We start from the raw sequence: 142,491 nt of genomic DNA on the forward strand, positions 1-142,491 counted from the left end.
ATAAGTATTTGACAGCCTCTCAATCAAAAAGATTTCTGGCTCCCAGGTGTCTTTTATACAGGTAACGAGCTGACATTAGGAGCACACTCTTAAAGGGAGTGTTCCTAATCTCAGCTTGTTACCTGTATAAAAGACACCTGTCCACAGAAGCAATCAATCAATGAGATTCCAAACTTTCCACCATGGCCAAGACCAAAGAGCTCTCCAAAGATGTCAGGGACAAGATTGTAGACCTACACAAGGCTGGAATGGGCTACAAGACCATTGCCAAGCAGCTTGGTGAGAAGGTGACAACAGTTGGTGCGATTTTTTCGCAAATGGAAGAAACACAAAAGAACTGTCAATCTCCCTCGGCCTGGGGCTCCATGCAAGATCTCACCTCGTGGAGTTGCAATGATCATGAGAACGGTGAGGAATCAGCCCAGAACTACACGGGAGGATCTTGTCAATGATCTCAAGGCAGCTGGGACCATAGTCACCAAGAAAACAATTGGTAACACACTACGCCGTGAAGGACTGAAATTCTGCAGCGCCCGCAAGGTCCCCCTGCTCAAGAAAGCACATACACATGCCCGTCTGAATTTTGCCAATGAACATCTGAATGATTCAGAGGACAACTGGGTGAAATTGTTGTGGTCAGATGAGACCAAAATGGAGCTCTTTGGCATCAACTCAACTCGCCGTGTTTGGAGGAGGAGGAATGCTGCCTATGACCCCAAGAAAACCATCCCCACCGTCAAACATGGAGGTGGAAACATTATGCTTTGGGGGTGTTTTTCTGCTAAGGGGACAGAACAACTTCACCGCATCAAAGGGACAATGGACGGGGCCATGTACCGTCAAGTCTTGAGTGAAAACCTCCTTCCCTCAGCCAGGGCATTGAAAATGGGTCGTGGATGGGTATTCCAGCATGACAATGACCCAAAACCCACGGCCAAGACAACAAAGGAATGGCTCAAGAAGAAGCACATGAAGGTCCTGGAGTGGCCTAGCCAGTCTCCAGACCTTAACCCCATAGAAAATCTGTGGAGGGAGCTGAAGGGTCGAGTTGCTAAACGTCAGCCTCGAAACGTTAATGACCTGGAGAAGATCTGCAAAGAGGAGTGGGACAAAATCCCTCCTGAGATGTGTGCAAACCTGGTGGCCAACTACAAGAAACGTCTGACCTCTGTGATTGCCAACAAGGGTTTTGCCACGAAGTACTAAGTCATGTTTTGCAGAGGGGTCAAAGACTTATTTCCCTCATTAAAATGCAAATCAATTTATAACATTTTTGACATGCGTTTTTCTGGATTTTGTTGTTGTTATTCTGTCTCTCACTGTTCAAATAAACCTACCATTAAAATTATAGACTGATCATTTCTTTGTCAGTGGGCAAACGTACAAAATCAGCAGGGGATCAAATACTTTTTTCCCTCACTGTAACAACCATGAGACAATTTAGATTCAAGTTATCAGGCCAACTCCGCACTTCCGCAAGAAACATGGCTTAACCATATGTTTTAGAAATCACCAAAATAAAGCTATAAAATACAATGTAACAACAGTAATCATAGGAACTTTGATTCCAATTTAACAATAAACGATCTACATAACATGTAAGAACAAACTTACAGTCATATCTGTCAGCGTGACACTCCCCGTGTATGATGTGTGAGTGAGTCAATGGTAGTGAGTGTATGATATGTGAGTCAGCGTATGATAAGTGAGTCAGTGTATGATGTGTGATTCAGTGGTAGTGTGAGTGAGCGTATGATGTGTGAGTGAGTCAGCGTATTGAGTGAGTGTATGATGAGTGAATGGGTCAGTGGTTGTGAGTGTATGATGTATGAGTGAGTCAGCGTATGATGAGTGAGTCAGTGTATGATGTGTGAGTGAGTCAGTGTATGATGTGTGAGTGAGTCAGTGTAAGATGAGTGAGTGTATCACGGCCTCCTCCACGCCATCGCGGCCTCCTCCCCGCCATCGCGGCCTCCTCCCCTCCATCACGGCCTCCTCCACGCCATCGTGGTCTCCTCACATTCAAAGTCCAAGCATGTAGCGCATTATCCAAGTCAGATGACCAATGTTTTATGCAGTGGACCAGAGCCCATTGAGATGCTTCTCTTCAGCACATGAAAACTTCGTCTCAGCCTTTGGATGTGCATGTATGTGATTGTGTGTGTGGGGAGTGGTAGTGTAGCGGTTAGCGTGTTGTGCTACGAACCTGGCGACCCGAATTCGATTCCCGCTCAAGGCCAATATCATTGGAGATTATCAGAACCGGTCCTGGGCCTCCCCTAGGTCGACTCGGCCTCAAATAAGTGCCTGGTGAGGTGTGTAAACATCACCATTGGGGAGACAATGGCGGCCGGGCGTGGTGCTAACCACCTACTCCCTCGTGTGCTGTTCCAGCCTTCATAGGTGCTCGCTAACAGCACTTGCCCCAATGGTCTGTAAGGCTATACTGGAGGGTCTTTGTGTGTATATCTCAAATTAAAATTCTACTTTCATCCTCTTACAATCCCTCCTTTTTTTATTTCCCCATACTTAACTTCCAGATTTCTATTTGTGCTATGGGTGTCACGTCATGTGTTGTGAGATGAAAAATGCATTCGAAAAAGAGGCTTGAGGTCCCTTTGGAAGTGACATGTTTATCGACACACTATCAGATGCACTTTTATTGCTGATGGAAAAACTGATATTTTTGCTATCGGAGACAAATATGGATTTCAGCCAAATTATTTGAAGGAAAAAAACACGTTTAACTGTGGTTTTAGTTTGCAGTCGTTGGATGACCGGGCTGAGACACAATCCCTAAATTTGAAAACCCAGTTTAACCACGGACGGCTGAAACTCAAATTGAAAAACCGGGTCTCGGTGGTGCCAGTTTACTGCTCCTATATCTAAGCCACCAGGCCACCTCAATATTGTTACGTTTTACCGCAAGAACATGGTTTGCTTAACTACAGTCTGTGTCTCTGCAAGATCCGTCTTTCCATTCGCACAAACATTTTTGAAAATCCTCGGTAAAACAAGTCACAGATGCGCACCAAGTCACGAACACGAAACACTATACTGCTAGGTGCAATTGTGAAGACCAGCTGTATTAATGAGAACGTGCAAAGCTGCTGGGCAAGCTCATAAACTCAGAGGTGCACACACTGAGAGCCTGGACTCGCTGATCAAGGTCCTGAGAAACATCCTCCTACGGTTCAGCCTCCACTTCTCCCCGACGGTCCTCATCTTTGGATACCCGAAGGGCGACGGACCCCAACATCTTCAGGGGCTGGTCAACGTGCTCTTTGGCTACGCCAAGCTCGCCGTATACAGGGCGAGGAAGGTAGCCCTGCAGGGGCAACGTGCAGCCAGCAGCCTGGGCATCTTCCGCGCTCTGGTCGGAGCCAGGGTGTGGCTGGAGTTCCACCATGCGCGGCTGACCCACGCCGTGCCGGCCTTCAAGGAGTAGTGGGCGCTGGAGGAGGCCGTGTGCTCGGTGGCAGATGACGGAGAGCTCTGCATGCAGATCTAAGCTACCCGTCGGAGGCCGTTTGACTGTGGGAAGGGCTGCGTGCAGGTGCAGCACTTGGCGTAGTTATAAAGAAAAAAAGAGAGAGAGCGAGAGAGAGCCAAATGGAGTAGGAAAAGAGGGGGCAGAGAGAGAGAGAGGGGGGGGCGGAGAGCATAAAAAAAAACAAAAAAAACGAAATGATGAACGGAGCAAAGTGCCGACTACACCGAGCATCTTCTTGTTTCCTCTGATCGTAAAAAAAAGAGAGACACCAAGCAGTTACGTAGAAGATTGGCCACCACCCTTCACTGTTGACCGAGTCGCAAACAAGTGACGGGTGGTGGTTAAAAACAATTTAACAGGGAAATTTCCGCTCTGTATCACCTTAAACGGTGTTGAAATCGCACGTTTCATGCGCGCGAGTGGTCAGACCGTGTTTGCATGTGGCCGCACTTCGTCGACGCGCTGTGTTTTCGTTAAGAAACTTTGGAGCCATTGACAACTTGGACGGGGCCGACTGTGGTCGTTGGGACCACAATGGTTGGAACAAATTTGACAGGAACAGGGCCAGTTTAATATCCACATTCATGGTATGGCCCCAACCCTGGGTTCGAACACACATTGCACGGGAGCAGCTAGGGGTGGCTGGAGTTCAACAGCAGAAGCTGCTTCCAGACTCCCGCCAGGATTGCCATTAAATCTAGGTGAACTAATGGTGCAAAACCCTGCAGTTTCAGTGGCTTGGTTGCATAATGCACACGAACATGCCTCTTAATTCTCACACACATCGGTGTGTGAGATGCACAAATTTGGACAATTAATCTTGTGCTGTGCAACGGTTGTAAAAAGTAGCTCATTATCCGCTGCTGTGGCGCCAAGCCTGACCGTATTCATGCGGTGTTTTCTTTTATGTGCGCAGGGATGGACTTACGTCTGTTTTATGCGCTATTTCACGCTGCGATGGCTGTACTATCAATTAACACACATTGCACGGGCATAATAATTGGATTGTCGTTGGATTGTAATGGTTCAACTCCCATCGGGAGTCAATGTACACGATTTTCAAAGCATACAGCGCTGGGTTACCAATCTGAACTACGAGGACAAATTTAACGTAATGGAACCATTAAGTGTTTGCTGTATATGCGTGTCAGATTATATTCTGTGCAGTGTGCACTCTTGCAGACGAGATGTTCCGTCTCCAAGGGTAAACTTCACCAGGTGTCAAGTATTCATTTAAAACAAATATGCCCTGTTTTTGTTTGAATAGGTTGAGTAACCGTTACAATTTCCCCAATTTTCTTTAAACAGCCGCCGCTGGTGTCGTATGCTGTGATTTTAATGTGGTGTTTTTGACAGCGGTGCGCTGATTGTAACTCTCTGTGATTGGTAGGGAATCTGTCACATGTAGTTGATTGAGGATCATAAATTTTGTCACTTTCTGAAATCCTGCGGCCTTTCACTGAAAAAAAAACATTTCTGCAGTACAAAATTCTACTCACCTGGTATCGACAATCAAGGGTATTTCCCTGTCCCCAGACGACCTGCTTGTCAGTTTTGATGCAGTTTCCTTATTCACCAAAGTTCCTGTACCTGACACCATCGTAATCATTGAAGACTTGGTTCATCAAGGACTAAACACTGAGGTACCCCCCCTGGTGAGACACTGCTTAACCAATACATACTTCACTTGGAATGGAACTTTCTACAAACAAACTGAGGGCACCCCAATAGGCTCCCCCCTATCTCCGGTTGTAGCCAACATTTTGATGGATAAATTTGAGACTGACGCCATCCAGACTGCCACTCTACGCCCAACCTTATGGAAGAGGTACGTGGATGACACTTTTGTCATCTGGCCACATGGCCGGCCTGCTCTAGACCAATTCTTCGACCACATCAATTCCATACACCCAGCCAGCAAATTTACCATGGAAATCGAAAAAGATGGTAAGCTACCTTTTTGGATGTCCTAATAAAAAAGAGACCTGATGGTTCAATGAGCCACTCTGTCTACAGGAAAGCTACCCATACGGATGCTTACCTGAAACCGGATTCCCACCACCATCCATCCCAGAAGAATCCCCTCATCAAGACTCTGCACCATAGAGCCCAATGCATATCTGACCAGGAACACATAGCCAGTGAACTCAAGCACGTACACCAAGCTCTTAAGGCTAATGGTTACTCCGACTACACAATCCGCAAAGCTATCACTCCAACCATGAAGAAGGACCCTTTTGAGGATCCTTTCTAAACCATCACTTTACCCTACATTGCGGGGATCACAAATAAGATCTCCAAAATATTGAATAAACACAAGATCCAGGTCCAATTCATCACATTACATAAAATCCGTGATCTGGTTCCGTCTGTAAAAGATGTGATTCCGGACATACAGTACCCTAGCGTCTACAAACTAAGTTGCCTCTGTGGTATTAGTTACATTGGAGAAACCAAACGACATGTCTCATACCGCATTCGTGAACACAAAGCAGACCTAAAACACGGTAGGACGAACTCCTCGGCCGTGGCAGATCACTGTTATAATTCAGTAGGCTCACATGACATTGACTTCTCCAAGACAGAGGTTCTTTGCAAGCAATCTGGCTACCATGAGAGATTCGTTCATGAGGCTATCCACATATACAGAGACAATTTCAACCGAGAAGATGGATTCTGGTTTAGCAATCATTGGAAGGATTTGATAAACCATTTCGGGTCTTAATTGATTGTTCACGCTTACGGTGGCTTTCAGACCGCACCCATTATTTTCGTCTTCCCCCTCCTCTTTGCCGAACATATATGGACTCGTCCATCTGAACAAACTGTCAAATCTCTCTCCGTGGTGCTAACGTTAAAATAACCGCCACTTTTTTCAAATTTTCTTGCTGTGGTTTTCACACCTGATGATGATTGCTTGTGTTGCAGTCGAAACGTCGTGAGAATTTTATTGTTTCATATTTTTATTATTTTGTTGTTTCCCTTCTACGTGACTTTACCGAAAGAACCAAGAATATAAAGTAATAAAAATCAAGTTTTCAAAAATATATAGAAGTAATTAAACTGTTGTCGATAATAAAGAAATTGTATTCACTCTCTTCTTAATCAGGCGACGGCGCCACCATGAGACAATATCACACAGCTCTGCTCTCAAGTAACGCATGATTACAAACCTAAAGAGTGTTCTCCCACGAGTAAACGCTTCAGTAAAGATGTCTTTAATATTATACTACAAGGTAGCAATGTTACGTACTGTGCGTTGGATTTATTTCGCCACCGTACGTAGCCATCGCTGCTCATCGGAGGTGCGGTTAAAGCAATGCAGTGTGTGAGAAAATACGAACAGGAGATGGAATGATGAAGTCGGCTCTTGAGCAAATTCTAGGTGGATTGTTACACCGTTGAACCATGACAGATTGCAACAGATTGTCATCATCCAGCAGCGGATTGATCATGGCCGATGATTAGGAGCCATCCATAAATGACGTCACGCACCTGGGGGGGGGGGGGGTGGGGGTCAGACATTTGTGACGATGTGTGACGAGGGGGCGGGGAGGTTTGAGAAATGTGACGTCACATCAAAATGCGCAACTTTAAATAAATATAGACAACACGTTCTACTTAATAAAATATACTTTTTTTTAATAAATGTTTTCTCCTACAACATCAGAGTGCAGCGCCACATTAAATACGCACTACAATAGTTTAAAGCCATTTGAAGCATGTGGTTTTTTTTTGGGGGGGGGGGGGTCAGAGCTTTGTGACGTCATATTTGAGGGGGGGTCTAACTTTTTGTGACGCCGTGTGACGATTGGGGGGGGGGGGTCAAAAATCGTCCAAAATCGCGTGACGTCATTTATGGACGGCCACTGTGTGTATATGACCTGCCTTGGGTTGACCAGCAGATGGCAGGCTTGGGTGAATTTTAAAAATATTTCACTATTAAGACCTGTTAACTCTATTACAGCAAACGAGATTCGAAGCTTTCGTGACTGCAAGAAATACTCTTTGGTTGTTTCGGTAAAGTCACGTAGAAGGAAATTGTATTAAATAATAGAATACGACGTTTCGATTGCAACACAAGCAGCCATTATCAGGTACGAATGAATGAGAAAACAAACTTAGTAAATACTCTTTGGTTCTATTCGGTAAAGTCACGTAAAAAACAACAAAAAATAAAAATTCACGACGTTTCGGCCACAACACAAGTGGCCTTCATCAGGTGAAGGGACCGTGCTGTCATGAGGACAGCGTTGGAGTGAAAACAGCCAAGCCCAGGTCGCGTCCTTTTTGCTTCCTCCCACACAGCTTAAAGGACGCGACCTGGGCTTGGCAAAACGCTTGACAAAGGAATTCCTTTGTCAAGCGTTTTGCTTCCTCCCACAAATTCCTTTGTCAAGCGTTTTGCTTCCTCCCACACAGCTTAAAGGACGCGACCTGGGCTTGGCTGTTTTCACTCCAACGCTGTCCTCATGACAGCACAGTCCCTTCACCTGATGAAGGCCACTTGTGTTGTGGCCGAAACGTCGTGAATTTTTTGTTGTTTTTTTTACGTGACTTTACCGAATAGAACCAAAGAGTATGGATCCTTGCAGTCACGAAAGCTTTAAATCTAGAAAACCTAGTAAAGTTAGAAATATAATGCAATATAACACATAGAGAGTAGAGCGAGACTAGAGTCTAGAGTCTTCTCTCTGCTTGTGTGTCTGTCTGTGTGTCTCCGTGTCTATGTTTTCTCTCTCTCTATCTCAAAATTAGCAATCTTTGGATGAACGTAATCAACCGGGTGGGGTGTTGAGTGTTGTGTTGGCCGACTCTCTGTGTTATATTGTATTATATTTTCAAGTTTACTATGTTTTCTCATTCATTTGTACCTGATGATGGTTGCTTGCATTGCAATCGAAACGTGGCATTCTATTATTATTTAATCGATTACAGCATTTAAAGACTCAATTGTGCGCTCACAATTATTGCAATGATACATTTCACACTTCCTCGTGCGTGGTGGTACACCCGTCCCTACCTGCACCTGTGCGCTTTCTGCTGACCCGTGACTTTAATATATTTCATCGCGAACAAAGTTTCACACATGAGGACAGCCAGAGTGCAATATAGTAAGGGCTACGGTACAACGTCGCTTATCTGACCACCACATATCCATTCTAACCAAATACTGTAATTACCCACGTCAGTGTAAGGGTGTAACTGTAATTTCTACAGATATTCACACGTGTCACCTTTTCATATATTCGCCGATACCTCAGTCACAAGCGATTTGATAACGTGACGTTGTTGTTGTTGTTGTGTATTTTTGTAATCGTTACATGAAAAAGGAGTGGAATTGCAGTACTCGCAGACCCGGCATTTGAATGAATCCTCACAATTATAGCGCCTCGAGGGGATGCAGGGGTGACGCGATCCCGAGACGTGCCATACGTACGAATCGGAAGAAAAAAATATTTGTAAACATTGGATTCGATGCATGTAACTGCGTGGCTTTACAATCAATGCCGGTATATGCGTCGATGCATCGTTACACCCAGAATGTGTTACTACACTCCTCGACCATTCTCTACCCAGTGGTGGATGAAGGCATCCCCGACGCCGTCATCGTTTGTTCGGGTCTCGTGCCGTCCGGGCCCGTCAACCTCGCGTTGACGAACATAGCTCCCATCTCCATCGTGCAAGTCATCTCAGACACACTCTCTCATTTGGCTGCCATTACATTACCAGTCTTTGACCACTGGACACCATCCGAGCGATGCGTCCTACCCGTGCCCACTTCAATGCTTCCACGCCTCTATGCTCCCCGCTTCACCACACATTCATTGCCGGCTTTCAGGTGGCCTCCTCTCAGTCACCGCCAATTGTTTATTCCTTCCTCCTCTTCCTCCTCCCCGTGTTGGTTGGAAAACTGCCCAATCTGTGTGCCGTTTGTCCCACTGCCTGTCCCCCCATGTCCAATTCTTTTCCTTGGGCCACTGTTCTGTGCCCTGTGTCTCGTCAACGCTGCGGCCAACTACTCAACATTCAACTGTTCACCAAAAGAGGGATGTGTGTTTGTTTGTTTGTTTGCCTGTTCGCAAACAAACTACAGGGCCACAGCCACACCTTGGAAGTTGGGGAGGTGGGGTCTTTCAAGCTCACGGTGCCCGGCGTTATTGGTTAAATGCAGAGACGCAGCTACCCAAGCAAATACTTCGGGCTCCTAGCACATAAATGGGCCCTGGGATTAATGAACATAAATACAGGTGCATCAAATATCGGCTCGAATTCAAATCCGTTTAAACATAAGCGCTGATGGACATACAAAAACGAATCTTGATTTGAAGCTTTCGTGACTGCACGAGTCCATACTCTTTGGTTCTTTCGGTGAAGTCGTGACTTTACCGAAAGAACCAAAGAGTATGTATACAAAAACTAATAAAAAGCGTTACCATCTTCTCGATCTTGTCTGCGTCTCCGTTTCTCTCATCTCAATACATCTCTGCAATCTATATTTGTGCCTGTGTCTCTGCACTCCCCTTTCACTTCGTATATCTATGTTCGTACAGTATCATGTCTTAGGATGTTATACTATAAATGGAAATGGCGAGAGGGCCCTAGGAATACGTTCTGCTTTGGACCCCCAATGTGCCGGCAGCACCACCAATTTATTTGCTAATGATCTCATATTTGCCACGTGTGTAGTACTGACGAACCCTATTTAGCATGGAGAACTATGCTCAACTAAATTGAACCACAGTTCATATAATTACGGTACGTCTGCACAACTACTGACTCGCTACGGTGTATTTTAAGGTCCTGTCATCGACATACTTACCATCTATATGTCACCTTCTTTAGGGTCAAAATAAAAAAACAATCTAAAAACTGGATAATTATTTCCCCCCCCCCCCCCCAAAGTTTGTGGGAGTCTCTTTGCAAAATAAAAAAAAATGTTGGGGGAGTCCAAAGACAATGATCCACCTTGTGGCCTTCACAGACTTTTGAGGAAAAGGGAATGCGAGGCCAGCACCGCGCCCGACCAGACACCCAGGGCACACACAGTGGCTAGGACACGGACCCTCTGGGACTACACAATGCGGTGGAATTCCCAGGTTGCCGATTTAAGCAAGCTTTTTTGTTCAACAAAAACAAAGAAAAAACTCACACGCAATCTGGTCCCACGATTATATGCTCCTCGCTCGCACGAGGGCCCTTACGACTTTAACAGACCATAGACGCGCTGTACGCATACAACGAGCACATTATTTCCCATACATTACACGTGACTTTGCGTTATCCGTGCCGTTGTTTTATCTGCCACCATCTCACCCTTCTCAGCACCTCCCCCCAGCACAAATAGCTCGGATTATAATCAAAGAGTTTAATCTATTTTGTCAGTGTAACTAAATTCCGGCCATGCAATCGCTATACTTCCACTGCGGTGACTTCACGAGGTGCTCATGTGTTTTTGGTTTGCCAGTGGAGTTATTTTTTTAAAGGTAATGAATCTCATTACATTTGTCAATGTTTATTTTTACCGATGATTTTTTTTCCTGTAAACGCAGTGTTTGTGCTGGCTTTACCAGCTGTGATTTAAAAAAAAAACTACTGCAATTTAACGTTTTGGAAACGGGCTGTCATTCTACCGAGTTGCTGTTCAAAGCGAATTTACCGTAGTCCCACTCGTTAAAAAAAATACGTTCACGTTAAGATCGTGAGAGATGTCTCACTTATTGGGGATACATATCTACATCATCCAGCAGTGGATTGATCATGACTGATGATAATGATGTTTAGTCTTCTCCTGAATACATTTATTGCAGATAAAGATAAGAAAGTGTACATATTTGTTTTTGTGACGGATTTTCTGCTAAGGCGATACATTTTGTGTATCCATTTGCTAAAACATGTTTAACATTTACTTGAGCAAATACAAAATAGAAATCTGGTGTAACAGATGTCGTCATCGTCGTTGAGGTTACGTAATATATTTTTTCCATAACTTATTTTTGCAAGTAATCATGTCCATTATGTACAGTACTCGGGGAGGCCTTGCTGTCCCTTCCGTAATTTGAGTTATTGGCTTCGTCTCAGAGGAAACCGGAGTAGCAGGGGAACACCCACCACGCACACGAAGAGGATAACACTCGAATCTACACACGGATAGATTCGAGAATCTATCGCTGTACAGCTGGCCATCGCAAAGCCCTAACCTGAAACACCTGCTATTCCCAAGAGTCTCACATTCATGGCATCCGTCCCGAGCTGTCCCGTGAGTAACAGCGAATCTGGACGACTGCCCCGGGCCCCACGCTTTGGGGGGGGGGGGGGGGGGGACACGCTTCAACGTCACGGTGTCAGATGTAATACTTCCAATTTAGTTTGAAGGCATCGAGGGGCACACACGGTGGGGGTTGCCCGGGGTCCCGCATACTCCCCCCGCCCCCCTCCCCCTCCGGACAGTCCTCCATCTATCCAGGTCAGCGACCCAAAAAAATGTTCTCACCCAGCACACCGCATCCAGTATACCAGTCGCTATGGCTGTGGCTACTCAGTCAAGTGCCACCTACTCCCGTCTACCAGCGAACTGGACATAATTCAGTGGCCAATTAAACCCTGACACCGTCAATGTACTAACCAGGTTCAACCCAGTGTGGCTTCAGATATGTGACGAAATCTGTTGCATTCAGGGTGATTTGGTCATAGGCAAGTAAATAAATGGTAAAATATTTGTCCCCTGTGTTTCAATTGCTCAGCAGGTAGTAAAAGCTGTATCACCGTTTACAAATCACCAATAACCATAAAACAGTGATCAGTGTAGAAATGCCTCTACAGGGGGCAAAGTACGGGGTTGTTTGTAAATGTGTAAGTATCCTTCTGACATTAAAAGGCAGAAAATACAGTATATAGAAAATATTAGATTTCAAAGCCTCCATGTCTCCAAAGCCTCGTGTCTCCACCAATCTCAAAACTGTTCACTTATTATTATTCAATCCGTTAACGCTCTCCAGACACGTGGTTCATTCAACCTTCCATCTGTACTCTTATGGAAGATAAAAACAAACACCTTTTACCCGTTGCTCACCACCACCAGGGGAAGGTGAGTAGAGTTGAGGGTGAAATTCACGGGAAGGAGAAAAGGAACGGGGATGGGAATAGAGAAGAGAAATAACGGGGAAAATAATAGGAAAATGATGGAAAGTGACCGGAAAAAGTGGACCAAAGGGTCAGGAAAAATGAGGATGGAGGAGGATGAGGCTACATTTTTTGCACCTCCGATTAGTACGGTTGGCTACGTACGGTGCGAAAGAAGTTCAACATATTGTGCATACATAATGAGCTCGCCGCTGCATAGAGGAGCGTCGTGTGTTTTCACGGGGGGCGGTGGGGAGAAAGGGGGGGGGGATGCCGAATGGGGGGTGGCCACGGACTCATAAGGTGGCGTCATTTACGAGAGGCTCGGGCTGATTTAGATAGATGGAGCAATTGCTTTCACAATATTAAATCAATCGCCTGGTGAGAAGGGGGATATGTATTCGAATTCACTGGGGTATATAAATAAACGGATCGCCGTGTATAATTGTGTAAGCTCTGTGTGTGCGCGCGATCAAACGGAGGGTGCTTGGCTTCGCTGGGGATGCGTTGTGTCGGTTCCACTCTGCAGCGCTCGTAAGCAATAGCGTGATTGAAAGACTTTCAATATCTACTTAAATGCCTCAGCGTCAACATTTCACGTGGGAGGCGCGTTGGTTCACTGACGATGGACATCGTACGACTGCGCCAGTACACGAGACTCGGATAAATGTAGACCTTCAGGATGTCTCCGCCTTGTTCCACATTGACCACTGTTTCTCCGTTCAAATTCAAAATAATGAAAATGCACACTACGCGCGCCGAATGATCGGTAAAACACGCTCCACGTTGACATTAGCTTGAATCGACACTCCCCACGTCACGTGTGATATTCGCTCACACACAGAGGTCCTTCCCGAAATCTACCTGGCAAGTCACTAGCGTTAGTTTCAAGCAATGCTGGCTGCTGATGAGATACTCAATGACGAATCCGTTACAGGGTTTTGCTTGTATTGATCCAATGTTGCTGAAATTATGCACTCCCTAGAAGGCCATGTGGCTGACGGGATGTGTAAAAATACGGATTTTTGTCGTCGTGTTGAGGGACATATGTGGAGGCGTATCGTCGGCGTATTTATTGTTAGTTAATTTGAATCGGCTTTCTAAAAGATAAAGATCCACCGAAAAGCCTTTACAGACTGTCAGGGCGTAACACAGACAAGATGCCCCATATGGCTTTTAACGCCTGTTTAGGGCAAGTGCTGTTAGAGCACCTATCTAAGCCAACACGGCACACGAGGGGGTGGGTGGCCCACACCATGCCCGGCCGCCTTTGTCTCCCTAGTGCCAAACTTTGCTTTTGTGACCAGGACAGTGATATTTTGAAACTTACCTATTTTCAATGCGAATACAGGCGAATTTGTGTCTTTTCGTTCACATAAATTCAGAAAAAAAAACATATTAATCAAAATTAACATGTATTTATACTAAAAAAAGATTTAGACACCAAGGCGCACTACCACAGGCGGGACTGGCCACAGCGGACCGAGTTCTCTGTGGGGAGAACAATCTCGAGAAACTACTCACTTCTAAATCTTTTGTAGTCATTTTTGTATTACTTTAGTATGAAAACATGTTAATTTTGATTCATATGTTGTTGTTTTTTTACTTTATGTGAACAAAAAGACACAAATTTGCCCGTTTTCTCAATGAAAATAGGTGCATTTCTAAATATCACTGTCCTGGTCACTAAAGCCAAATTTGTGGAGAATAATAGCCATTTTCTGCACTTTTTAGACATCAGCAATTACGAAATCACACTTCCTACCCAGGAACAAAAATTGTGTTACATAGTGTAATACATCCTCCACCTACCCACCCACCCCAACCTCGTCATTATGATCAATAAAAATGATAATCATCATCAGCCATGATTTGCCCACTGCTAAATTGAAGGACACCACCGCCATCCATCACGGTCCGCGGATACCAAATATCAATCGTGCAATGACCGGCAATGGAATGGCAGCAAAAGGAGTAAACGATCCATCTCGCCATCTGCAACACGAGCTGACTTCATCGCTCCGTCTCCGCGGTGACACTTCCGTTCAAGGTGTGTTCCCCTTCCTTTCGCTGCCACTCCGCCTCTAGTCTCTTTCATCATCATCATCATCACCGCCACCAAAGATAGACAACCAATTCTCCCTTGTGTGGTCTTACACCCCCCCCCCTCCTCACGGACACACGCGACGTGGGGAGGCCTTCATCCAGCAGTGGATTGGTTACAAGAAGGCAAACACCCCCCCACCCACCCACCCCTCCCACCCACCCCTCCCAGCCGTAGATTCGTAACGAGACTTCTCCGGGCCAAGCGCTGCTCACCGAGCTCCTCTGGAACGGCACAGCACGCGAGTGGCAAACCGGAGCAGAACGCCCCCCTGTGATCACAACAACCCAGTCCCTCTCAGTCGGCGAGGATGCCTGCTGCTGCTCCTCCTAATTGTGATTAAGCCCGGGCTCTTTGTTGTAATCAAAAGCATCTCCCCCTCCTCCTCCTCCATCCCCGTGCTGCCTGTGACCACAGCGGGCATAGCTATAGACTTCCTTTTTCCGCGTCTGCAAGCCGAGCCTGGCTCTGACATCACTCTCTGGGAAGCAAAAGCGCTCCTGGCTCGTGAGCGCCGCGAGGCAGCGCCCGGAAGAAAGCAAGCAGCGTGCCAACGACTGACAGTCAGTCTGGGAGATAGCGAGAGGGAGAGACGCGCACACACACACGAGGCGGAGAGCTAGACGGGGAGGTTTCGGCGGACGAAGAGTGAGACCGAGAGACTTGCAGACGGACGGGGGAGACAGAGACGGAGACGGGCGGAGAAATAGACACGCGCGCACAGACTACAGAGACACACACACAGGCTACAGACACACACACAGGCTACAGACACACGCGCTTAAGCACTGAGAAACAGACGGACAGACAGACAGGCGTACAGACAGATTGACATACGTACGGAGACGCGGACGTACAGAGGGACAGACGGGCGTACGCAGACGCACTGATAGACAAACCTCCAGACCGACAGATAGCCTAGCCCGACTGAAAGACCGACTGACTGGCAGACACACGAACAGAGAGAGACAGAGAAAGAGAGAGACAGGCACACAGACAGACAGGCGTACGGACAGACACGCGTGCGGACAGAGAGGCGTCGGACGCATGCCCAGAAACTCAGGCGCGCATCTCAACGGTTGAGTGATCACCGTGAATCGCTCCACTGAACTCTACCCCCCACCAGCCCCGGCGCTCCTCCGCGGGCACTCGCAACAAGTTCCACAGCGAAGAGGAGGGCATGGCAGAGAACAAGAAAGGGGCCAGCAGTGGAGTGACCTCCATCGGGGACTTTGACCCCCTGCAAGCCAGCGCGCCCGCCACCAAGGTGGAGGTGAGCGTGTCCTGCAGGTGAGTCTGTCCGGCGTGTCCAGCAGTTGATAGAACCTGATAAGTGCTTCGCGTGCGTCTCCTCCTTCAGCTCGACTACATGTGTGCCCAATGTCAGCTTTCTAACTCTTCTCTAAGTGTGTTAAATCATCTGATTTCACCCCCCCCACTCCCGCTATTTTGGGGAAGGGGGGAGCCCACAATGGGGGCCCAACGTTTTTAACATCGACTTGGGCAGACAGCGTCTTTGGGAGAGATGATGGCCAACGGTCGAGATTAACGATGGAGTGGCAGGCAAAGCATGGAACACGCCCGAGAATACGTCCACGGCAACCGCGGAGATGGAGCGACGAAATGAGATCGCGCGCATCTCTGCGGATGGATTCGCGCATCGCGAGACCGTGGGCCATTGGGGGTGGTTTGGGGAGGCCTCCATCCAGCAGTCGATAGATCATGGCCCAGGAATTCGCTTTAGCCTGTGTCAACATGTGTTTGGTCATGCGTTTGTTTGTGTGTGTGTGCTTACGAAATACGGCGATATCGGGCACATTCCGGGTGATTTGCTCATACGCCGCTTGTGCATGTATCGACCTGTGCAGACCTAAGTCGCTCTGCGTTTTTTGTCTGTTGGTGGTTTCCATTGGCAGACAGATTCATAAACCGCGCTCGTAGTCGCGTGCTCTGCACCTCGCTTGCTCTTACGAGCACAGCCACGACATGTGGGAGGTTCGTTGAGAATAGAAGGGAGGTGGAAGGGAGGACACATTTGTTGTGAATGGGTTATGGTTTATGGTATACTCCAGGCTTAATGTCTCGTTCAATATTGTGTGGGCCGCTGGTGGAGACGGCATGTGATTCACAGCCAGAGTGAGGGTGATTTCAGGATGTGTGCCAGATCCGGAAATATTTGTCAAGAGTGCCACGGCGACTGCAGGGAAGCGCCGGACGTACTGTACCGGAGATGAAGACGAAATGGTCCTGAATGTGCCCGATCTTATCGGATCTCAGACGCTGCGCGGAGTTGGGCTTGGTTAGCAATTTGGACGGGTGACCTGCACCAGGGGCTTGCCAGCTGTAGGTCGGCACGGGGCCCGTGAAGCGTGGAGAGGAGATGGCGATGCTGGATCTCACGCGCTCTCGTACGCGTGCCGGTCACCTTCCGCATGAAGGCTGACCGTTACGAATGGAATTGGCCCCAAAAAAAAAACACCTGATCACGTAAAAAATAAGATGTTTGTACACTTAATTTAGCTCAATTCCAGGTTTGAAATTTTGGAGTAAAAAAATAGAAACGTTTGACCGTCATGCATTGAACGTCGCTCTCAAGTGGCAGAGAGGGTGGGGAGCTGCCGTCTCCTACTGAGTGGAAGAAAGCTCATTTTAAGGAATCTCAGATGTAGTCTCCTGATATGGGGCCGTCCATAAATGACGTCACGCACCTGGGGGGGGGGGGTCAGACATTTGTGACGATGTGTGATGAGGGGGGGGGGGGTTCAGAAATGTGACGTCACATCAAAATGCGCAACTTTAAATAAATATAGACAACACATTCTACTTAATTAAATATACTTTTTTTATAAATATTTTCTCCTACAACATCAGAGTGCAGCGCCACATTAAATACGCACTACAATGACAATAGTTTAAAGTGATTTTAAGCATGTTTTATTTGGGGGGGCGCAGAGCTTTGTGACGTCATATTTGAGGGGGGGGTCTGACTTTTTGTGACGCCGTGTGACTAGGGGGAGGGGGTCAAAAATCGTTCAAAATCGTGTGACGTCATTTATGGACGGCCCCTATCTGTTTCTACGGGCCATTAACTGACACGAGGTTGGTTGTTTAACGATACCTCCGCATGCTGGCTGGTCGGGACGAGTTGATTCAGGTTTCACTCGCCCCTCACCTTAGCCACAAGCCCGAATGGAACTATCGTTGCGAGGATTCATGACGCAGTGAAACAAAATCAAAACCTTGAGCATTTGAACGTGCGTGCGTGCGTGTGGTTTGATGTAGGAATAAAGATACAACGGTGTGTGCATGTGGTCTATGGTCATGTTGGCGTGATGGCGCAAACACCAAAGTCACCTCAGCCGGTGTCAAATCGGAATGTCAAGTCAGAGTATTTGTGACGTGGATAATTATTCTGACAGGGGGAAGAGACGCGTGGCGTCAGGTCAATTTTATAATTTATTTTCAGACGTCTGCGCCAATCGCGTTAACACTCAACAACAATAACAAGTTAGAACATTCTAAACAATGAGGGAAAGTATATATTTACTTTCCATCAATAGCAGGGGTGGGCAACCTTTCAAAGACGAAGAGACATTGTTTTTGTCTTTGACCCAAATAGTTCGAGAGCCGCTTGGCACGCAGAGAGAGCCACTTGTACACAACACACAGCAGCAGTAGCAGCAGGTATACAGCAGATAACGACACACATTCTGACTTAACAAACAAAGTAAAATAGGCGATGGAATAAAGTATGCCTAATCAGTGTTTGTCTCCTTTAGGTATTCATTAACAACGCAGTTTGACTGTTGTACGTTTCGTCGCCACCAAGACATCCCACGGTGACCCACTCCATGTCAGATTTAATACATTGCTCATTATTTTGCGTTAAATTATATTTAGGATTTCATTTGTTTTTTTCTTTTGAAAAACGAAACGGCTGCCCGCGAGAGGGTCAGCCAAAGAGCCACGAGGGGGGAAGCCAAAGAGCCATGAGTCGCAGCTTGCAGACCACTGCCTGATCTATACTCAGGGTATAGAGATGCGGGGTCTTGAGGATTCCACCATCGGCTCAGGCACAGCTACACTGCCGAACAGAAATCCACATCAGCACGCCTCACATCCAGCTCTGCAGCGATGCGTTCGAGCATACAATTGTAATTATTATTGTTATTTTACGACGCTCGTTTTACTCAGGAGAGCCTCGGCAAGTCCCAAGAGGACTCCTTCGCAGGAGGAGTTCGCCAAGTTTTCTTCAGCAGGGTGGCAATATTGCCACGCACGTAATCTCAATCGAGCAATTTGGAGGTATACCGTTCAGCATTTGGGATGTTTCGGCAAATATCAGACAGATTGTGTTTTTTTTGTTAGCTAAATCAAAATCATGGTTATATTTGATATTGCACGTGCTTCTAATTAAACAAATAGCTGTATAGAACCGACGACAATTCATGTTAATGTTGTACACTTTGTCTGCACCTCCAATGAATACAGTTGGCTACGTACGGTGCGAAAGAAGTTCAACATACATACGTATGTACAGTATATGGGCAATTCTATGGTAACGGTATAACAAGACCACTATCCAGGCACATTAGTCACGGCAATTATGTGGGCTTTCTTTATGTGCGTGCACCAGCCTCCTGCGTATGTCTGCGGGCAATTCCACGGGAACGGAATTACAAGACCACCGCACTGGCATATGAGATACGTCGGTGACTTGGAATTGCACTGGGAGATAGAGGGAGAAACGCACAGATCATGAGAATGTACGTGCGGGTTAACGACATCGTTCCAACCTCTAGCAGAAGTGGGCTTGGGCAGTACACGTCGCGAGAAGAGACGGTCAAGACTCTACGATGGAGCGGCGGCAGGCCAGGAACGGGGGACACCCGTGAGACCCCGACCGCCGTGGAGATGGAGCAGGAGAAATGTGTGGAGGTCCTGGATCGAGTATTGCATTGGAGGATCGTGAGAGATTGCAGCTTTCATCCAACAGTGCATTGGCTGGTGATAATGATGATGGGTGGCATAGACTTTTACATGTATGCTTATTATCGCAAACAATCCACAGTGACATAATTGCAAGAACACTATCGGCATGTTAGACACGGCGATGATACGGCTGTCGTGTGTATTGCACCAGATAAAAAAAAAACATTTTTATCAACCATAACCGTGAAAATGGCACGTGCGTTAATTTATGCGACTTTTCGGAAGTGGCTCGTGAGGTCAGAGCGCTGAGCCTACACCGCTGTGATCCTGAGTTTGAATGCAGGGAACCACCTGTGATTAAGCCAGGTTCTTAAGTGTAGAGAGCTGATAGTCTCAGCTCGGTCACCAATGACTGAACGTAAGAATAACAACGCATACAATTTGGTACTGCACTTAAATTGGTTGAATTGCAGCTCGGGCGAGTTGTAATCTAAGTTTAACTATCAAGCGACGAACGTTGCTATCACACACAGAGCGAATGGGAAAGTGCTGCCCTCTTCTGTGTGAACCAGAGGTCACATTGCATTCATGGCTTTTATTTTGGTGATTTCGAAAACGTTTTTTTTGGCCATGTTTTTGTTTATTGTAGTACGGAGTTAGACTGATGGCCTTAATCTTAGTTGTCTTGTGGTTGTTGTTGTTGTTATTTGACTTGCATCCCACTGGGATTTTTGCACACAGCGTTGGTGTACGATGCTATTTCAGGAATATTTTGATATTTTTTTCCTGGATTTTCTGTTTGCACAGTCACATAATGACTTTAAGATGTTTTCTTGTTCATGTTTTTTCTTTGTTGCGGTTGCACCCGATTCAAGAGCCGAATGGCTCACAGGGCTATACCAAATAAATGAACTATGAACTATGACTTGAAGGGATCCTAGGGGTAGCTCTGTGGTATCTGCTTCCGCGGGCCATTCTCGGACACAACGGATTGCACTCGCTGTGCGAGTTACACGAATGGATTCTTCGGCTCGTGATACGTTGCCGAGAGCACAATCAGGATAAAATTGGGAGGAAATTACCAAAAGGATTTAGATTATATTTTACGCGACTGTCAGATTCTGTATTTCAATCGGTAATTCCTTCATCGTTTAATTGACAGTTTATATATTTATTTAAAAAACCCTGTGACAGCGGACCAGTCTTTAATAAACCCAGGGCATTGGGGCCAAGGAACGCACTGTCTCTGGCGAGCGTGTGTGGGCAGTTGTGGATGGAGGAAGGGAATTCCCCCCAAAGAGCAGCGGGAACGTGGAGGAAAATGGGTCATGGCCACCTGGGCAGACAGTGATGATGAATGCTCCTGGAATATATATTTTTGTTTCCCTTCCGCTCCGCGCGCTCGCTGGGTGCCGCTAGCAATGGCTTGCTTGCGATCTGGCAGTACGAGGGCACGATGACGCGTGACAGTATCGGACGCTGCCACGGTGTGAACGGTCAGTACGCTGGACTTGAAGACGCGGAGGGCACCGGTCCGATCTCTCGCAATGCGGCCGTAGAAACGGCGACCCGAGCGCTCACAGTGCGTGGAGCCGATGGGCATCCTCTGAGCACCTCGGGACTCATGTCAGAGACATCCAGCAACTGCTGTATTCTACCAACGCAGGGTGGGAAGCCACCCGTCTTTCTGCCTGTACACTCTGAGCGTGCCCTATGCGTGCAGGCTCTCTGTACATTACGTTTGTACACTCTGAAACGTGTCAAGCTGTTTAGGGAAAGCTGAATATTCATGCAAAAATGCCCGGATATTTGGTGAGCACGGTTGCTGCATAGATGATCAAGAAGTCCGTGCGTTTAGCTATGAGGCAGGCTCTGTGAATTTAAATAAAAACGTGAAATGTTGTTACAGAGGAATCGGAATCTGATATTGCGACAGTTGGCATATTGTGAAGATGGATATTGTGTCGTATCGCACCAAGACATCTGAGCACTGCTGTGCTTTCGTTGTGCCCGATTCGCGGTGGAAGTCGTCAGTTGTTCCGCGCGCACGCTCCGTCTGGAAGCCCTGTACGCTCCGTACGCTCTGAAATGGGTCACGCTGCTTTTGGGGACATGCAGATATTCCGTGCGGAGTGTTCAGGCGGGCTCTGTGAAAGTTCAAGCAGCCTGCATGAATTCTGCGTTTTCCCTAAGCAACCAAAATGTTTTTTTCTGTGATTTGCCCAACTTTTTTGGTGATGGCGTGGAGCCTATCAATTACAGTCCTCATGACCCTCCACGAGGAAGTGCTTCCTACATCATGCTAACTACCGTGCCTGGTATACAGGAGGTCGTGGGTTTGTAGGTTCGATCCCGACTCTGAAGGCTGCTGTATATTTGGAGTTATCCCCGTAGTCGCATGGATTTTTCTCCGGGTCCTGCGGTTTTCCCTCCAAAATTGACAAACATGCTTTTAGCGAATTTAGCTGCTATACATTTCCACGCGATAAGCCACTTTGTTGAGCTATCATTTGTGGTCAGGTTGCTTCTGAAAAATAAGCTAATATCTCAGTGGGCCTGACCTGCTAAATAAAAAAAAATTGTTTAGTTTATATGGGGCCCACATGGACAGCTAAACGCACGTGTGACACAAAGACAAAGATCCCTCGTATAGCCTTAACAAACTGTTTGGGCAAGTGCTGTTACCAAGCATCTTTGAAGGCCGGCATGGCACACGAAGGGGTGGGCAGCACCTTTGTCTCCCAAGTGGCGATGTTTACACACCGCACCAGGTACTCATTTGAGGCTGAGTCGACCTAGGGGAGGTGTTGGCCGTGAGCGGGAATACAACCCGTGTCGCCATGTTAGACACGGCAGCGCGCTCACCGCTACACTATATAGTTCATATTCATAGTTTCATTTATTTGGTATAGCCCTGTGAGCCATTCGGCTCTTGAATCGGGTGCAACCGCAACAAACAAAAAAACAAAAACGTGAACAAGAAAACATCTTAAAGTGACTTTGTGCATGTGCAAACAGAAAATCCAGGAAGAAAACATCTAAATATTCCTGAAATAGCACCGTACACCAACGCTGTGTGCAAAAATCCCAGTGGGATGCAAGTCAAACAACAACAACAACAAGAAAACTTAGATTAAGGCCATCAGTCTAACTCTATACTACAATAAACAAAACATGGCCAAACCAAAAAACTTTTAGAAATCACCAAAATAAAGCCATAAATGCAATGTAACAGTGATCATAGGAACTGTGACCGAATTTTTAACAATAAACTACATAAATAACATGTAACACCAAACCCTAGAGCCACAGCTGGATGCATGAGTCACTCTACAAACAACAGGAGCATCAATCGGAGTATCACATTTTTCAATGCACCTTTAAGATCAGCACACTAAATCAAAATACAGATAATACTTTGCAGCGGTCATCCGGAGTGAAACATTTTATTTTATTTTAGGCCACTGAATAGCAGTGGCAGCTAGGGGTGTACAACTCCGCTAGATCAGTTTTGAGTGAAGATCTCATTGGTAGTGATTCAAGTTGCAGTTTATTGGCAATAGCATTCCAGACCCTGGGGGCATCAATAGCAAAGGCCCTTCCTCCGGTTTTTGTACGGCAATAGGGAATGTGAAGCTGGTAGATGAGCGAAGACCTGAGGTCAAATTTGTTCTTTGAAACAGAGAGGAGATCCAGTAGGTAGTCTGCGGATTTTTTTGTAAGTACATCGTGAATAAATAAGATCTGGTGTACAAACCGTCGAACATTAAGAGATGTTAAGTTTGACCCAACATAGAGATCACAGTGGTGAGTCCTATATGGGCAGTTCAATGCAAATCTTAAGGCCTAGTGATAGATGGAATCAAGCTTCTTCAGTACAGTACTTGGGGCTGATTTATACACAATATCACAGTAATCAAGTAGAGGCAGTATGGTAGCTTTTATCAATTCCAAACGGAACATAGGGGGGAAGCAGTGCTTGTGTCGATTCAGAAAACCAATTTTTATTTTTGTCTTTTTATCAATATAATGAATGTGATCTTCAAAATTCAGTTTTGAATCCAGGATGACCCCAAGATACTTATAGATCTTGACTTGCTCTGTTTGATAATTATTGAAGGAATGTAATTGGGGAAAAATAACTTCCTGCTTTAGTCCCGGTGAGAAGCATAGCACCTTGGTTTTGGAGGTATTTAGGACTAGTTTAAGAGCAACTAGCTGATGTTGTAGTTTGTTGAAATTACCCTGGAGCTTAGCAATCACGTCATCCGGAGAGCGGCCATCAGTAATCAGTATCGTGTCATCTGCAAAAAGATTTACCCTGGAATGATCCAGGTCAGTGCCCAAGTCATTGACATAAAGAGAGAACAAGAGGGGGGCGAGGATGGAACCCTGTGGAACCCCTTTTGTTATCTTAAGACTGTTTGACCTCCAACCATCTGTGAAAACAGTTTGGGTGCGAGAAAAGAGGTAATTTTTAAAACCATTTTACTGTGGTTTTGGAAAAACCGAGGCAACGTAGTTTAGCAAGCAGGGTGTTGTGGTCTACTGTATCACAGGCACGCACACAAACACACACATGTGGTCGTTATCTGATTTTGAATTGGTTTCCTTTAGATCGCGTGGGACCCACACTTGCACACACACAAGGGCTGTCTCTCAATTTTTGTCAGCACTCCTTCACGCGGGACACGTTTAGCAATCATCAGGCTCGTTCGGTGCGGAATAGGGCAATTGGCATTGCAAACGTAGTGGGGTCGGACAGTCACGGTGCAGCGCCATGCATGGCTCGACTGACCGTCCCCACGACCAGGTTCCAAACATTCTAAGCGAGGTCAGAAAAATCCTTGGCTCCCAGAGATTGCCGGCGATTTCTGGCGCCCTGCGCATCGCCAACAAACTCTTGCCGTGGGCAGAATCGTGTATTGAAAGAGTTGCGTGGGAATTTATGGTTCCATATAACTTTAGGCACGGGAGCAATAAAGGTGGCATGCACAGGTGGTGTATACACAACAGAACAGTGGTGGCCACTGGCTAAATATATTGGGGGGTTGTGAACAGGGAAAGCGGGGAGGTAGGGGAGATACATGGGCGTGTATATGCAGTGAGGGAAAAAAGTATTTGATCCCCTGCTGATTTTGTACGTTTGCCCACTGACACAGAAATGATCAGTCTATAATTTTAATGGTAGGTTTATTTGAACAGTGAGAGACAGAATAACAACAACAAAATCCAGAAAAACGCACGTCAAAAATGTTATAAATTGATTTGCATTTTAATGAGGGAAATAAGTATTTGACCCCTCTGCAAAACATGACTTAGTACTTGGTGGCAAAACCCTTGTTGGCAATCACAGAGGTCAGACGTTTCTTGTAGTTGGCCACCAGGTTTGCACACATCTTAAGAGGGATTTTGTCCCACTCCTCTTTGCAGATCTTCTCCAAGTCATTAAGGTTTCGAGGCTGACGTTTGGCAACTCGAACCTTCAGCTCCCTCCACATATGTTCTATGGGATCAAGGTCTGGAGACTGGCTAGGCCACTCCTTGGCCGTGTGTTTTGGGTCATTGTCATGCTGGAATACCCATCCACGACCCATTTTCAATGCCCTGGCTGAGGGAAGGAGGATCTCACCCAAGATTTGACGGTACATGGCCCCGTCCATCGTCCCTTTGATGCGGTGAAGTTGCCCTGTCCCCTTAGCAGAAAAGCACCCCCAAAGCATAATGTTTCCACCTCCATGTTTGACGGTGGGGATGGTGTTCTTGGGGTCATATGCAGCATTCCTCCTCCTCCAAACACGGCGAGTTGAGTTGATGCCAAAGAGCTCCATTTTGGTCTCATCTGACCACAACACTTTCACCCAGTTGTTCTCTGAATCATTCAGATGTTCATTGGCAATTTCAGACGGGCATGTATATGTGCTTTCTTGAGCAGGGGGACCTTGCGGGCGCTGCAGGATTTCAGTCCTTCACGGCGTAGTGTGTTACCAATTGTTTTCTTGGTGACTATGGTCCCAGCTGCCTTGAGATCATTGACAAGATCCTCCCGTGTAATTCTGGGCTGATTCCTCACCGTTCTCATGATCATTGCAACTCCACGAGGTGAGATCTTGCATGGAGCCCCAGGCCGAGGAAGATTGACAGATCTTTTGTGTTTCTTACATTTGTGAGTAATCGCACCAACTGTTGTCATCTTCTCACCAAGCTGCTTGGCAATGGTCTTGTAGCCCATTCCAGCCTTGTGTAGGTCTACAATCTTGTCCCTGACATCCTTGGAGAGCTCTTTGGTCTTGGCCATGGTGGAGAGTTTGGAATCTGATTGATTGATTGCTTCTGTGGACAGGTGTCTTTTATACAGGTAACAAGCTGAGATTAGGAGCACTCCCTTTAAGAGTGTGCTCCTAATCTCAGCTCGTTACCTGTATAAAAGACACCTGGGAGCCAGAAATCTTTCTGATTGAGAGGGGGTCAAATACTTATTTCCCTCATTAAAATGCAAATCCATTTATAACATTTTTGACATGCGTTTTTCTGGATTTTGTTGTTGTTAATCTGTCTCTCACTGTTAAAATACACCTCCCATTAAAATTATAGACTGATCATTTCTTTGTCAGTGGGCAAACGTACAAAATCAGCAGGGGATCAAATTATTTTTTCCCTCACTGTAGATCAGGGGTCAGCAACCTGCGTCTCCGGAGCCGCATGTGGCTCTTTAAGGACTGTTTCGTGACGTTATTTATGAAGGACCAGCATCTCGTATTCACCAACAGTGCTCTTGAAAGAGTATTTTTTTACCGATTTCGAAGAAAATGTCTCTTCTTGATATTTTGACCGTTTGACTCATCCTTAAGGTGTTTTTGAACTGTCCATCACCAGAATGTTTACTCTTAAGTGTCCTATCCAGGGATTCAATTCTCACTGAATATTTTCAGGTCGCTGGTAGAATCCTCCGATTAGCATGGTTGGCTATGTACGGTGTAAAATAAATTCAGCATACATACAGAGTGGAGTTGGTGGCACCTGACTCGCAGCCATAACAACACGTTTGCTGGATGTGGTGTGCCCAATGAGACAATATTTTCTAGTTTACTAATCTGGATGGATTCGGCTTATATTAAGCCCTGGTCTTACATGGACTCTGGTAGTTATTCTACTCTGTCAAGCTCACTCGGCAGATTATAAAATACACGTGGAAGTTTTGCCATGTTAAACGAATTCATGTATCAGTTCGACAGCCAGTTTCAGCAAACTCTCGACAGGTTTGACCTACCCGAGTCTAATCAGCAACATGTGGCCTGTAAATATAACGTTGCTGCGATGTTCGATGTAAGGGGATTCCATAAACTCCTGAATACAGACGGCTGTATGGAGACCCAACCAATCCCGCTTCATTGTGCTTTGTTGCATCGTCACCCCCCCCCCCCCCCCAAAGCTTCTCCATGCTCTCCTTTAAACAAGGTGATACTCAAGCTGCATCACGACCCACCCAACTTCAGCCCAATATAGCTCTTCTCAACGCCCTGTGCCATATCCAGTTCCAGCTAGAAGGAGGGGGTGGAGGGGGGATATTGAGGGGGCTGTGGGAAGGGGGAAAATATGTTCCGGGGCCTCGCACAAAAGGGACGCCCCCCGACAATGGGGCCTGTGTCTTGTCGCTAACCGCTGACGGGGCCCCACGTGGCATTCTGCCGAGGCGCTTCCATGAACTTCTGCGTGGCTCCGGTCCCATCCACAGCCGCCACCTCCCCGTCACCGCCCCCTCTGTGGAGCGTTGGTGCCAAGCGCTGAGAGCAAAGGGCGCAGTGGTATTTCCTAACGTTATGCAACCGCTGGCTGCGGATCTCCAGCTACATTCCAACTTGTAAATACTGCACTGGACTAGGCTTACATCGCTACACGAACGAGCAGACTGTACATCTCTTCCCCATATCTGTCTCTTTAAAAATAACAATATCAGCAACAACAATATTACTTACACAACCCTTCTGGTAGTTGCTTAATTTCAGCAAACGTTCATTTCACTGGCATGGCCTACGTAAGTGCAGAGCAATAAATATAATTTGTCATTGAAGGTGGTTGAGCCAGATGATTGCGTCAGGAGGAGCGGAGCGGTGCATCGCTACGTGACGATGCCTCCTTATTCGTGTGAATCGGCCCTTGAGCCGTTGCATGTTCGTTCCATGGTTTCTGTTCTGGGTGGCCACAGTCGCTTACCTGAGAGTAGTTAATTTCCCATTTGTGCGTCAAGTGTCTGCATCTGTCCATGGTTAGTGCAGTGGACGCGGTTGAGGATTGTGCCCCATTAACTTCGTGGAAGATCGAGGCCACAGATCTTCTGCGTCGTCGGATCGTTCACGACTTCTTGTAAACTCCATTCGGCTTTCCAAGAATTATCATCATCATCATCATCGGGGTTGAAGTCGCATTGTTGAAGGTTAAGCACGTGAGTCCAATAGGGCCTTGCCGGTGCTTCCCCACCCCAGCTTTGTGTGCTTGGCCCAGCTTCTGGACCAGGTTGAACCTTGCTTTCGCCTTGGTGGCTACCTCCTTCGGGTGGCCGTGGAAAGGTCGGCGCGTGGGTCCAGCTTCTCTCTCCAGGATTGGTCGCACGTTGTGCGGTGTTTGTCGCAAGAAAAAAAGGCACTCTCAGGGTGCGCGCCAAGCGTTCCCGTTCTCGAGATGGAATGCGGGGACCATTGTTTTGTGGGCGTTTGGCCTGAGCATGCATTTCCGGAAATATCCCTCCACGGCGGTGTTTGGGTCCCTATCAAGGTGCACTCGGTGTCGTCGAAGGTGGCTGCTTGTGTTGCCAGCAGCATTGCTTCAAGGCAAGCAATACTCTGGGCTGGTATTGACACGCGGCGTCTCATCAGCAGAGTCAGGCTTGCTTCAATCAATGCTGGCGAACTGTCTTACAGACAAGGACCCGCTCGTTACACTCCGGGGCTCGAGTTCGACGCGAAATTATATTATAATAATAAGCAGACGATGAGACATATTGTCTGGTTATTTATTTCGTTATTTATAGTCTCTCCGACGACGCTGTTGATGTTGTTATTTTTGTCAGCTGCGCCTTGCCCTCTCGTTGTTGTCATGGCGATTAAATTTTCCCCCATTCTCCCCAGCGAACAAATTCCTGGGATACTTTCATCAGCGATGGGGCGCAGCGTCCCCGGGGTTCTCATGAAAGATTAATCCCGAGTGAGAAAAAACATGTCGACGCGTTTGGAGATGTGAAATGTAACTTCGACGAAAGATTCTGTGCGGAATGTGAGAGTGCACATGTCCAGTCGGGTGCCATTGGCATGTAATTATCCAACGTCTCTCCAATTCTGGGGTGCCACCGTGGCTAGGAGATGTTAACTACCTCGCCTGGTACGCAGGATGTAGTGGGATCGATCCCGACGCTGACACCTGCTGTATATTTGGAGTTTGCATGTCTCTCTCTCTCATCATCACCATCACGGTGGCTAGGAGATGTTAACTACCTCGCCTGGTATACAGGAGGTCGTGGGTTCCATCCAAACCCTGACGCCTGCTGTATATTTGGAGTTTGCAGTGTGTCTCTCTCCCCATGGTCGCGTGCATTTTCCTCCGGGTCCTCCGGTTTTTCCCTCCACATTTACAAACACGCGTTTTGGAGTATTTGGCTGCTATAAATTCCCACGTCATAAGCCACTTTGTTGAGCTATAAATTGTGGCCAGGTCGCTTCTGAAAAAGATCTATATAGCTCAGTTGGCCTTTAATACCTGGTAAAATAAAAACATGTATATTTAATCCGGTTAAGAATAGACTTACTTTATCTGGTTTTTACATCGCCTGCCTTCGTACCAATTCGTTTGTAATCACCTCCCTCCCCCATAATTCCGTCGATCGATCCGATCAAGAGCCCATGCTTATTGCCCCTCGTTCGTGCCGTCTCATTTGTCTTCTGTCTCGTTCGCTGCGTATTACTTGTTTTTCTTTAAAATGTAACTGTTTGGAGATGAATTTGCATAACCGTTAAGATCGGGGTATAGGGGCCCATTGAGCCAAGGAGCTCATTCAAGGGTGACCCCAGAGGGGAGTGGAGGAGGTAGGGGGGAGGAGGAAGGCAGAGGGGTGTGGGAGGGGTGGTAAAAGGGAAGATACAGTGCAGAAGAATGCAACATATTGTGAATCATTCTTACACACGCATCAATGCACGCATTCTAACAATTGATTGTCATCGTTGATTCACCATTCAATGCCTCATAGAGTGAAACGCCACACGTGACCCTGGCGGCAGAGCAAGGGGCTCACGATCGGAAAGTTTGCGAGTTCACATCCTGGTTGGGGCTTGCGTCCCTTCCCATGGGATCGATAAAATTAAGTATCACACTCTTGTAGGGAAGTCAACAGCGTTTTTTTTCTTTTTCTGAACAGACTCACATTCATCACAGGAAAATGTGGAATTTCCATCACTGGCTCAAGTCAGGGCTGTGAAGGGGAGATAAGAGCATCGAGGCTTCAAATGCTCACTTGAGAAATGAATTCACCGTGACTTCTTTTCCCTGATTGAGTTCAACTCCCTGCGTAATATTCTTGGTTCTTTCGGTAAAGTCACGTAGAAGGGAAACAATAAAATAATACAAATTTAAAACAATAAAATTCTCACGACGTTTCGACTGCAACACAAGCAATCATCATCAGGTGTGAAAACCACAGCAAGAAAATTTGAAAAAAGTGGCGTAATGTTTGGCCCGCGCCTGGCCCTCACTCTGCCCAGACCTGCTTGCCAAGTTCCAGCTTAAACTGCCAAAACCGCTTCGGGTTAGCCAGGGGGAGTGGGGGGGGGTTAAGGGGAGCTTTGAGAATGTGGACGGCACTTCCACAAACACCGGTCAGCCGCCATCGCCGCGACCCAGCAGACGCACAATGGCTGGGCCGACTAACGTTGTTGGACTTGGATTTACCCCGAGCAACTGAAAGTAGCATGCTTTGGCATTGGCAGAGATTATATTTACCAGCTTATCAGGATACACTGATATATAAACAGTATATCCATGGGCGGAGTTTGGGGGGGGGCACCGAGGGGGGCAATGCCCCCCCCCAACTGAGCACCTTTATTAATTTGTTTTCAGTAGTTTATAATTAAGATCAAACAAATAAATTATGTCACCCTCGATTCCTAAAATGAGGGACAAAGCGAACCCCTGCCCGCCACCCCCCCCCCCCCCCCCAAATATAGAAGTTAAACTCCACCTGTGTATATATCCAGTCTCTATCATTGTCGTCACCATCATCCATGCTCAGCCCCACTGTTAGATGAAGAGCTCCTCAGCCCGACGCAACTTCTCACGATCTTGTGATGCACTAATCCACCTCGTGTGTGACACACGAGCTGAATTCATCACTCCGTCTCCTCGGTGTTGTGTCATCTCTGATGTATTCCATTCCTTGGCAATATATCCCGCATAAAGCCAAGCGTGGCGTACCTAACAGTGAAGTTCCATTCCTTAATTCTCTTGTCATGTATTCTGTCACGTAATTGTACTCTCAACGCTGTGATAGTAATTTCACCGAGCAAAATTACATTATAAGACATATTTCTTCTTCTGATATTAAGATGTATTTGCACGGTAATTATATTTCGCTTATAAGCCAGTTCGTCCTGATGTGATTATGATAATGCTGCTGTTATTGTGTTTTCTTTCTGCACTTTGCTTTAAGTATGTTAAAACAAGTTTGGTGACTCAGGGTCACTCTAGCGAATGAGATTATCCTGGTCTCTTGAATTCTGCCCTGGTTAAACAAAATTTTATAAACCATAAGAGGTATAGGAAAATTCAACACGTTTGTTGGTTACATCGCGGCCTCAAAAAGGGAAAAATACAATCGGTGACGTTTTGGACAATGGCCCTTCCTCAAAGAAAATGACGTAGAGGCCAGAGAAAGTCAAATTAATTTGAGATTTCACTTTGATGAAAATAAAAAAAACATTATTTACTTACGGATAAACAGTTTAAATTGGCTTACCAATAGTTACCTATCAGTAAAAATTGAGCAAGCAGAAACCCCCATCCGCAAGTAAAATGATAATACGTTGCTGGCACCTGATCGAGTGACCGAGTTGCGTCTGGCCAATGAAAACACCGCTTGTCGAAAGGTGCGCTGACTGAACAATGATTGGTCTACCGTGCTCGGGACCTCTGGTGGCCATGTGACCTCTGCCTGCGCTCCGATTGGAAGTCATCAACCCTGTTACTCACCAGGGGGGGGGGAGGGGGGTAGCAGTGATCAGATTTTGCCAAGCTTTGGGCAACTGATTGTCTGAAAATTGTACATGTGCAGCAAACATTATTAACCGGGTTTGGCTCGGACAGAGTGATGATGCCACCAATCACCGGTACTTGTTGGAGAATGGTGGTGGTGTGTGTTTCACTGCAAACTGGACATTTTTTTTTATATTGATGGAGACATACTTCGTGTCAATGTTAAGCTGATTATGTGGATGAGATAATAGCCCACGAGAGCATCCTACCGAACAGGTCATTATCGTAACGCAGCCCTCTAAAGTGAAGAGTTTAGTCGACCCTGGTTCACCGTTGAATGCATTAATCAGAGCTCTGAGCTGAGTTGCTGGGTTTGAATCTAGAGTTTAAACTCACTGCCTATGATTAGACAGGGGTTTGAAACGTAACCGGTTGATCGCATCAGCTCAGTTTCCAATGAACGCACACAGACACACAAACCCTTGTCAAATTATGTCTGGCTTCACCCTTGTTTTAGGAAAATTCCATTTCTATTTAGTATAAAATATATCGCTTTGAATGTCGTCTTTGTGGCAGGGCGAGTGGAAAAATGCTGCCCCATAGTGCATGTAGAAGCGGTAACTGAAGACATCTCAGAGGTAACTCTATGATGTCCCCTTCCGGAGTGGTGCACCGCTCCGCAAGAGACACAAATTTATTCTCGGCCAGCCCCCCCCCCCCCCCGTTCATGCCCCATGACCTCCATCACTGAATCTGATGTCACAGGTGTGATTTAACGAGCCCGCCTGAAATGCTGGTAGATTGAGCCTCATTAGTCCACATTCACTGCGAATGTATTCTTTCCCCTAAGTGACCTAGCCTGGCTGTACAGCCTCCTTGCCAACCGTGTGTTTTGTGTAGGACGATCGCCGATGTCAAAGGAGTAATGCCCCTCATCTCTCCACGCTCTGAATTGGTCCCACAATTTGTCATTGTCCCCCCCCCCACCCTTAATCATCCCTCTGATGTCCCCTCCTATTCACCACCCCTCTTCTCTCCCCTCGCCTTTCCGCCCCGCCCCCCCCCTTCTCCTGCAGGAATCTCCTGGACATGGACACGTTCTCCAAGTCGGACCCGAGTAAGTGATGCCTTGACAAAGGCCCACAATGAGAGGCCACAGGAGCAGCCGGTAAAAATGAAAAAAAGGGGGTGGGCTCATGGTACTAACGAGTGTGCTGGCGGTGGCAGCTGTGCCAGGACCCACAGGACAAGAGGACCCCCAGGTGCCGGGCTACTAAGGGGAATGAGAAATTGCACCAGGGCCCCATTGGCATGCTCGCTACACCACTGATAGCCGTGGCCGAGTAATGCGACGGTGTTGAGATGACCTACGGCGTATGAATGTTGAACTTATTTCGCACCGTACATAGCCAACCGTGCTCATCGGAGGGTCACGGTGCCTGTGATCCACCACTTGGGAGGCAAGAGTTGGTAGATCGTGTGGCATCTGAGAGATGGCAGTTACAGCAAGGGGGTGAAAACTAGATTCGAGGCTTTCGTGACTGCAGGAATTACTCTTTGGTTCTTTCGGTAAAGTCACGTAGAAATTAAATACAGTAATAATAGAACACGACGTTTCGATTGCAACACAAGCAACCATCATCAGGTACAAATGAATGAGAAAACAAACCTAGTAAACCTGGAAATATAATACAATACAATACAGAGAGTCGGTCAACACAACAGTCAACACCCCACCTGGTTGATTACATTCTTCCAAAGATTGCAAAATTTGAGAGAGAGACCAAATATATACATGGATACACACAGACAGACACTCAAGCACAGAGAGATTCACAAGAAGACTGTAATCAACCAGGTGGGGTGTTGACTGTTGTGTTGGCCGACTCTCTGTGTTGCATTGCATTATATTTCCAAGTTTACTAGGTTTGTTTTCTCATTCATTTGTACCTGATGATGGTTGCTTGTGCTGCATTCGAAACGTCGTATTCTATTATTATTGTATTTAATTTCTACATGACTTTACCGACAGAACCAAGGAGCGACGGGGTGCTTGAATCCATCTGTGTGGATCTCTGTCATCCTATTGCTAGCATGGGTTTTCTCCAGGTGCACCAGTTTCGCCTCCACAATTAAAAATCCATCGTTCATGAATGAGATTGGCCAAACATCCCATGAGAGGAACCCGTTTAAAACCGAGTCTCGAGACTCAGTGTGTGCTATATATTATAGAGCAGTGGTTCTTGACCTTCGCTGCAGCCTGCACCCCTTTGGTTCTCAGAATGGGGATCACGCACCCCCATGGGGTGTGTGTGCACCCCAAGTATTAATATTGCATTATTACAAAAATATATAATTATGCTTAACGATGGGACTGAATTTGCTTGAATTTGTTTTGTGAATGCACTATGCTGTTGTGCGGATCTCAATTATATATGAAAGGTGCTGTCCGGCTACTTTGCGATGCTGTATACGTTCATATGCACGGTACTTATAATCAGCGGTGCTAAGCACGGATCCAAAGGCCCAAACACACCAAGCGGGCAGCAACGAGCGGCACCTTTCGGGTTATAATCGGTGACCGTTAATGCGTGTCCGTAATTGAGCCAAGGTTGTAAGAACTCGGGACGAATGCTCCTCTCGTTCACGTGAAGGAAGGCGCCGTGAACATTCTGATGCATGCGGAGGCGGCGGAGGCGGCTGTTGGTGCCCCGACTCTGCCACGCTTTACAAAATGAGCAAAAAACAAAAACCGCTGCTTGGCAAATGTTGCCCCCTTGTTGGTGATGGGAGACACTGGCACCCTTTTCGCTGGGGAAATACGATTGAAGCAAACATTTGGCACGATAAATAACTGGTCCAGCACGTCTGCTGCGGCAGAATATTGAGTTTACTCGACTGTAGGATCATTGGCCTGCGAAAAATGTGCTGAATATGAACACATTGACTTTTACTGCCATCGAGATACTATTCATGCCACTTTACTTTGTCTTTAGATGCCAGCCTGGCTTTTTGCTGACTCAGCGGTAGAGGGAGTGGCTCGCAATTTTAAGGCAGCCCATCATGCCACCAGGGTAAATAAAATTAAGTACTGCTTCATGGGGAAGTCACCAGCGGTTATTCTATGGAAATGCTTGCCTTCACCATATGATTGGGAATTTCCACAACTGGCTCATGTAAGCAAGGAAATCACTTTGACTTTGATGTAAGCGGCACATTTAAACAAACAAAATAAACGTTTACGCGACAGTTAAAAACATTTGGGATTAATCAGTGGCAGCCCTGGCCAAACCTACTCAATGTCCTGTGGCTCCAGTAGCCCAAGAACATTGGACCTGGGTCTCGGGGAGAGCGTTAAGCGTGTCAGCAAGTTTCCCGCTCTTCCAAATCGACTCGAGCGGATGGCCGGGTTCCCCCACTGCGGAGGTAGCTGGCGGTGGCGCTGACCTGAGCGAGTCGCGTCGTTGTGATGATTGTTAGTTTCACTACATCGCGTCTGGCCGGTGAGCTGCATGGATTCACCGTCGTCCGCGTTCTCAGTCAGCGTAGAAGTCGTCGAGCTTAGCAGCCATCTTGGGCAAACGTCGCCTCAGACAACGCGATCTCGAGCGTTGTAAGAAGCCAAAGTGATTTCTTGCTCAAACGAGCTGCAAGCCGGTGCTTATCTCCTGTTTGCAGCATTGAGACAGTGGCCGGAAATTACACGTTCATATGACGAGGGCAAGTCCATCCAAAGAACCACCACTTTTTTCACTTCCCCCACACGGCGGTGCCTATATTATCCATAATAGAGTTATTTGGATTTAAAGCTTTCGTGACTGCAGGGATTCATATTCTTGGTTCTTTCGGTAAAGTCACGTAGAAGGGAAACAATAAAATAATAAAAATATAAAACAATAAAATTATCTGAAAGTTTTATTGTTTTATAAGCAATGAAATTCTCTGAGAATTTTATTGTTTAATACTTTTATTATTTTATTTTTTCCCTTCTACGTTACTATACCGAAAGAACCAAGAATAACAGTTAATTGGGTTAGATCGTGTAAATATAAATGTGTCGTTAAACCTGCCACCACCTAACAAAGCCAATTAGTCAGGTTTGTCACGGAAACAAAACATGCAAATTTGTAACTACAAACCTGTCAACCCAGACGGTTTACCCGTAACCTTGTACAGGGAGTTTGAGTTATCAGGTCCATATGGCGTACAGCCGTTTTAATACGGGCAAAAAGAATTGTCTATGTGTTTGTGTTTCTCCCTTGTGATGGGACTCTGTAGGATGAACGTTGAGATGTATAACGACACGAGGTGACCATTAAGGTCTGAATTGGTCTGTAATAAGGCAGGGCACTGATAAGGGGTTGACAGGTATGTAACTACTTCAACATACCGGTGTGTTGGAGAGTAAACCCACAACTTTTACAATCCGAGCAAAACATTTCGCCGGTAATTACAAACCAGCCTCGTCAGGCGACAGCCAGAGTTGTAGAGAAATCCTCCTGTTTCGGTCTTAAATAAAGGGATGAATGTGATGTCGTCACTTGGATAATATCGATCGCGACAACCTAGATGAGTAGCTTATCGACTCCAGAGTGACTATGGGCTGAGTGAACCCTCAAACAGGAATTGAACTCGCAACCTTCCGATGCCTAGGCGCTCGCTCTACCACTGAGCCACCTGGGTTTTTGCATAACCAGGGCTCAATATTTTAGCCGGGTCCGGCTGCCCGGCTCGGTGATCTGGAAAACATTGCCACACCGGGGCACACCGCATCCAAATCCGCCTCTCGCTGCACGCCCTAGCCACCGTTTGTCACGTGTGTGCCACTGACTCCGGTTGAGCAGCGACGCAGGAACATTTATTCGGGGGGGGGGGAGAAATTAAGCCCCTGGCCGTAACATCTTAAGGAATGTGTAAGCCTGTTCCACCCTCTCGAATAATGTTGAGCAAAAATAAATCGGCGCGTAATCCCGTGGCTTTTTTTCGCTGCCTGTCCGTGGGGGGAGTGACGCCAGGGCCATCGCGCGTTAACTTAACGCTTTGCTGATCTGTGCGTGTGTCTTGCCGCCCTTTCCTTCTGTCGTGTCCAGTTTGCGTGATGTACGTCCAAGCCGTAGGCAGCCAGGAGTGGCGGGAGGTAAGTTGCTCTCTCTCAGTCCCAGTCATTGCGGTCTATCTGTGTCCGTCTGTCTGCCACGCCACGCCCTAATGCCTGTCTTTAAATGAAAATTAATTTTATTGTCGTAGCGTCCCAAAGAAGCAGAGGTTGCCGTGCTGATCCAAACAACTGCAGAGATCCTGGGTTCGAACCCGGGTTTCACCCCGGGTTTGCCAATCGCAGTGAGCCAATGGTCGCAGGCTGTGCATCCCGGTAGCGAATAGCAAAAATACGATCATGTTACATTCGGTTTATCAGTTTGGATACATTCCAGCTCTGAGAAGAAAAATATCGTTTTGACTGCCATGTGACGAATGTTACTCTCCAATGTAGAGTGGGTGGGAGGGCACTGTCCTCTGTTCTGTGTGCACCAGAGGTGACTTGGAGGGATCTCAGAGGTCGCTCTGTGCTTTCTGCTTCTTTGGACTCTATGACGCTGGCAAAATTTGAAAAAAATACAAACAAATTTGCTTAACGAATGAAGACAAGACCGTAGTCAAATTTAAACAAACAGATGGTTAATTCCTAATTTACGTTCCCAACGTATGCGTGTGTGTCAATATGTCTGTGTGTGTGTGTGCGTGTGTCTGTGTGTGTGTGTGTTTCTGGGAGCGGTAGTGTCACAGCGTGCCGCACTGCGAACCCGACAATTCGAGTTCAATTCCCTCTCAGCATTGATGAATATCTGAACAGGTCCTGGGCTTCCCCTAGGTCAACTCAACCTCAAATTGAGTACTTAGTACGATGTGTAAATATCACCACTAGGGAGACAAAGGTGGCCGGGCGTGTTGCTGGCCACCCATCCCCTTGTGTGCTGTACAGCCTTCTATAGGTGCTCGCTAACAGCCATCGCCCCAACAGTCTGTTAAAGGCTGAGGGTTGTCTTTGTTTGGGAACGGTGTGTGCGCGGGTGTGGTTTCTGTCGGCAGTTTGGCCGCACGGAGGTGATCGACAACACTCTGAATCCGGACTTCGTGCGGAAGTTCATCATGGACTACCTGTTTGAAGAACGGCAGAACCTCCGCTTTGACCTGTAATGCCACATCGCGTGGTCACGCTGTCACTCTAACTCGCTCCCATCAACCCCCACCCCCCGGCACGCACCCTCGCAGTCGCGCTCACGGTTACATCGCGCGAGTTGCAGCAGCGTGGACGAGGCGCGCCACGATTCGTTAGATCGATTCTTCCCCGCTCACGATGTGCGCGTTGAATTGGACGCGTAGCAATGTGGCCCTTCGAAAAACTTACCCCAAATGGTGTGTGCAAATTATACGATCTTGGGAAGTTTCACAAATGGGGTGGCTTCGCAATAAAATATTGACAATCAACCTGTCGGTGTCATGTTGAGGGTAATTATTTCCAGTTTTGACGACAAACGGCTTATTAATTCGATTCGGCAATGGTTTGACACCCACACGGGTACGTCCGTCACCGTGGCATTTTCACGAGCATTTCTCCCTCGTCGAGAAATGTGGACACGCTATTCCTTGGTCAATCGCGGTCGCGGTCGGTTGACATCGAGAACCACGCGCAGTCAAAGGGCCACTTCACAATTCCACTCCCAATTGCCCCGCTGCTTTGAATCGCCTGAGATGTACGTCCAACAACGTGGAAGCGCACTGACATGACTGGATAAGTAGACCGATATTGCAAATGAATGGGAAACAACACAAACGCGATGGTACAAATGGGGCGATTTTTTTTAAACTAAAATTTCCAATGGAATTTTTTACATTAAGAAGCCAACGGAGCTACGTGCTTTTAAATCATCATCATCATCATCTAGATTGAAAACTCGTTTTTTTAGAACTGCTTTTTTGTTCAGTTTATTGTCCCTCCCCCGCACCTCTGATTAGCCACAGTTGGCTACGCACGGCTGCATACGCACAACGACACACACAACACAATCATGCTCGTGCAACATAATATCGTTGTATACCCCGCGACTACACGTGATTCGGGACGCTGTACAGAAACAGCTGACGTATTTATTTAACAGAGGGGAGGCGGGAGGAAGGCGTTGAAGTGTAGAGGTGTGAGCGATGTCCAGGTATCAGGTGGGATCATCACGACGTTGGATTCGACGCTCGTAATGCAATGGCCGATTTTCATTGATGAACGATCAGCACCGCTGCCCGCCAGTCGCCACCCCTGATCCCCGCGCAGCAAACGCCCTCTGAGATGTACTCCGGGCACTCGGAGCGGGTGGTTGAAATGAAGCTGCCGCGCAAATCCCCGCGCAATGCACGAGGAGTTATGAGAGCCCTCCCTCCGCGTAGCCGTCCCCTAATAATGCGCAACAGCTCGTGAACGAGATGACTGCACGCCCACCGCATCTCACGGCCTCTGACATCTCGTGTTCATCTTCTCCCCGGAGCACCGACGCCTTGTTTACCGCACCGACGATGCACCCCCCCCCCCCACCTCCGTTCGCCGTGTGAGTGGCAGTAATTCATCGTCGTCATCACCAGCCGATTTCATCGCTCCATCTCTGCGGTAGACTCCCTCTCGGGGAGTGTTCCGCCCTTTGGCTGCCACTCCATTTTCAGTCTCAGCCACACAGGAGTAGAAGCATTTTTGGGGGGGGGTTATTTTTTAGTCAACCTAAAATTTTCGCCGTTGATTATGTTGTTGTATGTTGCTGCTGTGTGTTGCCTAGGACCTCATCTCTCTGCGTTGTGATGACCTAAGTCACACCATTTGTTGTTTTCGTTCTGTTTTTTTGGGCTTTTAGGTTTGATGTGGATTCACGAAGCTCCAACCTCTCCAAGCATGTGAGTCACTCGTACAGTTAACTCGTGATACAAATACAAAGTTGCCCGTATAGCCTTAACATACCGTTGGGGCAAGTGCTGTTAGTGAGCACCTAATGAAGGCTGGCACGGCACACGAAGGGGTGGGTGGCCACCACCACGCGCGGCTGCCTTTGTCTTCCTTGTAGCAATGTTAACACACCTCACAAGGTACTCATTAGAGGCTGATTATGAACACACACGCGCCCACTTTCATACATACATTCATTCGTGCGTGCATGCACATGCCTCGTGCTCTCTCACCCAGTGAGCACACACTTGGCAAAGTTGCTGGCACTTGCCGTCACGAGTTATGTAATGGTAAACAATGACACGAGAGTGCTTCGTTCAATAAATACGTTCACAATTGCGGCCATCGCTGCTCTCCGATGTGGTTTTCGGGTCGTGCCGCGCGTTGTTTTTCGCAACGATGCCCGACGTACCGGGAGCTTCTTCAGGGACTGAATTGAAGAAGCTCTCAGCAGGAACGAGCGATACAACACACACGTTGGCGCACACCGTGGCACACGTACGCACGTGCACCCACACACACACACACACGCACGAGCTGACCTAATCCATTACCTGTGTGCCATCTTTGTCTGCACTGCCCCTGGGAATAAACAGAAGGTAACATTTGAAACAAAAACAAAAAAACACTCTCCCTCCACGAACCACTCCTTCCCTTTGATAGCTGAACCACCAGCACCCTCAACCCTCCCACCACCGTCCTGCCAAAGTCTTCATACACCCTCTCCTCCTCCTCCTCCTCGATGGCTCCTTCCGTTCCCGCACCGCAACCCGTTCCTGTCAGTCCCCTCACCGTTGCTCCTAACCCCCACCGCGCACACCCTGCTGGATGTCACGAACCGTTCGGAGCGTGGACATTCTTGGCTGTCACCCCATTGCACCGCAAACAGCCAACGGCCGACCCAGAAACCCGCACACCCACGCACCCACAAACCCGCATGCCCGCACCCCCATGCGACCACGCACCCATACACCCACGCACCCACGCACCCACACACCCACACACCCGCACACCCACACACATGCACACCCACACATCCACACACCCACATGCCCACACACCCACACACCCGCAAACCCAAATTAACGGGGCTTGGTGGTAGACCGGCGTAAGCACGTGACTAGTAGCCACAGCCATAGCGAGAGGTTAAACTGGATGTGGTCGTGACGAGAGTGAAAATATTTCCATGGTCACAGGGCAATATTTCACGGACAGATTGGCCCGGCTGAAGTGAAACCCTGGTCTCACGTAGAGACCCAAAGGCTTAACGTAGACTTAGACAAGCGTAAGCTTACAGAGACATATCTAGAGACCTATACACTCACATATACAGAGCGGTGGTCTCACTCAGATCATTTCTTCCTGAGTTGTTGTTGGTAGCCAGGAGTAAGTGGCAACTTGACCAGCACAGGTTTCCCTCACTTTATGTGATAGATGCTTTCCAAAAATAGGGCTCACAAAGGAAAAACCGCACGAGACAGATGCCTGCCGAGCAGCGCACACAGTACACGCACAACGCTGTCCCACATCCGACCGCGTAGCCGCATATGAGAGCGAAATTAGAGCAGAAATTGGTTTGTAGCATATATCCGCAAAATCGCACAAATCGAACTGGCACGGAGCGAAGGGAAACCTGAATCCCCAATCTATAGCGAGATGCATCCTGGGTTCTATGGTGTGCCACATGGGGAAACAGGCCTGGGTGTCACCGATGTCTTGTGACGCATGGCATCGAATAAAAGCAATGCAATGCTTCAGCCCCCCAGGTGCATTGTGGCACACCCTCTGCACCACAGATGTGGCACCTGCAAAAAGGCCAAGACAAAGATCCCCCATAGAGCCTTCACAGACTGTTGGGGCAAGTGCTGTTAGCGAGCACCTATGAAGGCCGGCATGGCACACGAGGGGGTGGGTGGCCAGCACCACATACGGCCGCCTTTGTCTCCCCTGTGGCGATGTTTACACACCGCACCGGGTACTCATTTGAGGCTGAGTCGACCTAGGGGAGGCCCAGGACCGATTCAGATAATCGTCACTGGTATTGGCCGTGAGCAGGAATCGAACCCGGGTCGCCGGGTTCGTAACGCAGCACAGCGCTAACCGCTACACCACCGCTCCCCACACACAAACATACACACGCACATACAGACACACACACAAAACACACGTACGTGAAAACAGCCCATAATTTCCATTAATGGTTTAAATGGCGGTAATTGTGTAGGTGATTTGTTTCTTTATTGTACACAGTTAACACGGTTATGACTGTAACAGCGACGTTACATAAGCAGTCTGTGAAGCGGAGAGCCAAAGGCCGCTGGGATTGTGTGTGTGTGCAGTGCCAGAATGTGTGTCTGTGTGTGCACATGCGTGTGTGCGTCAATGTGTGTGTGGTTGTGCGTGTCTGCAAGAGGCTATACGAGGGATCTCTTGCACGTGCGATTGTTGGGCACCAATCTTGCATGCGGCAGCTATCTCAGTCAGTTCACCTATAACGCCTGGGTCTGTCCCGTGACCTCCTACTCGTATGCACTTCACGTGGCCTCAAAGTGCACCTCGCCTGTCACAAGCGCTGTAGTGACATATACCGTCACTTTGTGGCGACTGTTGGCTGCTTTTGTTGCTGTTGTTTGTTGTGCTCATGCGTGCGTATGTGTGTGTGTGTGTGTCTTTTTGTTGTATATGTGTGTGTGCCTGCGTGTCAATGTACGTGTGTGCACGCGTGTATGTGCGTGCGTGTGTGCATCTGCGTGTATGTGCATATGGGTGCACACTCGTGTATGTATGTGACTGTGTCTGTATGTGCGCACGTGCGCGTGCGTACGTGCGTGCGCACGTCTCTACGTGATGTTTGTTTTTGTGCATATGCACGTGGGTGTATGTGCGCGTGCTTGCGTGCACGTGCGTGCGCGTGCGTGTGCGTGCGCGCGTTTGTGTTGTTGGTCTTTGCGTGCGTGCGTGCGTGTGCAGGACTTCCTTGGACAGGCGTTCTGCTCACTGGGCGAGGTGGTGGGCTCAGTTGGGAGCCGCTTTGAGAAGCCCCTTGGGTGAGTTCCAGGCAGGAGGCGGTGTCACCGGCCCCCTCTGTGATTGGGCCAAACGGATAGCAGCGCGCGGCCGTGCAGTTCGTGCGGCGCGCGCTCAGAGGGGGAAGAGTGGGCGTCGGCACCGAACATTCTGCCACCAAACATCCGCAGAGACACGCACACAGCAAGGGAGTTTAGACGTGCTCTTGCAAGCGACAACCAAGACCTCGACGATGTCACCTCTCCACCACTCGGGACGGGAGTCCCGATCGCGCTGCTGCTGTCACCATCCTGGAATATCGCCCCGAGATCCGGAAGAACGCTGGCGAGCAGAGTGGAGCGACGCGGATGTCCAGTAGAAACACGTCACTCGAGACGCAAAAAATCGCACGCCTCCTGGCTTTGACATTCCTCCTCAAAGACACCGGTGACGTAACCATCAACCTCGTAAGAACATCGAACGCAGGCCGATGCTCGCAGCCGCTTCATGAATGGAAAATTAAAAACGCAAGCCAATGGCAGCGCGATTGTGGCCACGTGACCCAAACTGCGAACGCCAAGAGTAGTAAACCACTGCAATCTGCAGTGGAGGAGGAATATCCAAACTACACGAACGCTCTCTCCTCAAGCCCTCTCGTAGCTAGCAGGCCTCAACATTGGCATCTTGCTCCTGAACACATTGCCATACTCGAGAATAGAATAGTACCAAACATATCGGAAAATGCTTGAAGAAAATCCCTGGCTCTGACAGGATCGATAGATACCGATGCTGTCAATCTGACCGTAATTTTGGCAGAGAAGGCACAGCGATGCCTGAGTGGGACCCAGCCCCACGCTCCTAACAATTTACACTTGGGATGATGCACATTACAATAATGGACTTCACTGCCAAAAATAAAGTGTGGGAGTGTGCGAGTGAGAGAATATATGTTCCCGTGTGTGTGTTCGGGTGTGGGTATGTGTGCCTGTGGAACAGTAGTGTAGTGGTTAGCGCACTGCGTTACAAACCAGGCGACCCGAGTTCGATTCCCGCTCACGGCCAACACCAGTGACGAGTATCTGAACTGGTCCTGGGCCTCCCCTAGGTCGACTCAGCCTCAAATAAGTACCTGGCGCGATGTGTAAACATTCCACTGGAGAGAAAAAGGCGGCCGGGCATGGTGTTGGCCACCCACCCCCTCATTGGTGCTCGCTAACAGCACTTGCCCCAACACTCTGTTAAGGCTTTGTCTTTGTCTTCGTGTGTGAGCAGGGGAATACCTGGAAAGAAATGTGGGAGCGTAATTCTGACGGCTGAGGAACTGGGAAACTGTCGGGTGAGGCCTCTCATTCCCTCCCCTCCCATCTGGCCAACAGCAGTGGGTTTTGTGAATCGCCGGAGAGGCAATACTGATGCCTGCGTGTGTGGGATTCAACACGTCGAAATGTAATACGGGCATTGTCAACAGCAGAGCAGGGTACATCTAAAAATAATATTCTTTATTTACCCGGGGAAAGCCTCTCCGAGTCTCGAGATGTCTCTTATAGACTAGTGTGGATCGTTCCATTTGTGACAGTTTGGTTTTGTGGTTAAACGCTTGAATCGTCACGTGGGTGCGACCACGTATGGTTTCTCCGTTGCGATGTGGAGCTTCTCCGAAGTGCATTCTTTTGGGGGTTGGTGAGCACACTGGCGCTGGGGGATCTCCGGGCCAATCTCTTGGCATGGCAGTTGAAAACAATGAATGCGTTTCTTAAATTTTCCCACCGCTTCCGTTCACCCAACAGTGTTTAGAGGTTAAATTTAACTATTATAAATATTCAACTATATTTATTTTACCGGGTAAGGCCCACTAAGCTATGTATCTCCTTTTCAGATGCGACCTGGCCACAAATGATAGCTCAACGAATCGGCTTATTGTGTGGAAATTTATAGCACACAAATACTCTGAACTAGAGGCCGACCGAAACTGAATTTCTGGTTTCGGCCGAAAGCGAAACCAGACCTAAAGTTAAAAATTGACTTTCAACCAAAACCGAAAGTAAACCGAAAGTTAACTTTGCCGAAAGAGGCCATTTGCCAACTTTCGGCGCCGACACCGAATTTCGGTCGGCCTCTACTCTGAACGCGTGTTGATTCTAAATGTGGAGGGTAAAAACAAAAATCTCAGCTCATATAGATTTATTTAAAGCGGTGGGATACCCAGTATGTGTACTCAGACGTCAAATAAGACGTCTGGTCAGCGTGTCATAGTCGGCCAAAATACATTTCATTTACTCTTTGGTTCTTTCGGTAAAGTCACGTAGAAAGAAAATAAATTAAATAATAGAGTACGACGTTTCGATTGCAACACAAGCAACCGTCATCAGGTAGAACTAAATTTGAGAGAGAGACACGGAGACACACAGACAGACACACAAGCAGAGAGAGACAACACAGACAGAGAGAGAGAGATACACAACATAGACACACAGAGCTGTGTGTAGTAATTTCTGCAGTCACGAAAGCTTCAAATCAAGTTTGACCCTCTTACTTTCTATATGAGCTCTCTCGAAAAAAATCTCTGGTGGAGGTCCTTCTGCCAGCATCGGTGAGAGCGTGCAATTGCAGGGCCTGCACTTGTAACAACAAAACCTCTGCTCCCAGTCCTTCACCTACGTTTCCCTCCGTACGGAGTCATACTCATTACCAGCTGGATGCTCCCATGCCAGTATTGTACTGGGAGCATTCTCATCTCATTTATTTTTCTTGGGAGGGTGGGCGGGCATTCTCTAGCCACCTGCAAGGACTGCTGGGGGTTCTCAGCAGCTTCGCTCTGACGTTCATTTGTTTAAGTAAAGACAAATTGGTTGCACCGGTGCGCACACAATCACCGGCGCGTGTGTGCGCGTGTGCGCGTGTGCGCGCGTGTGCACTCCCACCGACAGCGTAGCAGCTAGCGCACGGCGATACTGACCCCGGGCAACCCTGAGTGCCCATTCCTGACCACGGCTAATATCGTCAGTGGCGATTATTTAAACCGGTCCTGTACCTCCCCTAGGTCGACTCAGCCAAACAATAGCATTTGCTGTGCTGTATAAACGTTAGCACTGGGGATACAAATGCGGTCGGGTGTGTGTTACTGGGCATTCCACACCTGCTCGTGAGCCGTGCCGGCCTTCGTAGGTGCTGTTCTCCAACAGCACTTGCCCCCATAGCCTGTTTAGGCTACACGGCAGATCTCTGTCGATATGTCTGTGTCCACCCACGCACGCAAATGCTCACACACCACTGGCCCTCCGAGATCAGGCCGCAAGCCAGGGCCAATTCAATTTTGGGCTATTTAATTCTTCTCTTGGAGACTCAAATTAAACTTCGCCACAAATGCATTCGTTTCCTGCCGAGGGAAGAGCTCATTTCAAATCAATAGCGTGCGGCCTGATTCGATGCTCCCAGGCAACTTGCAAGTGTGTGGCTGCGGAGTGCGCTACATCGCACAGCCACTATTCGTGCAATCAACGCCCGTGTCGTGGCACGAAGATCCAGGGCTGGCGTTCGTTTTTGTGCCCGTGCACAGAGTCACCGGCGGTGAGGTGGCTACGGGCGCCACGTTAGGAGCCCGGCACCGGTCGCCTGAGCTCCACTGCTGACCGTGGCTAACAGCATCGGTGGCGGATTATGCGCTGAATCGGAGACTCAAATTAAACTTGATTTTTGACGCTTCACAGCTCTCGGTTGACACGAGCATTTAGGCATTGGCTCCTTGGCGCGCATGACCCCCGCAGCATGGGGTCATGCTCGCCATGGTGGTCCAATGTAAATAAATAAGTGTTTTACTTAAAGTTAAGTTACCATCAGCGACGTATTGGAGAGAAAAGTTGCCAAACTGACCTAAAGGGGTTCACTCAAACTTGCAGTCTCAAACCAGCGCAAAACGCACTACTTATCAAAAACGATTAAACTATAAACTATTTTAATTTCCATACTCTTTGGTTCTTTCGGGTAAAGTCACGTAGGTATAAAATAAAATAATTCACGACGTTTCGATTGCAACACAAGCAGTCATCATCAGGTGGGGAAACCACAGCAAGAAACATTTTTACTGAAGTGGGAGAGAGAGAGATGCCGTGGTAAGAGGTTAAAGGTGAGAAAGGGGGGAGGGGCAAGGGGGGAGAGAGAGGGGGGGGGGGGCGCTGCGTGGACGCTAGGAGAGGGACGTAAGGCGGGGGGGGGGGTGGAAGTGGGCGCGGCTGGAATTGGGAGGCCGAGAGAGCTGGGGTTGCGGGGGGGGGGTGGAATTTAACTCGGAAAAATTGACATTTACATTTTACCAGGTAAGGCCCAATGAGCTGTGTAGCTCTTTTTCATAATCGACCTGGCTATCACAAATCATAGCTCAACGAAGTGGCTTATCACGTGAAAATGTTTAGCGGCCAAATACTCTAAACGCGTGTTTCTAAATGTGGAGGGGAAAACCGAAGGTCCCAGAGAAAAATCCACGCCACCACGCACAAAACAGACACCGGTCAGGATCGAACCCATATAACACGGCTCCTTCCACTGTGGATTTGGATCTAACTCTGGGTCAAAAACGTACGAGCATGGATGAAAGATAATTTGTTGACCAGTAGATCGGTGCTTCGCTACCAGTGGTGAATGAATCGCCACGGCAGAGTCCCAGCACGAGATCAGTGGCCGATCGAGCCCCCTCCGCCCCCCTTCCCTCTCGATGGGTTGCGCAATACGGCAGCGGACAGCCATCAGCCCCCCACCCCGGCCCCTCTCAAATCCCTCGTTGGGCAGACAGACACAGAGGGCACACACAGCGACGGTGTCGCACGCAGACCCAGAGACACATACATCTGACGCGGAGACACGTACGCACGCTCATACACTAGCCGACTGTCGGGGCAAGTGCTATGAAGGCCGGTACGGCACACGAGGGGGTGGTTGGGTGAGCAACACCACGCTCGACCGCCTTTGTCTCCCCAGTGGCGATGTTTACTACACACCACACCAGGTACTGATTTGAGGTTGAGTCGACCTAGGGGAGGCCCAGGACCGGTTCAGATAATCGTCACTGGTGTCGACCGTGAGCAGGAATGGATCCCGGGCCGCTGGGTTTATAGCGCTGCGCGCTAATCGCTACGCCGCCACTCCCCATACACTCAGGGAAACGGACTCGAATTGTAAATGTTGTGGATTTACTCTCCAACACGCCGGTGGTGATGAAATGGTAACTAATTGGCATGTTTTGTTATCGTGACAAACCTTACTAATTGGCTGTGTAGGATAGCGGCGGGATTAACGATGCATTTATATTCACACAAATCTCACCAAAGAACACCTCTATGAAAGGGACACGCAGGTTCCCCTCTAACGCGGGTAGCGATGATTGTTACTCGTTTCCCCATGACGCCCTGGTTAGGTTTGGGCTTCAACTGCTTGGTTCAAATGTGCAAACCCGGATTTGTGACTCTGGCAGCCACCGGTCAGGCTTGCCTGCCACTCGTGAAGATGTCCCAGTACGAAAAAAATCGCACTGCAAAGTGTCACAGAAACCGTGCAAATGACGACGGCAATGGTGATGTTAGTTGTGGCCACCATAGTCCGTCCAGTTGTCCCGTGCGTTACAGTCAAGTCTGTGGGTTCCATGTGGTGGATTTTTCTTTGTGTCGTCGACTAAAGCAGTCGAATTGGATCGTAGTCAAACACTCTCAGCTATTAAATATCGGTGTTAGGGATGTGAATTAACCCCAGCCCCCTCCCCCACCAGCATGTTCAGGTCAGCCAGCCAATCAATGAAGTCGGTGAATCTTGTTAAATACAAATAGTACATTCCCAATTACCATTTTCAGTCTTCCTCTATGCCCTGCCGTGTCTAGTAACGCCACTACATTATCCTGGTCTGCCTCTTCACTCAGATTCGGTTAGTTTAGTCTCGTCGTGGTGATGATGATGATGATGGTGGCAGTGGAGATTATGATGATGATGGTGATGATATAAATGATGGTGGGCAGCAGTTGTAGTCCCTCGATGGTTATCGTCCACTCAATGATCATAGTTCACACCAAAAAAAAAACACAGATGTTTTCATTTTCGTGACGCCAAGACTGATCAAATGGAATAGCTGGGACCCCCCCCCCCCCCCCCGGGTCTCAACATCACATTATTACCACTGATACACTCGGCGTTGAGTCGTTGAATGGCCTTGATATCCATCCCTGTGCGATGGCATTAGACACTACGGAGCGTGTGTAAGCAACCCGCGAATAGCAAAACTTCACTCTCTCTCTCTCTGATGAAGCCCTCTCGTCGTGACCAGCAGCAGTGCCTCGACATTGGCATCTGGCTACTAAACACCTTGCTGCTGCTGTTGCTGCTGATGTCATTGTGCGCCAGCATTGAATAGCAAAACCACAATGCCCATGCGCTGGTCGAGAGTTACAGAAGGGAATTATGTATAATATATGTGTTAAAAAAATTCTACACGTTCCTCAGTAACACTCTTGTGTGTGTCAATGAAAGGTAAAGTGTACAATCGGCGACGTTTCGGCCAGTGGCCTGAAGAAACGGAGTGGATTATAAAGAGTTGGTGACTGCGCTTAACACTGTTGGGCTCGATGCAAATTGCATTTTTAAATATTTTACCGATTAACATTTTTAAAAATTGGCATATGAAGAGTTACACTCAGAGTAGTTATTGACTGTGCACGAACCCCTTCAATAATAAAACACCTATTACTAAAAGGTTAAATTATAAATGTTGCTGGCACAGTGCATTATGGATATAACTTTTGTAGTGAGGAAATTACAAACTCTTGTTGTCAGCAGCTCTTTCTCCTATGTCAGCGGTTGTCCTGCTGTATCGGTGCCACCTGATGAAGGTCGCTTGTGTTGTGATCGAAACGTCGTGTTTTTATTTTATTTTATTTCTACCTCCGTGACTTTATCGAAAGAACCAAAGAGGAGGGAATTATACTCAGGGCTCTCCGATGTGATTTCGGTTCGTGCCGCTGGTTGTCCTGCATGACGTCCGACGTTTCGCTGCACGTGCCTGCAGCAGCATCATCATCCTCGTCACTTCAGGAACTGAGCGAGCTTCAGACAAAGTTTAGCGACACGTCGGGGCGTCATGCCGGACGGCACGCGGCAGCGACCCGAAACCACGTGGGAACACCGATGCACCCAGTCGTAGATCGTGTTCGGGTTCTCGACGGAGGCGGCGGTTGTGGTTGTTGACCTACGAGTGGGTGAGCTCACCTGGCCCCTTTACCCACCCACTGCCCACCCAGGACATTGCCACCATGCAGTTCTGTGGAAACAAGCTGGACAAGAAGGATTTCTTCGGCAAGTCGGACCCCTTCCTCGTGTTTTACCGCAGCAATGAGGACGGCTCGTGAGTGCTCACCACAGCAACAACAACAACAACAGCCGCCATTCGCCACCAAGCGGCGGTGACGTCACCGCAACGCTTGTGCCAGGCTGGGTGCACTTTGAGGCCACGTGAAGTGTTGGAAGGCTCGCCGGGGGCGGACCCAAGTCTTATGGGCTAACTGCCTGAGATGACTCGCTGATGTGATACACTACCTGTGCTCCCCAATGTGGCAAGTTGCCACAGTGGCAAGTGCACAAAGATGCCCCGTATAGCCTTAACAGACTGTAGGGGCAAGTGCTGTTAGCGAGCACCTGTGAAGGCCGGAACGGTACACGAGGGGGTGGGTGGCCAGCACCATGCCCGACCACCTTTGTCTCCCCAGTGGCGATGTTTACAACACCGTACCAGGTACTCATTTGAGACTGAGTCGACCTAGGGGAGGCCCAGGAACCGGTTCAGATAATCGTCACTACTGTTGGCTGTGAGCAGGAATCAAACTTGGGTTGTAGCGCAGCGTGCTAACCACTACACCACAGCTCCCCACCTACATACACATACAAAAGACCAAGATTCCCCGTATAGAACATACAGACTTTTGGGGAAAGTGCTGTTAGTGCAGATATATGAAGGCCAAGACGGCACGTGAGGGGGCGGTGTGGCCAGCACCATGCCTATCCGCCAGTGCTAATGTTTGCACAGCACACAGGGTACTCATTTAAGATTCAGTCGACCTAGGGGAGGTCCAGAATTGGTTCAAATAATTGCCACTGACATTGGCCTTGAGCGGGAATCGAACATGGGTTGTTGGATCCATAGAACAGTTCAGTAACCACAATGCCACCACAAATACAAAGATCCCCTGTATAGCGTTAACATACTGTCGGGGTAAGTGCTGTTAACGAACACCTATAAAGGCCGGCACGGCAAACGAGGGGGTAGGTGGCCAACACCACGCCCGGCCGCCTTTGTCTCCCAAGTGGTGATGTTTACACACCACAACATTTGAGGCTGAGCAGACCTAGGTAAGGCCCAGGACCGGTTCAGATAATCGTCACTGGTGTTGGCCGTGAACGGGAATCGAACTCGGGTTGCCAGGTTCGTAGGAGAGTCCGCTCTACCGCAACCACACCGCTCCCCGTTATGCTATCACACGTACGCACACATTCACACACACACATTTCCCTCCACGTACTCTCTGCCCCAGCAACCAAGACTCTCAGTCGAACCCGCCAGTCCACCTTCACTCAGTGGGAGGTCACTCATTCTCCTCTGTTGCCCCATATGTTTGAAACTCTCTCCCCCCAGCCTTCACCTATTCAGGCTCAGGACCTTCCCTTTTTTTCCTCTGCCTTTGACTGTTTGCCCCTCTCTATAAAATAATCATGCACACTATTTCTGTACAGCGTCTTTAGGTGCGGTCACATTCAGAAGCTATATAAATGCAAATTGTATTGTATTCACGCCATGTGTGCATTCCTATCCGCCATCTAAAATTTGTCGCGAGTTGGGGATGACATTCAATTCAGGGACACATTCTTAGATTCCTTGTTTTTACCATCTTCGTTTGTATTGTTTCCATACCTGTCAACCCCTTATCAGTTTCTGTCTTATTGCAAACCAATTCAGATATTATTGGTTACCCCGTGCTCTTATGAATCTCAACGTTCATCCTATAAAGTCCCATCACAAGGGAGAAACACAAACAAATATATATATTTTTAATATTGTCCGTACTGAAACGGCTGTATGCCTTATGAACTGAAAAAAAACACAATTTCCCTGTACAAAGACTATGGGTAAACAGTATGGGTTGACTGATATGTGTTTCCCACATTTTATTTGTCCCGTTCGTTGTCGATCTGCCTGCCCCATTATCCAAAAAGTAACACGATCATATAATTAGCACGAATGCAATTTTTAAAAAAATTGATTCTCGCGCAAAACTCGCGGGCCCAAGAATCGATTTTGAACGAGGAATCGCCACCGTGTCGTCAAACCGTGCGTGCTGCTCCCCCAGGTTCACGATCTCGCACAAGACCGAGGTGGTGAAGAACACCCTGAACCCCGCGTGGCAACCCTTCAGCATCCCCGTGCGCACCCTCTGCAACGGGGACTTTGACAGGTGAGGAGCACGCAGCGCACCATACCGTCGCCTGGGGTGTGGGGACACGTGTGCGGTGTTCCACGACCAATTTCAAGCAGGTCCGAAGCCGTGCCCTCGCCTGTTCTCGTTACCGCCTGGCACAGTTCGTTTTTTTTGTCTCAGCGCTTCAGGGGGTCGTGCAGCTCCGTGAGCTCAGCCCCTACCCCTCTGCCCTGTCCCACTTTGCTTTTGTATTATTCATCTCGATTTGAAGCTTTTGGGACTGCAGTCACGTAGGTATAAAGTCATTTTGTATTTTATACCTACGTGACTTTACCGAAAGAACCAAAGAGCTTGTATGATTACATTTTAGTTTGTTTTAAAGAAGATTGTTTGTGTGCTTGGGATGGGTAACACTATCTCGGTGATTATTTTTGTTTACTATGAAAACAAGAACCTGACGTTGCCTAGTGAGGAACAAAATCGACAGCGCCTCTTTCCTCATCGTTGACCCCGTGACCTGGCGACTGTTTCTGCGAGGCTGCCACGGGAGTCTAGGCCGTGCCTGCTTCTGCGGTTTGCAAGCCATGCCGGCACGCTTCCCAGAGGCCACGGGAACATGGCAACAGTTGACAAATGGGAAATAGGCCACAGGACGTGGAGACATGCAGCATAACATGCAGCCTGACATGCAGCCTGACATGCAGTGTGACAGCAGCGTGACATGGGGGGCGGGGATACGGTGGTAAGATGTTAACTACCTGACTTGGTATGCAGGTCATAGGTTCGATCCCGACCCTGACGCCTGTATATATTGCGTTGGAATGTCTCTCTCCCTATGGTCGCGTGGATTTTTCTCCAAGTCCTCCGGTTTGTCCCTCCACATTTAGAATTAACATGTGTTTAGACTATTTGTCTGATATACATTTCCACGTGATAAGCCACTTCGTTGAGCTGCCATTTGTGGCCAGGTCGCTTCTGAAAAAGAGCTATGTAGCTCGGTGGGCCTTACTTTGTAAAATAAATCTAGTTTCCTTCATAGTTTAGAGAATGGACACACTCTAGGTGATTTGGTCTCAGGTGTAAACTTTATTAATCACGATCAATCCACTGCTGGATGAAGGTATCCCTCAAGCCACCATTATCTACCGTGCTCCTGCGATGTACTCACCTAGCACGTGCAAACCAGCTGATTTCATTGCTCCATCTCCTCAGTGGTGCGTCCTCACGAGCTCACTCCATTCTCTTCCGCCGCCACTCCTTCATTATTTTTAAACGGTCGGCCATCATCTCTCCTGAGCGACGTGTCCTGGCACAAACACCTCACGACACGGTGTTAGCTTCCCACCCTGAAGGCGTCACCGGGAATCCTGGTGGACTCGTGAATGGGATTCACGAGGCATCCCCACGGGCGTGGCACTCATAACGGCTCTCCATGTCCTCAAACTCACAAATGCCGTGTTGGCTGTTCGAACTCACGGCCTGCTCGGACTTGTCACCGCGCCACCCTATAAATGTATATTTATACATATTCTATTTTTTTCGTTTTACCAGGTAAGCCCCCGCTGAGCTATATAGCTCTTTTTCAGAAACGACCTGTCCACAAATAATAGCCCAACGAAGTGGCTTATCATGTGGAAATGTATAGCGGCCAAATACTCTAAACCCATGTTGATTATAAATGCGGAGGGAAAAAACTGGAGGATCCGAAGAAAAATCCATCGACCACGGGGAGAGAGACATACAAACTCCAAATATACCGCAGGCGTCAGGCTCTGGTATCGAACCCAGGTCCTCCTCCATACCAGGCGAGGTAGTTAACCTCTCGCCACCCACAGCGGGTTTATCTGCCTCGCATTGGCACCGTGCCAGGAACGCCGCCTTCTCTTGGCTAGTGGGGCATCCTGCTCGTGGGAGTGTTGCCGCGATGTTGTTATTCACGATTCGATACGAAATGGAATTGGTAAAGGTGCAGCCCTGCAATGGCTTGCTTACACCACCGCTGCGCAAAGGACCTCCAGTCGAGAGGGGCTCTACAAAGCCCCTCTTGAGAGTGTTTTGTCCAATTCCTCCACGCTGGCTGTGTATCGCATCAGCTAACTGTCGTGAGCACATTTATACAAGGCCGAAGAAGCCCAAACGATGCTTGTGTTAAATTCTGTGACCCCCGGATTCTGTTTTCCAAGCTCTGATTTCATTCACGTGGAATTCACAAAATGTAAATATTTAGAAGTGCAGCCCTGCAATTGCGTGTCCATACGACTGCTGGCGGAAGGGCGTCCACCACAGCGAGCTCTACAGAGCCAATCTCTCTGTGGTATTTTTGGCCCACTCTTCCAGACTTCCAGAAAAAAACCTGGGCGCAGCTGCCGGGACTGGAGCCGGGAACCAAAGTGGTGCCAACTTGGCACCCGCGACCTCTGAGCCACCCGGCCGCCTCTGATTATGAGTGGGGCGTCTATAAATTGATCAAAGTGCATATCCTAGTATTTTCCCCGAGCACGGAAACCCTAAACTTTGTACCCGTGAACTCTACGCCACCGCCGCGACCTTGGCTTCGCCGAAATTAAAGATCGTCCCTGAAATAGACGCGGGTGGCGTCAGCGTATTCGGTGTCCTCCCGGTGACGCGCGCCTGCGTGTGTGGACGAGCAGCGTCTGCGCCTATCGACTCCCGCGTGGTCTTAGGTGTTGGCGCGTGTCCCCGCGATGTTTCCCGGCTCGCCGACCTTGTCGCGTCATACCTCCCCGCACCCTCCCACCCCCCCGCCCCCACCTCCCATGCCTCCGCAGGACCATCAAGGTGGACGTGTACGACTGGGATCGAGACGGCAGGTGGGCCACTTTGTTGAACGGGCTCGGAGGACTCCGTGTGTACCAGGCAGCGTGGCAGCGTTGGCGCGGTGGCGGCGGTGGCGGTAGAGGGTCAAACTGTGCAGCCCTGCTGTGTCTCGCTCAAGCCACATGCTGGTGGAAAGGCCTCCACCATTGGAAGCTCTGGAGAGCCTCTCTCGAGCAGCGATCGCCACCCGGCATCTCCCGAGTCACATGAGGCTCTTTAATCCACCACATGCAGCTCTATCTAAGGGGGATAACGTAGAACATATTATCACAGTAACAAAGAATAATGAATGTCTCCCGTGCTGTGGCGAATACTAACTCATGGGTACATTTTGGCTCTCGGTCTGTTAAAGTTTGGCCACTTCTGCTCTCGGGGGGTGTAGGTAGTGGCGGTAATCTTAATTTATGAGCATGTGTGGAGGGCATTGAAACTAAACTTTTTTTCATAAGAGACTTGTGTCATGAAACTAATATAGTGTACATGTCATCAAAGGTCAAAAGTCACAGGATACAGGGTTTAGACAGTTGGAAATACAAGAGGAGGGCAAATTTCAGCCTAACGTTTTAAATATAACTTGGAATGTCAGTAATTGACATTTAAATATATTTATCCATTACCATGTTCATCACCATCATTATACATCATAAATCAGTCATCATTATCATCATCACATATCCATAATCCTATCCATAATCATTATCACCACAAACCAATCACCGTTACTTCATATTGCACTCGACATGTGTAAGGGACACCGAGGGGTGAACCATATTTGTTGAGTAAATTTCAAATTGTCGGGTGCTCGCTTTCCCATTGGCTGGACTTCACAGGAGGATCTGGCTCGCGAGTACACCCCGATTGGAGGGGACACAAAGCAATAAAATAATCGGATTTGCCACGGGGAATTCAAAGGGCAAAAGCCTGGGGGAAAATTTAGATGCAAATGAAGGGATGCGTCCGGTGGGGCACGGGGGCACGGAACGAATATGCTTGGTGAGAAGGCACGGGTCGTGAGAGAAGAAGTGGAGAAGGCGGCCGGGGAGAAGGTGGATGAATAGGAGACCAAGCGGGGGGAAGTCGGGGGGCGACTGTTGTCAGCGCCGTCGTGCCTCGCGTGCACTCAGCGCTGCACAGGGTGGCCGCAAAGTCCCTTTGTATGGCGGGGGAAAAAAGATAACGTACCGTACGGTTCCTCGATTCCAGGGGGTCGGCAAACCTGCGGCTGCGGAGCCGCATGCCGCCTCTTGAAGGACTGTGCTTCGTGACTCGTTATTTATGAAGGGCATTGCGGCTCTTGAAATATTGAGGGGGTTTTTTTCGTGATATTTTGGTGGCCAAACCCCTCGCTCTGTTCGAGCAGCCCCATGGGCTGCCCTCCATCATCGGGCACGCAGCTGCATTCGTGCCCAAGATCTCCTTCGCATATCCTTTCAAGTGGATGATGGCTGTTGTTTGGAGTTTCCTCAATAATGCATTTGTCAATCTTTGAGTGTGAAGTGTGTTCTCCTCGGGGTATTATCGCCGTCGTTGTCACGTCTGGGCTTGGGGGCGGTCACATCAGATCAGATCCTCTCCCAATCCATTGTCCGCCCGAATTCCTGATTCGAATAATTCCCGCATTCGGAGGGCATAAAGCGCCGGAGAACATTAATACTCTTCATTGGTTCTTTCGGTAAAGTCACGTAGAATGAGAAAGAAAGAACCAAAGAAGATGAATCCTTGCAGTCACGAAAGCTTTAAATCGAAACATTAATTTCATGCAAAGGGACTTGTGGCCACCCTGTACGTGTTAACGGATAAATATATAACCCCCCCCCCTGCGGTCTCTATGTTAAGCACACAGCTCGAGGTGTACAGACAGAGTCTGCACACAAACTTATGGATGACCAGAGGCAACAAAAGTTTTAATTACCAGATTTAAACCGTCAATGTGTGGTTAATGAAGCTCAAATACCACCAGGCAGCCAGTGCTGTTTAACAACACAATCTTGTGAATCGATTTTGTTTCGTGGGTTACAACTTATTTTCTATTTCGAGATTTATATTTCTTCTCACGTTTTAATCATCGTACGTCTTATTGCGTAACTTCCACGGTTGTTTACACCATAAATTACATATAACGGAGGTTAAGAATTCTAGACATTAAGTTTCCGGCTGAAGACTCCCCGAGCACGTGTTTGAAATGGGTTCTGTGTCTCGTTCTCTGCCTCATCTCTTGAGTCTCTCTCTCTCCCCGATTCTCACTTTATTACTTTCTCCTTCACATGCATGGCGATCTAACGTCCATCTTTCAAGGGGCGCATGATAAATCTAAATTATGATTTACCCTTTTTGCTAATTTTCATTAATGGGTTTGTGTGTCATAACCATCACCTTTAAAACTTAGCTGTTATGATTAATGACTTTAAAAAAATAATTCCGAACGATGTTTAGAAGTATATTCTTGGTTCTTTCGGTAAAGTCACGTTGAAGGGAAACAATAAAATAATAAAATATATATAAAACAATAAAATTCTCACGACGTTTCGACTGTAACACAAACAGTCATCATCAGGTGTGAAAACCAACGGCAAGCACATTTTAAAGAAGTGGCGGTTTTAGCAATCATTGGAAGGATTTGATAAACCATTTCGGGTCTTAATTGATTGTTCACGCTTACGGTGGCTTTCAGACAGCATACATTTATTTTTCGTCTCCCCCCCTCCTCTTTTCCGAACATAGATGGACTCGTCCTTCTAAACAAATGTCAAATCGCTATCCGTGGTGCTAACGTTTAAAAATAAATAAATACAAACCGCCACTTCTTTCAAATGTGCTTGCCGTTGGTTTTCACACCTGATGATGACTGTTTGTGTTACAGTCGAAACGTCAGAATTTTATTGTTTTATATATTTTATTATTTTATTGTTTCCCTTCAACGTGACTTTACCGAAAGAACCAAGAATATGAATCACTGCAGTCACGAAAGCTTTAAATCATAAGATGTTTAGAAGCTCTGTGAACTGAAAAAAAGATGCCCCGTATAGCTTTTAACAGACTGTTGGGGCAAGCACTGTTAGCGAGCACCTATGAAGGCCAGCACGGTACACGACAGGATGGGTGGCCAGCACCACGCCCGGCCGCCTTTGTATCCCCAGTGGCACCAGGTACTCATTTGAGGCTGAGTTGACCCAGGGGAGGCCCAGGGCCGGTTCAGATAATTGTCGCTGGCGTTGGCCATGAGCGGGAATCGAACTCAGGTGCTAGGGTTTGTCGCGCTGCGCATTAAACGCTGCACGACTATAAAATGACTGAACGCCACCGGGCCCTGCGCTTGATGTCTCCTTCTCCTCGCCCTGGCCCCGCCAACCCCCAACAGCCACGACTTCATCGGAGAGTTCACGACCAGCTACAGGGAGCTGGCGCGCGGACAGAACCAGTTCAACATTTACGAGGTGAGGTGACAACACGGAGGGAGGGAGGGGATGCCGGAGGACGATGGCAGGGGAGAGGCAGACGAGGAGTCGAAGCAGGGAGGGAGGGGAAACGGGGCGAATTGGGGAGGTTAGGGTACCGCGGCAGCAGGTAGCAAGCTTCGGCACAACATGGCCACGATCAGGAACGCTGGCGAACAGATTGGAGCGGCGCGGACGTCGAGGAATAAACGCCTCGTTCGAGACGAACGTCATTATCGCACCTCCTGGCTTTCACATTCCTCCTCGAAGACATCGGTGTATAACTATCAACAGCATCGGAGCATCACCAGGCCAATGTGCAACATCGCCCGTAGTCTACGTGGTCACAATCACAGTAGTGTGATTGTGACCACGTAGTAAACCGCTGTAGACTACGCTGCTTCAATTGTGGAATAGCAAAACTACGTGAACTCGTCCTCCGCTGAAGCCTTTTCGTGACTAGCAGACCTCGACATCGACATTTAGCTCCTGAGGATATTGATAAGCACAGGAAAAGAATGGAATGCACTGCTGGAAGAAGGCATCCGCCCCTAGCCATTTCCATCCCTCACGATCTCACGATCCATCTCAGCGCCCGCACGTGGAGCTGATTCAATCACTGCTCCTTCCAGCGGGCGTACCGTCCTTTCTCTCGGGCTAATAGCGTACTGAGCTGTCAGAGGGCGATTATTGCGAGCGATGGACATTGGGGTTCCGAGCGGCCCCATCAGGGGACGGTGTGGGTAGGAGCCAGATTAAAAGAGGTGGACAGTGATGAAGATGAAACTCGCTTATCCATGTCTGCTCAATTAGGCCGTGTGTGTGTCAGCATGAGGTGGATGACACGGCATTGGTGGGTACCATTAATCCACCGATGATTCACTTGTAATTTATATATGAGTTCCAAATTTAGTTTGAGCTGTCCCTATGTCTGTGTGTGTGTATATATCGTGGGGAGCAGTAGTGTAACCCTTACCTGTGCCACGAACCCAGCCACATGAGTTCGATTGTCGCTCACGGCCACCAACACAAGTGAGTGACATTTGTCTTCAACTGTCCTGGGCCTCCCTGAGGTCGACTCAGCCTCAAATGAGTACCTGGTGCGATGTGTAAACATCGCCACTGGGAAGACAAAGGCGGCCAGGCGTGGTGCTTGCAAACCCACCCCCTTGTGTGCCGTGTCAGCCTCCATAGGTGCCACTCGCTAACAGCACTTGCCCCAGCAGTCTGTTCAGGCTCTACGGGGGATGTGTGTCTTTATTTTATATATATGATGACTTGCCTTTTGCCCGCCCAAGGACGAGTGTATTGCAGTAAATCTAAAACTTGCAAGCGAAAAGCAGACGGCGACGTGATATATTCATTGCAGTCAATTGTCGTGGTTAGCGCACTGCGCTGCAACCCCCGCTGACGGCCAACATCCCTGACGTATATCTCAGGTGTTCCTGGGATTCCCCTAGGTTGACTCAGCCTTAAATAAGTACCCAGTGCGGTGTGTAAACATCATGCCAAGGAAGACAAAGGCGGCCGGGTGTGATGCTGGCCACCCACCCATCCCCTCGTGTGCCGTGCCTGCCTTCATAGGTGCTCGCTAACAGCACTTGCCTTAAAAAGTATGATGCAACTATAGGGAGGGGGGGGGGTCTTTGTCTGTGTACACAAGGTGAACACTGTGTGTGTGTGAACGTGTGCGATCCTTGGACACTTCACGTGGCCTCGAAGTGCACCTAGCCTGGCACAGGCGTCGTGGCGGCATCACCGCCACTTTGTGGCGAATGAAGGCAGCCGTTGCTGGGAGCGGTGTGTGTGTTGGCGAGTGGTGGTACGGTGGTTCACGCTACGTCTCAAATTCGATTCCCAGCCACAGCTAACATCAGTGAGGAGATGGTATCAGAAGAGATTTTTGAGCCTTCCCCATGACGATTCGGCCTCAAACGAGTACCTGGTGAGGCGTGCGAACATCTGGGGAGGCAGAGGTGGCCGGCCGCGTTTGTGGCCATGCCGTTCGCTTGCGTGGCAATCCGGCTTGAATAGGTGTTCGCTAGCAGCATTGGCTACAATTGTCCATTGAAGGCGACGTGCGGGATATTTGTCCTTGCCGAGTTCGTGTGTGTGTGTGTGGTGGAGTGGTGCGTGTGTATGCGGAGAGTGGTGTGCGTGGGCAGCGGGGATGCAGCGCTTCACACCGTGAACCCGGTGACCTTTATTCAATTTTCTGGCCTCGGCTAACATTGTTGGCGAGCAATATGTGAACCGGTCCTAGGCTTCCTCTAGGTCGACTCAGCCTCAAACATCCGCACTGGGGACAGGAAGCTGGCGTGGTTGCTAATCGCACCGCTTTCTCGCCGCGCATCTTGATTTATATACATGCGTTCAGATTATTTTGATTGTTTTCCTGCGATAAATTTCCACACTTTAAGCCGCTTTGTTGAGCTCATTTGTGGCCAGGTCGCGTCTGAAAAAGAATACCTCAGTTGGCTTTAGCTGGTAAGAAAAAAAAATTGTTTCGTATTTATTTTTCTAATCTGGTGCCCCTACTGAACATCTGCGAAAAAGAGCTTTATAGCTCATCGGATTCCTCCAGTCTAAATAAATGATCTCATTTCGAGAATGCGTTCTCGCTAACTGCACTCGCCCGAGAAATCTATAAGGCTATGGGGGTGGGGACCATCATTTGATCGCTGCGTGTGTGTTTCTGCACGTGGGTCTTTGTGCCTTTTATTAAAGATTTTACACAACGCTATCCCACCAGGTCGTAAGCCCTGCCGAGCTTTTCCAGTCTCTTACGGAACAAGTGACGGCCAATGCAGCGCAGTCTCCAGGCTCAAACCCCGCTTAGCTTCCGAGATCTGGCGATAATTGGTGTGCATTCTGGATTATTATTATTCACTCACGTGCTGCTTTTGTATCGACCTCTACAAACGTGAGCGAGTTGCTATTTGTCTTGTCAATGGTCTCCATTGGCTCTCGTGTGTGAGCGTGTGTGTACCGGTGCCCGCTGACAGCACCAAAAGTCTGTGAAGGCTAAACGGGGGATCTTTGTCTTCTGTGTGTTTCAGGTGATCAACCCAAAGAAAAAAGCCAAAAAGAAAAAATATGTCAACTCTGGCACAGTATGTAAAACCCATGCAGGCACTCATGCTCACTGAGACACACACAGACTCACGCAAACACACACACTGCCAGACACGAGAACACAATAAAATATGTATACATGCAATCGAAATGAACACGATATTCTAACTAAGGACACATAAAAGACACAAAGAGCCCCTCCCTTCCCCCCCACCCCCCAGGCGCTGATATTTACACACTACATTGGTTACTCGAGGCCAGACGTGTATCGTGTTTCAGCCGCTCGTGCCGGAGTTGACAAACCCCCCCGGTGCAGAGGATCACGTGCACACAGCCGGATGTGTCCCTTGCGTTGGGTGACCTTGCATCAGGAGTCGGAGCTGGGGTCAGGGTTAAAACCGAAATGAGTTTTCTCCCCTAACAATTGTTCCGCTCCAACCAATTTGTACCCCTGGGTTAAGAAGTTAAGGTTATAGGTTCGCGTTTATCGTTACGGTTCGGGTGAGGATTAGACCCCGGGTGCTACATTTTGTTCCGTCAAAGTTGGGAACTGTACTGAAAGCGATCGGAGCAGCTGTTTCGCCAGGAACGGTGGTACGTGGTGTGAGAATTAGGGTTTTAGTTTAATTTGCACGGGTGTAGATTTTCAGGCAACGAAATGCGCTTTTGTCAGAACAGACTCAGGAGTTACAAATATTTGTCAAGCGAACCCCTTTTATTATTAAATAAAATGTTGTGGATGTTTGTGTGTGTGACCAGATTGGTGTATTGTTATTGAGACCGGACACACATTTGGGGCGCGTCTTACTTTCCAGAGCACCTTACAATCCGGGAGAATACGGTTTAATTTATTCCTGGGGGAGGCAATGGACATTCGAGTGGAAAACACACATCCTCTGACGCCGGGTTCACATCCCCGTCGCAGGAAAATTGCCGAGGCTGCAGGTGTTCACTTTCGGTGGCTGAACCAAACCCCTTGACGAGCGAGCTAATTCGAGGAAAAAAATTTTGGCCTCTGTTTAATTGCATGGAATTAACCGCACGGCAGTCACAACACGCCCCGCCGCTGGAGCACACGCTCAGCTCAAAAACACTCGCCCCGCTCGCCCGCACGCTCACTCGCGGTGGAGATCGCCGTCAGCGGCCTCTGGTGTGGCAGGTGGCTGGCGAGGCGACGGCTCGAGCCCCCCCCCCCCCACTCTCGCCAGGCTTGCTACGCTAATTACGAGGATAATTACGTTTCGGCGAGAAGCACAACAAAGGCACAAGAGCGCGAGCCCCAAAACACACAAACAAGCGTGGGCGCGGGCCGAAACACAGCACCGCGTGCTGTGTTCACTCGGCCTTGAACGAGTAGCCTCCTTGCGGTGCGTCGACACCGGCTGCTGGGGAGGGAAACCAAGGCAGCCTCGTAGGCGTGGTCGCTGGTCAGCCCCCCACCCCCATCGTTGTACCGTGCCGGCCTTAATAGGTGCTCGCTAAGAGCACTTTGCCCCAACAGTCTGCTATAGGCGATATGAGTGATCTTTGTGCGTGCTGCAGCCAGCACCTCTATTTGGCTTACAAAATAAAACACAATGTAATTGGGTGAGAATGGGTTTTCCCCTTTTTTCTGGCAGCAATCCAGGTGTTAAGATGTTAAAACACCAAACTGAAACCTTTTACAAGGAATCATGTCTGCATTAACCACAATACTTGCGGTCAGAATGCAAACAAAAAACACTCTGATAATATATGCATTGTCTTTGCAACTGATTGGTCCACACCAGTGACAGCTTTCTTTTGAGCCTCGTTTCAAACGGTGTGAGACCACAGGACGCCAAAAGGCGTACAGCTCAAAGACAATGCTACTATCAGAGTAATGAGAGCTCGGGATGAGTATCTAAATCATGGGACCTCCTTTGCCAGCACCAAAATATGATAATAGGCTTTTCCCCTTTTTTCTGGCAACAAAATGCAAACAAAAAACATACTCTGATAATATATGCATTGTCTTTGAAACTGTCTTTGAGGTGTACGCCTTTTGGCGTCCTCTGGTCTAACACCGTTTGAGACGAGGCTCTTAAGAAAGCTGTCTCTGGTGTGGACCAATCAGTTTCAAAGACAATGCATATATTATCAGTGTGTTTTTCGTTTGTATTCTGACCACAAGTATTGTGGTTAATGCAGACATGATTCCTTGTCAAATGTTTCAGTTTGGTGTTTTAACATCTAACACCTGTTTTGTTGCCAGAAAAAAGGGGAAAACCTATTCTCATTTTTTGGTACTGGCAAAGGAGGTCCCATGATGAAATGTAATTGGGTATTGGCCTACATATCCCAATGTTGAAAAATTACACTGGATATTACTCCATTGGGATTAAACACACACCCACATGAGCAACATCACCCCCTACGGCGAATAACTTAAGCTGTATCCTCCTGAATAAGAATTTTGAGACTGAGTGAGGCTGTCCTGTGCAAGTAAAGGAACATAATAATAATATTGACAAATCAAATCGCGGGTGTTTTAATTGTTACCGCGGATGTGTTCGGGGCTGTGCCGGTGAAGCTCTCCGGTGTGTGTCGGGTCGTACCGTTTGGCGTTTCACTCCGCCTGCTGGGGTGCCACAGTGGCTAGAAGATGTTAACAGCCTCGCCTGCTACGCAGGAGATCGTGGGTTCGATCTCGACCCTGACGCCTGTATATTTGGAGTTTTGCATGTTTTTCCCATGGACGCCTGGATTTTTCTCTGGGTCCTCCGGGTTTACCCTCCACATTTCAAAACAAAAACAACAACACCTGTTTAGAGAATTTGTCTGCTTTAAATTTCAATATGATGAGCCACTTCGTTGAGCTATCATTTGTGGCTAGATTGCTTTTGAATAAATAGCTATATCGCTCAGTGGGCCTTACCTGGTGAAATAAAAAAAATAGTTTGTTTTTTTAATAGCAGCTTCTGCAGGAACTGAATGTTTCCATTCAGTTTTCGGCACAACCTGCAAAGCACATCGGGGAGAGAACTGTGCAGCTAGGAATGCTGCCCGAATGAGGCTAGAATTGCTGGTGCTCATTGTAGGGATATGGCCACGAACGCACAATGCACAAGCGCTCGTTCCTTGCTAACTCAGCCACTCAATTGGCAAACAACAGCACACACAGATGATCGCAAAACCTTAGATAAATGGAAAAAAATGTAATGATGAATTTTAGAACAGCGTAATTGCATCTCACGATCGCTTAGGAGGAACCACAGACCAAGCTGGAAGGCTGCCAGATGGTGAGCAGGTGCCAACGATTGTTCCGCAGTTCCCTATATATCAAGATGTTTTCAGCCAGTTACTGAGTGTTTATGTTGCATGTGGGAGGAAACCGGAGCACCCGGAAAAAAACCCCACACGTGCGAGGGGGCAACTCTTTATCCCAAACAGAAGGGACAGACAATGTCAATCCACACTTTTTCCGTACTGCATTCTGCTGGCGAGCCAGGATATTGCCACTCCTTGATTCCCATGGCGTAATGCAGCCTCGTAATATGTTGTTATTGGCGTGGTGACCCACCAACTCTCACCGCCTCCACAGCGAAGGATTACAGGCCCTCGTGCGTAGCCATCACCGCCCGATGTGTGTTTGCGTGCATCTTCCACGTCGATACTCTCTGTACTGTCAAGGAACACCTCGCTGAGTCTCATTACCGTGTGTTTCGGAGGGTGCCCCTGCATTGGGGTGTTTGGCAGATTCCGTGAACGGGAGTTTTGCTTCACGTGGAAGCAGCCTGGAGAGAGTATCACTTAAAGACCCGCACAGATAGATACACAATTTATAATAACAAGCCTTGTTGTCTCCTAGTCGTGTCATCGTCCGAGCCTACAGTACCCAGAATTCCCAGAGAGTGAGCGGGTCCAAGCACCAATCAGCGGCCGACCCTGCCTGGCTGCCGAGATGTGACGAGTGATCCAATTTGGTCGTAGGTTTGCATTATGCAGATATTACCATTCCCCGTGGATTAGGAACTCGTGCACAGAGGTGGTGATTCACAATCTGCGGATGAATTTACTCGTTATCATTGTCCGAGTTTACAACAAAACCAGCTTTGTTAATGCGACTGCAGCCACCTAACCACATAATTATTATAATTTATCTGACTATGTGTGTACCATTTATACCGAGCGATAGTTCAATGAGACCATGAGTCTGTTTTTTTTAGGAGAGAGTTTGGAATATAAAACGATGCATATAATCGTCATCAGCAATCATCTATCTACTGCTTGATGAAGGCCTCCTCCCCAAGCCGTCTCCGTATCTCACAGTGACGCGATGCATCAAAGCGTCGAGTTCCCGCGCACGAGCCAATCGCGTCTGCTCACCGGTGGTCAACATCAGAATATTTATGCTGGATGAATCCGATGAGCTGTGATGCTCTGTTCATGGACATGCACATGTAAATAAAATGTCTAAACATCTTAAACAACGATTAATTTAAAGTTTAAACAATAAACTACTCATATTCTTAGCTCTTTCGGTAAAGTCACGTTGAAGGGAAACAATAAAATAATAAAATATATATAAAACAATAAAAACATTCTCACGACGTTTCGACCATAACACAAACGGTCATCATCAGGTGTTATGGTCGAAACGTCGTGAGAATTTTATTGTTTTATATATTTTATTGTTTCCCTTCAACGTGACTTTACTGAAAGAGCTAAGAATATGAATTACTGCAGTCACGAAAGCTTTAAATCAGAATAAACTGCTCCTTCACAATACGCACACAACTCGTTTGTCAATGCACTTCTGGATCAGAATCCCGTCTCGCCGTGCGGGTAATACGGTCATTTTGACTCTACTTCACCGCATCGGTTGGTGAAGGCGGGGGGAGAGAACAGTTGGGAGCACAGAAGCACAGTACAACAGTAGATTTTTTTTCTGCACTGCGCTATCGCTCGTTGGCAATAATGAATTTTTATATATATATTTCACTTCGCTTTCAGTGCGATGGAGTCGTAGTTCAGCTGTGGCGGTGGCTACGGTTCAAAAGCAATTGCGTTCGTAGCGACCGACTAAAACGAATTTTCCAAAATCTAATCGGTGAGCGGGAGGCAGGGAGGACGCGAGATCCGGCGCTCGCCGTGACAGCCCGCGGAGGAACGGGAAGTTGGGGAGGACGGGCGGGCGGGCGAGCGTGCGGGATCCCGTGAATACGGTTAGCGAGCACGCGAGGCTCGGGCTTAATTGGCGGCACAATCTAAATTTAGCCGGTATCACGGGAGGGGAAATCATCCCTCTTTTGACGATTTCTCCATCGGATGCTTTTGGATCAAACCGCGCCAGCCGTCTCCCCTGCCGCCTTACGCCGGGGCCCATTCTTTTCCAAAAATAGAATTAAAAAAATAACCTCTTTCTCTACGCAGCAGACTGCCGCGCCACGCTCAGTGCGCCTGGTCTTGTCGCGTCTCAAAAAGCTAAGCAGGCGTGAGCGTCGTTAGTAACAGGATGGGAGACGGTGCGGATGACAGCACAGTAAATGGATTCTCGAATGTTACACGCGTTTAGAGTGTTTGGCTGCTATAAATGCCCACGTGATCAGCCACTTCATGGGGCTATTGTTTGTGGCTAGGTCGCTTCTGAGTAGTGGGTCTTACCTGGTAAAATACAAAAAACTTGTTTAGTTTATCTGTACAGTTTTTGAGTGCATGGTGGATGTTCTCTTGTGACTCGCGTTTCTTCCCACGTTACGCCGAACAATGAATGGAATTGGTCAAACGTACCAACGCAGACGCACCCTCCTGTAAAAGTCTTGGGACTCCACAAACAAATGGAATGTTTTTGTCCTTCAACCTCGTGGCATTCCAGACCATTATTAACAATATTACGCAGCAGAATTTGTCTCAGCAAGCAACGCTGCCCGATCATATTAGTCCGCGTGTGGGGATACACGATAAGAAGTCTGCGCACACATATATTAATACTACCCATAACGCTCCACAACGAGCTTGCATCTGGACACACAAGGTCACTACTTGTACAATTAACCAAGCAGGTAGACTGTCTGTCCCTGCTTTTGCCAGTGTGGCACTGCGATTAGTAATGTCCCCGACCCTCTCCCACCTGCTACAGGTGACCCTGCTGTCCTTCAAAGTGGAATCTGACTACACCTTCCTGGACTACATCAAAGGAGGGTGGGTCAACACGCACATGCAGACCGACACACACGTAGGCACACTGGAAAGCACGCGTGCGTATACCAATGCGAAACGTGGAGGTGTACACACGCACGGACACACACACACTGGCAGGTTAGCGCACACATATCTGCACCTCCGATAAGCACGGTTGGCTACGTACGGTGCGAAAGAAGTTCAACATACACACAATGGCAGGCAAAACACATGCACACATACATACAGAGACAAATATCTGCCGTGTAGCCTTAACCAGACTGTTTGGGCAAGTGCTGTTCGTGAGCACCTATAAAGGCTGGCACAGCACACGAGGGGATGGGTCGCTAGTATCACGCCCGGCCGCCTTTGTCTCCTCAGTGACGATGTTTACACATCATCCTAGGTACTCATTTTTATGTATGTTGAACTTCTTTCGCACCGTACATAGCCAACTGTGCTAATCAGAGGCTGAGTTGACCTAGGGGAGGCCCAGGACCGATTCAGATAATCGTCACTGGTGTTGGCCTTGAGCGAAAATCGAACTCGGATCGCCGGTTTCATAGCGCAGCGCGCTCACAGTTACACTACACCGCGTCCCACACACATACATAGACACCCAACGACAATCATCCCCCGCGAGCCTTCAGAGACTGTTGAGGCATTCGCACATACCCACACACGCATGTATAAACATTTCCATACTCTCGCACCGTTAAGCAGGCATGCTCATGCATGTGTAGTGTTCGATTTCACTCGGACAACTTCTGTCTTTCTCCGAACACCGCTTTATTTACAACTCTCCGCATGTCCTCCACATTCCACGGTATCCTGGTCGCCACGGCTCGCTCGCCTTGCTCCACTCGACTCGCTCGCCACCTTTGTCTCTCCACTCCCCACGATTACTTCGCTTACTCCACCGCTAACTTCTTCGTCTCCGCTCTCCGCTATCACCGTCACTATGTTCTCTCCACTGCTAGCTACTTCGTCTTTGTTCACCGCTATCACCGTCACTATGCTCACTCCACTGCTAACTGCTTCGTCTCTGTTCACCGCTATCACCGTCACTATGCTCACTCCACTGCTAACTGCTTCATCTCTGTTCACCGCTATCACCGTCACTATGCTCTCTCCACTGCTGGCTATTCTCGTCTTCAGCTCCGCTATCGCTACGCTCTCTCCAAGCTCTCCACTCTTCAATCCCCGCTGTTGACTCCAACTTCAATTCCCCCACTGTTCACTCCAAGCTCCCCAACTTCAACCACCTCCGTCTCCAAGCTCTCCAAACTCCAACTCTCGCTCCAATTGCCGACCCCACAATTTATCCACGCTCTCATCACACCCCAATTAATTAACCCGCGTCCCAACGGAACTCCGCGTGACCGTCCGCACCTGTTTCTCGCCAGACTTCAAGACGCCTCTCCAGCTCCGACAACAGCACCAACCAATCACAGCCGTCCACGGCTCTCCCAGCTTAATTGCCCCAACATAACCTGCACTGTATTCGCCTTCGCTACAGGCTGACCCAAGATAACCCGTACTGTCTGTGTGATCATGTAATCACGCTGTTTGTACTGCGCACCTTCCTACTCCACTACACATGTATACCCACCTGCGCGCGTACACACCCACCAAGACAAAGATTCCCCGTATAGCCTTAACAGACTTGCGGGGCAAGTGCTGTTAGCGGAACGTGGAGGGTTGTGGGTGGCCAGGACCACGCATCCGCACACACAACTCCAGCTCACTCGCGCACCCACGCACGCACGCGCACCCACGCACGCACGAGCACACTTGCACCCACTCACATACGCTCACAAGAGCACCCTCTCGTGCGACAGGCCCCCACCTCCCATCACATGCCTGTAAGATTCCCCCGCTCGAATACGCCCATCGCCATGGCAACAGAGCCCTGTATAAATAATGCATTGGAAAAAAAACACCCACAGCAGCCAACCGGAGGTGGGAAATGAACGCAAAAAATAAATGACATATTCATTCAGACCAAAGCCCGGTTGCCTGCATGTGTCCACGTGGCCACCACAACACAAAAGTTAATTTTGCAATCGCCCTCCAAGCCGGGAGGAACTCGCTAAGGGTGCCCACACCTCGTTGCAGCAGGTAACGGCAAAATGTCAACGCGCCTTTTGGATATATAAATATTTATCAAATGCACGCATTTGTGGCTCCTCGCTGCATGGCTTTTGTTCGATTCAGGGAAACCACTGACGAGCGGGAAGGCACCGGGAGCTGCCGCTACCAACAATCGCCCGAGCCCTGTGGCCGTACTTTGGGATGTTTGTCCAACTCCAGTAAATTGGTGTTCATCAGTGAGTGCTGCCCCCTCCTGGGTGAACCACAGGGCACTTGAATGGATTTCAGAGGCAGTTCTGCGGTGTCCGCTTCCGCAGGCCGCACGGCTCTGCGAGAAATCCGAACGGCTTCTTCATCCCGTGCGACGTGGCATCGTAAACGCGCATCGAAATAAAAGTCGGGATTACAAAAGTATACAAAGACGAAATATTAGCCCTGCGGACGCTGCCAAAGGGGAGAGACACGTTTCTCGCCTCGCATCCAAAACCAAAGGCCAGCGCGTGGGTCACAGCCGGGGAGGTCAAGTGGCGAACCCTGGCAGGCAGCGTAAACTTGTTAACGCGCTGATATTTAAACCTCTCACACCGGCGATGAGAACGAGGCGGCAGCGTGAGACATGCCCCTGCGCCACGCAGGCTGTCCCCCGGCCACCTGCTGCGTCCACAAACAACAGCGTCCTCAAGCCCGAAATTAGCGCCCTCTCCCCTACAGCTGGGACCGTCGGTGGATTCAGTCAATCAGTCGACTCTCGTGTTGTAATCGGTCGCTCTTTCTGTGCTCGATCACTCGGGCCCCCTTTAAAAATTCCTGCGCCAACATTCTGCCTGCCGAAGCCTGGAAACCCCCTGCAAGCCGTGACCAGCACGGCGTAGCTGATGATGCTGAGGACGTCACCGTGACCCACCCACCCCTCACTTCCCGTCCAGCAGCACACGTGGCAGCAGAGGTCAGAGTTGGCGTTTATTTTTTGTCCTCCAACGACGAATTCTCTCTCCGATTGGTCGAGCAATCGAACCGATAATCGGCGGAGCAGTCGATATCTCAAATAATCTGTTGAGCGATCAATTGCCTCGATCGTTGTATCGCAGCGCTGAAACGGCGACTCCTGTCTGCCAGGTGGCACGACCGCTTTGTTAGGCAGAGGTGGCCGCAACAAAGCGGAGAGCGATCGGTCTCCTTGACGACGTCCCGGCGAAGTGCGTCACGCGTCGGACTTGCCCCGACCCCCGGCAGCAGCCCGGGCCAAACGCCGGGGACGCACGGGAGCGGTTTCACCTCCCTCGCTCGTACGGATACCAATCGCGTCAAAGTTATCCCCCCCCCCAACGCGAGTGAGCATTTGACGCGTCGTTGCTCATCTCCCGTTTACGGCCCCTGAGCCAGCGGTGGAAATGTTCACGTTTCTGTGGTGGCGGCGGCGGCGAGTCCATCCACAGGACAATGACCGTTGACTTCCACCGCAAAGTGGTATCCATTTTATCGACCCTCAGAGGGACGATGGGCGGAGTCGACCCCCAACCAGGATTTGAAGTCGCGACCTTCCGATTGCCGTGAGCCTCTCGCTCCGCCGCTGAGCCACCAGGTCGGATTGCTTGCGACGAGCAGCAGCGAGAAATCGATGTGGCACGGTTTGATTGGAGCCTGAGAAGGGTGACTTCGATTCCTGATACTCGCTCCGGGAGACCTTCGGCATGACGAGCACAGAACTTCGAAGCGACTGCGTCCGTAGTTGTGGAGGTGAGTGCAAGGTGGGCCGCCAGGAGGCTGCCACCGGCCACCCCGGCGCACGCAACTGGGGCCGTTCCGAGCCGACACGCGGTCGCGAATCAACAGCTCCCTGATCTTGGGGGTGGGGGGGGGCTAGCTGGATCGGGTTGAGCTCCCCCCCAACCCACCCCCCCCCCCGCTAAATTCTTACCATCATCAAAAGCAAGCATGGTCAGTCCACCGCTGGATGAAGGCCTCCCCAAGCCAATATTCAAGTGGAAAAACGTTCGCACAAACAATTAGTTCATTTCAGCGATGGGCGTTGTAGCTCATTGGCTCAACGTGCGCACGGGGAGAGACGTCGCCACACTGCGACCTGTTGCTCGTTCCCTTTCGCATTTAACGGCTGCGTAAAGTCCAACATCGACTGCGTCGCGCGACCCTCCCTTTAAACAGGGTCAGCGCCGCTGGGTCGCAAATCAGGGTAGAGTGCCCGTGAGATTGACCGTGCTCGAGTTTCCTTGAGGGCTCAAGGAGACTCAAGGATGCCACGCGGTGCCCAGGCGTGGAATGACGGGTCACCAGGTGGCTCGGCAAGAGAGTGAGCAATCGGAAGGTTGCGAGATCGAATACTCGTTTTGGGGGGGTTGAACTCGGAACGTCATCCCCCTGGGGTCGATTAAGACCAGCACCATTTTGCGGGCGGTTGCCCTGCGGGAAGACTCGCCGCCGCCATGGGAATGTGGAATTTCCACCACCGTCTTTAATGCTGCAGATGAACGACGTCCCGAGCAGGAAATCGCTCGGGGGGGGGGGGTGGGGGGATGGGGGGAGGGACTGTGCGAGGGAGCGACCGGTCCACTGTCACTCAAAAAGAAAAGAAAAAACTCAAAAAACAAAACCACCTCTGAAATTGACTCGGCATTATCCCAAAGGCGGACGTCAAAACCCTTGGGGATGTGAATAAACTTGAACGTCGCACCGTAAGTCGTCGCCATTCATCCGTGCGACGTCAAGCGTCGTCGCTCGCGCTCACGTTCGGCACGGGGCCGTGCAAGCGAGCGGCGTCGTTGCTTAACTGGCCGGCGTAAATCACAAACCCGGCAAATCCGCGACGCGGCGGAACAGTGAATTGCAGCGCGTCGATTAAATTGGGACGCGCGTGCCCGCCGCGCCCTCGCTCGTTCCCGAGAGTGTACGCAGGGATGGAGGGATCAATTAAATACAATTTTTTGTGAAAAGGCAAATGACGGCGGATAAATAAATACGTAGGCGAGTGGTCGCTAGCCCCCCACTCCCACCCCCCGTTCAATAGCGCGGCGCTGCGGGGGCGGGCGCAGCTCGCGTAATTGGTTGTAGCAGCAGAAAAAAATCCGAAATGGCAAAGCGCTCTTACAGTGTAATTACTACTGGAGAAGGGGGGGGGGGTGAGAGAGGAGAGATCCTCCGCTTTGTCTGACACACAGACAAAGATCCCAGATATAGCCTCGGCGGCCTGTTGGGGAAAGTGCTGTTTGCGAGCAGCAACTATGGGAGGCCGGCACCACGCCCGCCCGCCTTTGTCTCTCCAGTGGCGATGTTTGCACATCACACCAGGTAAGCATTTGAGGCTGAGTCGAGCTAGGGGGCCCAAAACCGGTTCATATAATCGTCATCGATGTTGGTGGCTGTGAGCAGGAATCGAACTCGGTTCGCCGGGTTCGTACGCCCGGCGCGCAAGCCTATGACGCAGGCACGCGTGCACGAGCACGTACACACACACACGCACACACACACTCACACACACACTCTCACACGCACACTCACACACACTCGCACACACACACGCACACTCTCACACACACACTCACACACACTCACTCACACACTCACACACACGTACACACACACACTCACACACACGCGTGCACGAGCTCGTACACACACACACTCACACACGCGCACACACACTCGCACGCACACACGCGCACACACACACGTACACACACACACGCGCACATGCACACACACACGCGCGCACACACGCGCAACCACGCGCATACACGCGCGCACACACACGCACACACACACTCGCACGCACACACGCGCACACACACACGTACATGCACACACGCGCGCACGCACGCGCGCATCGCATGGTGGGGTGCGCACGACAACTCACGGCCTCGGCGAGCACCGGCGGGTGGGAGGCATTCAAACACCAGGGACGCTACAACGCATCACCCGGCACAATAGCAGGGCGACCGTGCCGTGGGATGCACACGCAGTGCACACGCCGCCACTCGGCACATTCACCAAACCTGACGTGCCTCTTCCGCCCACGAAAACAAAGATTCCACCCCCCCCCCCTCCCCCGTATCGCCTGTAACAGACTGTTGGGGCAAGTGCTGTGAGCGAGTAGCGTCTATGAAGGCCGGCACGGCACACGAGGCGGGGGGGGGCGGAGATGTTTTACACACCGCGCCAGGTACTCGTTTCGAGGCTGAGTCGACCTAGGGGAGGGGCCCAAGACCGGTTCAGATCATTGGTCACTGGTGTTAGCCGTGCGCGGGAATCAAACTTGGGTTTGTGGCGCAGCGCGCTAACCGCTACACTACCGCTCCCGGCACGCGCGCACGCGCACGCCGACCTCTGGATTGCAAGTTCAGCACGGTAACCATTGCACCCGGGCAAATCCAGGCGTCTGGAACAAATATCGCTCCCCTAATTCTGGCCACGATCGGGAAGTTGCCGGGGTGCAGTGGTGTTACATTGCTGAACTTGCAATCCATCGCCTGTGTCCACCCAGCAGCAGAGATGGGTTACAGCACAGTTAAGTCTGTGATCGGCAGGTCCGCGTGTGGTGGGCTAGAGTGTTGACTACTTCCACCTCTTCCTAACACGTCTGGTCAATGTGGAAGAGTAGGCCAAACACCCTCGAGAGAAGGGCTCTCTATGAAGCTCCCTCTCGAGTGGAGGCCCCTCCGCTGGCAGTGGCATGAGCGAGCAATTGCAGGCCTGCACCTTTACCTCTTTTTTAACGTAATTCATCATCATCGGCCATGATTAATCCACTGCTAGATGAAGACCCAAAACCGATTTCATTGCTCCCATATCTCCGCGGCGGACGACGACGTCGAGATCCTCTTGGGCGGAAACCGCCGCCGCTCTTTTTGAAAGCAAGCCGGAACGCATCACTCATCCTCCCCGATGGAACGCGTGCCCGGGTGGCAGGGGAGGGGGGCTGGGATCCGCCGATGTGTGCGCATTGCACTCTTGACGACGGCTATGAAATCTGCTCCCCCACCCCCCCCCCCCCCAACTGAATCCTCGAGGTGTTTTTTTTCTTCTTGTTTTGTCTCTGCTCGCAGGACCCAAATTAACTTCACTGTGGCGATTGATTTCACCGCCTCCAATGGTAATTACTCCTGCACACCGACGGTACTCGCCGTTCTCCACCCATCCCCGCTCATCCCCACCGTTCCCCACCGTTCCCCACCCATCCCCACCGTTCCCCACCCATCCCCACCGTTCCCCACCCATCCCCACCGTTCCCCACCCATCCCCACCGTTCCCCACCCATCCCCATCGTTCCCCACCCATCCCCACCGTTCCCCACCCATCCCCACCGTTCCCCACCCATCCCCACCGTTCCCCACCCATCCCCACCGTTCCCCACCCATCCCCACCGTTCTCCACCCGTCCCCACCGTTCCCCACCCGTTCCCCGCCGTTTCCCGCCCGTCCTCCAGTTAATTTACGCGGCGCGTACATTTTCTCTCAATGCACCGATTACCCGTACGCCCATCCGCTGCTCCACCGCTTCTATTAAAAGTTTCAATGGTTGTGATGAAAAAATAATGGTTTAAACGAGCGTCGTTCCGTTGCTGCGCCCGTGCACTTTGGAGAGTTGTATTTTTATGTGAAAATGCAGAATATATAATTTCGCGTGGGGAATGGTGCCGTAAAGTGGAGGTGCTAACCCCACATGTTGAAATTATAGTCACGATGGAGGCAAATGGTGCAGGAGCGGAGCGGTGGTGCGGCGGTTAGCGCACCCTGCTATGAACCTTGGCGGCCCGAGTTCGATTCCCGCTCACAGCCAACACCCGTGATAAATATCTTAACCGGTTTTGGGCTGTCTCCCCTATGTCGACTCAGCCTTAAATGAATTCTTGATGCCGTGTGTAAACAGCAGCCTGCATAGCAGGGGTGGGTAATTTGTGAAGTTGTGGCTGTACCTGGCCCGCTACTTAATTTCACACGGCCTGTGGCCACATGACACCTGCTACTTCTAAATGGCCTGAATACTATATCCATCGCTGCGAAGCACCTTACCCTGCTCTAATTGGGTACTAGAAAGGGAAAACCATTTTCGACCTGGCAACAGCACAAATGTTTATCGTCGTGCCACAGTCACCTCTGTCACTGCGAGGGCTTCTCGCGGTGACAGAAGTGGTGTTTTCGGATTGTTCCATGCGTTCGATGCCCGACGTTCCGCTGTGCATGCTGGAGGGCTCCTTAAAGTCCTCTTTGGCCCTCAGCCAGGCAAATGGTTGCCCACTCCTGCTGGTACGGCTTTGTGAGGTGATCTGTGTGTGGGCGGTCGGTTGGGGGGGGGGTTTGTTCGTGTGCGTGCAGGCAGCCCGTCCCAGCCCACGTCCCTGCATTACCTGTCGCCGTACCAGCTCAACGCCTACGCTCTCGCGCTCAAGGCCGTCGGGGAGATCGTGCAGGACTACGACTCCGACAAGATGTTTCCCGCGCTCGGATTCGGGGCGAAGCTGCCGCCAGATGGACACGTGTCCCACGAGTTTGCGTTGGTGCGGACCATGACACGGAATGTACAACAACCGTGCCCGCGGCGGCACGTCGGTTCGGGTCGACTCTTTATGCTCACGACGACGCACGGCGAATCACGTCAGTGAAACAGTCGATTTGCTTACGACTTTTGCGCCTACGATTAGCACGGTTGGCTACGTACGGCGCAAACGAAGTTCAACATACGTACGTACATATCAGTGGAGCACGCCTGCGGTCCAGCGCAGGGGAGGCGAGGGGTTGGTGGATCACCGCACAGAGATGTTGCGAAATTCCCTTCCCGTGGGTGCCAAGGAAGTGCAATACTCTGGAATGCCAAGAGAAGGCGGTAGAGCAAGCGGACCAATCGCCACCTGTTTTCATCTGTATTGGAACAGAGTGTTGCCCCCTCCCACGTGTATTATAAGCACAGCTCATCATTAATTGGCCGAAAACATCTTGAAATAACTCCCAATGTAGTGGCAAGACCCTCCTGAAAGAGAGTCATAGGACTCAGCGTGGCTGTCCTGGATAAACAAATGAGTTACTATTATCACCATTCATTTTACAGAGTTAAAGGTGGATATATATTTGACTATATAAGCACTGCAGGAGAGTGGAAAGGGCTCATGGTAGCCAAGCGTTATAGATGGGGTTCAGCAAAGATGGTCACGTTTGGTGGGACACTTGCACGGGATGGGGGAGGGCCGATTGCCGGGACAGACATATGAGTGGTCTCCACGAGACCGCCGATGAGGGAGAAGAGAAAGCTTCAGGCCAGACGGTGGCAGAGACTGTCAGGGCAGATCTTAGAGGTCGCTACGTGTCTCCTGTGTAGCAGCTGTGGGATCTGGCAGAGGGGGTAGAACGCCTTGGAAGTGAAGAGGAGGAGGATGGGGCGGGAGGTGGTAGGGGTAGCATCAATTGCTTTCGCTTTATTAATTTAGTTTTTTTTTATCTTTACTTCAAATGGATGTTGCCTGGTGGTCAAGTCCAACGAAGGGTTGGCAGCCAAAAAACAGGGAACGCACCTCAGAGGTCACGTCCCAGGCGAGAGATGGAGCGACGAAACCGGCTCGTACGATGTGTGTGTACGTCTCTCCCCCTCCGCGTGCGCGTCGCATACAGAACGGAAATCCGCAAAACCCGTACTGCAGCGGGATCGAGGGGGTGCTGGAGGCCTACTACCAGAGTCTGCGCTCCGTGCAGCTTTACGGCCCTACCAACTTCGCGCCCGTCATCACGCACGTCGCCAGGTCCGTGCCGGGGCTTACGATTGTTATTATCATTCCGCCTGTTCACCCAGGAGAGCCTCGCTGAGTCGCAACGGTTTTTTTCAGGAGGGTCCTGTGACGTTTTCACAGTAGGGGTCAATGTTGCTGCTGTGTAATCCCAATTCAGTAATTCGCAGGTCATATTGCAGCCACTGGGATTTTGGGCCAATGCCAGTTACATTGTAAAGAGGAAGGTCTTGAGTTTGTACTTGAACAGGTGCAGCAGGTTTATGGGTCTCTGCGCGTGTCTATTAGTCTGCCTGTAGCGTGTGTGCGTGTATGGGTCGATTCACCTCCATGTACTCTCTGCTCCAGCAACCGAGGCATTCTGTTGAATCCCTCAGTCAGCCGTCGCTCGGTAGGACGTCACTCATCCTCCTCTACTGCCCTCAATTTCTGGAACTCCCCCCAATCCATCCGTCGCATTGACTCCCTCTACGCCTGCTGAAGTCTAAACCTGGGCCTTCCTTTTTCCTCCGCCTATTTCCCCCCTTCTCTATCAAAATAAACATGCCCACCGGTTCGGGACAGCTTCTTGAGATGTTTTCACACATCGCCGTCATGCCCAGCGCCCTCCGATATCGGTACCCGTGCCATGCACGCGTGCCACGTGCGTGCCGCCCTGCAGGTACGCCGCGTCGGTGTCGGACGGCTCCCAGTACTTTGTGCTGCTCATCATCACGGATGGCGTCATCTCGGACATGGCGCAGACCAAGGAGGCCATCGTGCACGTGGGTGACCGTGCCGCAAACACCGATTCGCGTGCGGCCACGGGCGGGGCGGCGCGCGCCCGCCCCTAAATTTTCCCTCTGCGCCTAAACGATGTCGCACGGGCGCCACGATCGCTGAATCCGTCCGTCGCTGTGTGCCGCCTCGTTTTTCCACGCTCGCAGGCGGCGAGTCTTCCCATGTCCATCATCATCGTCGGGGTGGGACCGGCAGAGTTCGACGGTGAGAGCGCCGACTTTTCCATTAAATGCCCGCCTGACCAGACAACACGACCCCAGAACGTCAGGGAGCTCTTGAGATGACCCCCCCCCCCCTCCCCTTTGTGACGTCGCTGGCTCTTATCTTGCAGCTAAGCCTAGGCTGAGTGTCCTGGGCTGTCTTGCGCGAGTTTTATTGAAGCTTCATGAATGAGATAATTTTTTTATAAGTTATATCTTTTTACTTGTTATTAAAGCAAAGTTTTTTTCGAGGTGGCCAGGTGGCTCAGGAGTCGAGAGTGCTGAGTTGGCACTGCCGAGGTCCTGACGTCGAATCTGTGGTTGAACCGCGATCTCGAGTGTGGCCAGTTGACGGTCACAGCCCGGTCAACAATGACTGCACAAACAAACCCATTGCATTCAATTAGAATTTTCACTTAATTTGGCTAAATACCAGCTCAGCTCTGAGAATTAGAAGTATAGGGCAGGCTTCCACGTGATGTAGCGAGACATGTGGGAAAGAATGCGGATAAAACTAAAAAATCACGTGACATCAGCGGCGGGTTATAACAGGCAGGTCCTGGGCCTCCCTTAAGTCAATCATGTACTTAAATGAGTACATGGTTGCGGTGCGTAAACATTCGCTCTGGGGAGATGAAGATGGCCGAACGCGGTTCAGGCCACTCCAGCTCCCTGGGCACCATTCTGTCATTAATAGGCGCTCGCTAATTAGCACTACCCATGCAACGTGCCAGTCGCTTTGGCCCGGATGCCACTGAAAAAAGTGCATCTTAGCTCAATGAGCCTTACCTGAATTTGGCTGACTGACTGACTTGCCCCAACAATCTATGTAAGCTATGAGGGGGATGGGGGCGGTGGAGAGATCTAAATCTTTGTGTGTGCATCTGGCAGCCATGGAGGAGCTGGATGGAGACCAGGTGCGAGTGTCGTCACGGGGCCAGGAGGCCGAGAGGGATATTGTCCAGGTAACGCTCACTCCCTCTTGTGGTACAAGGCTCGGGGTGGAGCTTCCAGTTCCTGCCTCGCTTAGCTGGATATGATCCATACACAATAAGAATCAGTGTTTAGACTGGGTGAATACCGATGAGCTATGAAGCTCTTTTTCACATGTGTCCAGTAGGGGCGCCATGGTGGCGAGATGTTATCTCCCTTGCCGAGTATGGAGGAGGTCCTGGGTTAAATTCCGACCCTGATGATGCCTGTATATTAGTAGTGTGCATGTTCTACCCGTGGTCGCTTGGATTTTCCTCCAAATTCTCCAGTTTTTCCCTTCACATGTAGAAACACGCGTTTAGATTTAAAAAAAATTCCACCTAATAAGCCCCCTCGCTGAGCTATCATTTGTCGCCAAGTTGCTTCCGAAAAAGAGCTATGTCGCTAAGTGGGCCTTACCTGGTAAATAAAATAGTTTACTTGTAGGGAAAAAACAGTTACGCATACATACATCCCCTTTGTGAATCAACTGCTGGATGAGTACCGTTCCACACCGTGCGGGTCATGGGAGTTGTTTGACCATACTTCACCATGCTGAGCAGTGTGGGCTGATGAAGGTGGAGGAATAGAGAGTATGGCACAATATTGTTATTGTCTGCACTGTAAAGCGATGTCCCGCTCAAATGAGCGGAGAGATGGTGCTCCTATAACGTTACTAGACCTCAGCCATCAGTGGAAATTACACATTCCTGTAGCGGGGGCGAGATTATCCATATCACAACCTCTGTTCACAAAGTGGTACTGATTCTATCGACCGAGCAGAGAGCAATGATGGGCTTGACAACTCCAACTGTGACTTGGACCCCACAACCCTCCCTCACTTCTTAACCCCCTCCTTCCCCCTCCCCCCCTGTCCCCCTCCCACCCTCCCTCAGTTTGTTCCATTCCGGGACTACGTGGATCGCGGAGGCAGCCAGGTGCTGAGCATGGAGCGCCTGGCACGGGACGTCCTGGCCGAGGTGCCGGAGCAGTTCCTCTCCTTCATGAGGTCCCGCCGGGTCCCACCGCGCCCCGCTCCACCCCCTTACACGGCAGCGGGGGGCCAGGGGGGGCCGGGGGGCCCCGGCGGTCAGGTCGATGGCTCCTTGGGGGCAAACGCATAGCCGGCATGGCACCGCACGCCCGGGGGCACCGCTGGTCGTTATAACCGTCATCTTCACCGTCTCTTATTCATCAGCCGTGTTTTATCCGTTGCCGGGTGAAGGCCTCCCCCCCCCCATAGCCCCTGCCGCACCCATCCACCCAAACCCCGCTGGTGCCTTCTCAGACGGTCCAGCGATGCCACGATCCATCGCGCTCGCGCGCATGGGCCGCCCTCATCGCTTCATGTTAACGGCGGCGACCCCCCACGGCTCACGCAGCTCTTTTACGATCAGAATATTTATTTACGCTGGAGGAATCCGATGAGCTATGAAGCTCTTTTTCACGGATGATTTGTTTCCTGTGCAGAGCGATTCCACGGCATGCGTGGTCACGTCGATCACAGAGGAAGCAATCATTGCGATCGTAATGTTGTGGAATTATAAATAACGGTTGTAGACATGTAGTTTCAGTGATCGTAAAAAAAAAACGTTAAGTATGTTGACGATATAACAATCGGTAGACTGGCTTGTGCTATAACGGAGCACGCTCACGGAACACCCCGGAGGAATCACCCCTCCGCCAGCAAATCAGCCTTCCACACCGACGATTCCACAGCTGCGCTCTGTTTAACCAGGGCAGCTTCGTTGAGGAGTCGAGACCTGCTCAACAAAAAATAACACCGCCATTAAAACACTGGCCTTGGAAGGCTTCTAAGCAGTGGCGTCGTGTCGTTGGTTGCCATGGGTCCTGGCGCAAGGAACGGAACGGGGCCCCCTGTTCACTCCCCCCCCCACCACCGATTGGTAGCCCGATGCCTGGGCTACCAATCGCTCATGTGCCCGTAGGCTAAAGCGCTTGAAAGTTTGTTTTTATATGGAAAGAAAGGCGGCCTCCCGTCTAGTTGTTTATTTATTTGCCACCCATAATAAACTAAACTTAAAAAAAACTATTTTTTTTATTTTACCAGGTAAGGTCCACTGAGCGATGTAGCTCTTTTTCAACGGTTTTACTTATTTAGAAGCGAACCGGCCACAAGCGATAGGTCAACGAAGTGGCTCATGACGTGGAAATTTATAGCGGCAGCCAAACACTCTGAACGCGTGATGTTTATTCCAAATGTGGAGGGAAAACCCCGAGGACCTGGAGAAAAATCCACGCGACCACGGGGAGAGAGACACCGCAAGCTCCAAATATACAGCAGGCGTCAGGGTCGGGATCGAATCCACAACCTCCTGTACACCAGGCGAGGTAGTTAACATCTCGCCACCGCGGCGCCTAGTCTCCATAACAGCAAAGCCTTTGCATCGTGTACGTGGGTCGGGTTGGAATCGTCGTACACCCGCCCCACCCCACCCGCGCCCTCACCCCGCTGACCCACGTGGGATGAGTCACGCTGCCGCCGAGCGGGCTTCGACGCGCCGGCTCCACGGGGACCGCACCCGCGTGCCTCTCGTGTCCCCACGTGACGGTCTCGTCAGAGCAGCGAGCCCGGACGCGTTGTCGCGAGCAGCTCCGTTGCTCCCCCCACCCCCCCCCCCCCCCCGGGATTTGTAACAGCGCCCCCCCCCTCCATCCCCCACCGTGCTCTCTGCGGTGCCCGCAAGCGCCGCCGTGGCTCTTCCCCACAATTGGCACTTATTCGTGAAATCTCGCTTTGCTTTACATCATCGACACCGTCTGTCCAATCCGTCAGCTCATTAGCGAGACAATGCGTTTTTGTCTTCCCCTACTCCCCGTTTGCTTCAACGTTTGTGTCGTACCGCCCAAGTACGCGGTGGGGGCGTAGTCAGTCTCGTAGCCGCACGAGACTGTCATCTGCGAACCTTGATTCTCTCTAATCGGGTTGTTATTGCCTCCAACTCTGTTCTCATATCATCACTTTCCAGTCTGTGCAGTCCCGATACTCTTCCTGGAATCCCGCCCAAGCAGTCCATCTCGCACACTCAGATCGTTCTCTCATAGAGCTCCCTCGTCATACGGGATTCTGGACCATAGATCAGTACCGGAGGGACCATCGACTTGGAAAGGCCTCGATCCTGGGCACTGTCACTATGTGGGTAGGTGGTCATCGCTCACTTTTAAATGAAAGCAAAAACAAAAATGTTTTCTTCACACATTGTTAGCGGATTCAGAACAAGTTGGGAAATAATGCCTTGCACAAGCGTGGATTCTGTAACATTTGTCTTTGCAAGTATTTAATGAGCAGTATGCAAGCTGACGGGCAGTTTTCAGGGAAAAATGCGTTTGCATGCTTGCAAATTGTCGTCTTTGCTCTGGTTTGCGTCTCCAAGATCTAGATAAGAACGCTTTGACCAATGTGGCCGTTGCAGGGCGAGGCTTAAGCCCCCTAGCAGCAACAGGTTCGGTTCGTACTGGATCGGCTTCATAAGCGTTATCATGCCCACCTCCTGTTATGGACGGACGGACGGACAGAGCTAACGCGTGCACGTTTCCAGCCCTGGTTAGAAAGCGTTGGAGAGTCGTGATCGTAAAAACAGCATTATTCCGGTATATAGAAAATCGAACACACATTTCCAAGGTCCCTTTTTGATGCCTTTTAATTTCGTCTCTTTCAAAAACCTGCTGACCCGCGGCGCCAAACCCGACCCGTTTTCCTCTCCCCCCCCCCCCCCACCCCGTTGCGCAAATCCCGAGCCGAATTTCCCCATCCCGCCTGTGCCAAAGCGGAGCCGCCTCGCACACCCGCCGCGCGTGGCCGCGTCAGTGCCGGCCCGCGTCGTTCAGCCGCGCCAGAGTCCCTTCGAGGAAGGGCCCCCCACTCCCCGAGGCTTTCCCGTGGCTTACCAGGTAGAGGTGGAGATATCAACTTAACTCCCGAGTGACTCCGCGGGGCCACGGGGAGAATGGCTCGTGCGTGCGTGCGCCGTCACGCAATTGAGTGTGAGGAGCGAGGGCGTTTGGTAGGTTGGGGCACACGGGTGACCAAAACATCATGGTGCCCTTCTCGCTGAGATTGTGTGCCTCCCTCGCTCTCTGCGTTGTGCACTCTCGGCATCTCTGTCTCTCTTGAGCCATCTGTCAGTCTGTTTCTCTGTCTGTCCCTCTAAGTTCTATATTTTTCTGTCAGTTTTGTCTCTGTCTCTCAATGTTTTTTTTTGTATGGGTTCCTACAACTGTACCTTTGTATTTCTCCTTCCTCTTGTGTCTCTTTGTGTTTAACTTCGTTTTTTTTCTACATCTCTCTTTGTCTCCGTGACCATATTTATCTGCGTTTGTTTCTTGCAGTGTTTTTTTTCCGTGTCTATATCTGGCCCCTCCCTATATCTCTCTCTATTTCCCTCTGTTTTTATTTCCCTCCCCTCCCCCATCTGTATCATCTTGGCACCCTTCATACATTTCCCGCCCGTACCGTCACAGCTTTGCTCCCTGGGCTGCCACATTATTTTATCCCCCACCCCCGAGGCCGTACCCGGACCTCCCCTCTCCACTGATCCGTCGCAGCGCGGCACCACTTCCATTCTTTTTGGGACAGCGTTTTCAATGCCCCGTCATCTCCACCACTTGCGGTGCGTTTATTACAAAGCCACGCACGCAGCCGTGGCGGTGACCTCTGCCAAGCTCTGCCAAGCGCAGCCAACCTGCTCCCAAACGTCTCGCCTCACCCACACACGGCACAACCCCACAACCCAGCACCCAGGCCCCACCGCAACACCACGGCACCATTCGATGTCACGTTGCCCTCGAGAGCACGGGGTTCAAGTGCGGCGCGCTTGCGTCCAGTTCGATTCCCGAATGCCCAGTCCCGGCCCCGACACTGCCCCGTCCGGCAGGAGAGACGCGCCGCCGTCTCTGTATTTAATTGTCATGGGGAGGGGAGGACGCACGAGGATGTGTCTGTGCGTGTATTAGTGGGGAGCGGTCGTGCAGCGGTTAGCGCTACGCTGCGCAACGAACACAACGACCCGAGTTCGATTCCCGCTCACGGCCCACACCGGTGACTATTATCTGAACCGGTCCTGGGCCTCCCCTAGGTCGATTCAGCCTCAAACGGGTACCTGGTGCCGTTTGTAAACATTGCCACTGGGGAGATAAAGGCGGCCGGGCGTGGTGTTGGACACCCACCCCATCGTGTGCCGTGCCGGCCTTCATAGGTGCTCACTAACAGCCTGTTAGAGGCTATACGGGGGGACCATTGTCTTTTAGTAGTGAGTTCAACTATGTCGCAGACGTACACTTGGAAGCAACACATTTATTTAACACCAACGCACGGGGTAACTCCCCCTTAACAGAATAACAACTTATGCTGGTGACCACCAGGCTAACTACACTAATTACAACGTAACTGGCTACTACAGACCGGGACCACAACTCGGGTCCAGGTCCACGTGTTGGAGACGAGGAGAACGTACAGAACGTAGATGAAGGTTTCTTCAGGATGAACAACAACGCCGGCCCCTCTGGGGGGACCCGGCTTATATTCCCTGCGGCGTGGCTGGCTCCGCCCTTGGCCACGCCCACCTTCCAGAATCCTCGAGCAGGATCTGGACCCCGAACACGTGACCATCCCTAGCCCCCACTCGGGGCCCCTTTGTAGACTTAACCGGTCACGTGGCAACCAGAGTGCCACGGCCCTTACTAACCCCTTTCCGACGGCCGGCACTCCCACACCCTGTCCTGTAGGGGCTGGCACTGCACGCCAAGCGTGGTGCCATCCAGCGCTCTCAAGCAGCGCTGACCGAGCCCCTCTCGGGCCGCTACTGCACCCACACCCACGTGGTGTCCACGATGTCGCTACACCGCACGCCGTGCCACTCTAGGGCCGGCACTACACAGTGATATCCCGCGACGTAACTACATTTTTGTTGGGGGCCGTCCATAAATGACGTCACACACCTGGGGGGGGGGGATCAGACATTTGTGACGATGTGTGACGAGAGGGGGGGAGAAATGTGACGTCACATCAAAATGCGCAACTTTAAATAAATTTAGACAACACGTTCTACTTAATGAAATAGACTTTTTAATCAATGTTTCCTCCTACGTCAGAGTGCAGTGCCACATAAATACGCACTGCAATGACAATAGTTTAAAGCGATTTGAAGCATCTTTTATTTTGGGGGGGGGGGGGGGGGCAGAGCTTTGTGACGTCATATTTGAGGGGGGGGTCTGACTTTGTGCGACGCCGTGTGACGAGGGCGGGGGTCAAAAATCGTCCAAAAATCGCGTGACGTCATTTATGGACGGCCCCTTGGGGGGCATCCCTCGCTGTCATCTCAGAACCCCTCGCACCAGCGACTACCGTCCGCGAGTATTCACGCGCGTACCTTCTCATGAGCGGAGTGGCCGTGTTTACACAGTTTTTCTACTTCGTCCTGAGACGGCTATAGAGGATATAGGATAGACACACATATATACACGTAGTCTTAATCCATCTTGTAATCGTGTCCTCGTGTTGTACGGAGTGGCCCGAGAAATACCCGGCCACTCGAAATCGTTTACAGAATTTGTACACGTTTGTGCAAACAGCGTTAGCATTGGTTAGCACGTGCGTGAGTGTGTGAGCACGTGTGTATGTTGTGTACCCGTGTGTGTGTGTATATACGCGTGCGTGTTCACGTGTTGGGGAGTGGTGGCCCAGTGGTTAGCGCACTGCACTACGAAGCCAGTAACCGGAGTTATATTGCCACTCACGACCCATAATTGACAGCGAATATTTGATCCGGTGATGTTCTTCGCCTCGGTCGACTGAGCCTTACATGAGTATCTGATGCTTTGGTATAAACATAAGCACTGGGGAGACGAAGGCGGCCGAGTGCGGTTATTGAACACCCACCCTCCACCCCTCAATATGTGCTCACTAACAGCACCTGCCCCAACAGTCTATTAAAGGCTATGTGGGGGATCTTTGTGTGTCGAGGGGGGGGGGGCGATAGTGTTGCGGTTAGTGCGCTGCCTTGTGAACTTTGTATCTCGCTGTTGGGCATCCATCTGCCGGTATGGACGTGTGCATGTACAATACTACTGCTTGTGTTGTTGTCACGGTCGGTGCCGCTGTACCGCTCTCTCCCGCGTGTTTCCAGCTTGTTGCGCGTGTTGTTCGGCACGATTTCCGACGTTTCGCGCCACGTTGCTGGGGGCGTCTTCTCCAGCTGATTTGAATCGCTCGCGTTTTCTCTCTCGGATTATACAGCCCTGCTGGCTGCTGCTGCTGCTACTGACGTTGCCGATTGGCTCGGTTCTCGAGACGTACGTCGGCCCGGAACGTCGGGACATTGGTGCCGAGCCCAAACCCGCGGCACAACCCGAAAACACGATCAGAGAACCGCGTGTGCGTGTCGAACGTGCAGGTTGCGTGTTGCGTCTCGGTGCGCGCGTGTGTGTGTGTGTGCATGGCAATGTGTGCGTTGGTGGGTGTGTGTGGGTGTGTGTTCACGGGGTGGGGAGCGAACCCGACGACCCGCGTTCGATGTCCGCTCACGGCCAACACCAGTGGCGATTATCCAAACCGGTCCTGGGCCGCCCCTAGGTCGACTCAGCCTAAAATGACGACCTGATTTAAAGTGTGAAAGTCGCTACTTGGGAGACGAAGGTGGCCTGGCCACCTACCCCCCTTGTGTGCCGTGCGGACCTTGTTCGTACTGTATGCTGAACTTCTTTCGCACTGCACACAACCAACCGTGCACATCGGAGGTGCGGGGGGAAGGACAACGAACTATAGACACCAAATCAGTTCTAAAGAAATTAGTTTTCAATCTAGATGTTAGAGAGCATAGCTTCCAGTGGCTTCCTAATATCGAAAGGAAGAGCGTTCCAGACGGCCGCAGAATAGACGTTCGCTAACAGTCTGTTCAAGGCTTCACATACAAGAGGATCCGTCATTGTGTTGTGAGTGTGTTCACGTGTCCATGGTTCTGGTTAGCGTGATGGAGTGAATGTCGCCCGTGTGCCAGTCGGGCTCTGATGACTTCTCTGTGCGCCGGTGGGTGCGGTGCCGCGGTGGGGGGTGGGGGTTGAGCGATGTGCGTGTTCGGAAGCAGGGCCGCCCACAGGTGGTGGGGTAGTGGGGGTGGGGGGCAATTTTCCCAGTGCCTCACACAAAACGTGGACCCCCCCCCACACACACACAACGGGCCTGCAAGGACTCCAGTGGGCGGCCCTGGTTGAGAGCCACACGCCTCCTCCCACGGGCGCGAGTGCACGCGTGGACCCCAGCCAAGGAGGAGGAGGAGGTTGTTTTGTACAGACTTTGTGTTAATAAATGATCATAAAACACTGCGTCGGCACCACCAGCACTCATGGGTCGTATTAAATTTTCAGTGTGTGTGGCCCCCCGTACGACGCGAATGCCCTAATTCTGTTCCATTAAACAGAGGCGAGAGGTGGAATCCGCCGCGGTCTGCAGTAAGGGGAGATGGGGACTGAGGGAGATGGGGAGGAAGGGAGATGGGGAGATAAGGGAGATGGGGAGAGAAGGGAGATGGGGAGGAAGGGGGATGGGGAGAGAAGGGAGATGGGGAGAGAAGGGAGATGGGGAGAGAGGGGGATGGGGAGAGAAGGAGATGGGGAGAGAAGGGAGATGGGGAGAGAAGGGAGATGGGGAGAGAAGGATATGGGGAGGAAGGGAGATGGGGAGGAAGGGAGATGGGGAGATAAGGGAGATGGGGAGAGAAGGGAGATGGGGAGGAAGGGAGATGGGGAGAGAAGGGAGATGGGGAGGAAGGGAGATGGGGAGAGAAGGGAGATGGGGAGAGAGGGGGTGGGGAGAGAAGGAGATGGGGAGGAAGGGAGATGGGGAGAGAAGGGAGATGGGGAGAGAGGGGGATGGGGAGAGAAGGAGATGGGGAGGAAGGGAGATGGGGAGAGAAGGGAGATGGGGAGAGAAGGGAGATGGGGAGAGAGGGGGATGGGGAGAGAAGGAGATGGGGAGGAAGGGAGATGGGGAGAGAAGGGAGATGGGGAGAGAAGGGAGATGGGGAGAGAAGGCGATGGGGAGGAAGGGAGATGGGGAGAGAAGGGAGATGGGGAGAGAAGGGAGATGGGGACTGAGGGAGATGGGGAGGAAGGGAGATGGGGAGATAAGGGAGATGGGGAGAGAAGGGAGATGGGGAGGAAGGGAGATGGGGAGAGAAGGGAGATGGGGAGAGAAGGGAGATGGGGAGAGAGGGGGATGGGGAGAGAAGGATATGGGGAGGAAGGGAGATGGGGAGGAAGGGAGATGGGGAGATAAGGGAGATGGGGAGAGAAGGGAGATGGGGAGGAAGGGAGATGGGGAGAGAAGGGAGATGGGGAGGAAGGGAGATGGGGAGAGAAGGGAGATGGGGAGAGAGGGGGTGGGGAGAGAAGGAGATGGGGAGGAAGGGAGATGGGGAGAGAAGGGAGATGGGGAGAGAGGGGGATGGGGAGAGAAGGAGATGGGGAGGAAGGGAGATGGGGAGAGAAGGGAGATGGGGAGAGAAGGGAGATGGGGAGAGAAGGCGATGGGGAGGAAGGGAGATGGGGAGAGAAGGGAGATGGGGAGAGAAGGGAGATGGGGACTGAGGGAGATGGGGAGGAAGGGAGATGGGGAGATAAGGGAGATGGGGAGAGAAGGGAGATGGGGAGGAAGGGAGATGGGGAGAGAAGGGAGAGAAGGGAGATGGGGAGAGAAGGGGATGGGAGAGGGAGAGAAGGAGATGGGAGGGAAGGGAGATGGGGAGAGAAGCGGAGATGGGGAGAGAAGGAGATGGGGAAGGAGATGGGAGGAGAGATGGGAGAGAAGCGAGATGGGGAGAGAGATGGGGAGAGAGGAGAGAGGGGAGAGAAGGGAGATAGGGAGGAAGGGAGATGGGGAGAGAAGGGAGATGGGGATAGAAGGAGATGGGGACTGAGGGAGATAGGGAGAGAGAGATCGGGAGGAAGGGACATTGAGAGAGAGGGAGATAAGGAGGGAGATGGGTGAAGTTAGGAAAACGGGGAAGAAGCGAGATGGGGGGGGGGTAGGAAAAGAGGGAGATGGAGGGGAGAGATGGGGAGAGAAGGAGACGGGGAGAGAGGGAGATGGGGAGAGAAGGAGACGGGGAGAGAGGGAGATGGGGAGGAAGGAGATGGGGAGGAAGGGAGATGGGGAGAGAGATCGGGAGGAAGGGAGATTGAGAGAGAGGGAGATAAGGAGGAAGGGAGATGGGGAGAGGGAGATAAGGAGGAAGCGAGATGGGGGGGGGTAGGAATAGAGGCAGATGAGGAAGGAAGATGGGGAGAGAGGGATGCATTGTGTATTACAGACGGTGCAATGCACAGGCGACCCCACGGGGAAATAGCGGTATACACGGGAAGAGCGTTCGGCATTCATGGGCAATTTTTGGGGATATTTTTATGGATGTGCCAATATAAAATATATACGTTTTAACAATAGTGATGTATAGCGCTTGTTATATTTGTACAGCGTAAAGAAAATACAACGTATGCCATCGCAAGCTGCAACTGGGCCAAGTTTGGTCTTCGTGGAAATTTCGGGGTTTTTGTTGATGAATTAAGCGAAGAAAATAAACCACCCTCAATATTTCAAGAGCCGCATGCGGCTCGGGAAGCCCCAGGTTGCCCGACCCCCCAGTTAGCGGAACGAGCCCGGTATTTCGAGGACATGGGTTTCTGGCTCAACAGCGAGAAATTGTCGAGACGGAGGCAGCAGGCAAAGTGAGTGGATGCGTGAGACAGTGAACGAGGTGGTGGGGATGGGGGGGGGGAGGTTGATGGGGTGAACGAGGGGAGGGGGGGGTGTGGAGGACCGCGCTGCGCTACGAACCCCGGCGATGACCCGAGTTCGATCCCTGCACACGGCCAAACACCAGCGACGATGTATCTGTACCGGTCCTGAGCCTCCCCCAGGTCGACTCAGCCTCAACCTGGTGGGGGGTGTAAACATCGTCACTGGGGAGACAAAGGCGGCCGGGCGTGGTGTTTACCCCCACCACCCTCTCTCTCACCAGCTCGTGTGCCATGCCGGCCTTCATAGGTGAGTCAAGATCCAACGAGTCTGTTACAGGTTACATGGGGGAGGGAGGCGAGAGAGTCGCCCCCGTGTACGGCGGACGGGCGCGGAAGATCGTAACCAGCACCAGGATGCGAGAGGAAGAGCACGAGGATCGTGGCACAACAAAGCGATTAAACCCGGAGAGGCTTCGCGTGTGGTGCGGTGTCTGGCACTGCCGCAGAGGAAGCAGTTCAAAGCTACTTCCTCGCTCCTTCCTGACACGAACCAGCCAGCAGTCGTCCTTAGTGCAGTCGTCCTTCACGAATTTTCAGACGGGTGGCGTTGGGTGGGGCAACTTTCGCCGATGGGACATCATCAGTGTGGGGGAGGTCGTCACACATTTCAAACCGTTGGGGGTTTGACACCACGATGGGGTGTTTTCGCATGTTTGTGTATTCATAATACATGTCTTTTTGAGTTATATCGCGTAAATATATAAAAGTGTCGTTCAACCCGCCACCACCCGTGGACACAGCCCATTGGTAAGGTTTGTCACTTAAACAGAACATGCCACTAGCTTCACCAGGCAGCAGCTAGTTGTAATTACTGGTGAAACGTCGTACTCAGATTGTGAATGTTGTGGCTTTGCTCTCCAAACACACCGGTGTGCTGTACTGGTAACGAATTAGCATGTGTTGTTTTCGTGACAAACCTTACTCATTGTCTGTGTCGGGTGGTGGCGGATTTAACGGCACATTTAAACACTCACGCGATCTAACCCACAAAACCATGTATTATGGGTGATATTGGTCGCGAAAGCCTCTGACGTGTTGTATTTTGTCAGAGGGCCGCACGCCAGGGGCCTCCTGTAGTCCGCGGACCTTGCGACGAAGAACACCCGCGGAGTCCGTGAGCCGCCGGCCGAGTAATCTCACTTGTCCAATTTCTCAATGTGGCCCTCAGCAGAACTGTGAATGATGTGATAACCATTGGGAAGTGATTCACTCTCGTTGGCCGTGGAGATAAATCGGAGCTACTAAGATGTTTGGTACCTTGAGGTGGGACAGTTTTCTGGACTCGCTCATGGATGATCTGGCCAAGAGGGTAAGTGTGTGAGTGTGTGTGCTTGAGGAGTGGTAGTGCAGTAGCCAGCGCGCACTGCGATTCCCGGCCACGGGCATCATTGGTGACGATACTCGCCTGTTCCTGGGCGTCTCCTAGGTCGACTCGGCTGTCAATAAGCACCCGGTGAAGTGCGGAAACATCGACACAAAAAGGCGGGTGGAGCGTGCTTCTAACAGCACCACCCCCAATCGGTGCGCCGTCCCTTCGCCGATGATCGCGAACAGCACTTGCCCCAACAGCCTCCTAAAGCCTACACGGGAGATTGGTGTCCTTGTGTGTGTGAAGAGCACAACCCCACCGATAACGCCTGGGTCCGCTCCCATGACCTCATGCCGGCGAGTCTTCGACATTTTAATTCAGCCTCAAAGGGCACGCAGTCTGGCATGAGCGCCGTCGTGAGGGAAACCGCTACTGAGTTGCCGCTGCTGCTGCTGCTGTGCACGAGTTCATCTCCACACACACACATCTTGCCCGTGTGTATTTATAGCTCCAGGGTTGACCAGCGTGCATCCCTGCCTGGCGCTGTCTCGTGCGCTCACGTGTGTTCCATCACACGCATACACGCGCGCACAAGTGTATACATCATAGGTTATGGAATCCGCTACCATTAAAGATCCCCCCCCTATAGCATTTAACATGCGGTTGGGCAAAGTGCTGTTAGCGAGCACCTATGAAGGCCGAAACGGCACACGAAGGGATGGGTGGCCAGCAACCACAACCCGGCCACTTTTGTCTCCCGAGTGGCGATGTTTACACCTGGCACCCTGTACTCATTTATGGCCGAGTCGACCTAGGGGAGGCCCAGGGATCCGGTTGAGATCATCGTCACCGATGCTGTCCGTGAGCGGGGAATCGAATTCTGGGAGCCGGGTTCGTGGCGTCGTGAGCGGAGTGCTCTTACCACTACGCTCCCCGTTGCCTGTTGTGTACGCACACGCACGCGCCCACACGTGTGCAGCAGCACCAGGCGCTCACGTGTACCCCGAGGAGGCGAGGAGGGCGAGAGGCAAAGCTGTGCAAAGAGAATCTCATCAATATTGCATCGCTTGCACCGCGGCCGCTCCGCCTGCGCGCGTAACATCCGGCTGCTGCTGCTGCTATTGCACGTGCCCTATAAAAAAATATATCAGGGATAATTCATTAGATTCAACTTACGTGTGTGTATATATATACATCCATCCAGTGAGCTCGTTACGATACAGCAATGCAATCCCGAGGAATTGCACCGCTCGCTTACGCAGATGCCTGAGCGGCATTAGAATATTTTTTTTAAAATCATATATGTTTGGGGTTCGGGGGGGTGGGGGGTGATTCAGAATCTTTATTGCACAATTAGAATCTCTATTTAGACTGAATGAATTCGATTAACTATGAAGCAATTTTTTCCAACAAACGTCCAGTAAATTCAATTGTCACCGATGTGATGGTTGCCCTGCAGTACCGAAAACAAAAGACCGGTGGCATACGGGGTTATAATGGTGGTGGTTCCTGCCACCCCACCTACCCAATAAACATGCAACAACGTCGGAACCAACGTTGCCATGCGGTTGGGAACCCTTGGCCTCACCGTTCGATCCGACGGTTGATCCAATCTGCCGTGTCTACTGGGTTGGAATCCCCAGTGCGTGTCACGCCGTCTCAAAACGGTTCACCGGTTCTCTTTGTGCGTCAGCGACTGTGGACAAGAGACATTTCTTGCTGCGAGCTCTGCCCTACTTTTCCAAACGTCCCACTGGGTGGTGGCCACGCGATGGGTCAGAGGCACCGGGCTACTGACTAATGAGCACAAATCTGCAATTGCCTCTCCCATTGTGTAGTGTTTCACGTTGTCGGTCTTTGATATAAGATAAAATAAAACCTCAATTACCGTACCAACCCAAAAAAGTGCAATTGTGTGCAACCAACGCTTAAAAATACATTGCTGACATGTTTACATGACTCAGAATTGTCGGTGAAGATCGGAGAAAATAAAGAATGCTTCGATAAACACGAATGATGAATCAATCGCCCACCCTCCTCCCCATGACCCCAAACCGCACCGCGGCGATTCGACGGATTGTCTTAATTCAGAGTCCACGATTCGATTCAAGAACCCACTGAGATTTGGTCTCTCGTGGTTGCAGGGGTTACGGGGGCCCATTGCTCGAGGCGTACGCGAATCCCTAAACATTTATTCTTACACGTGGGGGTCAATCCACGTACAGTCAGATTCATCATCAACACCACCAGCAGCAGCAGCAGCCCTGATCAATCTACTGCTGGATGAAGGCATCCACAGGTCGATCCTGCCAAGCAGTAATCCCGCACCCGACCTTAAAAATCAATACTATTCATGGGTGAATCGATGCATGGTGACATCGCTGACAAACACCAACAACTCTCCCAATCGCAGATAGATCCTGAACGTGGAGAGTCGTGCGGCGGTGCAGTGGCGTTTATCCCGCACGGCACAGCGGCAGCACTCGGGCAGTTCACGGCTGCCACCGTTCGAACCGGGCACGTGGAGAATGTCGAAGTCACGTGTTGCAGTAGCTCGCGCTGTATTGCACCACACAGCGGAAATAAAAAAAATACACACCACAGAGAGAAACCTTGAAAAATATGTCCATCTAACAAAATATATCAATCAAATCGCATACACTTTCGTCGGAAAATATAATTATACAATATTATAATTCTAAATATTATAACTTATAATTCTAGTAAATATTATAAATAGTGATTATATTATTACAATTATTAAAATAAATATTATTACAAAATAAATAAAATGTTGTTATTGCGGTGCAAAACCGAATAACGCAACGCGGGTATCTCGTTGGCCGAATAAAACGGGGTCGCTACGATTTACGCATGCAATCTGGTCCATTACGTAATTGCCTACAGGTTAGCGGTCCTAATTTGCTTCTCGTTTGAACTAAAAGCAGGTAAAGGGGCTCCCTTCCCGCTGCGATCGAGCAGCGTGCAGCCTCATCGACACCGTCCCGGGCAAAGGGAATCCATCAATAGCTAACGAGGGCGCTAATGGCCTCGTGCGCGACACGGCGACGGAGCGAGTTCTGCGAGGTGGCTGTGAGCCGTGACAGGTGGCGTTTAGACTCGAACCCTCTCAATGACCCCCCCCTCCTCCACCCCCCGTGGTCCGGGGCCCCTTCCTGAGGTGGGGACTGGGATGGAGCCCTGGGGGTCATAACTGGGGCCATTCCTGCTCCGCTCCCACTCTCTCTCTCTGTCTCTCCTAGGGTTTCCGCAGTGAGAGAAAACAAATCGCGTTAATTAGGCGGATGCCCCAGCAGCCCGAGATGGATGGACGTCGACAGAGGACCCGGGGGAGCGCCGCGATGTTTGTTTAATGAACTTCTCGCCTCAACCGCGAGTGCGGTCCGGCGTGAAGCACCGATGAAGGCGAAACGACCCCACGAACTGCCTCCCTGCCGGGGCAGCGGGCTGGACGGTTGTGGAGCCTGTCTCTGTATGTCGTCTCTCCGATTCTCTGTCTCGATGTCTTCTGTGTTCCCCTGTGTGTGTCTCTCTCTGTCTCTGTGTATCTGTTTGCCTCTCGTTGTGCCAATCTCTCTCCCTGTGTCTGTTTACCCGTTTATTCGCTGGAGATGAGAATTTTATTTTCTAATAAAAAAAAATTATAACAAAATTTGTTGCGTTTAAAATATATGATTCTTTCAACGTTAATTTCCAAATGAAGATAACATTTTAAGTTGTTCATATTTGAAAGCGCTGCAACACCACAGTCTGAGTTGTGCCTCGGGGAGGTCTCGGGGTGGCTGTGAAGGCGTCCGAGTGAGATACATCCCCCTTCATTCAATGCGATTAGCATCGCATTTTAGCCACGCCGTTTGAGACCCATTCAGGACGGTGAAAAAAAAGGGCGCCCGTGGCTGTAACGAGGCGATGTCACAAGGCGAGGTTGCACCGTGCAAATAGAGTAGGTCACGGCCTACACGCTGTAGGAGGAAACAACAGCAGTGCCGATGGCAGCATGTGCAAGCAAAAGAAGAATTAACAACGAACACGAGTCACTTCTAAATATTCCATTTCAAGGGATGACTGATCTTTAATTGTTCTTTAGGCTTTCGTCAGTGTCAAAGGGGTTGTGTAGTGTGGACTTTAGGGTCATGGGGACAGCATTTGAGTGATTTGTTGTTTTGTAGTCGTATTGTTTTATAAATGACTACCGTTGTTAGATAAAACAGTGATATCACTTTCACGGGAATGCCAATAAACACGACGAGCTTTTTCTTAATTAGAACACCGTCAGTTCAGAGGTCACTCACAACAGCCCTGCCTAGTTGAGATGTCGCGATCCGCCACTGGCTCCAACCTTTATTTTTAATGGGCAACAATTGTCTTGGTGACACGGAATTGGTTTACTGTATTTGAGCGACGACCATTTACCCCAGGACTCACTGGATCACACATCGACCCCAAACACAACGACCAGGGCACAATCAAACCAGGTCACAAAACGCGGTGGTTAGATGTGAGCCATATAGATCTTCTTTTTCAGAAGCGACCTGGTCACAAATGATAGCTCAACAAAGTGACTTATCGCGTGGAAATGTATTGCAGCGTCATACTCTAAACGCGTGTTTCTAAATGTGGAGGGGAAAACCGGAGGACCAGGAGAAAAATCCACATGCCGACGGGAAGAACGTGCAAACTCCAAATAAATATTATGCCTGCACCTCCGATTAGCACGGTTGGCTATGTATGGTGCGAAAGAAGTTCAATAATATATAGTGGCCGAGCTTGCTCCACCCCCAATAGGATCACCCCTCCACCACATCGTGTTCCGTGCTATTTTCCGTTTTGGCCCAATTTCCATGTCTTGTCTCACAGAGGACACATTAAGGCCCGGTAACATTAACAATCCCTGCGTCCTTGTCACAGAGAAATCCTGCAATTAAAACCTCGTGTAACCGCAGTTCCCCAGACTCCAGCCATTACAATGAGGAGGGCTCTCAAGGGGGGCCTGACCTCATCCAAAGGTGAGTGGGGGGGGGAGTTCAACCGTGGTTTGTAAGTCTGCTTCCCAGCTCGTTGTCGCCCTCTCGTGGTCATGTGGGGCAATGCAAACGTCAACGCGGCATGAACATGCGACTGACTACGACAGCAGTTCCCAGCCGTGTTGGTATGGAGCCCCCGAAAGGATAATCCACTGTCCCCCCCCCCGCCCCAGGTTACTAAGGCCACAATACATCGATTGATCACACGTCCACGCCTCTCGTTAACGCGGTGTTTCACATTGTGTATGAGTGTGTTTTCTGTTCCGCATTGTCATCACGATCCATTGGCAAAGAACCCTTATGTATGCATGAAATGTGAAGCGGACACCTACGGGTTATCTGCCCCATGGATCGTGATGGTGATGTACGTTGAACTTCTTTCGCACCGGAACATAGCCAGCCATGCTAACCGTAGGATGTCCACTGCACATTTCGTAATTTCTCTCCACTTTCCTCTGTCTTGTGTCAATATGCTCAAGTAAGGCACACCTTCCTGGTACCAATCTCTCATGCTGTCAAGTCATTCTCTGGCAGGTGTTAGACATGAGTTTCAGTTCCACGCACGTAAAAAAAAACCTGAAACTCATGTTTACCTGAAACTAATGTGATTGTAAGGAATTTGTATCATGGTGTGTGTGTGTTTTGTTACCACAACATGTTGCTGACGTTCCCCACGCACATTTTAAAAAATAATCCTGCACGGTATCCATGCCGCAGCATGCTGCCTACGGGATGAGAGCCAGTGTCACGGTGTGAAATGAGGATGTCCAGCGTGCGCAATCCATGGCGTGCAGGAGTGGATGGTCTCAACCAAAAATCGGAAACCTGCAGCTCCAGAGCCCCACGAAGCTCTTTAAGGACTGCTGCTTCGTGCCGTTATTTATTGAGGACCCACCGTCTCGTGCTCACCACATGTGCATTACGGCTCTCGAAATTGAGTTTGTTTTACCGAATAAAACAAAAATGTTTCTTGTTACTTTGGTTGTCGACCTCTGGATCTCGACTATCGTGGGGGGTAGCAACATGGGTTCAAAGCCAGCCTTTGGTGGAATAAATGTTATCTAATAAATCAGCGGTCACGCTTCCCACTGTTTGAGATGCGTGCTCTCCCGAGATGAGTCTACGAACCCAAGCCAGATATTTCACTCGCCGATACCACCTGCAGGTGGCACAGATTATCGGTTCCAATGTATTGGGGTGGCCAATCACCGCGAGTCATGTACTAACCATTTGAATTGAGTGGGGTTATCAACATAAATCACTCTCAGCCATATCAGCGCATCGGTGCTTCTAAAGATATGCTACCAAATTTGTATCTGGCCTATGGACTATGAATTGAGAGGTTTCCGCCCGGAGTGGCGGGGGGGTTGTGCAATGCTTTAGGAATTAGTGGTCTTTTGTGATTGGCCACAGCCAGAGGGGTGGTGTATTTAACGGAGTCCACGATGATGGCCTACCCCTAAGCCATATCCCACGGTGCTTCATAATGATCAATCTCGCTCCTGCACACGGGCTCATTGCATAGCTCCATCTCAACCTTGGATATCCTACGGGACGTGTCCCTTGCGTTGGCTGACTGCTCCACGGAAGCACGGGGCCAAGGTGGGAAAATCGAAAATAAATAATTGACGATGCAATCGATAAATTTGTACCGATACACAATCTATTGATATTTTCAATTATATCTCTCCAAAGTTGATTCCAGGATCGTGAGAGATGGCGGCGACTTGAATCGGCTGTCCGAGAGACAGATTTCACCAGTATAAAATTACGGGTATGATGAGTTTCTAGACAAGCAATTAGCTTTTCTTTAAGGTAGGGTACAACGCAGTACTCCGATACAAAGTGTATATCAAGAGTTTTTCCATGGGTCTTACCAACTGTTGTGTGGACATCAATGTTTCCCGAGACACCAACACAAAGGTTGTATCATCTCGAGTAGAGGCCGACCGAAATTCGGTTTCGGCGCCGAAAGTTGGCAAATGGCCTCTTTCGGCAGAGTTTCTGTTTCGGCCGAAGCCAAAAAGTTTACTTTCGGTTTACTTTCGGTTTCGGCCGAAAACAGAAATTCAGTTTCGAAATTAAACGTTTGTGCAAAAAAACGGATTACAAGTTTTAAAAAAATGTTTTATGGTAAGAAAATAGTTAACACCTTACAGCACGCACAGGGCCTCTTATGAGACAGCAGGTGAACACCTCCAGCCAGCCACGCATGTACATCCATGTCGAATGGTGCGTCTGTGATAACTCCAAAAGTAGGGGGGGGGCTAAATGACATAATGGTGTTGGGGGCATGAGGAGGGCAGGGGAGCGGAGCCCGGATGTCAGCGCCACAGACGTTGAGAAGATGAGCAATGTCTACTGCACGGAGGAGCTGTCACCGAGGGAAGACGAACACAAGGCGGTTTTGGTTTAACTGTGTGGAGGTGGTGTAGCCAACGACAACATAGTACAAGAGGTGGCTTCGTTTAACATGCATTTGACAAGGGTTCAAAACCCCAAGTTACATTACACATGGATGATGGGAGGAAATGCACCCGAATACAAATTGAGAGCACGGGTGCTGCATCTGCCAGTCATCGCGGTTAACTCGTAATACCACCTGGGTCTGTCTCGTGACAACCTGCCACTACGATGCGTGACGCGGCCTCCAATCGCATCGATCCTGGCGCAAGTGCCGTGGTGATGTGACTGCCACTCCGTGGCGAACGGCGGCCATTATTCTTGCATATCCCCGTGTGACCGTGCACGTGTCTGTGCGGGACTGTGTTCGCCTGTGCGGGACTGTGTTCGCCTGTGCGGGACTGTGTTCGCCTGTGCGGGACTGTGTTCGCCTGTGCGGGACTGTGTTCGCCTCCGCGTATGTCCGAGGTGCGAGAGTGCGTGTGTGTGTTTGTGTGTGTGTGTGTGACGCGTCAGTCCGAGCAGGTGGCGCGTATGATGCTGATCTCCTCGACGGGCCGGTCCTGAGCCACCGTCTCGACGAGCCCGATGCGGTTGACCGTGCTCATGCCGCGCGCCACGCGGGCGAAGATGGAGTGCTTGCCGTCGAGCCACTGCGTGGGCCCCAGCGTGATGAAGAACTGGCTGCCGTTGGTGTTGGGCCCCGAGTTCGCCATCGAGATGATGCCTGCACCTGTGTGGTGATGCGTGATAAAGTTGAGCGAAGAACCGATGTTTTGCCTCCTGTAATTTTGAACCCAAGTTTATCCAAATTGTGCTATCGGGAGTCGTGCCACGAGATGTATCCTCTTGCATTTCTCAGAGCAGTGCAACGCTTCGTGTTGGAGAATGGCCCACGGAAGTGGATATCGCAGAGCAACCTCTGAGGACCATTCAAGTGTCCTCTGATATAACACAGAGTAGGGGGCAGCTCACCTGCTCTGCATAGGAAAGTGAGGTTCGTCACATGGCATTCAAAATGAGATGTTAATCCTCAAGAACTGGAGTTCATCCAACCTAAGTGCAGAACCAAACTGAAAGTGATAAAACCATCACCTTGCTAGACAACAGTTGATAGCCCGGTTTAATCAGACACCTGCCTAGTTTCGAACTTAGGATGTCAGTGGTACCGGCTCAGCACTCTGACCTCTTAGCCAACACCCCTGATCGGACACACGTGTCGCGAGCACAAGTATCTTTTATTTGAATGTATGAATTGTTTTGGGTCAACTCACCTGTGTGCTTCAGGTCTGGGTGGATCTCATCTTCGAAGTGTTTTCCATAGATGGAAGCTCCTCCTCGGCCTGTTGAACAGACACACAGACCCAGCCGTGTAACTACACAGAGCGTTTGAGGAAAGTACTGTTCGCGAGCACCTAATGAAGATCGGCATGGCACGCGAGGAGGCGGCCAGCAACATGCCCGGTCCCCTGTCTTCCCATTGCTGTTGTTTACACATTGCGCTTGTAATGCTAAGGTGAACTAGTAGAGGCCCAGAACAGGTTCACCGCACACAACTGATTTTGTGGCTGGGAATCCAATTCAGGAGCCAGATTCAAAGCGCAGTACACTTAAGAAATCGCACGCAGAGAAACCCAGTATACAAAGAACCCCCGTATAGCCTTAACCGACTGTTGGGGCAAATGCTGTTAGCTGGCACCCCAACAACAAAAACAAAGATCCTCCATATAGCCTTAATAGACTGTTGTGGGAGGTGCTGTTAACGAACACCTATGAACCCCGGCACAGCACACGTGGGGCTGAGTAGCCAACACCACGCCCGGCCGCCTTTGTCTCCCCAGTGGCGATGTTTACACACCGCACCAGGTACTCATTTGAGGCCGAGTGGACCTCCGGGAGGCCCAGGACGTGTTCAGATAATTATGTAACACGATTTTTGTTCCTGGGTAGTCAGTGTTATTTTCTAATTGCTTATGCCTCAAAAGTATAGAAAATGGCTATTATTCCCCACAAACTTTGCTTTTGTGACCAGGACTTTATGTGAAGGAATGACACAAACGCACACCACGTTTTCTCATTGAAAATAGGTGAATTTCAAAATATCACTGTCCTGGTCACAAAAGCAAAGTTTGTGGGGAATAATAGCCATTTTCTGTACTTGAGGCATAAGCAATTAGTAAATAACACTTACTACCCAGGAACAAAAAAAGATTGTTACACAGCCACCGGTGTTGGCCGTGAGCGGGAATCTAACTCAGGTCGCCGGGTTCGTAGCGCAGCGTACTGCTTCACTACTGCTCCCAATACACACTTCACCACACGCACACCTATCCATGAGCATTACTACAGTTTGTAAAGAAGCGTAGGGGCCTCTACGCATGAAATGTGTACTCTAACGTGCCCTTTGCTTTATGCAAGAGCCAATGTTCAATGAAATGGAAAGGACGATTCAAGCTCTTGAAGTGAGGGTGCTTTAGGAGACTCCTCTGCATTGCCTACACGACACACAAGACCAATAATGACAGCTGCAAGAAGATCGAGGCAGAAACTGGAGGGGGGGAGTAGAGAGACACGAGAAGGGAACGGTAGGAGCGTGTGCGGAGGGGAGTCGAGTGAGGAGTAAGGTAGGCGAGTGTGTGTAGTAGAGTGAGAGGAGAGGGGAGAGTTATAGAAGTGCATGAAGAGGAATAGTGCGGGGAGAGCGCATGGAGGGAGGTAGAGCGATGAGAGGAAGGAGAGTTCGTAGAGAGGAGTAGAGTGATGTGAGAGAAGGCGTAGGAGAGATGTTACCTGTCCCCGTAGGGTCTCCGCCCTGGATCATAAATCCGCGGATGATCCGGTGAAAGCGAGTGCCATTGTAGTAGCCGCGCCGCGCCAACTCAGCAAAGTTGCGGCACGTGCGAGGAGCGTGCATCCAGTAGAGCTCCAACACCACGGTGCCCATCCTGCACCACACGACGGACATTCAATATACAGGCGACATACATACAACACACACGCAATATACAGCTGAAGTACACGCGACACACATGCGATATACAGGCGACATACATACGACAAATATGCGATATACAAGTGACGTACATACGACACATGCGCAACACCGCCACGGATGAGAGCGACTACCGACAAAGCCATCGACACCTCCAAGAGGATTGGCATTTCAAATGACATAGCCATCAATTAACTCCTTTACTAACTACCATTACTGATATCTCCACTGCTAACAAAGATACAAATCCCCCACATAGCCTCCAACAAACTGTTGGGGCAAGTGCTGTTAGCGAGCACCTATGAAGGCCGGCACGGGCACACGAGGGGGTGGGTGGCCAGCACCACACCCGGCCGCCTTTGTCTCCCTAGTGGCGATGTTTACAAACCGTTCTAAGTACTAATTTGAGGCCGAGTCGGACCTAGGGGAAGCCCAGGACCGATTCAGATAATCGTCACTGGTGTTGGTGGCCGTGAGTGGGACTCAAACTCGGAGGGCCAGGTTCATAGCGTAGCGCGCTAACTGCTACACCACCACTCCCCCACACAGCACCAGTGACATTAACCTCTACTAAGATCACTTACCACTTCACATACACAACTCCACCAACATCACCATGGGCAGTAACCACCACCGCATACGCCATCACTGAAGATACAACCAACACTCGCACCACCAATAACCATCACCACCGATCACATCACCACCGCTGACATTACCACCACTACCATTTGCAACAAAGACAAAGGTGCCCCATATATCCTTAACAGGCTGTTGCGGCAAGTGCTGTTAGCGAGCGCGGCGCACGAGGGGGTGGGTGGCCAGCACCACGCCCAGCCGCCTTTGTCTCCCCAGTAGCCATGTTTTTACACATCCCACCAGGTACTAATTTGAGGCCGAGTCGACCTAGGGAAGGCCCAGGACCGGTTCAAATAATCGTCACTGGTGTTGGCCGTGAGCGGAAATCGACCTCGGGTCACCAGGTGCATAGATTCGCCAACAGCTACACTCCTGCTCCCACCACTGCCAGCACACACGACAAAAACTGCTCACACCATCAGCAATTTCGATGGCGGTGGTCTGCATGCAGGGGCCTCACGTTGTTTCCAGCGTGATGGTGGAAGGCTGCCACGTCTCGGAGGGGAGGCCCGACATGCTGACTCGGCTGGAACTCCTGCAGCACAAGGGCCAGGTCGTGAGCCAGATATTAGTGGGATCACACACACACCAGCCAGGACGCATATACTGTTCATCATGAGCCACATTACACACACCCCACAACTCCTATACACCAGCCAACACACCCCAGCCAGGGTCCCAACACACCAGCCAGAGTCCCAACACACCAGCCAGGGTCCCAACACACCAGCCAGCGTCCCAACACACCAGCCAGGGTCCCAACACACCAGCCAGCGTCCCAACACACCAGCCAGGGTCCCAACACACCAGCCAGCGTCCCAACACCCCACCCAGGGTCCCTACACACCGCGCGTGGAGCCCACACGGCCCCGGGGAGAGTCCCGTTGGAGTGGAAGGGTCGGGAGACGCTGGGGGAGCCGGGATCGAGGGAACCCCCTCTCACCCTGTAGCAGCGGCGGCAGCAGCAGCCTCGTGGAACCCGGCCGCGCCACGCCGACTCGTGATTGGCCCCTGAGCCGGGCACGTGATGCGTCGTGATGACGTATATAGTAAGGAAGTCAGGGAGGCCAGGTCGGCCATCTTGCGTGGGTAAATAAATGAATAACAAAATACAAGTTAAATACATTAATAATGCTGTAAAAAAGTTCTAAATTGACAATTGATTTGTTATCAATTACTTGGTTATTTTGTTATAAGTTAATAATACATCATTAGTGGATTAATACTAATTTAATAATACATTGGTGATACAATAATACATTATATTACATTTTTTTACGAGTTATAGATTTATAATAAATAAAATTACCCTCCCCCCCCCCCGTTTTCAAAATAGAGTAATTATAAGAATACAAATAACATTGTAGTCCTGCAAAATAAGCTTACCCGGCCTTTTGTGCCAGTGTTGTCTGGCGGGATTTGTTTAAAAGCGGCAGTTTTTGACATGACAGTGAATTCGCGGTGTGCCATAACAACAATCGGTTGGTACCATTTGTGGCAGTAATAATACAGGAGTTGTGTTAAGCTGTTCAAACACCAAATATAAACCTTTTGCAACGCATCAAGTACTGCGTTAACCACACGTACACCTGTTTTCTTGCCAGAAAGGGGTAAAACCTATTGTTATTTTTCATACTTTGATATTGCCATCAAACAACCAAAAATGTCCCCGTTATAGAGCGGTGTGACCTGTTGCAACAAATGCGTCTGGGTCTCTACCCATGGCGGTGTTCTTCACGCCGCACATTTGAAACCATTGGGGGTTTGACAGCAGCACGATGATGATGGGTTGTTTTTTTCACTTGTTTTGTATTGTCGACAGAGCCACCAGGGACCGCACTAAAGGCTACCAGGGACCGCACTAAAGGCCACCAGGGGCCACACTAAACGCCACCAGAGACCGCACTAACGGCCATCAGGGACCGCACTAACGGCCATCAGGGGCCGCACTAAAGGCCACCAGAGACCGCACTAACGGCCATCAGGGACCGCACTAAAGGCCACCAGGGACCGCACTAAAGGCCATCAGGGACCGCACTAAAGGCCACCAGAGACCACACTAAAGGCCACCAGAGACCACACTAAAGGCCACCAGAGACCACACTAAAGGCCATCAGGGGCCACACTAAAGGCCACCAGAGACCACACTAAAGGCCATCAGGGACCACACTAAAGGCCATCAGGGACCGCACTAAAGGCCATCAGGGACCACACTAAAGGCCATCAGGGACCACACTAAAGGCCATCAGGGACCGCACTAAAGGCCACCAGAGACCGCACTAAAGGCCACCAGAGACCACACTAAAGGCCACCTGGGACCGCACTAAAGGCCATCAGGGGCCACACTAAAGGCCACCAGGGACCGCACTAAAGGCCACCAGGGACCGCACTAAAGGCCATCAGGGGCCGCACTAAAGGCCACCAGGGACCACACTAACGGCCATCAGGGACCGCACTAAAGGCCACCAGGGACCGCACTAAAGGCCATCAGGGACCGCACTAAAGGCCACCAGAGACCACACTAAAGGCCACCAGAGACCACACTAAAGGCCACCAGAGACCACACTAAAGGCCATCAGGGGCCACACTAAAGGCCACCAGAGACCACACTAAAGGCCATCAGGGACCACACTAAAGGCCATCAGGGACCGCACTAAAGGCCACCAGAGACCGCACTAAAGGCCACCAGAGACCACACTAAAGGCCACCTGGGACCGCACTAAAGGCCATCAGGGGCCACACTAAAGGCCACCAGGGACCGCACTAAAGGCCACCAGGGACCACACTAAAGGCCATCAGGGGCCGCACTAAAGGCCACCAGGGACCACACTAAAGGCCACCAGGGACCGCACTAAAGGCCACCAGGGACCGCACTAAAGGCCATCAGGGGCCGCACTAAAGGCCACCAGGGACCACACTAAAGGCCACCAGAGACCACACTAAAGGCCACCAAGGGTCGCACTAAAGGCCACCAGAGACCACACTAAAGGCCACCAGAGACCACACTAAAGGCCACCAGGGACCGCACTAAAGGCCACCAGGGGCCGCCAGTGACCCGCGGGCCTTGCAATGAAGAACACTGCCCTATAGCAATCGAGGATCAGCAATCGTGCTTCGTGTGCCTGGCGCGAGTTATTATTCTTGAGTAGGTGTAACGAGTAACTGTTGTGGTGTGAACATCGCCACTGGGGAGACAAAGGCGGCCGGGTGTGGTGAATCCAAGTCCCGGGCGAAGCCGGGTAGTACAGCGAGTACCTAATAAATGAAACTTCTCTCTCCCTACGTAAGATGTCTGTCCTCGCTGCGCCGAGCGCGACATCGCTCTCACGCCGCGCGGATCCGGCGCCAAATTCGGGCTCCGCGTGACCGAGGGTCTCGGTTGTCCCGCATCTAAGGGGGTCTCGAGGGATCCGTGTGGCCGGGGGTCTCGATTGTCCCGCATCCAAGGGGGTCTCGAGGGATCCGTGTGACCGGGGGTCTCGGGGGATCCGTGTGGCCGGGGGTCTCGGTTGTCCCGCATCCAAGGGGGTCGCGATGGGGACGCGGGCCTGGCGCTCCCTCCCGTGCCGCCAGGCGGAGCTGAGGCTGGACATTACCCTGGCGTGCGGGCAAGCCTTCAGGTGGGCGAGGGGCCTTCAGGTGGGCGAGGGGCCTTCGGGTGGGCGAGGGGCCTTCGGGTGAGCGAGGGGCCTTCGGGTGGGCGAGGGCCCTTCGGGTGAGCGAGGGGCCTTCGGGTGGGCGAGGGCCCTTCGGGTGAGCGAGGGGCCTTCGGGTGGGCGAGGGGCCTTCGGGTGGGCGAGGGCCCTTCGGGTGAGCGAGGGGCCTTCGGGTGGGCGAGGGGCCTTCGGGTGGGCGAGGGGCCTTCGGGTGGGCGAGGGCCTTCGGGTGGGCGAGGGCCTTCGGGTGGGCGAGGGCCTTCGGGTGGGCGAGGGGCCTTCGGGTGGGCGAGGGCCTTCGGGTGGGCGAGGGCCTTCGGGTGGGCGAGGGCCTTCGGGTGGGCGAGGGGCCTTCGGGTGGACGAGGGGCCTTCGGGTGGGTGAGGGCCTTCGGGTGGGCGAGGGGCCTTCGGGTGGGCGAGGGGCCTTCGGGTGGGCGAGGGGCCTTCGGGTGGGCGAGGGGCCTTCGGGTGGGCGAGGGGCCTTCGGGTGGGCGAGGGGCCTTCGGGTGGGCGAGGGGCCTTCGGGTGGGCGAGGGGCCTTCGGGTGGGCGAGGGGCCTTCGGGTGGGCGAGGGGCCTTCGGGTGGGCGAGGGGCCTTCGGGTGGGCGAGGGGCCTTCGGGTGGGCGAGGGGCCTTCGGGTGGGCGAGGGGCCTTCGGGTGGGCGAGGGGCCTTCGGGTGGGCGAGGGGCCTTCGGGTGGGCGAGGGGCCTTCGGGTGGGCGAGGGGCCTTCGGGTGGGCGAGGGGCCTTCGGGTGGGCGAGGGGCCTTCGGGTGGGCGAGGGGCCTTCGGGTGGGCGAGGGGCCTTCGGGTGGGCGAGGGGCCTTCGGGTGGGCGAGGGGCCTTCGGGTGGGCGAGGGGCCTTCGGGTGGGCGAGGGGCCTTCGGGTGGGCGAGGGGCCTTCGGGTGGGCGAGGGGCCTTCGGGTGGGCGAGGGGCCTTCGGGTGGGCGAGGGGCCTTCGGGTGGGCGAGGGGCCTTCGGGTGGGCGAGGGGCCTTCGGGTGGGCGAGGGGCCTTCGGGTGGGCGAGGGGCCTTCGGGTGGGCGAGGGGCCTTCGGGTGGGCGAGGGGCCTTCGGGTGGGCGAGGGGCTGGACCCCTGGAGAAGGGGTCCAGCCCCTCACTGCTTGGGACGGGGTCTCTCTCCGAATTAAAGATGTGGGGGGGTGTTTTATTATTATCATGGTTGCCGAGCAAAAGGCCCACAACGCCAAGCAGCCAGCGACAAACAGCATTATGAAAGTTACAATGGATGAGAGTTTTTTTTAATTAACCTGCAGTGAACTGCGGTCATAACGCAGTTGCTTTTGAAATCTCAGCTAACAGTGCAGCTGTGATTATATTTGACCCCCCTCCCCGGTCTATTTGAGAGGAGGCACCCTCGTAAAGAAGGCTATTTAGGAGAGGAGGACCCCGAATTATAGGGACACCCCTGGTGTGTGAACCCCTCTGGCAAGGATACCCCTGGAGAGTGAGAGAGAAGTCCCGTGCAGAGTACAGACCCCCCCCCCCCACAGCAGTACAAGAGGTGGTAACCCCATCATGAGTCATGGGATTTAGGAATAGGTTTTACCCTTTTAACTGGCACAAAAACTGACACCTTTATTCAAGGCATCATGTTTGCAATAACCACAACACAAGCAGTCAAAATGCAAACAAAAAAAGACAACTCTGATAATAATAATATGCACTGTCCTTGTCGGTTTTTGTGCCAGTTAAAAGGGTAAAACCTATTCCTATATCTTGTTACTGGCAAAGGAGGTCTCACCATGAGTCATGGGATTTGTTGCAGGTGGCGCCAGCAGGAGCCGTGTGGTCTCTGGCGCTGCGTCCTGGGACGCCGCCTGTACGAGCTGTCCCAGCGGGGAGACCTCCTCCTGTACCGCGTGCTGCCCCCGGGGCCACCCGCCACCGCCGTGGAGGAGACGGAGCACGGCGGCAAGAGGCGCAAGGCGGCTGGCAAGCTCGCCCCGGTGAGATAACCGCGGGCGCCACGGTGGCTAGGAGATGTTAACTACCTCGCCTGGTATACAGGAGGTCGTGGGTTCCATCCCGACCCTGACCCACCGCTGTATGTTTGGAGTTTGCATGTTCTGCCCGTGGTCTTGGGGATTTTTCTCCAGGTCCTCCGGTTTTTCCCTCTACATTTAGAAACGTGTTTAAAGCATTTGGCCGCTAGAAATTTCCAAGTGATCAGCCACTTCATTGAGCTGTATGTTTGTGATGGAGCATGTTCTCTCTGTAGTCACGTGGATTCTTTCTCTGGGCCACCCCGGTTTTATTCACTCCACATTTAGAAACACGCGCTTAAGAGTATCTGGCTGCTATACATTTCCAAATTTGTGGCCAGGTGGCTTCTGAAAAAGAGCTATAGAGCTCAGTGGGCCTTACCTGATACAATAAAAAAAAATAGTTTAGCTTTTAATAGAAGGGCCGTGGCCGCAACAAGAGCTGGTTGTGTCACTGTGGTGAAAGTGCAGCCCTGCAATTTGCTTTGCTGATGACACTGCTGGTGGAAGGGCCTCCTCTACAGAGAGCTCTTTAGAGAGCTCCTCTCCAGGCTATTTGGTACAGGCGTACCTCGGTGTAATTGCTCCTTAGGGACCAGAGCACCGCAATAAACCGAAAATGGCAATAAAGCGAGTCACATGCTTTTTTTTTCACTTGCGAATGCATATAAAAGCCTTAAAACACGTTCAAATTACACTATATTCAACACGCAATGCAGCTACAGTATGCCTAAATGAACGATGTACGTAAATGAATAGAAAGCAAAAATTACGCCGACTGACTCGCTAAGTTCACATGCAAAAAGCGGGAGTTGCAGATGATGATGATAAGCCAATCAGATTTGAAATGATGTACGTACGTAATTATTCATCGAATTTTATTCTCTTGCTAAGTTGAGAATCTTGAGATGCGACATTTATCTTGAGATGCGACATTTTAAAAAAGCGCAATTATAGCGAAGCGCAATAAAGCGAGGTACGCCTGTACTGTACTCTTCTCCACACTGAAGAAGAGGTGGGAGTATCCACGCTTACCCCCACCACACGCGATCGGCCGATAAACTTTTTGATGTACCCATTTAAACTCATGGACAGAGGTCGAGGTAGATTTTTAGAAACTTGTCCATTGTTTCAACCGCCTTGCCGGGAGGTTGAACTGGTGACTTCTGAATTGCAATTCGAGTGTTCCAATCATTACACCACGGCATCATCCTTCTTGTTGAAATCTAAGACGACACTTTAATGCAATGGTTCAGTGGTGATGTTTTGTGACTCCAGGTTGAGGAGGCTACAATTCCACCCCAGTTTTTTCCGGTGTTTGGTGATAACTCGCACAGGTGGACTTACGGTGAATTGGAACACGAGTGCTGGGCGCCCACCAGACCATTTGTGAGAAGCTGCATGTGCCCGTCTGGTGGAGAATGCGGTGATTATGAAGCCACTGCCACCAAATTCCAGCTTCTCACTGGGTCGCTATGCAAGCCTGTGGGTTGCTGTGTGAGTCTTTGCGTCTCGATGCGAGTCTGTGGGTTTCTGCCATTAACTTGTCATCTCAACCACAGTGACCTGCAGTAGACACTGGCCTGGCTGTAAAACACTTCAAAGAATGCATGTAGGCAAACTGAGTTCTGAACTTCAAAAAAATGGGATGGGGTAAATGTAAAAACATCACCATCAGCCCTCATATAGCCACTGCTGGATGGAGGCATCCCAAACCTGTCGCCATTTCAGTCCTTCGACGCAACAATCCATCTAGTTTCCTGCGTGCAACCTCATTTCATCGCTCCATCTCTGGTGGTTGAGAAAACACTGAATCACAATTCGCTTCCAAAAAAAAACATGGATTGCTTTCAAATCTCATTCAATTTTGCATCATAGGAGCAGGACCCGGGGTCCCAACCCTGCCACGCCAACAAGCGCAAATCCAAGCGAGGCGGTGGCAAGACTCCCAATGTAAACGGCACCGACGATATCATCGGCGGTAGCAACAATGTGGTGGAAGACGGTGGTGACGAGGAGGGGAGCGGAGCGGCGCTGCGTGATTACCTGCAGCTGGGAGTGGCACTGGAGCAGCTGTACGAAGAGTGGAGTCGCGTAGATCCGCACTTCGCTCGTGTCGCCGGACACTTTCCTGGTGCGCATGCTCGCTCGCATCTTCGCATGCACGCGCACGCACACATACACACACACTCATGTGCGCATGTACACACACTCATGCGCGCACGCACGCACACTCATGTGCGCATGTACACGCACGCGTGCTCTCGGTGATGCCTACAAGCTCATGATGATTCCACGCGTCGCGGACAGACGCTCCGCTCCATCTGCGATGATGTGATGGAGGTGGTATTGGTGGCTTCCACTATCAATGCATATCCACGAAAATAACTTTACAGTGTCGGCACGGGTATCTGCCTATCTTTGCATTAATTTTCCACAACTTCCAGGCGACTTCTTTAACCTTGGATAAAATCGCGGATGACAGAAATATTCCCTCCTGTGTATGTGCAGGAGTGCGGGTGCTTCGTCAGGACCCCGTGGAATGTCTCTTCTCCTTCATCTGCACCTCCAACAACCACATCTCGCGCATTACCGTCATGCTGGAGCGGCTGTGTGCTTCGCTGGGCGAGCTCGTGTCCACGCAGGATGGCGTCGCCTACCACGCTTTCCCCTCTCTGCAGGCGCTCTCTGGTGCGTTTTGTGCATGGCATGTCGTCACAGCAGCAGCATCATGACGATGATAAACATCATCATCATCATCATATTAGTATTAATACAATCAACTCTCAAATATGTGGTGTAATGGGGTTGGAAGGGTGGCACAGATACCGCAGAGCTACCTCTGAAATAATTTTGTGACCTCAGTTCCATACAGCAGAGGGCAGCACTTTTCCACTTTTCCACTCTGCCACATCAAAGCAATGTTGCATTCCAGAACCAAATTGAATGTCGTGGGCTTTTGGTGCAATTACTGGTGACCGGGCGAAGACCACCGACTCGGTACACTTGAGAACCGGGTTTAATCACGGGCGGCTGAAACCCAGAATCGTACTGAGGGTTTCAGTGGTTTCAGAGCCACCCGGCCACCTCGCAATATCTCGTTCCATTTACCCCTTAATCACCCGACTTTCCGTGTCTACGCAGGGGACGGTGTGGAGGAGCAGCTGCGTGAGCTGGGATTTGGCTACCGCGCCGGCTTCGTGGCCAAGAGTGCTCGCGCCGTGCTGCAGAGGGGTGGCGCCCCTTGGTTGACGTCGCTCCGCACCGCGCCGCTCGCCGAAGCCCGGGCGCAGCTCGTGCAACTGCCCGGCGTAGGGGCCAAGGTCGGTGTGGTGGCGGCGGCGATGATGATCGTTTGAAAGCATTAATGCATTAGCTCTGTCTGTCCATCTACGGTGGACTGTGGAGAGAAAGGTAACTCTCCTAAAGATGATCCAATATGAACAACACATTCCTGCGGAGGGAGCTGTTAGGAACGTTGGGTTGCTCGGTCAATGGCCAGGGTCAACGGCGGCGTGGTGTATTCCGCAAATATGCCCGACTGTGAGGGCGGGCACAAGCCGGCGTGAGTAGGTTAAACGTTGAGTTTTATAAGGGCACCACGGGGTAACCAGCCCCTTCCCACCCAGCCCCACCCCTCCCACCCCCCACCCAGCCCCACCCTCCCCACCCAGCCCCTCCCCACCCTCCCCTTGCCACCCAGCCCCACCCCTACCCCTCCCATTTTTGGATGCACGACGGACGGACACAATAATCCCCTGTGGGCTGGTGTAACCAGGAGGTTCCTACCAGTAAAACCTTCGTGTATAGTTGTATTGCTATTGAGAAATTGATGTCGTTGATCAAAGGGATGCCCAAAGCTTGGAGACAATTTACAAATATGTAAATAGCTACTACATCATCTTCCATACTGCTAGTTGAATGCTTCCAAAGATAAGCACGTTGGAAAGCATTACAGAATTCATGCATGTTGCACAATGTTTCTAACTTGTTTATAATTTCATCATGTTACAAGCAATAATCAGTTTAGATCATGCAAACATTCAGAACATCACAATCTAGTAAAATGTAATATTCCGTTAAGTGCCTGGCATAACTTCGTGGCATATGGTAATACAGTGATGATTGGTATCCACATCTGCACGTCAATTTGTCGTATTTAATCTTTGGCGACAGGGACCACCTGTAACGTTTACTCTTAATAAACAGGTGGTGCGTTAAACGCTAAAACTGTAGAAAAGTGGAGAGAGGAGGAAAGGTTTCACTTGGGCTCAAAGGTAGAATTTGTAGTCAAGCCCTGGCAGGTGGCCCCCCAAAGTCCTGTGAGCCAAGTCACTGCCCCCCTTTCGCTGGAAATGTTTTGTCTTTTAAATCGACGTTCCCGGACCGTTGTCAATTGCAGGTGGCTGACTGCGTGTGCCTCATGTCGCTGGACAAACCGCATGCCGTACCAGTGGACACGCACGTGTGGCAGATCGCACAGCGAGACTACCACACCACGCTGGGCAGTGGGCGCAAGAGCCTGACCGACAAGACCTACGTTGCAGTGGGTGAGTACGCACGCACGCAGACGCACACACACTCACACGGACAGATGTGTATACACAAATACGCGTACGTACGCGCCCACACACACTCGCATGGATGTCAGCTGTTCACGGACAAACACAAGCAGCCCAACGGATACTTTACACACAGACGTGTATAAAGCGCACAGCCTTTATTCAAGATCCGACCATGTCCATCCAGTGCTCGCTGAGCTGCATTGGCTTCTGCTGGCCGAACGAATACATAAGGTCGCACTCATTATACACGAATTGCTTCCCATAAATAAACCACAATATCTTGCTGATCTTGCCATGGATCGTAAACCATCATGCAAACTCCGGTCATCCTCACAGCGGTTTTTGGCTAACCATTGAACAAAGACGGTCACCGCATCACGCGGCTTCAGATGCGCTTCTGCATCGGCCTGTAACACTCTCCCTTCGGACATTAGGAAGCCACTGGAGCTATGCACTTTTAAATCATCTTGATTGAAAACATTTCGTTAGAACTGCTTTTGTGTGCAGTTTGTTGTCCTTCCCCCGCACCTCTGATTAGCACGGTTGGCTACGTACGATGCGAAAGATGTTCAATATACATCCATCCATCAGCATTTCCTGAAGAAGTGCACTGTGGTCCTGTAGACTTGGACTGCCATAGCAATAAATGTGCGCAATGTAACCAACTGACCACCCCAGGGGATGTCAGCCACTGTCATTGTTAGTTCCATATTTGTTCATCACAGGCCAATATGTTCAGGAACTAAATGGCAACGTCAAGGTCTTCTCTCTGCGAGAGGGCTTCAAGAGAGAGTTTGTGTAGTTGAGTTTGTGGTGGAACCAGAGTACACAGGAGTCGGTACTAGTTTTCATTGGCCAAGATTACTCGTAGTTTCACCCATTGCTAAACAGGTTTTTTTAAATATAGAGGCGAGTCAGCCGACTGAATTTGTCAAAAGACAATAAGAGGGGAGTTGTGTATGGTTGTATGTAGAGTTCGGTTTAACTCCTCTGCGTATTGTGGCCGACACCACTCTGTAACATTCTCATTCTTGACATCGATTCAACTTTTAGTCGTAGTTCTATTCCATTTATTGGCCAAAACTACATTGTTCACGGTGATCGTTCTTGTTGACAATAAAAAATAATACTGTCAGCATTAGTGCAGTGGTGATTTTTTTGGTATCAGTGTCAAGGTGATTGTGTCTGCCCCGTGTTTGTGCGCGTGTGCATTTAGCGGACTTCTTCCGTGAGCTGTGGGGGCCGTATGCCGGCTGGGCGCAGTCGGTGAGTGCCAAGGGCCAATGTGGTCTATCACGTACCGCGTTGCGGTTTGCAGTGGATACCCCGTGTCGGACGCATCACTGACCTCTATTCTGTGGATGATGGGCTAATATCCCTAGAAGCACGAAGAAGCTGTCATTGGGCGATATTGATAAGGAAATTACCCAAAGATCTGCACTTTATTGATCAGATTCGTTAATACCATTACAAAGTCCAAACAATCTGCGTCGTGCGCCTGATTGCTCACGATTCCTAGATTTCGTACCCAACTTGCTTCAAAAGCATTTCATGTAGCTGCGCCAACGTTTTGGAACCAACTCGTGTCTTCTCTGGGGATCTCCACGCTGGCCATCTCTGTACTCTTAAACAGACATTATTGAGATCACAACTATTATAGTCAACTTTATTTTTGTTCTCATGTTTAATCATTGATTTGAAACGCTTGCTGCCACGTTTTGTCTGCCGGCCGAGTCAACTTTGAAAAAGAGCTGTGTAACTTAATCGTTTGTTTACTCGGGGAGTACACTTCTGATTGTGATGCAGATCTGTGTTGCCCACTGAAAGATTTTGTCCAAATCCAGTGACATTGTTATGGGGTTTCCCAAACAACTAAATCTTGCGAAAGTGACAAGCGATCTTTTTAGAACTTGTCTGCTAATACCTAGCAAACGTTGAGGTTTTTTTGGGGCGACTTTCCACACGAACACAGTTGGCAACACTGGTGCAGATACTGTAGGAGCCCTCGTTTACCGCTGGGCCAGCTCCATAATGCCAGACATACATTTATAACACTTTAAAAAGTGTGGGCTAATAATTCGTATATTCAGCAAGAAGCTTTCTTCACCTGGGCATAGGGTGTAAATTCAGGCAGAAGTAATTAGTCAATTTTTCAGAAATGCTCATAATCCCTTGGTTTCATATGTACTCTGATGAACTGGCTTGTTCATCTCTGCTGGGATGGTGATAGTGCAGTTTTCTGTACTTAATAAAGCATTGACTTATTCTGTACATGAGCCTTGTTTTCGAACACCACAGCTAATTACCTTCCAAATGACTCCCGTATGTATGAATCGGATTCATTTTTTATTTTGACAAGATGTTGCCTAACTTGTGTAACTGCCCTGCTGCCAAAGCAGACCCAGAGAGCATTCATGTTCCCATCTGTGCGGACCATTCACAGGTGCTGTTCAGTGCCGACCTGCCCAAGTTCAAGAGCTACAAATCCGAGGAAGCAAAGAAAACCGGGAAATCATGTTGATGCTGCTGTGCTCACCGCATAGAACGATTCCCACTACAGCCATGCAGACTTTTGGGGAAAGGGCTGTTGGCCAGCATCAATTAAGGACAGCACAGGTGCGTTAGGCGGTGGTGTCGTCGGAACCATGCCTGGCTGTCTGTCTTCCCAGTGCTGTTTACAGTCTTTCAAAGCTGAAGACTCCCAAGATAGGGTTGGAAACCACTGAAGTTAGCTGTGGCTGGGAATCAAACTCGGGTCAATGGGTTTGCAGCGCAGTGAGCTGCCTACATGCATGCACCCACTCACACGGCAATACACGTACATGCATGCACACATACACACATGCACACATTATTCACACCCCAAGATACACCTGCACGTTCACACTGACATACGTTTGCGCGCGCGCGCGCGCACACACACTACCCGTGCACCCCAGATTATGCACCTTTACTCACGTACACACACTCCTGCTTTTCCTGTCCAGTTCAACGTGCATTCACACAGCCAGACAACACGCTTGGCATTGCGTACACAGCCACATGTATGCCACTCCCGCTAGCAATGTGATATGCAAACACGCCAGTGTAAACCTTTAGTAAAATTAAATGATGCCGTTTTAATTTTTTACAAATAAATACTGTAAAGATTAAATAACACAAACGAGCCAGTCTTTTGGAGTTGGCAGACGCAGCCGTTTGGTCTGGTTCTCCAGGCGCTTATGACTGCAACTCCCCACGTCTCGCTCAGCAGGGAAACTGGACCACGGACATCATCGTCGCGCCAACGGATAACCGATCCCAGACCGCAGTGGCCACCGGCAATGATTTCATATAAAATATCGTTCCTCTAAACCAGGGGTGGGGAACCTTTTTTCCTGCCAAGGGCCATTTGCATATTTATAACATCATTCGCGGGCCATACAAAATTATCAACTTAAAAATTTGCCTGTTATATTTGGTCAAACATTTAATTAACTCACCCCTAATGCGATGGCTGGAACTGCTTCTCTTTGGTGAGGCGTGTGATAATGTTAGCTGGTATTGATGATGTTGCTACTCGCAACTGCTTTTCCAGGTTTGCTCCTAGATTTATTGAATTTCGAGTCCCGCCTGCGGTTGCCTTGGCAGGGCCAAACTAAATGATTTCGCGGGCCTCATATGGCCCGCGGGCCCGGACGTTCCCCACCCCTGCTCTAAACCATCGTCAAGCCACGATTGTTAACCCTTACTACAAACCCTGACGTGACTACAAACACGCCTCCTGGGCACACAAGACAGACGCGTGAATAAAGTAACAGACGAGCATAACGATGAAGATGCGGAGAGAGACATGTTGACGTGGGCAGACGGGTAGAATAACAGACATGGTATGGACATAGTACGGTTAAAGTACCCACTTTTCACCATATACACACCCCGAGATGCTTACCCACATATATAAACATACTAAAAGACAAAGATCCCCCATATAGCCTTAATAGACTCTTGGGGCAAGTGCTGTTAGCGAGCACCTATGAAGGCCGGCACGGCACACGAGGGGGTGAGTGGCCAACACCACACCCAGCTGCCTGTCTCCCGAGTGGTGATGTTTACACACCACGTACTCATTTGGGGCTAAGTCGACCTCGGAGAGGCCCAGGATCAGTTAAAATAATCGTCACTTGTTGGCCATAAGCGGGAATCGAACTCTTGTTGCTGGATTTGTAGCGCATCATGCTAACCGCGACACTGCTTCCCACTATAAATGAACCACACCTGCATAATTTCACATTTGCATTCTAACACATTCACTCGCAAACGATGACAGACGCACTCCTCGATACATTTAAACTATATCTTTTTTATTTTAGCAGGTAAGGCCGTCCCACAGCTATTGTAACTTTTTGAGACACGACCTGGCCACAACTGATAGCTCAACAAAGTGGCTTAATACTCTAAACCCATGTTTCTAAATGTGGAGGGGAAAACTGGAGGATCCAGATACAAATCCATCGGCTTAGGAGCGAACGCATGCCCTCCTGCGGCATCCCATTCACATAACCACTTGCTACCCGAACATGGACAAAGAACCCACCCCTCTTGCGGAGCCTCCATGTATGATCTAGGCAGCCGATGACAATTCATATGGTACACGGCCGAACCATTGTAGTAAACACGCGCTTATTGTTTTGGTTGCTTGCGTTTGGCCATTTCTTTGACAAGATTGTGGCCTAGCAGCCATGTGGGCAGACCCACGGAATCCCCCCCCACAACGCACATACGCATAGAGGAAGAGACCATGGGTGAGCTAAGACACAGGTTTATTTGTAAAAATAGGCAGACACACAAACACTGCACTGCACTGCTTGATTATTTGTAAAAAGTTAAAACCAACGCGATGGAAGGTGGCCGACTTGGCCATTCCTCCACCGTGGCTAAGGAAGGCGGCCCCCCCATCAGCCTGTATGGGTACAGCCGTTGGTAAACAACTTCTCTACACCGAACATGTTAGTGCCTTCTGCAGGAATCGCTTCGACCTACGACGTTAAATACGAGAGTGCTCTTCTTTTGCCGTAAAAAACGTCAGGCCTCTGGCTAATCTCGATGCCTTTTTCACTCGGTAATCGTGAGATTAGTTTCTGACAAGTTTCACAGCTGACGCAAACAAACCGACATTTAAAATTCGTAAATCGAGTAGGTGTTTTCCCCCTACATCTTAAATAACGACATACATGTTTTATGTTTTACAGTTAAGATTCAACACCAACAAGAGACTTGAAATGTCTGGATGCCAAACAGTGGCTTAAAAGAATAACTATTAATAACATCGTATTAATAACATGAACACAGTGTTAACGATTAGGTGCTTTATGACAGGAGCTGTTCCGTCACTACTTCCCCCTCGATAACCTCGTGACGAACGGTGGTCGTCGTTGAGCCCTTTCTAGCCGAACGAAAACAGATTTGGTTCAACAGATTTGACTTAATCCAATTGTGGCTCAAGAAAACGAGATTAAAATGATTACGTTCACAAAGATAATTTATAACCAGGCTAGGCATGTAACAATTCACACCACAGCTATTCGATGAATTGCCACGATTTGGAGTCGCGATTCAATTCAGAGATTTGTTTTGTCTGGTCTGCATTGTTTCTCATGTTTTCTGCCTCGTTTCTACAGGTTTTGTTTGTACCATTAACCTAAACTGCAAATTCCTTCATCAGATTCACATGTGCAATATTCGATGAATGTATCATAAGCCTAAGGATCGATTTTAACTGACGAATTCATGCATCGATACTCGGTTATGACCCACATGCGGTGGTGATGATGAGTGTTGATGTTCCTTCAATTAATCGTTTAATATAAATAAGTTCACGATACACGAATCGCGTGCGTAGGAATTAATATTTTTCAATTTGTGTACGTTCTATGTACTGGGTTCAGGTCGCCTCTGCAGCCACTGGAGATGCGATCATTCAATGCAAAGTTTTAATTAGATGATGGATTTTTAAAACAAATCGCGACCCTTAATCGGGACATCTTCGTGGGGAAAATTATTACGCTCTTAGTGTTTTAAACGTTCCGTGCAAAACAATTGCGTTCAAACCCGATTCATATGCTCTCGTGTACAAAGGGTTATTGAAGGGTGACGACCCCCAAACTCCGTTCCCAATGGCTCAGTGACCCTACGCGCCCTCTAACCCCTACACTGACCTCGCCCCAGCTAGACTTGCCGGTACAAACTGCATCGCCACCTTCACCGTCACTGCTGCAGCCTCACATGGAGACTGTATCCATGACGACTGTATCCATGACAACGGTATCAGTGGGGACTCCCTCGTTGGCGACGGGTAAGCTCTTAAGTACCGAGTCGTCGCCTAGGATGGTGCAGAGCTCGGCGAGGCGGCGCTGCATGGACGGCACGCCGGCCAGCTGTGCCTCGAGACGCTGCTTCTCGTCACTGAGAGAGACGCGCGCTGCCGAGTCCAGCTGCTCGAACATCCAGCCGCCCTCGCCGTCGAACTGCAGCAGGTGCGTGTGGTACTTCCTGCATGCATGACGCGTGCATGCATGACGCGTGCACGGATGACGCGTGCACGCACGCGAGCCAGCGTTAGTTTTGCCGCGTCAAATTACTGGCGAAAATATTCGTGAAGCGATGGCTGTACAAATCCCAAGCCTGGTCGTTCATGGTTAGGCTGCCATATCGAGCATTTATTTTCTCAACCTTTCGCCACCCACTACAGTGGGCATATTCAGGAGTTGAAATGAGGAATCCCAGCCCATATTAAGTAAAACAACTAATTTGATGGGGTTTTTTTTTGCGTGCGCCCGATTGAGTAGTGGGTGGCTGAAACCTAGATATTAATCCTGGTTATGTAAAAGAGTTGATCAGAGAGCAGGGACACAGCTATCCAGTGTGTAAGTGGTGCAAATTAACGATTGCCCATGGGCCCGAGGGGCCAGATGCCAGGCTATAAAGGGGGTGGGCAAATGAACCAGGGGGGGTCGACGCATTTAATATCTTGCACCAGCAGAGCCCATGCCGACCACGCTACTCCACTGCCAGAGACAGGTGATGGGAGAGAAATAGCAAAGGACAGGTCTTAGCCACGTGGCAACGCCACTGCCCGCTTCGATCTTTCGCCGGCGGCGTTTCACATATTCGCCAGCCTACTGAAGCTGTCCCAATGGCTCATTCACCAACCTCGACAACAGCATAGAAACACTGCTGATACACTCCCCACACATACGAAAGAGTCTTAACAATAGAATGACAGCTAGTTGATAAGGGCCAGGAGGGGACAGCCTCACCAGAGAGACGGCCTGTGGGTGATGGAGAGCAGAGAGATGCCTCCGTCCTTGGCTGCCTGGAAAATCTTTCCCTCGACGTCAATGCTCACGGCGCTCGTGCACTCATCCAGCAGTGCGTACTTGGGCCTGGAATGCACGCACAGGCACGTACACATCCATAAACATACATTGGGAGACTTGGAGAATACTGGGGCATGTGCTGTTCGTGACCACCTGTTTTATGACCAGTACGACACACGAGAAGTTGTAAGCAGCACCATTCTCTGCCGCATTTGTCTCCCGAGTGCTCATGTTTACACACCGCATCAAGTACTTGGCCTAGGGGAGGCCCAGGAGAGACTCAGATACCATTTCCCATTCACAATATACCATGGCCAGGTATTTAACTCGTGTTGCCAACTTTATAGTGCTATGCGTACACACGCGCACACACCGACATGAATGTAGCCAAGACAAAGTAATACACACAAGCAGGTTGTGGGCTGGTGCAACAAAATCCATTGTTCTCCGATTGTATTATTCCCCTATGTCTATGCTGCCTAGCCCAGGGCCAGATTAAGGTTCTTGTATTCCCTAGGCACTTTTGTTTCGTCGGCCTTTAGTGATAACTTTCTAAAGTCGCTGCTGCTGCTGCTGCCCCATGTTACTACGACCACCGCGGATTTCGTCCAGCCGCTGGAGAGATCTCGTTACTGCTGATACGTTCAATATTTAGTCTGTGCCCTCATTCGATCGGAGTGTGCTGTGTGCCGCAGATAAGCAGATTTAATTAGAAATTATTGAGGAAAAAAACAAGGTAAGCCTCAAAATATTCCAAAGCGAAAATGTCGGGACGACAGAGGTTTGTTCCTTTCACCTGAAGAAGGCCACTTGTGTTGTGGCCGAAACGTCGTGAGAATTTTATTGTTTTATTTTATTATTTTATTCTCATTCTACGTGACTTTACCGAAAGAACCAAAGAAGACGAATCCTTGCAGTCACGAAAGCTTTAAATCGAAAGTCTTCAACAAATGTTTAACTATGATTATCATTTCTAGATTTAAAGCTTTCGTGACTGCAAGGATCCATACTCTTTGGTTCTATTGGGTAAAGTCACGTAGGTAAAAATGAAGGCCGCTTGTGTTGTGGCCGAAATGTCGTGATTTTTTTTTTTACCTACGTGACTTTACCCAATAGAACCAAAGAGTATGATTATCATATCGGATGATGCTGCTTTAAAAGGATGCCATTCACTTTCATCGATAACAAATTCAAGGTTCTGACAGGACAACCGCACAGTGAGTGCCATGTTGCTTTACTTTCGTTTAAGCTGAAAATTTTGTTTGACTTATTTTAGGTGGCACTTGCCTCACAATGGGTCAACGACTTGTTACCACTGCAAAGAAATTGAAACGAGCAGCCAACACATTAAGTGGCAAAAATTGTTGTAAAAATAAATATTTTATTATTTTCTAAAATACATTGTCAAATATACTGCATAGAAAAATAAATTGCCATATTCCCCCCAGTTTACCTTATATATTATCATTTCAAAAGTGGCAGGGACTAGGGCTACTTAGCTACTATTTTAGGATAAATTAGAAAAACATTTAATGCCTTAGCCCTTAGGGCGAAACTGAATAGAATTCTAGTATCATTGCATTTATTCATTTCCTAGTCTCTGCCTTATACTCCTGTTTGGTCTAGCTGCTCAGATATTTATTTATTGGCTTCTTGCTTTGTGTATTTCTTATTTCAAATCATTTACTCATATGTTATTTCTTACATTGAAATTTAACAATATGCCAATGCATTGGTTGCTGCATATCCAGCAGATCGTGAAAAATCATTTACTGATAAAATTCTGTTGTTCCTGCATTTGTATGCAGAGAAAAAAACGTGCCAGATATGATCAAAGCCCAAATATCTGACAGGCTGATCAGCAGCTTTCCGAATGTTTACATTGCTCTAAAGATGCATCTTCCCATCTATGGAATGAATTGTGAAGGGGAGCGTTGTTTTTCTTAGCGAAAGCTGATAAAAAAAACGGTCTCTGATCAACCATAGGACAATAATGCCGCCTTGTCTTCCCTTGCTTGTGCTCTCTATTGAGAATGAGATTGTGCGAAAAACACCTTTTGAAGATGTGAAGATGTTATTGCTAATTTTGCAATTAAAATATCTCGAAAAGTTCATCTCGGGTGTTAATTTCTCTCACCTTCTGAAAAAATATATTCACATTGACACGAATCTGCCTCTTTATATATGTACACTGTGCTTGCATCTAAATATATTTAGTAAAGAAGATATCTTGGTTACATTTTCTTATCATACAAACAAAAAAGTCACGTTTTTTCGTAGATCCTAGGCACAGTGCCTACTGTGTTTTTTTGTATGTTGATAAAAAATGTAACCAAGATATCTTGAATAAATATATTGTGCCTATTGGATAATACGGCCCTGGCCTAGCCATACCAACCCACAATGAAGCGTGGTTAAGTAACCCCCAAGACCTACACCTGGCATGGGGAGGCCTTCATCCAGCAGTGGATTCACAAAGCGCTTTGCATGTACAAGCAAGCACTATGATGACATTACTTTCACTTAATTAAGTGATAATTAACACCCAATTAAACACCAACACTTCTCCTGAGCCCTCTGGGAGGGAACTCGACGGAGCTATTACGATGTCCACTGTGTTAACGATGAACGTCGTCAAGGTTTGTTTGTGTCACTTCGCCCCCCCCCCCCCTACTGTGTGCCCCAGTGCTCCCCTTCATGTCGCCCCCAGTGTCCACAGTGTGTGCCCCACCGATGGTAGAACATTCGAGCCATGCCCATGCGCTGCTTCTCGCCTCCGGACAGCACATCCTTCCAGTCGCTCTTCGCATCCCAGCCTGTGCCGACACACACAGGTCAGAGTTGTGATGATATGCGCACACACACACACTCAAGCACATAGTGTTCTCATAGTAATTAACACTGCCATTTTCCATGCAGCCTTTTAAACAGACTGTTGGAGAAATTGCTGTTACGTGCGCACACACACAGGTCCGAGTTCTCACGATACACGGACAATGGCAACAGGCAGCATTCGCCACGAAGTAGCTGTCATGTCACCAAAGTGCTTGTGCGAGGCTAGGTATACTTTGATGCCACGTGAAGTGTCAAAGGCTCGCTGACAGTAGGTCACATGAGACTCGGGTGTTATAAGATGACTAACAAAGTTGACTGGCAGATGCACCACCTGTGCCAATTTGCTGCGTTTTAGCTGTCCTGGCGGTCCACTCATTGTTGTGAGCAACGCTCCTCTGCATTCCACTGCTGTTCGAGGGCCCAATGCCTCCATCTACGCAGCAGCATCCTTCATGAGCCTCTTTCACAGAGACACTACTGGTACCAGCCATTGGCAAGTGCATTCAGCTCCACATCCTCCTGTACCGAATCAGCCCATCTCTTTTCCTGCCTGTGCCACGTCCATTTAGCCCCCCTCTTATCTGGCAAAATATAGTCTGCTTGGGCATGCGATGGGTGGACATGCAGGCTACATGACTAAGCTGACACGACCTTGCCTGCTGGAGGAGCTCTCTGATGGGACTGTGTCCAGATCTTTAAAGGATCTGTAAACTCCACACACAATCCAGCCTGGTTAAAAACTCAGGATGCATCATAGGCAGGTCAGCCTGGATGTTGAAAACCGGCACAGATATTTCTCCAGGGGGGTCCACGTTTCGCAAGCATAGAGAAGGGAGGGCATAACTGTGGCCGAGAATACTTGGAGCTTCGTATGGAACAACAGGCCAGGTTTCTTCCATACAACGTTTATGCATAATAATATTAGCCTAAGTCCTCACGATACACAGTAACACACACAGGTCACAGTGCTCATGATATACACACACCCTGAGTTATCATAGTTAGAAACATGCAAACACACACATACAAAGTTATCGTAATACAAACACAGATCAGAGCTGTCAGTACGAAAGACAAAGATCCCCTGTATAGCCATGCAGATTGTTGTGGAAAGCATGTCTTTAGGTCAGAAAAAAACTTTTCATATTACACGTGCTCACAGATACAAGTTCTCATTATATACACAAACACACAAACAAACACACATGTATGAATACTCATTATACAAAGATAGATGCCCCATGTAGCCATTTAAACAGGCTGTTGGGGAAATGGCTGTTAGCGAGCACCTATTAAGGCTGGCATGGCGCACAGAGGGGTGGTGTGGCCAATACCAAGCCTAGCTACCTTTGTCTCTCCAATGCTGAAAAACAAAGACCCCCCACCCCAGACAGCCTTAACAGACTGCTGGGGTGAGAGCTGGGAGCGAGCGCCTACAAAGCACAAGACAAAGATCCCCCGTATAGCATTAACATACTGTGGGGGCAAGTGCTGTTAGCGAACACCTTTGAAGGCTGGCACGATACAACGAGAGGGTGGGTAGCCAGGACCACGCCCGGACCACCTTTGTCTCCCCAGTGGTGATGTTTACACACCACACCAAGGTACTCATCTGAGGCCGAGTCGACCTAGGGAAGGCCCCGGACCAGTTCAAATAATCGTCGCTGGTGTTGGTCGTGAGCTGGAATTGAACCAGATTCATAGCGCAACGCGCGAACCGGTATAACACCGCTCCGCATATACATACACATACATACACACTATGAAGCACACACAACACAATACGCACATGCTAAATTTGACTTGCGGACTTACGCCCCAATAGCTCACGCAGTTACACGTGTCGAAGCACAACAACCTTCAGTGCCACCACTGATAACAACACGAGTTTCACTGTGAACTTTGTGCAGCTCCAATGCACAATCGCGAAGTTCACTGCCAGTGCCTGGCGTTTAGTGAACCTGGCGAGCGGCGCAGTCACACGAGGGGTCATGTGCGCCGCCGCCAACTGTATCTGTAGAGTAACTCAGCGCGAATTGCAAGCGGAGGGGTCACTCACAGTTCCCGGGACAGGCTGCAGTGCAGCAGTTCGAGAGGGGAATGCTAGCCAGCGAGCCAGATAGCAGGAATTGTGGGAACGTATCCGAGTGGTGGGATGTTCGCTTGGTGTAATGGTTAGTGGTTAGTACACTGACTTGTAATACAGAGACCGGTTGGATCTCCCAGCATGCCAGTTTAAACAACGGTGTAAGTTTCCAAAATGTAGCCTCCATGCCCCTCTCGACCCCGCCTCTGTCCACCCAGCTGTATAAACGAGTATGCCGCTGTTAGCTGAGTAGCAGGCCGGGTGTGGTGGGGTAAAGTGTGGGTACTCCAACCTCTTCCAAAATGACTAGAATGTGGAACAGTAGACCAAGTAGCCCCAAGAGATGCTCTCTCGTGCTACAAACATTACTCTCAAATTAAAAGTAGGTTGGAAAGTGCTGCCGTCTACTGTGTCGACCAGAGGTCACTGGAAGGGATCTCACAGATGGCTCTAGGATATCCACTTCTGGGGGTCGCTGTATAACATAACGGATTGCATTACTGTGGCGGTGAGAGCTCGGAACAGATTATTCATCCCGTGGTGTGACGCTCACCGCCCTCGCGGCGTATGACGTGGTTGAGGTTCACGATGTCCATGATGGCCTCGAGCGTGGTGTCCGTGTAGCCCTTGCGCTGCATGTCAGCCGGCTGGTCCGGGTAGATCACCTGGTCGCGCAGCGTGCCGATCGACATGTACGGCCTGCACAGCACACACGCCCACCCAGCATGCGTGCGATAGAGTTTATGCGTGTAACCAGGGGAAAGTTCCAGAGACCGAGATAGGAGCCTCATGTGCAAGAGTGACCTGTGTCACCAAAATGACAAAAGCCCAAACGAATAAGAGTACAGCAATGAAACAAATATAAATCAGAACTGTGTCAAATGAGAGATCGAAAATATTGTGCAGAGAGCAATGTAAAAAAAATACATTCCCTGATGTGCAAGTCTGCTCGGGCAGATTACTTGTAGACTGATAATTGTGCTATCATCGCACTCGCGTGATCTAATTCACAGTAGACAGCATCGTAGCAAAATCCATCGTTGTACTGTACTTTCGATGCTCCCCGTCTAAGTGCCCTGTATATTGTTTAAACAGTTGAGCACGGTCTTGAAAACAAAAAAGTGAACACATTTCTAGGATTGAGGAAGGCTCCAAAAGCTCGGCTCAAGAGATTATGGGAGAGAATTTCAACGTGCAGCAGTACGAGCGAAGAACCGGAAAGAGAAGTGAGGTGATCTGGTTGAACACCGTGTGGATGAGATGAAAGAGTCAGTCTGGTAGACCAATCCCTCAACATGCGTGGGAGAATCAATGAGAACAAGGGTGCATGTAAATCTAAGCATTTCAATAAAAGTCATTGGGCCTCTATTTTAAGTCTATGAGCCTCGAAGCGAGTATGTGGGTAATGTCAAAGCTCAAGACTTAATTTTTAAATCTGCCTTTGGCCGAATGCATTTTCTCTATGAAAGAAATATCACCACCGTTTCTGTTAAACATCTTGAGACGCGGTCGCATTTGGAGGGTGCGTTAACGCACGTTCGTATTGTACATCTGGCCTATTATGTCGACCACACAGGGACGGCACCTTGACGCGCACACGTTCTGAATAGTCACGTGCGCGAGCGCACGAGCGTGCGCCAAACGGCCTGCAGTGAGCCCCGCACCGCTGTGGGATGTAGAAGAGGTAGTGCGGTGCCGGCTTGTAGAGGCTTCCGTGGTAGACGGGCCAGAGTCCGCTGAGGATACGGAAAAGGGAGCTCTTGCCGCAGCCGTTGGGACCGGTGATGAGCAGGTGCATGCCCTGCTCCACCTGCTCAAGGGAACAATGAGGGTCATCGCTGCGGTGGGTAATAACTGTAATAACACCACAAGTCGCCTGCTTCACAAACAAGAGTAGGACGTTGTGTGTGCCGGCTTCAGGGTCAATATTTGCAAAATCCTAAAATTACCCGCAAATTACTCAGTTGGGATTATGCACACGGCAGCAGCAATCATTGCGCCCTACTGGAAGATGAAGGCCCTAGGTCACTCTTGCAAATGAGACTCATCCTGGGCTCTTCAATTCTCACCTAGTTACGCAAGATAAACTTGAACAGTAGCATGTGGGCCCTATAGAGGACTGGTGTGGTGGCCTAAACCATGGCCGAGCTGACCCACGCCGAACGCGTGATGCACACCAACAAGCCCTACCGAACACATGCGTAACCCACACCAACCACACGAACAAAATACAAAGATCCCCCGTATAAACTTAACAGACTGTTGGGGCAAGTGCTATTAGCGAGCACCCATGAAGGCGGGCACGGCACACCAGTGAGTGGGTGGCCAACACCACGCCCTGCCGCCTTTGTCTCCGTAGTGACGATGTTTACGACACCGCACCAGGCACTCATTTAAGGCCGAGTCGACCTAGGGGAGATCCAGGACCAGTTCAGATCATCGTCACTGGTGTTGGCTGTGAGCAGGAATTGAACCCGGGTCGCCAGTTTCGTAGCGAAGCGCGCTAACCGCTACACTACGCGTAACCCACATCAACCACACTAACAACGCATACATACATACACACACACATCCTATCATACCTCCAAACACCCAAATGCTCTAAAATACATCCCTAATGGACACTAACGCACGCCGACACGCACCTAATACATGCCTAATGCACCACCAGACATACAGTGAGGGAAAAAAGTATTTGATCCCCTGCTGATTTTGTACATTTGCCCACTGACGAAATGATCAGTGTATAATTTTAATGGTAGGTTTATTTGAACAGTGAGAGACAGAATAACAACAACAAAATCCAGAAAAACGCATGTCAAAAATTTTATAAATTGATTTGCATTTTAATGAGGGAAATAAGTATTTGACCCCCTCTCAATCAGAAAGATTTCTGGCTCCCAGGTGTCATTTATACAGGTAGCAAGCTGAGATTAGGAGCACTCCCTTTAAGAGTGTGCTCCTAATCTCAGCTTGTTACCTGTATAAAAGACACCTGTCCACAGAAGCAATCAATCAATCAGATTCCAAACTCTCCACCTTGGCCAAGACCAAAGAGCTCTCCAAGGATGTCAGGGACAAGATTGTAGACCTACACAAGGCTGGAATGGGCTACAAGACCATTGCAAAGCAGCTTGGTGAGAAGGTGACAACAGTTGGTGCGATTATTCGCAAATGGAAGAAACACAAAAGAACTGTCAATCTCCCTCGGCCTGGGGCTCCATGCAATGATCATGAGAACGATGAGGAATCAGCCCAGAACTACACGGGAGGATCTTGTCAATGATCAAGGCAGCTGGGACCATAGTCACCAAGAAAACAATTGGTAACACACTACGCCGTGAAGGACTGAAATCCTGCAGCGCCTGCAAGGTCCCCCTGCTCAAGAAAGCACATATACATGCCCGTCTGAAGTTTGCCAATGAACATCTGAATGATTCAGAGGACAACTGGGTGAAAGTGTTGTGGTCAGATGAGACCAAAATGGAGCTCTTTGGCATCAACTCAACTCGCCGTGTTTGGAGGCGGAGGAATGCTGCCTATGACCCCAAGAACACCATCCCCACCGTCAAACATGGAGGTGGAAACATTATGCTTTGGGGGTGTTTTCTGCTAAGGGGACAGGGCAACTTCACCGCATCAAAGGGACGATGGACGGGGCCATGTACCGTCAAATCTTGGGTGAGAACCTCCTTCCCTCAGCCAGGGCATTGAAAATGGGTTGTGGATGGGTATTCCAGCATGACAATGACCCAAAACACACGGGCCAAGGCAACAAAGGAGTGGCTCAAGAAGAAGCACATTAAGGTCCTGGAGTGGCCTAGACCTTAATCTCCAGACCTTAATCCCATGAAAAATCTGTGGAGGGAGCTGAAGGTTCGAGTTGCCAAACGTCAGCCTCGAAACCTTAATGACTTGGAGAAGATCTGCAAAGAGGAGTGGGACAAAATCCCTCCTGAGATGTGTGCAAACCTGGTGGCCAACTACAAGAAACGTCTGACCTCTGTGATTGTTAACAAGGGTTTTGCCACTAAGTCATGTTTGCAGAGGGGTCAAATACTTATTTCCCTCATTAAAATGCAAATCAATTTATAACATTTTTGACATGCGTTTTTCTGGATTTTTTTGTTGTTATTCTGTCTCTTACTGTTCAAATAAACCTACCATTAAAATAATAGACTGATCATTTCTTTGTCAGTGGGCAAACATACAAAATCAGCAGGGGATCAAATAATTTTTTCCCTCACTGTACGAGTACACATCTACAATACACAGTATAAGCCAACATGCACCTAATGTATGCCAACACGTCCCGAACCCCAGCACACCCAAAACAATGCAGGGTAATCCATCCACACACATTCCTACCATGATTTAACCCCAACCCCTCATAATTTTCTGTTCCTTCAGTCAAGCTCATTATCAAGGATGGGGCCAAATAAATTAACCTGAACCACCCCCCTGTCCCCCAACCCATGCCAGTACACTCTAGGATGATCCGCTGTGCGACTCAAATCTGTACAGAGCGTGTTATCTAGGCTACAAACTTTGCCCTTGGGGGAGTAGTGATGTTCCTGGGTTTGAGCTCCATGCTGCACTATATAATGTGGAACCTGGCCAACAGATAAGGGGTCAAGGGTAAAAGATAAGCAGTGGCAAAGGGCACCTTCAGAAAAAAGGGCTGGCAGAGTTGGCCGGGTGAGTCCAGTGGCCTGGGGAGCTAATTTCGTGTCTAAGCCACGAAGCCGGCACCACCGAGAACCCGGGTTCAAGTCCAGGTTTCAGATGCTCGTGCACAGCACTTGCGACGTTCTTCACCAATAAAATTGTGACGAGCAAGATGGCAGTTTCTAACTTGAAGGCAACAATGCGCATTCTCCCAGTCTGCCAACTGAGTTTGTTCAACCTGGAACCAATGCAAAATTCGAGACCCTGGCACCAACGTCAGTGGCTGAGGTGTCAATGTTCATTCCACGGCTGCCAAATAAAAACATCGCCACTCGACTATATCAACACGTCGATTCTCAAATCATGCTCGGACGTGATTGATTGTCCACCAGGAATATATTTTGTTCAGCAAGGGCTGTTTCCCAAACCGGTTAAAATGGCACAGGTAACACCGCTCCTGAAAGAAGTTGGCTTCAATCAGTGAAACCGCAAACTATCGCCCACTTTCAAATCTGAGTACGATTGAAAATGTCAGAGCGCCTTTGTCTCAAACAGTTACTTCCCCACGTTGCTCCGAAGGGCAGATTATCTGGTTTCCTATCACATGAAGGAAAACTGTCATTATTTGTTGAAAGGTCCCCCCCCCACACACCAAGGATGCCCTGGGGCTCGTAGATGCTGCCCTGGGGCTCGTAGATGCTGCCCTGGGGCTCGTAGATGCTGCCCTGGGGCTCGTAGATGCTGCCCTGGGGCTCGTAGATGCTGCCCTGGGGCTTGTAGATGCTGCCCTGGGGCTCGTAGATGCTGCCCTGGGGCTCGTAGATGCTGCCCTGGGGCTCGTAGATGCTGCCCTGGGGCTCGTAGATGCTGCCCTGGGGCTCGTAGATGCTGCCCTGGGGCTCGTAGATGCTGCCCTGGCTGCTCCGGATGCCCCTAGGGCTTGTTGTCGTTTCCATTGTTGGTGCTGGGCCCTAGTTCCTTGGTCCCAGGCTACTCCGCAGTGTCGCTCTCTCTCCTGCCCTGACCCCACCCCCACCACTATCCCTTATCCCATTCATACCAAATACAGTTATTCATATTCTAGTATCATGAGCCATGAGATGTGGGGTAATTTATGTTCGGCCAAATCAATGTAAATTGTTGTTGTGCCAACTGCGTTTGTGACCCCGTGCTCGCGCGCGCATCCACTCACGCGCAGGTTGAGGCTGGCCACGACCACGTCCCCGCTGGGAGTGACGATGGGGACATCCTCGCACACGATGCCGTGGTCCACATCCACCACCCGGCCTGCGCAACGCACGTGTAAATACGCACACACGCAGCCAACACACGCGCATGCAAACACGCAAATGTTATCGATAACGGCACAAATAATATTGCTTTTTAAGTTAAACAGAACCCCGTTGTTGTGTCCTACGTTTCACCAGGACATTAAATTTAAAAAAATGATTTATGTTTTACAGACATGGTGCTCTCGCAAATAACATGTGACAACCCAGCAGCGTTCGTTTAACAGGCCTGACTCGCCTGATATGATCAAAGAGGTCGAAACGAATCCAGAGTTTGTGTGAACAATGCTACACGAGTATATTGGTCTGGAAAGCCAATAGGCCGCTGGACTAAAACATATTTCACTTCTATGTAGATAACCCAGCTCTCACACCACCCCCCTCCCCCTCCACACGCAGACCCGGGCAGGCGAGCCAGGCAGAGTCACGCACCCCGGATCTCCAGGGGTCCTTCGATGCGCACGCCGTGCTGCATGGTATAGGGGGCCGCCCCCCCCTGCAGCGTCGCCTGACCCTGGGTGCCGCCGCGCCGGTATACGCCCCTCTGCACGTCCTCGAACACGGCGAACAGGGCGTACACGCGCGCCGTGTACCCGGCCAGCTCCGTCACCTGCATGCGCCCGAGTGGGAGAGAATCGTGAGACTCGCTACGACTTTTGCGTTGGTTTCTGCGATCGTGTCGGATATCTATCTGACGTGTTTTCAGGCTGTAATCAACTAGTTTCAACGCAATCAATCAACTGGTGTCAACAGGAACCTGTATAATACCCCCACTAAGGGCTGTATGTATGGATCTCCTAAGGAGAAATGATTTCTGTGCCCAGCAGGTAGCTACCAAAATTACGTGCTGGACAAGCTGCATAACTCAATTAAGTCACAGTCGTTTGAAACAATCAAGGTGACAGGCGAATAACAGTTACTCTTTAAAAGTGTGATTCTTCGCCGAGTGTGATTAGAACACCGAGTTATTTTTCCAAGAATCTCAGTTTGAGATGATATTTCATGCACCCATTTTTTTTACTTCATTATTTATTTAGTTTTTCTTATCCCCAGCATCACTACGGCTATCCAGTGGTTCTCCCCTCCCCATACCCCCAAGCCCCTCCTTTGGGCAACAGAGCGGAGTGCACCTCCTTGTAGGACGACATGATCCTCTCGATGGCGTCGGCGGCCGAGCTGAGCAGGTTGCGCGCGGTGGTGAAGGCCTCCGTGCGCTCGCTCACCAGCTCGTCGTTGCTCAGGGCCTGTGCCTTCTGCTTCACCTCATCAGAGTCTGCACGACACACATAACCGCATCAGCCTGCGGACGTGGCCAACGCTTTACGGGTGCCACGGTGGCTAGATAGTAATTACCTCGCCTGGTATACAGGAGGTCGTGGGTTAGATCCCGACCCTGATGCCTGCTGTATATTTAGAGTTTGCGTGTCTCTCTCCCCGTGGTCGTGTGGAGTTTTCTCCGGGTCCTCTGGTTTTTCTCTCCAGATTGCAAAAAATGCCTTTAGAGTATTTGGCTGCTATAAATGTTCACATGATAAGCCACTTCGTTGAGCTATTATATTATTTGTGACCAGGTCGCTTCTGAAAAAAAGCTGTATAGCTCAGTGGGCCTCACCTGGTAAAAGAAAACGTTTTAGTTGACTTCAAATGGCGGACCAATTTACTTGACTCAGGGTGGGGGTGAGGGGGGCAGGGGGGGAAGGGGGGATATGAGGTGCGATGGGGGCCCAATGCGATGTCACTTATGTCAAGTAGGAATATATTGGTGTATTCTGCAGGGAGGAGCTGTAGCCGAGGGGACAGGCCATGAGAAAACTTAATGTATCTGTGTGGAGGAACTGCAACCGAGGGGACAGGACACAAAGGCTTAGTTTAGGTTTAACTGCGTCGAGGAGGTGTACTGTGCGCTGCAAGAACCTTCCACACACGTGCTAAGAATGTATTGTGTGCGTGCGTGCACTAGTCTGCATGTGCGTACCGGAGTCTGCGTAGCCCCGTGCGGTGATGATAGGCACGGCCACCATCACCAGCCCGCTGGCGCTCCAAACGTACTTCATGAGGAACTGCTCCAACATCACGTACCACAGCCGCTTCTGGTAGATGAGTGCCATCTGCTGCACCAACGACTTGTAGCTGGCCTCTAGCAGGGACAGCTCCACCTGAGGATGGAGCAGGTGATGGGTTTGTGCAGTTGTTCATTAAGGAGGCTTAGGTCCATAATGCTGGCAGAAAGTATAACATCTAAATAGCTGAACCAGTCCTCCAATCTCTCCGTTGTTTCCCGATCCAATCTCAGCTCAAGACCGCCTGTCCCCTTTCACCTCGCTCTACTCCCCTCCAAGCACTCTTGTTCCTCTCCCCTATCTCATTATAATTCATCTGCATGTGCTATCTGCTTCAGTTGGCGTGGTCCTTCCCCAATTTAACCCATTGACTTATCAGAGTTAAAGCAATTTGCTGCTCAAATCAGCATTGAGGCAATGCTCATTGACAGTTTATAGCCCTGAGCCAGTGGTGTCAAGTCCACATTTCTATGGAAGGGGTGAATCTCTGCAAAGCACAACCACTGTTGAATTCCCCAAAAAGTGGCATTAAGTTTATCGACCGCGGAGGGACGATAGCCCGAGTCAACCCCCGGCCAAGATGTGAACTCGGCAACCATCCGAGTGCGAGTCGCTCGCTCTACAGCTGAGCTCGCCGGGTAACACCGACTGTGCGTGCGTGCGTGCGTGTCAGTGAGTGTAAACCAGGATTGAGCACGGGTATGCACGGCACCTTGTGTCCGTCGTAGAAGGCGATCTCCTCGGCGTTGGCGATGAGGCGCGAGTGCATGTGTCGTAGGTAACCCTTCCTGTTCGCCTCCTCGGCCACCAGCTTGCCGAAGCGCGGCGAGCACGCCCGGAGTATGCGCGCCGTCACGTACACCACCATGCCCGCCAGCAAGCCTGGCAGGCGCGAGCTGGCTCCCTTGCACACGGACAACAAAGATCCCCCGTGTAGCCTCCGTAGACTGTTTTATGTATGTATGGTGAACCTCTGGCCAACTGCACTTGTTAGGGCATGTGCTGTTGGCGACACCTATGAAGATGATGTGGCCAGCACCACAATCGGCCACCTTTATCTCCCCAGTGCTGATGTTTATACATGGCACCAGGTACTACAACACACAAGCGCGCGCGCTCTCGGGCCCTTTACGTTCAACAGCTTGGCCCCGTGCGCTCCACTGTTTGCGTGGTTCTGCCCAGCTGCTTGCATCACCTTGGACTGCGCGGAGCGGATGAGCGTGTAGGACGTGAGCAGCACGTCCAGGAAGGGCTTTGTGAGGTTGGAGTAGAGGTGAGCCACCGACTGGGCAAACATCATGATGTCCTCCGTCAGGGACTGGTCCGGGTTGGCAAGACGCCCGTCCATGTTGCTCACACGGTAGTAAGTCTGCTGCTTGAAGTACAGGCTGCGTGATAGCACGCCCATACACACACACACACGTGTACATCGCTCGCGTTACTCCTGTATGTAGCTGAATGGTAGACGGCTAACAATTCACCGCCTCTCTCATGATTCCAAGAATAATGGTTGAGGTAATGATTTGATCCAAGAATATTCCTTTATCACGTTTTTACGATCCTGTTTGTGTTGTTTCCTTTTTCCATCTTGTTTTAATCGTTTTTACGTAAAAACAAATATTTATATGGTCATGAATGTAATACCTTCAGTAAATCCAAGGATCACGAGAACCAACTATTTACATGTGTATCACATACCGTGAGCGTAAGAATCAAGTCTAACTGAAGAATCTGTTCATTATCTGCCAGAATTATGATGATGGTGATTAAAATGAGACGAGTGGTCGCAGTGGGCAGGCTTCTGGTTTCAATAATGGGTGTTCACCGTACCTATAGCATTTATGTGTGCGAGTACCTATATCATGCCGTGTGAGACACACCTATGTCCATGCTGTGTGTGTGTACCTATAGGCATGCTGCACCAGGCGGGTGCGGAAGGCCAACGCCAGGTGGCATTCCAGGTAGCGAATGGCGCTGTTGACGAACGTGGCCGGGATGGCGATGAGGAGCCACTTGCTGAGCGCGAGCACAAAGGATCGCGCGTCTGTCCGCACGATCGTTCGGACGATCTTCCCGTCCAGCATCGCCACGTAGATGGACAGAAACGTCCTGTAGGTCGCCGTCGGGCACAGGTGGAGGGTGTTAATCATCGTCATCATCATCATCATCGTCATAACCGTTATCAACACCAACAGACATATTCTACTCACTGCTGTCGCCAAATCCAATTGCTTTATGATATGACCATCTGTCTAGCTCCTGCACATGAGCTAATTTGATTACTCCATCTCACACATAATCCATCATCATTTATTATTTATACCATGCCTCCCACGCAGGACGAATAATACAGCAAATTCACATGTATATACTCTACCATCAGTGGCCATGATCACTCCACTGCTGGATGAAGGCATCCCCAAACAGTCTCTCACGATCCCACAGTGTAAATATTGTATGTATGTACGTTGAACTTCTTTCGCACCATACGTAGCCAACTGTGCTGATCGGAGGAGCGGGGAAAGGGCAACAAACTAAACACAAAAAGCAGTTCTAAATAAATTAGTTTTCCATGTTCTCAAGAATATTTCGATGTTCTTCATCATCCGGCACCTGCACAACACGAGCTGATGTCATCGCTTCAGCTCCACGGTGGACTTTCCCTGGGGCACCTTCTCTCCTTCAGCTGCCACTCTGTCATTAGTTTCCATCACCGGCCATTGTCCCTTTTCGCCATGACCCGTCCTGCCCAAGCCTATGTGCTGTCTTAATGTCTCTAACTTGCACGTTTCTCTGATCCATATGTTCTCCTTTCTGTCTCTCAGTGTAATTCCAAGCTTGTCCTTAATTGTCAGTCGGTCTTATCAAGGCTGTCTAGGGTTAGGGCTATTAATAGACAGCCTTCATGGCTCCTATTTGTTGATTTTGCCACAGGAAACAGACAGTAATTAAAGTTATGCAATACATGAACCACACCTACGCCAACGTTTATACCCTTCCACCTTATGATGGAAGATAAAGGCCATATTCACCAGAGAAAGCTACTTTGCAAATTAGCTGTAATTCGCCCAATCTCATCAGATCTCGGAAGCGAAGCACAGTTACGCCTGCATGGCTAGGGTGGGTGACCTCTGTGTATAATACAGGCTGCTCTGTTCCCGTGTCTATGCTCCCTGCCTTTGCCAACCTAAGCTGACCAGCGTGGTGAATTATGGCCAAACATCTTCCCACGATCCACACGGCATGGAGAGGCGCTCATCCAGCAGTGGATTGACAAAAAAAAGGGACTTCACGTTCACACGTACAAACTGCTCTAGCGTTATAAATGATCCTGCAACAAAGGCAACTCTATTCCAGATTTCGGTCCCCAGAATTAATCTGCTCGGAGCTCCTTCCCTCCCATCGTGAACAGAGGATGTAACATTAAGTAGACCCGCTGACCGCAATGCACTCCCGATGGGTTCAGGACTCTGTACCATATGGCGGCAATCCTGTAGGAAAAGCTATTCACTGCGGTGCCCTCTTACGAGCGGTAGAGCTACCACGAGAGGACAACTGGACTCCAACCGGAGCACAGAAAAAAAGTGGCTACGTAGTCATTCCATTCCCTACTGAGTATCTGTTGACCTTTACAATGAGGCTACTCCAACTCTCCGTGATTTTGAGCTCTGCAATATTACTGGAATGGCATCCTTCCGATTGCCATTAACCACACCATACTTCATCCCTCGCACTGCTCAACTTTGGAATTTCCTCCTTTTGGTCTCGTTTCCCTAGCTCTTATCGTAACCTTGCTCAATTCAAGGAACGTTTTAACTCTTATCTTGTGAAACGTTCATGGTGCTGTATGTTGCCAGCTGCTTGATGTTTTGGGCGCTTTGGACCTGTGCTTATAAACTGTGATTTACAAAAAATAAAAAGTCGATATTATCTGTCCACTTTAGAAATTATGGTTATGGAGCTACAAAGTGACAAAACAGTCACTGCCAGCCAAACTCTGGTCAGCCGCCATACAGGTGCTGAGGAACTCCCGACGCATTTGCTGAGCACAGGTCCAAATGCACAAAATGTCAAGCGGCCAGCAACAAACTGGACCGTCAAAGTTGGCATAGATAAGAATGTAACGCGTTTATTGAATTCAACAGAGTTATGGACAGAGAAAATACACAATGGGAGGGAATTTCAGAGAATCCCAAAGTTGAGCAGCACGAGAGAAGAAATAAAAGAAAAAATCCGTAACTCCTGCAGTGTGGTGACTGAATGAGGTGAATCAGTGGGTGGGTGGGTGAGTGAGTGTTGTTGTGACCTGCAGTATTGTGTATGGATACAGTATGATGGGACGAAACAGTCTGATAGACCGAGTCCTCATCTTCAGTGCGGGAATCAAGAGGTGAAGTTCACGGGAACAGTAACCATGATGGTAGATATGTTATTCAGAAGCCTGCTACTTGCAGTGTGTTACTGCAACGGACTGCAACGGACTTGACCACCTGGATGTAACATTATAGTGGTTTCTCTGCATCTACATAACCAAACGAAAGAAGACTGCAACGGAGAGCGGTGGCGCGTGCAAGCGTGTGCGCGTGCCTGGAGATCAGCATGATGGAGTGCAGGCTGAGTAGACCCAACTCGCGACTCAGCAGCCGCGGAAAGAGCACGCGCAGCAGCTGCCTCAGCTGCAGGAAGAACTCGCGGTTGACGGCGGGCGAGCGCTGGCCCGTGACCGCCTCGCTCTCGTCTTGCGAGCCGTCGCCCTTTGACCCCGCGGACAGGGCTGATCCAGGGCTCACCGCCCGGCCTACACGCACACGGACGAGAGGTGAAGGAGTGGGCCTTGCAAGCGCTTCCTCGTGCCACTGCTGGAAGAAGGCCTCCACTGGATAGAGCTACAGAGAGCCCCACTCAAGTCAACGTCAAAAGAGATTTCCTGCTCAAATGAGGATGGATGCGGTGCTCATCTCCTGTTTACAGCTTGAAGCCAGTTTTATAAATTCCACATTTCTATGGTTGGGGTGAGGTCTCTATGTAGAATAACCCCTTTTGAATTCCCCACGAGATGGTACTCGTTTTATCGACCCTATACTGATGATGGGCTCAGTCAGCTCCAAACCTGGAACTGAACTCGCAACTTTCATATTGCGAGCTGCCCGCTCTACCGCAGAGCCACCTGGCAAGAGGCCATCTAGAGAGTATTTTAGCCTGTTGTTCTTCCATGCTGACTATATTCGTTGGAAGAGGTGGGAGTATCCACACTTTATCACACCTCATGCAACTTGCTTATCAAATGTGGTTAAAGGTCGCGGTCTGAGCTTGGCTGTGTTCGCTCCAGCGGTCCTCCAGACAGTCTCGTCCCTTCACCTGATGAAGGCCGCTTGTGTTGTGGCCGAAACGTCGTGAGAATTTTATTGTGTTATTTTTTATCAATTTATTATTTTATTCTCATTCTACGTGACTTTACCGAAAGAACCAAAGAAGGTGGTGTAACCATTTATACTGCTGGGTGAACAAGGTGGGGCGATTTAAGAAACTTGTCAGTTGTATCAACTGCCACACCAGGAGATCGAATTGGTGACTTGTGTATTGCAAGTCCGGTGCGATCACACATTAAATTTCAGCAAACATCCCACGTTAGAGAGTCCTTTTTTTAAATCGGCCGAGTCAGGCGGCTGGGAGGTTCGCCAGCTGCGACGTGGCAGGGAGCACTGTGTGTGCCTCTGAAAGGGAATGCATATTGCGTGGCTTTAACAGAACAATGACCGTTCTGTTCACACACAGCTTCGTGCAGTCTCAACTCAGGCACCCCCGAGGATGTCAATCCACGCACGCCCGGTGTCGCCACAAGCCTCGAAGTGCACCACCAAACACACCTAGAGTGTTACTAAGCACGCCTAGCTTATTACACCACACACACCTTGAGTGACACACCATATGTACTACCATCACACCACGCACATCCACATGCGTCACACCATACACACATACACAGGTGTATTATCCACACCACACACACCCACTGGCAGGAAACGCATCAGCTGGGTCTGTCCCAGTCACCGACCCAGAAAATATTTACGCCCCTGGCACACCATATCCAGCATAACGCCGTGGTTTTGGATACTAGTCACGTGCCACCTACTGTACTTCAATCTACCGCGGAAAATATTTCGTGAGAAATTTATTTCTCACCACAGGCAGGTGTACCTACACCACAAATCCACATGTCACACTACACACGTGACGCGTGTGCGTCACACCACACACACCCCCACAAGTGTACCCATACTGCAGTGACCACAGTGTCATCTCTCACCCACTGACACTAAGATCCTGACTGAAACTGCTCCCCAGCTTCACAGCGCTTGCCAAACATTGTAATGGGACCCACCTCAGCCATGCTGACAGCAGTACCGCCACGGTGGGGGATCGTTAACCCATCCGTACGAGTGGTATATTGCCTACGTAATGGATATCCAGTAACATACACGTATGGAAATCTGTAAACAAGCGCTTAAGAAACAGGGTAGGTGGATCATACAGAGATATGTGACACTACCGCCACACTCGCTGGGTTGTGAGCCAATGGAAAGTGCAGCAAGTAGGGTTCACAGACCAATCTGCCGCTGATCTTGGACGCGTAATCATCAGTAACGCGTGATCATCAGTAACGCGTAATCATCAGTAACGCGTAATCATCAGTAACGCGTGATCATCAGTAACGCGTAATCATCAGTAACGCGTGATCATCAGTAACGCGTGATCATCAGTAACGCGTGATCATCAGTAACGCGTGATCATCAGTAACGCGTGATCATCAGTAACGCGTGATCATCAGTAACGCGTAATCATCAGTAACGCGTAATCATCAGTAACGCGTAATCATCAGTAACGCGTGATCAACAGTAACGCGTGATCATCAGTAACGCGTGATCATCAGTAACGCGTGATCATCAGTAACGCGTGATCATCAGTAACGCGTAATCATCAGTAACGCGTAATCATCAGTAACGCGTAATCATCAGTAACGCGTAATCATCAGTAACGCGTAATCATCAGTAACGCGTGATCATCAGTAACGCGTGACAGATTCGCCGTTGGCACTTGGGATTCCTCCCAACACGTGCAAAGGAAAGTTTGGCAAATATCTCAATTAAAAAATATCTCACTCAGGATTCTCTGGGTGAATAAATGGCAGTATAATTGGTCGCAAACTACAGCATTGTAATTCCTATTATTGGTATATTGTCTTTGTTAGTGGTTTATAACGATAACAATTGACTTGACTTTGTCAATCCACTGCTGGATGAATCAATTACAGTATCATTGTTAGCATACTATTGTTATTACGATTATTTATATATTATCATTGTTAAGTGCCTTATAACGAAAACAATTGACTTGACTTTGTCAATCCACTGCTGGATGAATAAATGACAGTATCGTTGTTAACATACTATTGTTATTCCTATTATTTATATATTATAATTGTTAAGTGCTTTATAACGAAAACATTGACTTGACTTTCTCAATCCACTGCTGGATGAAGGCCTTTTCCCCACTTCCCACGGCCGGACATCGAATGCAAGTCGCTGGCTTCCTTGTTGCAAGTGCCTCTCTAACCACCGCGGCAGCCACCGCTCACCCGATATTAAATAACAAGGTCATTATATATGTGTGTGTGTGTGCGGTGGTGGGGTATATTTAACGTTAGTGTCGTCGAAGTATATTGCCGTCCGAGTTAGTATTGTAGATGCGGTACGAGTATATTGTTGTCGTTGTTGTTGTTCAACAGGAACACGCGGATTCGTGAACATACGCAGCTTCTTAAATGCATGATTCATTCCGACTGCGGCTAAGGAACGAGACTCGACCACCATCGCCGAGTGACAGCCAAAGGGGGAATGGAGCCCCGTCACAGGCGATGGATCGATGATTACATCGGCTCGTGCGTTAGGTCCTGAGCGGACTATCGCATCGCAGCAATCGTTAAAAGCCGGTCACGGCAAACCAGCCGTGGAATAGCCGATGATTAATATTATTATTCGAAATATTTTCGCGTGAGGAGCCGGCATGCGGTGGATCACCAACCCGCTTCGTCTGCCCCCACCACCGGTGCTGAACCGGCTCCGGCGACTTCCATCGTCCGCTCACCTTCATCGTCATCCGTGCCCACGTCTCCTTCCTTGCGTCTCTCTCCGTGCTCGTGTCTGCCCTTGTCGGCGCCTCTGCGGGCCCTGAGCACGGCGCGGACGGTCGGGTAGAGGAGGAGGAGGCCGGCGGCACCGGCCACAACGCCGGCCCGACCGGCCGTGCCGGCCCGCTCCCAGTGATGTGCCGCCCGCAGCATTCCCGCCATCCCTAGTTCTCTCCTCACAGCATCGCGGCCAAAGACAGCACCAGGACGACGACGGCGACAGCAGCAGGAGGAGGAGGTGGTGGTGGTGTTGGTAACTGGTGGTGAAAGAGGAGGAGGAGACGTGAGACACCACCCACCTCCTCCTCCACCCCCACCGAGTGTCGTAAGGTCACGAGCACGTGAAGCCGCGCCTCCATCTTGCGTAGGGAACGTGGCCCGTGGCTGGTGGTGGTGCTGGTGGTGGAGAGCGGTGGTAGTGGAGAGCGGTGGTGCAGCGAACCACCGCTACGGACCAGGCGGGCCCGAGCTCGAGTCTCCCGCTCACGGCCAACAACCGGTGACGATTTTCTGAACCGGTCCCGGGCCCTCCCGTAGGTCGACTCGGCCTCAAATGAGTTTGCGGCGTGTAAAAACATCGCCACTGGGGAGACAAAGGCGGCCGGGCGGGCGTGTTGCTCACCACCCCCACCCCCCTCGTGTACCGTGCCAACAGCACTTGCCCCGACAGTCTGTCACAGGCTATACGGGGGATCTTTATCTTTGCCCCCCCCCCCCCCCCCCCACGTAAGATGGCCACGCCGGCCTCGCGTGTTTACTGGAACATTGCTCGGCTGCTCGTTTGTTGACACTGCCAATGGGGGGGTCGCCGATACTCAACGGATCGTCGTTGCTTTGATGGACGAGCTGGTAGGGGACACATTCGAAAATGACACTGGCCTTAAAAGGAAAATATATAATATGCGACGGTTCGGGCAATGGCCCTTTTATTCTATGGCGACGTTTCGGGAAATGGCCCTTTTTAATAGGAAAAGGGCCATTTCCCGGAATGTCAGAAGGGCCATT

The 142,491-nt window shown here is 50.1% G+C and overlaps 4 protein-coding genes across 8 annotated transcripts; 2 read left to right on the top strand and 2 right to left on the bottom strand.

The window, feature by feature from the left end:
• Positions 1 to 14,912: 14,912 nt before the first annotated feature.
• Positions 14,913 to 82,606, top strand: LOC116949290 (copine-8-like). Of its 3 annotated transcripts, none has more exons than XM_032966422.2 (20): positions 14,913 to 16,010; positions 32,963 to 33,003; positions 36,977 to 37,023; positions 37,974 to 38,077; positions 39,779 to 39,818; positions 42,838 to 42,914; positions 44,146 to 44,209; positions 50,148 to 50,251; positions 52,248 to 52,352; positions 55,106 to 55,147; positions 58,513 to 58,588; positions 61,648 to 61,701; positions 67,764 to 67,825; positions 74,956 to 75,002; positions 76,225 to 76,406; positions 77,512 to 77,639; positions 78,286 to 78,388; positions 78,551 to 78,608; positions 79,496 to 79,569; positions 80,473 to 82,606. In XM_032966422.2, the coding sequence occupies exons 1-20, from the start codon at positions 15,901 to 15,903 to the stop codon at positions 80,698 to 80,700; spliced, it is 1,746 nt and encodes a 581-aa protein (XP_032822313.1). In that variant the 5' UTR covers positions 14,913 to 15,900; the 3' UTR covers positions 80,701 to 82,606. The 3 variants fall into 3 exon arrangements, with proteins under 3 accessions (XP_032822313.1, XP_075928229.1, XP_075928230.1); XM_076072114.1 differs by lacking the exon at positions 14,913 to 16,010 and adding an exon at positions 32,503 to 32,524; XM_076072115.1 differs by lacking the exons at positions 14,913 to 16,010; positions 32,963 to 33,003; positions 36,977 to 37,023; ... (8 more) ...; positions 61,648 to 61,701; positions 67,764 to 67,825 and adding an exon at positions 72,458 to 73,201.
• Positions 82,607 to 99,461: 16,855 nt separating this feature from the next.
• PPIL1 (peptidylprolyl isomerase like 1) lies at positions 99,462 to 103,843 on the bottom strand. Of its 2 annotated transcripts, none has more exons than XM_032966427.2 (5): positions 103,621 to 103,762; positions 103,234 to 103,308; positions 101,933 to 102,087; positions 100,417 to 100,485; positions 99,462 to 99,875 (listed from the first exon to the last, which is right to left on the bottom strand). In XM_032966427.2, exons 2-5 carry the CDS (start codon positions 103,287 to 103,289, stop codon positions 99,655 to 99,657), a joined length of 501 nt encoding a protein of 166 aa, XP_032822318.1. In that variant the 5' UTR covers positions 103,290 to 103,308; positions 103,621 to 103,762; the 3' UTR covers positions 99,462 to 99,654. The 2 variants fall into 2 exon arrangements, with proteins under 2 accessions (XP_032822318.1, XP_032822316.1); XM_032966425.2 differs by having other exon boundaries at positions 99,520 to 99,875; positions 103,717 to 103,843.
• Positions 103,844 to 105,842: 1,999 nt separating this feature from the next.
• On the top strand, positions 105,843 to 116,165 carry OGG1 (8-oxoguanine DNA glycosylase). 2 transcript variants are annotated; one of them, XM_076072117.1, is made up of 8 exons: positions 105,843 to 106,393; positions 108,221 to 108,401; positions 110,316 to 110,571; positions 110,949 to 111,128; positions 111,582 to 111,760; positions 112,840 to 112,987; positions 114,219 to 114,268; positions 115,446 to 116,165. In XM_076072117.1, exons 1-8 carry the CDS (start codon positions 106,308 to 106,310, stop codon positions 115,521 to 115,523), a joined length of 1,158 nt encoding a protein of 385 aa, XP_075928232.1. In that variant the 5' UTR covers positions 105,843 to 106,307; the 3' UTR covers positions 115,524 to 116,165. The 2 variants fall into 2 exon arrangements, with proteins under 2 accessions (XP_075928232.1, XP_032822311.1); XM_032966420.2 differs by lacking the exons at positions 105,843 to 106,393; positions 108,221 to 108,401 and adding an exon at positions 108,416 to 109,934.
• Positions 116,166 to 117,787: 1,622 nt separating this feature from the next.
• On the bottom strand, positions 117,788 to 141,771 carry LOC116949288 (ATP-binding cassette sub-family D member 1). Its single transcript, XM_076072116.1, has 14 exons — positions 141,444 to 141,771; positions 137,892 to 138,096; positions 135,204 to 135,413; positions 134,494 to 134,686; positions 134,011 to 134,202; positions 133,214 to 133,394; positions 132,369 to 132,511; positions 131,671 to 131,848; positions 131,142 to 131,236; positions 126,946 to 127,091; positions 125,835 to 125,980; positions 123,092 to 123,176; positions 120,301 to 120,426; positions 117,788 to 119,533 (listed from the first exon to the last, which is right to left on the bottom strand). Exons 1-14 carry the CDS (start codon positions 141,646 to 141,648, stop codon positions 119,263 to 119,265), a joined length of 2,376 nt encoding a protein of 791 aa, XP_075928231.1. The 5' UTR covers positions 141,649 to 141,771; the 3' UTR covers positions 117,788 to 119,262.
• Between the last annotated feature and the right edge of the window lie 720 nt (positions 141,772 to 142,491).

The sequence above is a fragment of the Petromyzon marinus genome, chromosome 36, assembly GCF_048934315.1.
Source record: "Petromyzon marinus isolate PM22_M1 ecotype Great Lakes invasive population chromosome 36, UKy_Petmar_22M1.pri1.0, whole genome shotgun sequence".
NCBI lineage: Eukaryota > Metazoa > Chordata > Hyperoartia > Petromyzontiformes > Petromyzontidae > Petromyzon > Petromyzon marinus.

Coding starts and splice junctions, on each gene's coding strand:
- LOC116949288 (XM_076072116.1), bottom strand. CDS start 141,648: ATGGCGGGAATGCTGCGGGCGGCACATCACTGGGAGCGGGCCGGCACG. Junction 133,395..134,010: donor CCTTCTACGACGGACACAAG/GTGCCGTGCATA, acceptor CTCCATCCTCAG/GTGGAGCTGTCCCTGCTAGA. Junction 127,092..131,141: donor TGGCCAGCCTCAACCTGCGC/GTGAGTGGATGC, acceptor TCCCTTGAGCAG/GTGGAGCAGGGCATGCACCT.
- PPIL1 (XM_032966427.2), bottom strand. CDS start 103,289: ATGTCGGGCCTCCCCTCCGAGACGTGGCAGCCTTCCACCATCACGCTG. Junction 102,088..103,233: donor ACCATCACGCTGGAAACAAC/GTGAGGCCCCTG, acceptor CGTGTGGTGCAG/GATGGGCACCGTGGTGTTGG. Junction 100,486..101,932: donor CGGAGACCCTACGGGGACAG/GTAACATCTCTC, acceptor TCTGTTCAACAG/GCCGAGGAGGAGCTTCCATC.
- OGG1 (XM_076072117.1), top strand. CDS start 106,308: ATGGGGACGCGGGCCTGGCGCTCCCTCCCGTGCCGCCAGGCGGAGCTG. Junction 108,402..110,315: donor CGGCTGGCAAGCTCGCCCCG/GTGAGATAACCG, acceptor TTTGCATCATAG/GAGCAGGACCCGGGGTCCCA. Junction 112,988..114,218: donor CAAGACCTACGTTGCAGTGG/GTGAGTACGCAC, acceptor GTGTGCATTTAG/CGGACTTCTTCCGTGAGCTG.
- LOC116949290 (XM_032966422.2), top strand. CDS start 15,901: ATGGCAGAGAACAAGAAAGGGGCCAGCAGTGGAGTGACCTCCATCGGG. Junction 39,819..42,837: donor GCTCCAACCTCTCCAAGCAT/GTGAGTCACTCG, acceptor GTGCGTGTGCAG/GACTTCCTTGGACAGGCGTT. Junction 78,609..79,495: donor GGGACCGGCAGAGTTCGACG/GTGAGAGCGCCG, acceptor TGCATCTGGCAG/CCATGGAGGAGCTGGATGGA.